Here is a 144,179-nt window from a genome sequence, read left to right on the forward strand (position 1 = left end):
ATGAACATCCTCGCGGAAGGCATAGCTCCATAATCTGCCGGAAATACGTTAAGCGACAGTTTTAATATATAGTGTTTGATACAGGGCTAACACACGACTGGTACACCTTGTCACCTTTTGTCACCTTCCAGTATGTACTAACAGGTTTATACCCCAGCGGGGATTCAGTGATGTTATGTTTTCTGGTTTGGGATCATGGAGTCCATTCAACATTATGTGTAACAGAGTTCGGCTTAGGCCGGTACCAGAGGGCTTGAGAGGTGTTGCACATTTCATTACCTCTCATGAACAGACTCAATCAAACCGAGTCTGCTATTATTTTTCTTGGTTGCATTCCTTGCTTCCAAAGGATCTTTTTACAGATTTTATTTCCTATTGACAGTGCCGTTGCGACGTCCTGATGTTTGTTTGTTTCTTTCTTCTATGTTACATATACGCTATAGTATGTCTATATATTATGAGAGTTTAATAATGTACACATCTATGCATACACTGCTGTAGACTTTCGTGCTGGATATGTTTCCCTTTTTATAATTTCTTTTCTCAAGCGTAGCAGTGAAATTTTCCAATCTAAATACCAATAGGAGAGGAATGGCCACAAAAAGCAATGGTCAGCACCATTAAGCTTTGTAGGAAATTCAAACACACAGGCATGTTACTAAGTAAGATAGGCTGCAAGTGCAAGAATACTATTGTTGATTATGCATGATTGTTAGTTTAATAGTAGGGTCACATTAAAAGCTGTGTTTCCTGTCTCCAAATCTCACAATTCAAAACAGAGCTTTTAAAAGGAATTTATTCTCTAGCTTGTTTAATAATATACTGACTTCTGTTCTAATTTCATGACTGTTTATATACATTTCGATGAAAAAGGACAAATATCAAGTATAATAGTCGATACCATGTCACAAAAAAAAACTAACTGAAAGAATCAATGACATAAACAAGTACAAAAGGGCCAAGAATTTTGGTAAGGCGTATGTTTTAGTCATAGAAATTTCCCCTCTTCTGATGCTAAATAACACTTAAGATACCTGCTTACATACATGAACTTAACCATAATTTGCTTAGTCAAGTAAAAACAGCGATACATATTTGTTTTGAAAAAGCAGGAGAATTTTTGAGCCTGTACATTGCATGTCTGATAATTAGAGTGAACAGGTTTTTGAAGCATTAGTTAATTCTTAAAAGTGGTATATGAGGTATCTGCTTACATACCAAAGCTACAGCAGTATTTGTTAGCTCAATGAAGCGGCATATCTCTGCAATGAAGTTAAACATCTTACAAATAATTAACAAAGAATATGCGGAAGTCGACGAACGGATGCGTGCAATAGCCCTTCGTATTCTTCATGAAGTCGATGTAAATAATCTTTTGGAAAAGTGAAATAGCTAATGTGCAGAGGGGTTGCTTTTAAGTTGGTAGATAAAAGGGCAAGCAAACGTTTTTGTTTCTTTTGGGCCTATTTTCTAAGCATTTACTAATTCCTCTTCTAAACAAGCAATTGATAAATATGATAAACAAATGAACATTTATTGTAAAAGAATTCAAATCTAGCTGATTTTTTTAGAATTCATTTAACCTACCTATCAGGATATATAGTGATTTATTTTGAAACTATTACATGAAATAAATTCGTTATTTAATTTAACACTTTTTATGCACAAGTACCAAAATAACTACTCTAGGTACAATGTTAATTTAGAATCGTTTATACACATCTTAGATATTTAGTTTTATGACCTTCAGTTTATTTCTTTCCATAGATTTTATGCAATCCATACAAAAGGTTACCTCTTATATCCCAGAAATGAATGAAGGAGATAGGAGTAGTTGTATATGATTTTATCAACTCTGATACCGATTTTTCGTGCAGGAATGTGAAGTAAATTGCTATCCAAACCGGTGCATATACTTAATCCAAACCGTTAACTGCTTTTCAATTACTTGTATCGAAACCGTACACACTTGATACATGTGATTGACTTACGATGGTATTTTTCGCAAAAATACTATACTTTCAGTTTAGAGACCGATGACAAGATATGTCAGAAAATGTTTCTTCTTTCTTTTTAACTGAATTGTCTGAAGATATAATTGTAAGAGTTCTGATAACATCATTTAAAAGTTTCGTTTTTGCTTCTTGATTACCATAATCTGTACGCTTTTATCACTTAGTAATTAAAGCTGGAATAATCTGATCTGTTTATATCGAATAACTTAGACCTTAGGATGAAACCTGAATACCTAATAAATCTTATAAAGCTATATTGGACAGATTCAAACACACGGGTACCGGTGTAGTTACCATACAGTGACTTTGGTCACAATACATAGCAACTTTGCGATATTTTCGATATTTGAAAAATAGCTAGGATGCACCTTTTGAAATTATTTTAGGCCCGGTCAAACGAGGTGTCGAACCTACTGCAACGATAAAGCGATATATTAACTTAAGTCCAGCCTATTTGATGCTGTAAACGCTTTGCAATATGTATATTCATGGTGATAATATATATTCTGCATATAATGAAGATATGGAATACAACAACTGTTTTACAAAACTAGACCTGTTTGTAGAACACAAATGTCCAAGCCCCACTCCAACCCCCAGCACGCCTACACACTCCCACCTCTATAGATCTATCCCTTTCATTGCCAGTCCCATTATCAGTACCGAGATCACTATGATCTTACAATTTAGCCTGCAGACCACAGTACAATAATGGCCGTCTACGTACCACTTGCATATATCCTATGAATTTTTAAGGCAGTACATTTGTAGGTTTTTGATAAGTATATATATTCCAGGTGGAAGAATAATGAATTAAGCAATATCAAAAATGAATACAGTTCGAACATACCTAAAATACACCAATAATATCCGTACAGAAAGTAATTTTCGCACTGTTTCATATCTATCAAACTGTCTACTTTGTGCATGCGTGTTATCTTTTCATCGATAATTCATTATCACTATTCAAACAACGCTCTTAAATAGATTTAAAAAAAAAAAAAAAAAAAAAAAAAAACGAGGTTTAAGTAAAATATAATTCATTTGCCGATGTAAACGCACCAGTACACAATTATTTCAGTGCAAAATGCAACACAGATTTTCATGCATAATTTGTTACTGGCGAAATCATTAAAATTTGATTGAGAGCTGGCATATATTTGTTTCAGTTTATACTGATTGTTTGCCTGAAATAGTTTGTAGATCAGTCATCGTTTTGTATGAGTTGAAAATAACAGGGCACATGCCATCTCATAGCCGCTAGTGGAAGATTTTTGTATCACCTCAGTAGATATTGTGCTATACCACAACGGCACACATTCGCTCACTCTATAACAAGAGCAGGAAACGTGTTATCATTGTTTGCTTCTGTCATTCTAATGGTTGATATATGTTCACATCAATAAGACACTTGACTTTTCTTACAAAAAATGTAAAACGTAATTTTGTCATTTGGAAAATTTTGACTACATTGTGGAAATAGCTCAAACATATACTGAAACGCAGCTACTTGTGTTGGAATTATTATCAAAGTGAATGACCCTAGAACAGATGTCTTAAAGTAGACAATCCTCCTCATAAAATGTATCTTGTAAATCAAGACGGTACGAAACAATATCAGAAGTCCAACATACTTTTAAAACAATGCTCAAATACGATCCTCTGCATCCAGCATTAACTCGCGGTTTTGTAATTGTCATTCTCATATGAAAACAATGATAAAGTTCAGTCGGAATAGCCACATTCAAAACAGATTTACTGCTATAAAGTACTTTACAGGGTTTCCGAAATAGATTTACGTGTAAATGTGTGCACATACACACAAACTAAGCACAAACTTGGCACATGTATGCATAAACAAAAGTAAATACATTAATAGAATAATAAACAACCAAAGAAGGAACTCAGTAGGACACCTTCTTACATGTATATATATTTCGTTTGGCAGTCGAATTTAAAACACTTCGAATATTTTTCTAACAAAGACAACTAAACCACAATAAAATTCGACCAATATAGCACAATACGACGCCCTGTTACAAACTGCTGTGTTGACCAAATTCAACAATAATAAAAGGGCGTAAGTAAAAACATTTTCAGAATCATAGTAATAGAAGAGTGTATCTGCACTTAAATGTTGTACCAGAAAGGTCCACTTACGCCCTTCTGTTACTTCTGTAGAATTAGAAGGGCGTATCTGTCATAGACCGTTTTTAGTTTTGTCGAAAACTTTGATTTTTCACTTACGCCATTCTAATTCTGAGGCGTCGAAACTGTAAACAAAATAGATTCGTACCAAGCTCACACTGCATACAAAATATCTATGTGTCGTTTATTATACTTCAAAATCACTAGTCGATGTCAGATTTCTGCTGGTTGCGTAAATCTTAGTCAAAGAAAAGCTGAAAAATGTGTTTGATCCTTTTGGCTGGATAAACTGACTTTCATCATGATAAATTTAGAAAATACTACCATAAGCACTGAAACACTGACATATTTGGGAAAGTTTTCAGTCTCCTTTGGATTACCATTTGTCAGAGACCAATCCAGTAAACCCAAGTAGGTCAATCGACCGTCCTTTGTTCGTGTTAACCCCAATCTCATCTTTCAAAATAAAATAACGAGCAGAAACAATATCAAAAAGACAAATTTAGCAGTTAAAACATTTAATTTGATAACATTTTAAGATAACTGTCTCAACACGGGGACGCTTTTCTTAAGTACTTCCCTGATAATGCAGATAAGTGCGTTGCAGTAAGCAAATATACTTTAACAAGTGCCGTCGAAATAATAAGATATGTAGTGTGTGTTATCTCAATATCATCCTTATAAATACTGTTTTTTGATGTTTGCACTTCCCGCTTTCACAATAAGTTATTGCCAGTCTTAAAACATTACACCACTTGAAATTTCACTTTATAGTGTACTTATGTATCTCAATAGAGAAATAAATTAGCCGCGCAAAATATCGCAATTAACGACATTTAGTAGTTACAGGATCATGATGTTACCAGGTTGTATTTCAAGCAGTAGATAACATATAATCTTTGTAAATAATTAATTAATGTCGGCGAATAAAAAGAATATTGATCAGATGTAGTAAAATAGAATATTCATTTCTTTAAATGCATTCAGCAGTCTCAAAATGTACCTGGAGAGCCAGTTGCCAATTCGCGATATGTTTCAGAACAGCCTTTTTTTCAGACACAAATGGATAAAATCATTCAATTTACCATTTAATATGTTCTTTCATATCAATATCCGATACTTTCAACGTAAAGATCAGTCTTGGAAACACTCTGGAGAGCCAATTGCCAATTCGCGTGCGAATAACCAACTGCCTACAGGTAGGCAGTTGGTTATTTGACATTTTACAGACAGTCATTGTTTTGGTCGAAAATGATAAAAAAATTCATTCTTATCCTTGTTCTGTTCTTGAATGTTAATATTTATTCCTTTAGATATATTCAGCAGTCTCAAAAAGTACCAGGACAACGAGTTGCCAATTTGCGATAAATTTCAGAAAAGCTTTTTTTTCAGACACATATTCATAAAATAATTCATTTTTACATATATTTTGTTCTTTCATATCAATATCCGAAACTTTCAACGTATAGATCAATCTTCGAAACACACAGGAGAGCCAGTTGCCAATTCGCGTGTAAATAACCAACTGCCGACTGGTAGGTAGTTGGTTATTCAACATTTTACAGACAGTCATTGTTTTGGTCGAAAATGATACAAAATTCATTCTAATCCTTGTTCTGTTCTTTAATGTTAATATTTATCCCTTTAAATGCATTCAGCAGTCTCAAAAAGCACAAGGAGAGCCAGTTGCCAATTCGCGATATGTTTCAGAAATACCCTTTTTCAGACACATATGCATAAGATAATTCAATTTTACATACATTTTGTTTATTCATATCAATATCCAGCACTTTCAATATATAAATCAATCGTGGGAACACTTAAAGGGCCAGTTGCCAATTCTCGTGCGAATAACCAACTGCCTACTGGTAGGCAGTGGGTTATTCGACATTTTACAGCCAGTCATTGTTTTGGTCGAAAATGATAAAAAAAAATCATTCTTATCTTTGTTCTGTACTTTAATGTTTATATTTATTCCTTTAGATACATTCAGCACTCTCAAAAAGTACCAGGACAGTCCGTTGCCAATTTGCGATATATTTCAGAAAAGCTTTTTTTTCAGACACATATGCATAAAATAATTCATTTTTTACATATATTTTGTTCTTTCATATCAATATCCAACACTTCCAACGTATAGGTCAGTCTTGGAAACACTCTGGAGAGCCAGTTGCCAAGTCGCGTGCGAATTACCAACTGCCTACTGGTAGATAGTTGGTTATTCGACATTTTACAGACAGTCATTGTTTTGGTTGAAAATGATAAAAAAAATCATTCTAATCCTTGTTTTCTTTTTTACTTTTAATATTTATTCCTTTAAATGCATTCAGCAGTCTCAAAAGGCACCAGGAGAGCCAGTTGCCAATTCGCGATATGTTTCAGAAAAGCCTTTTTTCAGACACCTATGCATAAAATAATTCAATTTAACATCTATTTTGTTCTTTCATATCAATATCCAGCACTTTCAATAGATAGATAAATCGTGGGAACACTTAAAGGGTCAGTTGCCAATTCGCGTGTGAATAACCAACTGCCTACTGGTATGCAGTTGGTTATTTGACATTTTACAGAGAGTCATTGTTTGGTCAAAAATGATAAAAAAAATCATTCTAATCCTTGTTTTGTTCTTTCATTTTAATATTTATTCCTTTAAATCCATTCAGCAGTACCAGGACAGCCAGTTGCCAATTCGGGATATGTTTCAGAAAAGCTCTTATTCAGACACATATGCATAAGATAATTCAATTTTACATATATTTTGTTCTTTCATATCAATGTCTAGCACTTTCAATATATAGATCAATCGGGGGAAACACTTAAAGGGCCAGTTGCCAATTCGCGTGCGAATAACCAACTGCCTACTGATAGGCAGTTGGTTATTCGACGCTTACAGACAGTCAGTGTTTTGGTCGGAAATGATAAAAAAAAATCATTCTTATCTTTGTTCTATACTTTAATGTTAATATTTATTCCTTTAGATACATTCAGCGGTCTCAAAAAGTACCAGGACAGTCAGTTGCCAATTTGCGATATATTTCGGAAAAGCTTTTTTTTTCAGACATATATGCATAAAATAATTCATTCTTACATATATTTTGTTCTTTCATATCAATATCCAACACTTTCAATGTATAGATCAGTCTTCGAAACACACAGGAGAGCCAGTTGCCAATTCGCGTGCGAATAACCAACAGTTGGTAGGCAGTTGGTTATTCGACATTTTACAGACAGTCATTGTTTTGGACGAAAATGAAACAAAATTCATTATAATTCTTGTTTTGTTCTTTTATGTTAATATTTATTCCTTTAAATGCATTCATTCTGCAGTCTCAAAAATTACCATGAGAGCCAGTTGCCAATTCGCGATATGTTCCAGAAAAGCCTTTTTTTCAGACACATATGCATAAAATAATTATTTTTTACATATATTTTGTTCTTTCATATCAATATCCGACACTTTCAACGTATAGATCAGTCTTGGAAACACACATGAGAGCCAGTTGCCAATTCGCGTGCGAATAACTAACTGTCGACTGGTAGGCAGTTGGTTATTCGACACTTTACAGACAGTCATTGTTTTGGTCGAAAATGATACAAAATTACTTCTAATCCTTGTTTTGTTCTTTACTGTTAATATTTATTCCTTTAAATGCATTCAGCAGTCTCACAGAGCAACAGGAGAACCAGTTGCCAATTCGTGATACGTTTCAGAGAAGCCTTTTTTTCAGACACATATGCATAAAATAATTCAATTTTACATATATTTTTTGTTCTGTCATATCAATATCCGAAACTTTCCACGTATAGGTCAGTCTTAGAGAGTCATCTGCAAATTCGTGTGCGAATAACCAACTGCCTACAGTTAGGCAGTTTGTTATTGAACATTTTACAGACAGTGATTGTTTTGGTCGAAATGATAAAAATTCATTCTAATCCTTGTTTTTCTCTTTCGTGTTAATATTTATTCCTTAAAATGCACTCAGCAGTCTCATAAAGCACCAGGAGAGCTAGTTGTCAGTTCGCGATATGTTTCAGAAAAGCCTTTATTACAGACACATATCAAAAATAATTCAATTTTACATATATTTTGTTATTTCATATCAATATCCGACACTTTCAATGTATACGTCAGTCTTGAAAACACTCTGGAAAGCCGGTTGCCAATTCGCGTGCGAATAACCAACTGCCTACTGATAAAAAGTTCATTCTTATCCTTGTTTTGCTCTTTCATGTTAATATTTATCCCTTAAAATGCATTCAGCAGTCTCAAAATGCACCAGGATAGCCAGTTGCCCATTCTCTTGGGAATAACAAAATGCCTACTGGTAGGTAGTTAGTAAATCGACATTTTCAAGAAAGTCTGTTTTTAGTCTAAAATGATAAAAGTATTCATTTTAAGAATTTTAAGAATCTATCCCTTTAAAGTTGGTTATTCGACATTTTCACTCGTTAATGAAATTAACATTAGCCTCAAATTCAGTGATTTGAAATTTGAATTTTGAACTGACAAGCTACAAGAAACTAATTAGGGGTCCTGCGTACTTTGAAACAATTAGCCTTATCACCATCTTATGAGTTTTGTATTTTCTAATTAAGCACTGATATTTGATTTTATTTATTATCTGAAATATATAGAGTACTATTTGAATGTACTTTCATATTCTATTTCGTCATAATAAACTGCATAACCAAGACAAATACATAGTAAGAAATGCATTTCTCCTCTGTGCAGCCTTTTAAAAAACTTGCTTTCTTTTAATTTTATTTTCTTATTGGCTCATGAAAATATGACACTATTGCAAAGAGAATAAAATTAATATATTTTGATAAAATTGAGATAAGATTCAATAGCATCACCATTGTTATAATCTAGCAATACTTTATGTTGTTAGATAGATATATTGCATGTGAACTTTATTTTTGTTGGAGGGGCAAGGAGGGGGTTTAACACTTGCACTACGCATGAGTAGAAAGTTCTCTTACTCAATTAGTTGTTTTCAACATTTTTTTTCTGATTTGGAAGGTTAATTTTCTCATGGGCTGAGCAACTGGTTTGATCTTTCAATCTTATGATGCCTTTGAACCTGTCCTGAAATGAACTTAGGTATTTTAACCCCACAGATGTTCAGCCCTGATGAACTCTGCACGTTGTTTACATTCCGATGCGTAATATCCCCATTAGCACAACCGATTTATGACCTAAGATTCCTCGTCCAGCTTGGTTTATGACTTGAATCTCGGTCTCATGAACGGTGGTATTGAACTTGACCTGCAGCTTTGTTTTCCCCGAGGATTTTCATTGGTGATTTGCTGCCATGTGAATAAATTTAATGGTATGCAGTTGGTTATTTTACATAGGTCAAAAATTCACTATTCCGGTCGAAAGTCATAGAGGTATTCAATACAGAAACATCCAATTAAACATTTAATTTGCACTTACAAATCAATATCCGACACTTTCATTTCGAAACATTCAGAAGAGCCTGTGGCGTGCGAAAAATGTAATCGACATTAAATCTCCCGCATTGAGTTTATGCACGCATTGAATGTACACGTCTAGTAAACCTATGTTAAACCTAACCCTAACCTTTAGTCAGTATATAGTACACACAATACGTGCATACATTAAATAGGGGCGATTTGATGTTGACGCCTACATGTAGCAGTTATATTGTTGATGCCATTTTCAGAAAGCCACTTTTTTCAGTTGAAAATTAAATATAAATTATATTAATCCGTTTAAATACATTCATCGGTCTTTGCAAGACCAGGAGTGCAAGTTGCCATTTCAAAACCCCTTTTTTTCAGACATAAAAGGACAAAATCATTCAATGTAACATTTAATTTGTTCTTACATATCAATATCTCACAATCTCAGATGCCAATTCGAGACATTTTTCGAAAAAAAAAAAATGATTGTAACGTGTCGAATAACCAACTGCCTACCAGTAGGTAGTTGGTTATTTGCAGGCGAATTGGCAACTGGCTCTCCTACGTTTTTCCAAGACTGATCTTTACGTTGAAAGTGTCGGATATTTATATGAAAGATCAAAATTTTTGTGAAATTGAAGGATTTTATCAATTTGTGTCTGAAAAAAGGCTTCTCTGAAACATATCGCGAATTGGCAACTGGCTCTCCTGATACTTTTTGAGATTGCTGAATGCATTTAAAGGAATAAATATTAACATTAAAGAACAAAAGACTGCTAAATGCATTTCAAGACATTAATATTAATATACAAGAACAAAACAAGAATAAGAATGATTTTTTTATTATCTTCGACCAAAAAAATGACTATCTGGATAATGTCGAAAAACCAACTGCCTACCAGTAGGCAGTTGGCTATTCGCATGCGAATTGGCAACTGGCTCTCCTAAGTGTTCCAAAGATTGATCTATATATTGATAGTGTTGGATGTTGATATATAAAAACAAATTAAAACATAAATTGAATGCTTCTGCTGTTTTATGTCTGAAAATAAAGATTTTCTGAAACAATTACCGCGAAATGGCAACTGGCTCCCTTAGTACTTTTGAAGGCCTCTGAATGCTACTAAAATGATAAATGTTAATATTTAATAACAAAACAGGGATAAGAATGAATGTTTTTATCATTTTCAAACAAAACAATGACTGTCTGTAAAATGTCGAATAACCAGCTGGTTTTCAAGACTGACGATGAAAGTGTCGGATATCGATATCAATGAACAAAATATATGTAAAATTGAATTATTTTATTCATATGTGTCTGAAAAAGGCTTTAACATATCGCGAATTGGCAACTGGCTCTCCTGGTACTTTTTGAGACTGCTGAATGAATTTTTTATCATTTTCGACCAAAACAATGACTGTCTGTAAAATGTCGAATAACCAGTATGCAGTTGGTCATTCTCACGCGAACTGGCAACTGGCTCCGCTTTAAGTGTTCCCAAGATTGATCTATATATTGAAAGTGCTGGATAATGTAAAATTAAATTATCTTATGCATATGTGTCTGAAAAGGGCTTTTCTGAAATATATCGCAAATTGGCAACTGGCTGTCCTGGTGCTTTTTGAGACTGCTGAATGCATTTAAAGGAAAAATATTAACATTAAAGAACAAAACAAGTATTAGAAGTAATTTTGTATCATTTTCGACCAAAACAATGACTGTCTGTAAAGTGTCGAATAAACAACTGCCTACCAGTAGGCAGTTGGTTATTCGCACGCGAATTGGCAACTGGCTCTCCTGAGTGTTTCCAAGACTGATCTATACGTTGAAAGTGTCGGATATTAATATGAAAGAACAAAATAAATGTTAGATTGAATTATTTTATGCATATGTGTCTGAAAAAAGGCTTTTCTGGAACATATCGCGAATTGGCAACTGGCTCTCCTGGTACTTTTTGAGACTGCTAAATGCATTTAAAGGAATAAATATTAACATTAAAGAACAAAACCAGGATTAGAATGAATTTTATTTCATTTTCGACCAAAACAATGACTGTCTGTAAAATGTTGAATAACCAACTGCATACCACTAGGCAATAGGTTATTCGCACGCGAAAAGGCAACTGGCTCTCCTGGGTGTTTTCAAGACCGACCTATACGTTGAAAGTGTCGGATATTGATATGAAAGAACAAATTATAGGTAAAATTGAATTATTTTTACGCATTTGTGTCTGAAAAGGGGCTTTTCTGAAACATATCGCGAATTGGCAACTGGCTGTCCTGGTACGTTTTGAGATTGCTGAATGCATTTAAAGGAATAAATATCAACATTAAAGAACAAAACAAGGATTGCAATGAATTTCTTATCATTTTCGACCAAAACAATGACTCTGTAAAATGTCGAATAACCAACTGCATACCAGTAGGTAGTCGGTTATTCGCACGCGAATTGGCAACTGGCTCTTTAAGTGTTCCCACGATTGGTCTATCTATTGAAAGTGTTGGCTATTGATATGAGAGAACAAAATAGATGTTAGATTGAATTATTTCATGCATATGTGTCTGAAAAAATTCTTTTTTGAAACATATCTCGAATTGCCAGAGTGTCAAGCTGATCTATACGTTGAAAGTGTCGGATATTGATATGAAAGAACAAAATATATATAAAATTGAATTATTTTATGCATATGTGTCTGAAAAAAAAGCTTTTCTGAAACATATCGCGTGTTGGCAATTGGCTGTCATGGTACTTTTTGAGACTGCTGAATGCATTTAAAGGAATAACTATTAACATTAAAGAACAAAACAAGGATCAGAATGAATCTGTTATCATTTCCGACCAAAACAATGACTGTCTGTAAAATGTCGAATAACCAACTGCCTACCAGTAGGCAGTTGGTTATTCGCACGCGAATTGGCAACTGGCTCTCCAGAGTGTTTCCAAGACTGATCTTTATGTTGAAAGTATCGGATATTGATATGAAAGAACATATTAAATGTTAAATTGAATGATTTCATCCATTTGTGTTCTGAAACATATCGCGAATTGGCAACTGAACTGGCTCTCCAGGTACTTTTTGAGACTGCTGGATGCATAAAACAAGGATTAGAATGATTTTGTGTCATTAATTTTGAAAAGTTAATCGGACTTGCTAGTACATTTTGAATAACCAACTGGCAACTAGTAAGTAGTTGGTTATTCGAATGTTCAACTACCAACTACCAACTGCCTACCAACTTTACTGTCATCCTACGAAGTTAGAAGTAAAAAGATGTTTAATGTACCACTACGGTCAACAAGTACACTACAACCAGTTTTGGCACTTTTGTCATATACCCATGCTCCATTTTCATATTATGTAAACATATTTCGTTAAGATTGTTGCACGTGATCATATGAGTCACACTGCCCCATTCTCGATCTCTCAATGCCATTCGTAATTACTCTTTGTTTCAAGGGCATTTTGTTTCTAATTATATTAAGGGTAAATAAATTAATGTTAATAAAAGTGTGCTCGAAGGATTAATACTTTGGCAGATTTTCATCCAAAATTCACAGGAAACTGATTTTTTAGTTTGTACATAATATAACCTTTTATGTATTTAAGATGCACGAACTACCTGACATGTCATCATACAGATAATATTACGAGTATACAGTATGTATAAACATAAACATAATAAGTATAAGCTTTATATTTTCAATTTGAAGGTTGAACGTAATGGAAGTTTACCTACTTTCACCGACCCTGCTATAATGGAAACACAAAAGAATATATTCTATGCTCAACCTCGACTCGTGAAACAAATGCTTGGATATTTAAACCATTCTAACCACAAGTTAAACTTTAAAACTGCATGAAGTGTGTTCAATTTAAATTGGTTATGCAACCAAGACAAACAAAATGGGGTGGGTGGGGGTAATAGTAATCTTACACACCTTCATTTCTAATTACCTGGTCACCAATGCAAATCTCTGACATCTGTAACATTTTTTCATTCCTTAAGCAATTAAAACATGTTTATCAAATCTGTACTTATGCTTAGATTGGCAGCTAGGGTAAAATATCAAACTTTAAAAATATCTCCAGTGAAGCTGTAACACTTATTATGTGCTCAGTGAATTCAATAAAGTGTTTAGGGATAAGTTTCGTTAACTTTAATCATAGTCAATACATACTTTCATAACATGTTTTCTAACAAATTCATTAAAATAAAGTGATAACATATTATTTTCTGTAAAAGGTGACCCAGTAGAAGAGTATTGTTTCGTTTGCAATAGTAATTTGTCTAAGTTGTCAGGCCTTTTATTGGCCTTATCTACAGCTACTCTGTAAAACTAAGAGCTTTTGTGCCTAGCAGTATTCTTGACAACTCGATGCTTTTGTTGATAATTGATTGTACTTAGTTAGTGTCATGACTTTAACAATATTGCATGTGTAAATTACTATCATGATGTATTTGATTTCAGTAATAACCTTCCTTTTTTTTATTTGATGATATGCATGACGTTATTAAGAAAATATTTGAAAAGATCCTTTGAATGCATAGAACGCAACCAAGTATATAACAGCAGATATTGTTTAACTCTGAGTTTTTACGAGTGGAAATGAAAAGTACAACACCCCTCACGTCCCAAGCGCCGGATTACGCGTTGAAGAAAAGTGAGCCTCACTCGGGGCGTTGACATCTTCATGTAAGGAAGCCATCCAACTGGCCCACGGAAGGTCGGTGGTTCTACCTAGGTGCCCGCTCGTGATGAAATAAGGCACAGAGTGGCACGTGGGGTCTTCCTCCAACACCAAAGCTGGAAAGTCGCCATATGACCTATAATTGTGTCGGTACGACGTTACACCCAACAAAATGGATAAATGAAATACCTGTACATCTCTGCATTATGAATTAAATCTGGCATCAAAATTCACAAAACAGACCTGATGGAACATGTTATTTTGATGTCTTGTCTGAAATTTGGTTGAACGCTGAAAGAACCGGTTATAACTTAGAGATAAAGTGAAGCGATGAAAATCACACATACGTTTTTTCTTTTCAAAAGCAAATGTTTACAGAGTGTAATGGAGATCAAACACAGATAGATAGTAGTTTGTCATGCTAAGGTAAACCTAAGCATGTTTAGTTTACGTCCTTTATTTTGCTAGTTCGTTTGGTGATTAATATGTTCAGGTGTACCCAACCTTTCATTAAAGTGCCATTATTTACTTTTGTACACTTATTCAAAAAGTATAAAGCAATGGGTAATGGTGTTATCTTCAGTGAGACGTTACAAATGATGTTTAAGTACTATTCATGCATTAGTTATTTTAGCGGAATCTGCACGGAACGAAAGTCAGGAAAGATTTTTTCCAATATAGGAGCTACTTCATACAGTTAAAAGGAAATTTGTTTACACTACCGCAATGTGAAGATGGTTTGATTGGAGAAACGATTGCTTAGGCGAACATTCATGAGAACCAGATTTGTCATTGCGGTTTTTTGTGTTTATCTGGTGCTTTCAAAAAATATTAAAACATAACAAATATCTTCGTCTTTCCTGTTTGGGGGTTTTATTGGCAAAACTAATAATTCAAATAACAGAAACATCATTATAGACGGATTCAATAATATTTGATATTTTATAAAGAAACATGTGACAAGAATGTAATGCGTGTGCATAGATGATATTCTAATAAAGATTAAATAGTATCATACACAATAACTTGTATGCGTGTGAGCATATGTTCCCTGATGACAATGTGTCTTTGTAAAGGTACATACAAAGAACAACAAAAGAAACAACGCGTAAACGCACGGATATACAACTTCCTAAATTATTTGCAAAAAAAGACTGATCCAACATGACCAGATTCAAACATAGCGTAGAGATCATCAAGATAAATATTCTGACCAGGTATAATGAAGATAGGATCATTAATGAGTCCTCTACATTGTTAACAAGGGTTTAGTGTGTTTTGAGCACGTGACATAGTTTTTGACCTCACATGACCCAGAATCAAACCAGGCCAATGGATTATCAAGATTAAAATTCTGATCAGCTGTCATGAAGATATGATCATAAATCTGGTGCGTTGAAAAAATGTTCTTGTTTTTGAGTTGGTGACCTTGTTTTTGATCCTACATTACCAAGTTTCAAGCTTGGCTTAAAGATCATCAAGATAAAGATTATAACCACGTTTCATGAAGTGAAGATATTGCCATAATTGTGGCCTCTAAAGTGTAAATAAGTTTTTCCTTTAATTTGAGCGAATGACCTAGTTTTTAAATCCATATCATTCATATTCAAATTTAGCATTGCAATCATTAATATAAACATTCAGACCAAGTTTCAAGAAGATGGAATTATAAATGTGGCCTCTAGAGTATGAACAAGCTGTTCCTCTCAATTGACTGAGTTCCCTAGTTTTTGACCCCAAAAGACCAAGTTTCAAACTTGGCCTATGAAGATGGGGTAATAAATGTGGCCTCTAGACTGTTAACGATCTTTTTCCTTTAATCTGAGTGTATGACCTAGTTTTTTACTCATCATGACCGAGTTTCAAACTTGGCATAGAAATCATCAAGATAGATATTTTTACCAAGATTCATGAAGATAGGATTTTTATATGTGGCCTAAAGAGTGTTAACAAGTTTTTTCTTTGATTTGACAGGGTGACCTCGTTTTGGACCCCGTATGACCCAGTTTCAAACCTAATCTAGAGATCATCAAAATAAACGTTCTGTGCAAGTGTGTTTCATATCAAACATATATGAAACCTCCATACGGCTGAAAGGACGAAAGTAGAAAAATTTGTCCATTTCAGGGGCAATAACTCTAGAAGCCATGATGAATTCTAGCCGGTTTTCTAGAGGAACCGATATCCTGTTTTGACTTAAGATGTGTGTAAGTGTAGTTAGAATCGAGCGTATAATGTCACTTCTATCGTGTTCACAAGGTAAGAATTAACAAATCTGACTCTATCAGAGGTCAGTCAGGGGCCGTAACACCGTAACCTATGACTGGTTCTGACGGATTCATCATGGAATCCAAGATATATTGTTGTTAAGATATTTTGCATGTTTCTATAAAAATCAAACCATAACTAAGTTCTCTATATGGCTGCAAATATCCAAAATATAAATTTTGGCCCTTTAAGGGACGGTAACTCTGGAACCCATGATGGGATCGGCAGAAACTGGGATATTATGATAATGAATGATGTGTGCAAGTTTGGTAAAAATCCAATCATAAATAAGAATGATTGAACCCATTGTGGGATATCGCTGGTTCAAGAAAGTAACTAAAATCTTACTTTGATGTGTGCAGGTTTTGTTAAAATCCAAATCATAAATTAAAACCGCATTTTTGTGGACAAAACCAAAAAAGCCAATTTCTGGTCATTCCAAGGGCCGTTACTCTAGAACCCATATTGGAATTTGGCTGGCTCAAAAACAGGAATCGAGATCTTATGGTGATACAAGGTGTGTGCAAGTTTGGTGAATATCAAATCACAAATGAAATCACAATCGTGCAGATAAGACCATAATAATAGCTTATTTGTACCCTTTCATGTTGGGAATGGCTGGTTAAAAAGGAACCAATATCTTATGGTGATACAAGTTGTGTTCAAGTGTGGTTAAAATCCAGTTATTAAACTAGAACTGTGTCCATGGGACACAGATGCCCCCACTACATGACAAAGGACACAAATATTTTCCTAGGTCAGGGGCCATAACTCCTACAATACTGAATGAATCCGGACGCGAAACCCCAGGTGCACAACTGCACATGCTGACCAACACTCCTGTAAATTTTGGTGACTCTAGGTCAAATACTTTTGGAGCTACGCGCGACACAACATTAAAATGACAAAATTTTAACCAAGTCGGGGGTCATAACTCCTACAAGACTGAATGAATCCGGACGCGAAAGCCCAGGTGCACAACTGCACATGCTGACCAACATTCCTGTAAACTTTGGTGACTCTAGGTCAAATACTTTTGGAGCTACGCGCGACACAACATTAAAATGACCAATTTTTAAGTAAGTCAAAGGCCATAATTCCTACAAGTCTGAATGAATCCGGACGCGAAACCCCAGGTGCACAACTGCACATGCTGACCAACATTCCCGTAAACTTTGGTGACTCCAGGTCAAATACTTTTGGAGCTACGTGCGACACAACATTAAAATGACAAAATTTTTACCAAGTCAGGGGCCATAACTCCTACACGACTGAATGAATCCGGACGCGAAACCCCAGGTGCACAACTGCACATGCTGACCAACATTCCTGTAAACTTTGGTACTCTAGGTCAAATACTTTTGGAGCTACGCGCGACACAACATTAAAATGACCAATTTTTTACTAAGACAGGGCCGATAACTCCTACACGACTGAATGATTCCGGACGCGAAATTCCAGGTGCACAACTACACATGCTGACCAACATTCCTGTAAAGTTTTGTGACTCTACATCAAATACTTTTGGAGCTAGGCGCGACACAACATTAAAATGACCAATTTTTACAAAGTCAGGGGCCATAACTCCCACACGACTGGATGAATCCGGACGCGAAACCCCAGGTGCACAACTACACATGCTGACCAACATTCCTGTAAAGTTTTGTGACTCTACGTCAAATACTTTTGGGGCTAGGCGCGACACAACATTCTTGGACGCACGGACGGAAGGACGGATAAGGGCAAATGTATATTCCCCCCCTCCTCCCCCACCAAAATGGGGGCATAAAAACGGCTATGTGCAGACAAGACCAAAATAGTCGATTTTTGGTCATTTCATGGGTCAGTTACTCTAGAACTTATAAGGAATATGGTTGTTTGAATAAAGGAACTGATATCTTATAGTGATACCAGTCTTGTGCAAGTTTGGCTAAAATCAAATCATAAATGAAACCATTTTCGTGCAAATAAGACCAGAACTGGCAACTTTTTGCCGTTTTAGAAACACATGGTGGGATATGGCTTGGTCAAGAAAGGAACCAAGATCTTATGTTGTGTGCAACTTTGGTTAAATCAAGTTAGAAATGAAATCTCTATCGTGCAGACAAGAAATTGTTGGCAAGACGCACGACGGACGACAGAAACCAAATGGTCACAAAAGGTCAGCTAAACAACAATTTTCTTCTGCATAAATCAGGGCATGCTTTATTTTCACACATTTTAACATCTGACTCAGAGATACATATCCCAAGTGCTAAAAATTCACTTAAAGACTCAGTCAGAAAAACTTTGACATCTATATTTGCACTGTTCCAAGAATAATAATGAATATAAACATAAAATTAAAAAAAAAAAAACACTTAGATTTGGCATAATTCAAGAATAAATAGGAATATTGTGTCAACTGTATTATAATCTATCCGAGAATCGATCCATGTAAACAATTTTGATGTCATGTCGTACATTACAAAATGGCGTCATTAAGTACTTTTGTGAGACAGACACACTTACGGAATTTTAACTAGTAATTAAAAATAATGAATCTAAAAAAAAGTGGCTTGCAACATTTAAACATTTAAAATGGATCTATATTGTAACTGAATTTGGAATGGAGCTGGTGTAAAACTTGTCTGTTGATGTGGACGGTCCAGTTTTGTTATTAGGTTTTTCATGCAAAACAAACATTTATCTTCCCTCTTACAAGTTTCTTGCATTTCTCTTGGTCAATAGACGTCACGTGGTGACAGGACATATCCCATATCCTGTAAGTACATTTCAGATCTGAATTTTGATTAAAAACAAAGTGACTGCCGCATCTCTAGCGTAACTGAATCAAGTCAGATTATAAGCTTCAGCTATAGATATCGTTCCCGAGATACAAAAAATAGTGTTTTCTTGCCGTTTTCATTTTTTTCTATCTAATTTAGGTTTGTGAATTTAGCCGTAAGTAGTGGAAATAGAAGAACTGTAACTCTGTATGGCACGGCCGCGATTACCAGGTTGAAATCTTGTTTTAGTTAAAGTATCGTAAAACAAAGGAATTAACATATTTGTAAGACAGCAGTTTGTTGTAGGATCATTTAATCTACCCGCAAGATAAAGAAATTAACAGAAAACGGGACGAAAAACGAAATTTTAACATTGACATTTCTGACATCGTGTAATCTGATGATTTTTCCAAAGGATGAAACATAAAAGTTCTTCAAAACAAGTTCATAACCTGTATAAATGAGCTTCTGTGTTTTATGATTCAGTCAAAATACAGTTCATTTTGCATTTTGTGGCTGGTGTTAATCAACTATAATCAAATCGGAGAAGATTGCGGGATTCCAGTCTGCACTGTAAGTAGCTTTTTTTTTTAATGTAAACAGTATGCGAAGATGTAAAAGGTAGTCAGCAAGACAAAATCGTTACACTGCTTGTTGGTGACAGGATACGGGCTATTCGCTGTCGAGGAAATCCATATCAGGCACGAGCTTCGCTCTCGCCTGATATGGATTTCCTCGACAGCGTATATCCCGTATCCTGTTACCAACAAGCAGCGTAACTAATAGTTCAAGTTAGTATTATCGGGATGTTTTCTATATCTGTAGTTGAAACTCAATACGATAAATAGTCGTTGTTTATATTTTTTGTTATCCGCTTGATATAACAAGCGTTTTTATCATTTTGAACCTGTTTGTTGTTAAAACTTTCTGAATATAAGTACAAACATATACTAAATATTAGGAATATAATACTTGTGCTACGCTTTATTTAAGAAGAAAATGCTTAAAAGAAATGAAACAATATTAAGTATGTCAAAAAGCGCTGACTCTCTCGTTTTCATAACTGTTGTTGCTTTGGCCTTGGTTGTCTGAAAATAATGAAAACATGTCTGTACTGAAAAACACAGTGTTATGTTTCTCTTTAATCTAAATGTTATCCAAAATCTTGCTTTAATTCTTTCTGATAAAAAAGAGTTAAAATACGTATTCGGCCATTCTTAAATGCTCGAAGTGTTCGTTATCTTGAAAAAAAAGGCTGAGGCGCGAACTGGTGTATTATAATGCCAGATATAGCGTCAAATTGCCGCATAACGTTGGTTCATTTCCACTCTTATTAATGAAGGCAAAAATGATTTCTGTCGTATTAGTTAAATAGGTATGTTAAATGAAAATAAACAAACGCCATATGGTGTTTGTCGTCTGATTTAACCACGATTCATCGTTCAGACACTTGAATATTTGTGAGCTTTTGAAATCTTAACCGTGGTGGCCTAAATCAGAAAACACAATATAATTTAATTAAAAACGAAAATAAGCATGCAGTTGTTCCTACTGACATACGTATGTACTGACATACCGAATACTTTAACAAATAGCTTTAAATGTCGGTCAGTGTAAATATTATAGATTTTTTTTTGTATTAATTTCTAAAAAGTTCGTTACTCTATAAGTATCGATCTGAAACGCCGATATGTGACAAGCTGACGTGTAATTTCATCTCGAATGTGTAATTTAAATGAGTAACGTCTAATGTAAAAAAAACGTTGACATACATTATATATATGTTAAAATTAGTATGTAATGTATATAAAATGATTATGAGCTTGACATGAACTAGTGCTTTCGTGAAATAGTGGGGTATTCCAAACGTCGCACAATGTTTACGCTGCAAAACTCGAAATAAATCTAAAACCCTGGCAAGGTCGCACATACCATTCAGGTTGTCTAATGTGTCATATTCTGTTCCAGTCTGTGCTGCAGTGATTTCTGGTGTTGCGTAATCATGTTTGCTATCCTTACTGTAAAATTAACGTATTGGTAGGTTAATGCTAGGCTAAATACCTGGGAATGATATGAATAAATCTGAAATTGACAAATTTGTCCTCTAAAAATATTTTATGGGTGAAAACATTTACTGAGTTTTAAACTATGCATGAGAGTAAGATCAAGATAATCGATTATGTAAAAAAATAAAAATGTCATAAATATGTCCGTACCTGTTTCTCTTTCTAGACCTGAATATGATTATACTAACTGCTACGGCCACAACAATAACTGCTGCAGAACCACCAACTGCCCCTCCTATTATTTTGGTAGCACTATGCTCGCTACCGATGTGAACTGTTTGGTTTTGCGTTTTCATAATGTCGACTGTAAAACAAACAAATGTATAGATGACTATGTAATTTACTTTATAATTTAAAAACTACTGCTTTTTTCCTTATTTACTATTTGATATGTGTTTTGTTTATAGCAAAATGCAAATTCTGAATTGCAAAATGTCGTTAATTGTTACCTGATAACGAGCTGTTAAGATACAAATTAACTTTATCATTCCGTCTTCTACGCACTGTGCAATAAGTGGACAGTTGACATATTTGATGCGACATCACCATAACGATATGAACTTTTACTCCTAGAAACTGTGTTTTTAGAATCACTGCAATCTCTTTCATTTCACTCGAATTCGTCAAGTTTTGATTTATCAACTGCATATATATTGTAAATTAGAATATAGAAACTGATTGTGTAAAAAGTAAATATGTTGCAAAAGATGAAATAAAGCACACTTGTTTCCTGTTTTCCTATTTGCTAAAGGAAAATTATGTCACATTTTAGGGCATAAGTTTAGTGTATGAAAACTGGAACCAACTTGATATATATAAAATGTGTAAAACGTATTCTATTTTCTGTTGTTCACGGTGTATACCCATATCGGATCCCTCTCTGTAGAAAATGAGAAAACGGATCCCTCTCTGTTCGCACACAGGACACTCTCTTTGCTAAACAATGAGCTCAAACGTCAGTGAGCTCAGAAAATCAAAATTTTTGTCCTAGACACATTTTTGTGCATAAAAACATATGGCCCACGGAATGGCGCAGATATATACCGTTGCTTTTCTAATGTTACATTTGTTTTATCATTTCACACAAGTCCAAACGAAGATGAAATATAGCTGGAGGTACTGGCTTGGATGAACAGTGCGATGCTTATGAAACGTACATACGACTTTCCTTGAATATAGCAAATATCTAGTACCTAAGATCTGAAGCCATTGATCTCATCTTATTTGTAAATACACAATATGTGGATTTTTTTATCATATTTCCTTAAAAACGTTCTACTTTCGATTTCGTTAATGAACGGGATCCCTCTCAGTCGGCTCAATTTTGCCTCACAGGATCCCTCTTGACTCTCTGTACACGGCACGGGAACACTCTAGGACACAATTATTTTTCTATCGGCACAGGTGCCCTCTCAATTTAACTTCAGTGTTAGAGTATAAAATGGTGTTCGTATTTAATTAAAAACAAAACAATAATTATTGGTTGTTAGCTATGCACAAGTTTTGCAGCGAAAATAGATTGTAAGACTTTAGGGGCGCAATATTCTTCCGCTAAAGAACGAGTGCATATGTATCGATGTAAAAATGATAACCTTTTTATTACATACGCATACCATTTGATGTTACTGAATAAGATTGACAATACTAAAGTAAATAAAAAAGTTAATGCCACGACACACATTCAATTACGTCACGCATCCGATATGGAAGTCAGGCGTCAGTGTATGGAAAAATATCAATGTTTTCGGTACAGACTTGTGTGCCCGGGCGGACGGGGGTTTGTTATGATAAGTACAGATGTGTCGCTGAACCTTTTCAGACTAGCTATGCATGAATGGCATTTCCTTGTATCAAATCAAATTATATAAATTCGTGTTTAAAAGTTATTTGTGTATCACTAAGATATCTACGGAAGAGCATTAGTGCCAGGTGCGTTTTTTAATAACTCGAAATTTCGACTTACGTAACTCGAAATTAACTTGAAATTTCGAATTACTATCTTGCCCTTTTATCAGCAAAATTTGAACGTCCGTCCGTCAGTCAAAGACCAAAAATGTAATGGACGACTTTTGACTCTTCAAAGTGGAATCATCTATATACTCATCCTTTCATTTAGGTATGTCTATATTTCATTGACATATGGGCTCAAACTTAGTAACTCGAAATTTCAAGATACTTAGCTCGAAATTTCGAGAAAGTAACTCGAAATTTCGACTTTAAGTTAGTAACGCGAAATCTCACCATAGTAACTCGCAATTTTGACTTAATAACTCGAAATTTCGAGATAAGTAACTCGAAATTTCGTGTTAATAAATGACATACACCTGGCACTAATGCTTTTCGTAGGTATCAGTAAATTTGTTAATAAAATTTATTTTCAATTTAAAAGCATACTAAGGAAAGTAAAAACACCACGATCTAAACCCTTAGCAACAGATCGTCGCTTGATTTCCACAACGCCATAGGTCAATTTTGGTCAAGTAGGAGTGTTAGGTATTATTGTTTTTGTCTTGCCGAGCTCTATCATAATATTCTGATTGTTTCCTTGTGGAACGTATATAACTAGAGTAAATCGCATTTCCACAAAGCCCTAAATCGTTGGAAACACTATAGGTAATTTCCACAAAGCCACATATTGATACGCCAATGATATTGTCATATCACATCACGTGACAACAATACGAGAAACATGGCGAAGTTTCAACTAAATAGTTACATACTTTGAAACAGACTTTGCAAATGATTTATTGCAAATAGTGAATATTTACTTGCTATTTATCGCTTTTTACAATTTCATAAATTAGTGATGTATATCATTTGTGCTGAAAGAGCGCAACTTTTTCTGCAAACTCAATGTTAATGTGTGTTACATTTTCGAATGGTTTTGTTTCGAATACTTGATTGTACTTTCAGTGTAAGACTAGTGTTTTACTGTTTTTATTAGTGGTATATATAGTGTATATATAGAGAATCAATAGCGTCCAATAAACGGTCAGTTCTCACTTTTGATCAATAACTTTTATGGGTTTAATGACTAATAAATTTCAGAATTCATACCGAACCATTATATTTACCAAAGGGAATACCTACTGGAATGTTTGTCAGCGGCTGAGATGTATGATATATGTTGTTCAATGCCAAAAGAATGGATTAAATCTGCTGAAAAAGAACGTTCAAAAACATATCAAATAGAATTCAATATACATGTACCTATGAAAGACAAATGTGACACTTGTGTAAGATGGTTGATGACTTCGAGCATATAGATGAAAGCATTAGACAAAGTTATGAACAATCCTTACAGGACAAAATCGATAAAAAGAGTGAGCAAGAGGCTTGTAGAAATAATACAAACAGTTTGGTTATATGTTTTTTATGTAGATAATGTCCTTTCTGTTACTAAGGGCAAACGTTTAAGACTTTTTCAGCAAAACAAATTAAACATGTACAATCTGACAGATCTTAATTTAAGGAATAATTTTAAATATCTGAATTATCTATAGTTTCATACTATCGATGTTTTTTTTGTTCTGAAATTAATCAAAAGATACATAATAATGTTTTTAAAAAAATCTAATTCTGGTAATGGTGAAATTTATAGGCCTAAAGTCTGTAGACTGGTATGCCGCGTCATTTTGGTTTCAATTTTCATTATAAATATGCTGAGATGGAAGTTATTTCTTGAATGTTAGTTTAGCATGTAACAGTGGTTACACTGAATATTGACAGTCATTCAATAGTTTTGCTTCAGTATCGGTTGTTGAATTTTTGTAAGGAGATCATTTCGGAGTATTGTATTATAGAAAGTTGTTCAATAGTTCTTTGTAAGAAGTAATGCTTGAAAGTTACTGAATAGGGCTTTTTCAGTTTTCATTAAGATTTTGACATGACTCTGTGTGAATATTCATCACAGTAATGTTTTGTCTTTTTCAGTCAGTGTTAAACAACGAAAAAGACAGTTTGCAAGGCAGTTTTACCTATTTTTGAAAGTTCTTTTCATTCCACAACGACCTAACACGAAGTTGCATTTTGGAATTAACTTTCAGTACTATAATATTCATTTTCATGTGATTTTTTAAAATCATTTTTTTTAATTTTCCTAAAATTCTATCCTATCAACTCTTTTGAAATGTTTTTACATAAGTCTGATGAATAGAAACTAAACAAGTTATGAAATTTTCAGTTTTTTTACCAAATAGTTGGAAAGTTTTTGATACTTAAAGTTTTGATCTGCATTTCCCAAAATTTGCAAAAGTGGCACTTGGTGCATTGTGGAAACAATGCGATGAGATGTTCTTTCCAATAAGAATACCATCTCAAAATTCTAACATTGAAGTTGAGGGTGCCGGTGCCGATAGAAAAAATTGTCGAAGAGGGAGGGTTCCCGTGCCGGGTGCAGAGAGTCAAGAGGGATCCTGTGAGGAAAAATTTTGCACCGACTGAGAGGGTTCCCGTGCATCAACGAAATCGAACGTAGGGCGTCTTTTAGGAAACATGATGAAAATATCCACATAAAGTGTGTTTACAAGTAAGATGGGATCAACGACTTCACATCTAAGGTACCAGATATTTGCTATATTCAAGAAAAGTCGTACTTAAGTTTCATAAACATCGCACGATATTCATCCAAGCAAGTACCCTCCGTCTACATTCCATCTTCGTTTGGGCTTGTGTGAACTGATAAAACAAATGTAACGATAAAAAAGCAATGGTATATAGCTACGTCATGCCGTGGGCCATATGTTTTTATGCACAAAAAAGTTTTTAGGGCGAAAAAATTGATTTTCCGAGCTCACTGACGTTGGAATTCATTGTTTAACACAGAGAGTGTCCAGTGCGCGAACAGAGAGGGATCGTTTTCCTCATTTTCCACAGAAAGGGATCCGAAATGGGTATACACCGTGTTGTTGCTTTTTTCATTTTGTGATGTTTTGGCAATTTTAACCAAGACGGTAAATGGAGCCTTTTATTAGGCTGTATCCACATTGAATTTTCTGTTTTGAAAAATTATTTTTCTCAGTTATACATTGAGGAACAACTATATACATGTAACAATTTTGTAAATGTTGATTCTACTTATAAGTCAAATGACTCGTTTGGCATTTAAGGCATTTAAAAACAAATTGTTTTGACCCACCTACATCGCTACTTTGCAAATTAACAGAAGTCAATTATATACAAATAACAACCTTCACCTTTACAGAATATAAGTATTTCCAAAGCTTGAGTTGGCGACTAGATGCTTAAAGTTAGCAAAATCTGCAATGCTATATACAGTGTCGGTAACCCGTGTACAAATAACAATAACAGGTCTTTACCTTCATTACAGTGTGAACCAGTGTATCCGGATCGACATTTTCCACGGCATATTCCATGATTATTGGTACATGTTCCCTCCGCACAGAAACACTTCTCAGTGCATTTATCTCCAAAGGTATCTTGTGGACATTCTTGAAAATTAAATTGACTTTGCTTAACATCTTGCAAGCAAAATGGAAAAATGTAAAATTAAAGACAAATAAAATTAAGCACATATTACAATACTTTGCAAATATTAATGATTATTTGCTGTTGTATTACCGATTATTTACCATTTACTGCAAAATACTATGCTATGTATTACCGATACGATACGTTGCCATGATAAACGATACCGATATAAATTTTATGTGAGGGCAAGAAGATTATCACTTATTGACTGCGAATAGGTATATATATTGTCACAACCTTTCTGTTGGTGCATACGATGAAGTATTTCTAAATGGTTAACGTATACTAGGAAAATGACAAAATATGTCTGTTAAAATGCATCAATTACTTCTCTGTAATAAAAAGTACGCACGTACACTACCATTCAGATTTTATTGATGCTTAACCCTAAGACTAGTGTCAAGCGTTACTGCTAAACATAACTGACTCAGGCTATTTGTGATATATTGGACACCTGCCAGAATAAAATGCAGATATTATCTGATATCGAAGTATTTGACAGGTTAAAATGGCATATATTGTGCAAAGATTTACTCAATTTCTTTTTTCTTACGTTTATTGCATGCTAATCCAATCCACCCTGTTTTGCAGATAGGTGACTGGCAATGACCTGTTACTGCATCACATGGCCGGTCATCTGCACAGTGGCAACTTTGTGAGCATTCGTCCCCGAAATGTCCGATCTGGCATTCTGAAGAATGTGTGAACAGTTATATAAGTTATATAACGTTCTAATAATGTTTTAGTTGCATTTGATTTAATACAGTTTTTAGCTCACCCGTCACGTAGTGAAAGATGAGCTTTTGTGATTGCCTTTCGACCGGTGTCCGTCGTCCACAATTCATAAAACTTGCACATAACTTTTATTTGCGTAATGTCTCAGTTCCTTTCGAAAGTAGATCCCATCATGGAGTCCGGAGTTATGGCCTTTTAAAGGGCCAAAACCTGCTACTTTGACTTTCGCAGCCGTATAGAGACTTCATTTATGATTTGATTTAAAACAAACTCGAAATATATGTTTTACAACAATCAGTCTTGGATTCCATGATACATTTGTTAGATCCAATCATAGGGTCCAGAGTTACGACACCTGATTGACCCCTGAGAGAGCCAAAATTTGTTAAGTTTTACCTTGTGAACTTGATAGAAGTGACATTTTAGATTCGATTTTAACCACACAATAAGGGTTCGGTTCCTTTCGAAACCGGCTAGATTCCTTCACGACGTCTAGAGTTACTGCCCCTGAAATAGGCAGAATTTTCTATTTTGGCCTTTTCAGCCCTATAGAGGTTTCATTTATGCTTCGATTTGATACAAAGAATGTTTACCCTGATGTAAAAGTCAGAAACTGGGTCATGTCGAGTCAAATCTAGGTTACCTTGTCAAATCAAAAGATAACAGAGGCCACATTTATGATCTTACCTTTATGAAATTTAGTCAGAATGTCTATCGTAATTTTCCTAGGCCAAGTTGAACGTTGGATTATATGGGGTCAAAACTAGGTCTGAACGCACCAGGTCAAATCAAAGAAAAAGCTTGTTAACACTTTGAGGCCACATTTATGACCATTTCTTCGTGAAACTTGGTCAGAATGTGTATCTTGATGAGATATAGGGTCATCATGTCTTTTTTGTTCAATTTATAAACACAAACATGATCACAATATGCCAAATATCAGTTATAGGTTGCGCTGAACTCCTTCTTGGGTAAATATTCAATCAACGTGACTATCCGTTGGAAAATATTTCGCACGTTTAGATAAATGCAAAATATCTGCGTTTTTTATTTTTGCTTTCAAAAGCGTATTTAAGTTTTTTTTTATTTAGACAGTATTTATCATCAATATTTGACATAACCTACATAGTAAGATTCTAATGTTGAATATACAATACCTCCTTCGTAAACACGAACTTCACACAATGTTAATACACCGGGTCTTTGTATTCTGATATATCTGGTAACAATACTCGGAAATGTTAGTTCATGCTTGGTATCCGAATTCCTTCTTGCATTATTTCCGATTAATTTAAATGTCATAGTGTCATTAGAAAAGAATAGTTGGAAACCAGCCAGCTGTTGGTAATCTTTATCTGTATAATAACAAAATAAAAAATGACTTCAATAGGTCACTATTAGACAAAGTTTGATTATTATAAGTGATTAAAGTTACACACATCTATATATTTATTTATTTATTTGTTTATTTTTCAGGCAGCGTTATGTACCGACATGCCATTAACTATATAATTTCCAGTCTTCGCACCATATACATATATGGCTACCTTACTTTATTACCATATGCTTTGCCTACTAACACTGGAAGTACATGGTAAAACATTTACATTACTTTGTGTTATTTGTTATTTACAAGTTATAGAGTGATGTTTTACGGCATACTTCCCGAACTACTCTACAGGATAGTTAATATCTGAACAAAAATAAAAATAATTACAGTAAGCTGGTAAGGAATGCTGAGGTTTTGTCATAATTGACAAATGTAGTTTACCACATTCTTAAATCGAGTACAATGTTGTATGCTTATTATATTACAAAGTATGAAATCGATAATTTATGAGGGCAACGTTTCATGGAACGCAGAGGTTTCTAAGTTCATTCACTGATTTAACATATTTACATATTCGCCTTCCTTAAGGTTAAACGTACCCATTGATAATATTTTGTCATATATAGGATACATGAAAAATAGTAGTATATCGTCACCTTAGCGCAAAAGGTGAATAAGTCCTTTTAAAGTCAATTGAGTTATCCACCTTTTGTAATGAAGTGACGATATATTTACAGTATTTAAGAAACAATACGAGCTGTCAACTGAGGTCCCTTAATGGTTTGAGCTGTATTTGAATTAAGAGAAGAGACACGCTTTAATAATTAAAATACATAAGAAACGAATTACAAAATCAAAGGACGCAGACCCTACTAATTAGTGCAATAACGTCAGCCATTTACCAGGTTTTTATTGCATATTGATAATGAAATTATATCATATTCTATCATTGTTTGCCGTGAAAAACATTTCCATATGAGATATATTTTTGATTATTGTTTTTCGTAACAGAGAATTGACTTTATAGTTGTGGTGGGGTTATAGGAATGTACTTTGTTATCCGTCCGCCCGTCCGAGCCCACATTTGCATACTTAGGTGGTTATAAGAACAATAGGTAGGTGTACTTTTTCTTTGATGTCACTCATTGCGTAAGGTTTTTATGTGTGTTTGTTTTTCTTTTACGTGGCTTAAAGAACAATAGAGAGAACAAAAGAGTAGCCATATAAATACCCATATGTAGATATGTCCGTCCTTCCCTCCGTCCGTAACATTTGTGTCCGCTCTGTATCACATAAACCCCTTGAAGGACTTATATGAAACTTGGGTCAAATAATCACCTCATCTAGACGATATGCAGAACTCATGCAGAATTCAGCCAAGTCGGCTCAAGGTCAAAGTTTTGAGCCTTTGATTTTTGTCCGCTCTGTATCTCCTAAACCCCTTGAAGGATTTTCATGAAACTTGGGCCGAATGATAACCTCATCAAGACAATGAGCAGAACTTATGAGTTAACCATGTCGGCTCAAGGTCAAAGTCACAACTCTAGATCAAATCTTTGAGCATTCACTTTTGTGCCCGCTCTGTATCTCCTAAATCCCTTGAAGCATTTCATGAAACTTGGGTCAAATGATCACATCATCAAGACAATGTGCAGAGCTTTTAAGTCAGCCATGTCGGCTCAAGGTAAAGGGCACAACTCAATGTCAAAGGTTTTAGCCTTCCATTTTGAGTCCGCTCTTTATCTCCTTAATCACTTGAAGGACTCTCCATTTCAGACTGCCTTGTTGTACTAGGAATAGAAAAACATTTTAAAGAAATATAAGTCAGGCTTTAAACGATAGCTTAATTTACTCTAAAGATAATCTATATTAAGGTTTCTTTAAGACTCCAAAAGGGACATTTTCCTCCCCCAGAAAAGGCCACTTTTAGCATGCGCTTTGGCATCGAAAGGGCATTCGTTCAAGTGCGCGTACCAGCGTTATTCTATTTTCTCATTGCATCTGAGAATCATTTATGTTCCTCTTTCGAGGCTGAGGTATTATGTTCATGTATAGCAGAAGAGTGCCCAAAGCATATATAGCTATTGACAAGTCTACATAACTACATGTATTCGATAGATAAACTGACAAATGAAAAAAATTCAACTGCATTGGAATATCACGGTTACATAATTATATTTTAATGACTGTATACTGGCTATAAAATAAATACAATTTATATGTAACATCACAGCTATGTTGCAAATGATACATTAAACCTTAACTTAGTTGATTTTAAGACAGGCACAATTGTATTTACATAGTTGGCCGAAATTTAGATCACGTCATAAATGGGTACTGTCGCCGAACTTGGACTGACCCTATGTTTCCTTAATGACTTTCAGACATTGCTTAATAGCACTTATATTCATCGGCGATAATTTTCTCGATTGCACGAGATTCTTGTTATACAGGTCATTTCTGACGACAGTTTTATGTATGTCGTCACGTTTTAAAGTTTTTAACGATGCTATTTTCAATTTCACTCAAGTTAAATAATAAATGCGAATCATTCAAATCATTTAAGTGTAGATGTGTATGTAATAAAAAGATTATTAGATTTGCATTGAGAAATATTACCTCGTTCTTTCGCGGAAAAATACTGCGCTCCTAAAGTCGCACAAAATTTCCGAAGCAGAACCCATGCATATTTGAATATCATTTCTCGGTACAAATCTAATAAGCTATAAATATTGACCAACAAGCCATTCAACATGTGTATATTAGCGTATATATGTTCTCGTGTGTGACATTAAATACATAACCTTCTACTCTCTATTTACACTGTAATAGCGTGTGTTTATTTTCTAAACCGTTTGTATAAAGTCACATGACATCCAGTGCATTAGTGTTTTAATTAGATGACAAAAATAGTGTTACATAGTTTACATCAATAAAATATATCGTTTATGTGTTTGTCTTTCTGTTTCTTCAACATTGGGTGATACTCTTATTTCTATACCTGTCAACATGTAATTTAAGTTACTATACAAACCATTACGCCTGCTGTAAACTGTAATTTGGTTTACTGGGAATCGTTTACCCATATCTACCATCCACCAAGATGTTAGAGAGTTTTGTGTTCCGCTGCAGCAGTGACACACGTCAGGGTCTGGGCCTACATTTCCATCAATAGCGAGATCTGATGTCCAGTTATGAGCAGTTGATGACATGCTTGTATTGGCCTGTTCTGTCATAGTTCTTATGATATTCCTACCTACAAAGAAATATGTAGGTGTTTTTCTAAATGGTTTTGCTTTTGTTAAGACATAGTATGCTTTGACCAAATTACTACATTTTAGAGATATAGATGAATTTAGAGACTTATCCTAAGCTCTCTTTACACAAGGGAAACAATCTGTTTATAGAGTGAAAATATTGAGTGAACACCGTTTGATAATCATAATCCTGTCCGTGCTATACCAGTGCAACAGAAAACTAAGTTATCTCTGTTACCTGCTATACATGATAACACAGTCCTAATATATCAGTCTTGAAATCGTTTTCTTTGATTTTCGCATATTTCTAGATATTTTCCCATACTTTAAAAATATACTGGTAGCAGAGATCATTGTCTTTCCAGCAATTGGTTTCTCATCAAAGTTTACCTTGTGAAATTCTGTGGGTTTCAACATGTAAAAATATCGTCTGTTTATTGACAAGAAATTTCACCACAAAAATGTCACACTTTCACCAAAGGCAGTAAAAGTGCTGATCTTTGTAGTAATTGCTGCCAATTATGCATGATTTTTTTCGTTTCGTGTATAGAGGTAAAAAGTGCATGTTTTGCATGAGGTACTACATGTATGCACTTAGCCACCTAACCCTTCAATACAGTTTTAGCGGAGTTGTCTCTAATTTTTCGAGGTATATAACCTAGGATCTTTTTTTCAGCTCAAATAACTCGTTTATACAAAATGATATGTAGATTATTTTTAGACTGCGTACTTTGATGCAGTTAGCTACAATTATATCTAAAATAGATAGTGCCTACGTAACGTTTGTATTTTTAGTTACAATGCGTACTGGATGCGAGTCATTTGATTACTATTGCAGTGTGGTTCCCATTTAAGTGTATATTACAGAAGCATATCCATAGTGAATAGTTGCATGCGTCGAATTATCAATCAAGTGTATTTAAACCCAAGTTTTAGCTATGTATATTTATAAGTTTTGTCCATTCTTCCATGTATTGTATTGAATGTACACAAGTAGACCAAATACGGTTACACTATTTCATAGCCACATAAGTAGGTTGATATGATTTGTCAGTTTAAAATACTACTATTGTAACAAAAACAACAGTTCTTTGCCCTCCATTTGAAAAAAAGAACTGTAAGCACGAGATCGATATCAGTTGTATAAAATGAGAATGTTCAGAAATCAAGATATTTAGAGATTATAATATGCTGATATTGTTTATTTTCTCTAGATACTATTCAATATGATATGTAATATATATTTGCTATCAATGCTACAGGACATGAAAAATCGATTTCCGTTTTACTCTTAATTAGTCAGTCACAGTATATCGTATAGCGTTAATGGACGCCCACCGAATAGAATAATGAAAGCCAGGAACAAGTTTTAACAGGTCAAATAAATTGTAAAATATAATAATAAAATTTCGATTTAATTTCGATTCTGTAAGGCTACCCGATGGATACACTAGGTACCTTATCTTGGCCAGGACCTATACATCAACGTAAACTATTGTAATTATTGACTCGAAATTTCGACTTAATAACTCGAAATTTCGACATAGTAACTCGAATGTTCGAGATACATGACTCGAAATTTCGAGATATTTAAAACTATTAATATTAATAGATAACCTACACCTGGCATTAATGTCCTTCCGTACCACGGCGATAACTTCACAACAACAACAAAAGAAATTAATTTAATAAATGTTAAGATGTTAAGATTGAAAACTTCTAAAAATTATAGTAAAATATTAATGTATTAAACGTCGTTTTTGTAATAATGTACCAAATTATTTATTATGGCATTGAGGTTTTGAAAAATATTCAAGCTACATCGTTGTCCGGATGAGTCAAGTTATGAATATATTACATGTATAAATGAAAAAACTAACGGTTTTCCAGTGTATGAATTTATTTGCATTGTCAGTGGATAAATATTAACTGATTTTGATTGCTAATTACTAGCTCATTCAAATGATTGGGATTAAGATATTTCTATTGGCTCTGTGAAATTTCAATCAGAAATAGGAAACTAATGCATTTCCTTTCGGTGATTGTCTATAGGTGAATTCCCCAAGCGGCAAAATTGCCTCACTTGAACGCCGCGGCGTCCCATGACGTTAATTTGTACCTTTGAAACCCTTTTATATAAACATAATCAATTAATATAATTAAAATATGGTTCGACAGTACGAAATAGTGTTTGCTGGTGCAAAATTGATAGGAATATGGCTTTAAGTAAAGAATAAAATCAAACACCATTTCTGTAATCAAAACAAATATGGAGACTGAGATAAGTACCACATGGCTCACCGCCAAAAGCGTGAACTATAATGTATGTTTTCACTAAGGTAATCAAAACCAAACATTTTTGCCTGTCCTGAATGCCCTATAGTTGTACGAAATGGTGATAAATACAGAAGTTCTCTTTCACTGTAGCAGAAATAACTCATTTTCATTTTCTCGTTATTCATTTATCGCTCTTAGAAAATGGTCGTGGTGTGCAATTTATTCACAAATATCAAAAGAGCAAATTCACGCATTAATGTACACATCATTAAGTATACTGACGTTGGGTTTCGGTCTGAGTGGAAATACATATTTGAAAGAATGTTGATGTTGAAAGAACTATTATTTGCACTTCAGAATGCTCCGTTGGACGGTTTGGTAATTCATGTTTGAGTCAATGCCATTGTGCTGACAATTCAACTTGTGATACAGTTACGGGACATTGTGTAAATAAAGGTTGTTTGCCTGGATGGAAAGGAACTTCATGTAATGAATGTAAGTGTTACAATTTAATAGAAATATTATCTCAAACTGTTTACACAATATTTACATTTAATATCTTTAATGGTGTTTGACAGCAGTCAAATTGATAAAAACATTTTTTTTAGTTTTGAAAGTGTGTAATCAAAGTTGATGATTTTCTTAGTATCAGCGGTATGAGACTTCAGATGATTGTTTCTGCGAGAGATAGGTGAACTGCAAACAGGTGCATAACTGTAGGAGTGCCAGTATAGTATTTTGTTGCGAGCGTGCATGAGGCATATATTTCATTGAAACCCAGGAAACTTATATTGCTAAAACTTATGTTAGGAACAACATTTTAACTTTCTCCCAATCTCTTTATCGAAACCCGATAAACCCGAAAGAGGCATTATTCGGACAGCGTTACGCTGTCTGATACTTTGGCTGAAAATTCAGACAATACCCAGATGAAGACCAACAAGAAAGAGCTGGTGCTAGGCGTGTATTATATGGGAAGATCCCAGCAAAGACAACACGACCAACCACAAGACCCATCACTTCCTGTATAAGTTTCCCTCAAATAGTAGTAGTTACAGATTCCAAACTGTACACAATAACGTAATGTCATGATCAGTACTAATCAGGCTACATATTCTTATTCTGGATGTCGTGCAGAGATGATAAATGTGGAAAACATTAAATGAAAAACTATCAGACGATGTTAATAATCTCAGTTCTATAAACTGGACAAACTGGAGAACTTTCAAGAGGTTAAGGTCACCAATATGGTTGCATATGTGCTTGATTATAGTATATACATGGAAGTCTTGAACATTAAGTAATATGTCAGTGGCAGCATTCGGTCTACAAAATGACGTAATGCGAGATCTTGTTGAAAATGAAGAAATGTTTATTCTAACACGATCCGATTCATTTTCCTATTAAACAAAGAAGGCTTGAAACAGTGAATAATTAAACAACAATTCACTGTTCTGACGTCACAATTATTACGTCATAGCATCAAGCGGCGTAGCGGCGCGCTGGAAAAGAACCCAATTGAAAACGGGCAAATATTTAATGCATGCCGACAAGGGTGTACTTTAAAGTCCTTGATAACCTGTTAGAATCGAAATAATATATCTCATTTAGTGATTTGTTCTTGAATAAATCACTGTTTGTCGTTCAGATGCGTAGCATTATATCACTCGGGCTGCGCCCTCGTGATATAATTCCTTCGCATCTGAACTCCAAACAGTGATTTATTCAGCGACAAATCACCGATGAGATATATTATTTCTTAAATAATGTATGTGGATAGGGTTCGTTGCCTAAAATGAAAACGAATAATCATGATAGGGTATACATTGTAACAAGCATACTCCAAAATACCAAGACAATGGCCAAGTAACAAGTTTCCGAAATTGAATTACGAATACACACGTGAAAGATTTAATGACAATTCTACTGTAAAATATTTATACAAACCATTAGGAGCCTTATGTTACAGTAGTTGTTTAATGATATAGGTTGTTCTTTCTATCCAGATTTTTGTAATACATTTTACTTAATATGATTTTTTAGCAAGTGAGTTTGGTGACTTTATATAGACTTTCATTTACAAGTGTATTTCCTTTATGATTGATAATGGTTGTTCATTTGAATGTACATAACACACAAATAGGTCAAGCCACAAGGACAAAGTCAAGATAATCATTTGTGCTTTTATAAAGCAAAAAATATACTCAACATATTTTACTAAGCGTTTTAAACTTTATGTTGTCAATGTAAAATGGTACACAAATATTAAACAGGGACATAATTTTTCAGAGGAACATTACTTACTTATTTCCTCAGAACTTGAACATGCACAAAGACGTCTCTTTTGATAGGTATATTATAACTTCAGCAAAATAAAGGTGTGTAACATGTTATTTTTAAGGAATCAACTGCAGAATAAAATTTTAGATATTGACTAGCTTAGAGAGGTTTAAAAAATGTTTGAAAACTACATTCAAATCTATCAGGCGTCCTTTCATCGTTATTTAAACACAGCACCAGAAATTAATGTAAATAGTTTTGTTTTAATTTGTTTTTTCGTTTTTGTGCTTATAACAATTGTGTATCTTTTTTTAGCTTGCAGCTACGCAAACTTTGGATCAGACTGTGAATACCAGTGCCACTGTTTTCAGAACAAATCATGTCCGAAAGATTCTGGAATTTGCAAAAATAAACGCTGTGATCCAGGATGGCAGTTTAAGAACTGTAGCAAAGGTACTGGATTACTATAATTGCTTCTAGTATCACTTAGTATTTTGCCAGTTATAATTGTTATTTTAGAGTTTTAGTGCTGGGTGTAGAAATGTTATATGGCAAATGCAAATTAGAAGGTAGTAGAGAACAATGCGCCTTTGTTCAAACTTTAGGCGGAGGAACCAACCTGCGTCTTAACCAGGGGTTAAAACCGTTTCATTTATTTTCCAAGAGCGGTAAAAACTGTTCAAACGAACATGTGTTGATGACGGTTGGTTGTTTTAATGTTATATTTGCGATTTAGAGTTAGCGCTATAGTGATGAATATATGTAAATATTATTTGATTTGTCAGTTTTGTCTATAAATGCATCAGTATTGACGAAACGTTAAGTGATCAACATCATTAATTTTTAAGTACTTATTTTGAATTTGTTTAAACAGTATTAACCGCTTACCCGTAAAATACTTATATTGACTATTCCTTTGCGGACATTTTGTCGGAAATGTTTTCATTAATCTTTTGATAAGTAATAACTAATCACACAGTTTAAGTTGATACTATGCTATGCATCTAAAAGGGTCGTGTCCATTATTATGCTAGCAATAAACATACACTTGTTTAGAATATACTAGTAATGTCGCTATTTTGAGTGATTCGTTTATTTGAACAAAGAGTAAATGGCATCTACCCCAAATGACGTTTCTCTTCTTGGCTGCCTTCTGCAAAGTCGTAATTTCTTTGCTTTTCTGAACTTAATTCATATTTATTGTGGGGATCAATTTGTGAACACTCTTGTATAACTTTGAATCATATTTTGGTCCGAAGAGCACATTTGTAGTGTAAACTCACCACTGTGTTTTCGCCGCTAACCGATCAATAGTCCAACAATGTTCAATATGTGTTCTAGGTCAGTCCGACTCTGTCATGCGTCATCAACAATTTTAATATTAACACTCAAAGGTCAAAAGTTAAATCCGATCTTAAATGAACTTTGTCATAATATTTGTCTCTTTGAACTCCCGGAACTTTTCTGATCTTTGTTATTTACCTCAGAAACTAGGTCACTAAGTCAAGTCATAACATTAACTCACGAGGCTTTTTTTCTGTCTGATCTTCGAAGTACTCTGTCTCTATGAAATCAAGATTAGGTATTAACTGAATTATATCTCAGGTCAATATATATCCCTATGTTGAATCATAGTATAAAATGACACCATAGAGTACAGCTAACTTTTACATTTGTTTTCAGAATATGTTTTTGCATAAAATCTTGGTCAAATCAAAACTGGGATATCTGAGGCCAAATCTAGGTCACAAGGTCAAATATGAAAAAATAAAATAATCAACACTTTATTAAAGACCACATTTTCTATCTGATATTCTTAAACTTTTGTCAGACTATTTGCTTTTATAGAATATGTAAAGTTCGAAACTAGGTAATTCAGATAAAAACCTAGATCCCTAGGTCCAATCATAGAAAAACATTGATATCAATCTAGAGGCAACCTTTTCTACACACATTTCATATAACTTTGTCAAGATGTTTGTTTATGTGATGTAGATCTTATTCGAAACTGGGTTATACAAGGAAAAAACAGGTCCCTGTGTTAAATCATAGAAAACCCTTTTAACTCTCTAGCGGCACCAATTTCTATATGTACTTCACAGAGCTTTGTAAGTATCATTGTCTCGGTAAAATTTAGATCAAGAGCGAAACTGGTTTATCTGAGGTCAAGCACTAGGTCACTAAGTCAAATTATAAGGAAAGGTGTAACACCAAAGAGGCCACATTTTCTGCGTATTTTCAGTAAGCCATGGTCACAATTGTCTCTTTATACTCTATGAAAAGTTGTAAATGCGTCATCGCTTGTCTAAAACTAGGCCGATAGTTTAAATCCTAGGTACTAAAACAAGACCAATAAGACACGATCAATAAGCATACTTTCTATTGCACACGTTCTATTCCTGTTCTAAGTATCTAGGTCAAATAATCGAACACCGTGGTCATTCACATAATAAAGTTTTCATCTGTATGGACATCAGCTGTGTTTAAAACTAAACAATTGCATGTAGTTTCCCTAATGTTTGACAATATACGAAAGCGCCACTTTTTGACTTAGTATTTTGTTTACAGTTACCCGCATTTGTCAAGTCATTGTTTTTGCGGAAGGGCAGTTCTCTTTAAGATAAACCATAAACCACACGTACATCATTTTCAAAACAATAACGTGATATATAAAAAATGCAAAAAGAACGACTGCACAATATGTATATTATACAAAGTCTAATTCTGTCATACGTATGATAAAAACATAATGTATAAAGATTTATCTGTATTATTAAAAGAAAACATGACTAATTTTCTTGTTTGTAATAAACTGTTTAAATTTTATCATGTTGATAAGGAAACTGAAAGAAGTATCGGTGCCTTTGGTGTCACGTTTGATAGTTGGATTAGAACTTGTTAAGACCCACACACTAGATATCGCAATGGCGGACAGAATGACGGTCCTACCATTGATCAGAAAGCATTTGATATAAATCTAGTATAATATAAACAAGTTAACACGAGGCACCCTTTTAAAATCTGCAAAGTTCGTATTTTAGCGGCCTAAGTTATAGTTGCTTATCTATATATCCATATAAATCGTTTATCACAGTAACAGTTCTATTCTTAAGATTTTCCAGCTGAATTTTATTGTAAACATTTACTTTCTGAAGCTTGTGACTTTCCTCAATTCGGAGATGCATGTAACGATACATGTCATTGTCTTAACAACTCAAGTTGTGACCATATCAACGGACGATGTGATAGCGGCTTATGTGAAGCGGGTTGGCAAGGAGATAGTTGTAATCACGGTAATATTGACATTCCGAGAAATCAAATGTAAAATATTCACAAAATTATTAATACTTTTACTGCGTTGTTTGATTTGCATATAAAGTGTAATTGTACGACTTCTAACATGTAAATACTCCATAATATTAAAATTCAATGTCAAAGGTTTTAACGTTCTAGTAATAATGAGCATTATGTAAAATGATACAATTGCCAAGCTAATATGCAGGATCTGGAGCGCTTTATTAACATTTATACAGTTATTGGATAAGTCATAAATGTAGTTTTCATGTGTTTAACCTGGTCATTTGAAGCTGTGTAAGCTTCATCACTGACTTGTAAAATTACGTTGCATTTGATCTGAATATAGCGAAGAATTTTGCAATATATGCACTTGTGAAAATTTATTGAAACGCACCTGTATAGATCTTAACATAAAACAAGACATATTATGAAAAATGTGTTTTACTATGCTTTCACGACATTTCAAATGCGTTGTAATTTTTACAAATGTTGATATTCTTCTTGGCAGTTTATCGAGAGTAATATAATTGCAATGAGATGGATGAATTTCAAAAATCTAATGTAACAAGGTTAGTCACATGTGAGGAATTTCAGACTTAGTATGTATTAAATTTCTTTTTAAAGGCGCTCGCTACAGTTTTTCCGGACGGTTCGATATTTACCCCAACACCATGCCAATTTGGTTGTGTTTCTAATTGATGTAGCTCATTGAAGAGTTCGAGCGGTGTTCTGCGCATGCCTGAAAGTGATTATCTACTGTCGCGTACCGCAAAAATTCGCAAATTATTGGGGTTTCTTCGCATGCATTTAATGTATAATATGTATAATATACTGACTAAAGGTTAGGGTAAGTATCACCATGGTTACAAAATATATTCATTCAAAGTACTTTTAGTTCAAATTGCTTCAGTCCGACATATACTGGAGTCTGTAATTTATACCGGCGCTCCAACTCTGCATTGAGTCACAGCTGTTTCTAATCCCGTACCGTACCCACACCGTACATCCGTATTCGTAAACTATAGGTTTTGTTCGGAGAAAGGCGGAAACTTTCATCATTCTATGACATCAAAATGCTTCAGAAACACCTTAAAACACGCTTATTAAGAAATCTGCCGTTTGATAATTTGATATATCTCCAAGTCATTTGCTCAAACACTGGAAGAGTATTTCGTACCAACCTGCGTTGTATAAATGCCCGCCACACCCCACCTCGTTGTAATTTGATTTATTATAATAAGCGAAATCTAATATGGTGACCTATCAATTTTCTTTTTGTTTTAGATTAGGTAGACATAACCAAAGGTATATGCAGAGTTTGATTAAATTCTATTATGTGAAACTCGATAAAATAGCAGAAGTACTAACTTAAAATTGAAAAAAATATGCAAAAATAGCCCTTGGGTCTGCTGAACAAGTATTCCTATTCTTTACAAAATCATTTTCTTTTGATTTCTCTGAGCATGTTTCAAATAGATATATTGTTTCCCGTTATAAAAATGCTTAGATATTAAATTTATGCTGATTATTGTACTTTACTGAAATATATTTTAGGATTATAGAAATTTTGAAAAATGTTAAAAATAGCACCATATCTAGGGGCAAATTAAATTGAAACAAAGCTAGTGACCTAGTATTTTTATTTCATTTTTCAATACATCATAACATGATCTTTTAATACAAAACATTTCATCAAAATCTACTATTGAGAAAAAATTTACGAAACTGTAGCGTGCGTCCTTAAAAAAGACCTGCATGTGTAATCATCATATATGTAATATACGTAAACACTGTCTGCTTTCATGTGTTAAGTCTGCAACAATAGGTCGTTCGGATATAACTGTTCTTCAATATGTTACTGTCGTGATAACACCAGTTGTGAGGCTAAATATGGACATTGCTATTCCGGTCTGTGTGATTCCGGCTGGACGGGTATAAGTTGCGACCAAGGTATTACAGTTTACACCTCAAACCTGTTTACTTCAAAGTTATATATATGCAGATGTCTGACAAGGTGTTTTAAAAAATTGTTTAAGACTGGCGTGAAGTAACTAGTAGAGCAGTAACAGCTGTTATACTGCTGCTCATGTTTGAAAGTTATAGTAATAACAACAATAGTCGGACATTGGGAAATCTGTTTAAGAAATTATTGCATTATTAGCCGATCAGTTTAAAACGGTATATTTTTGTCAGTTGTTTGTTTGTCAAGAAATGGACTCAATTTTGTGTTACTGCTATAATTCACAACGTTTAGGAAGGCTTTAGAATATATATATTTCGTTCCGTATTTTTTTGGATTCCTCGCAAGTAGTTATAATAACAGATTTTCCTTTTACGTCAGAAGTGAAATAATGAACAATTCTTTTCAATGAAAAATAACTTTAGACGAGGCAGCGTGTGTGACGGCATTGCTGACATGTTTTATGAAATGAAACACTTATATCTAGCTGTCTTTAATCCACACGAAATCACAATTGAAGCTCACACCAATTCTGTTCTTTACGCTTTTGAAAAAACATGACAGTACTGAGTAAAACTCAAAGAAAGAGGGTTCAGTGTTTCAATGTCATACTAAATGAACGCTCTGATTACCAGTATGCATTGCAAAAATAAAATGTTTTAACTTGATTCAAACACGCGTATAATTTCTTGCAGAAAAAAGTTTCCGCAAACTTTTCAACGGGTTCTCATCCTGGATATCAATGATATAAATAAATATCCAAGGAGGAGTGAAGATGTGTGATAATTCTGTGTTTCATTAGTCTTCAACTACGTTTCAATAACTGGCATTTTATACCAAAATCAAATTAAAATAAGTATTTTTCTCACATTTCGTTGATCCAATTTTGGCTTGAGTCAATCAATTCTGTACAGCATAGAACTGAAACTTGGTACCAAACATATTCAATTTCCGTAATGAGACCTTACTTTGACATATGCCGCTGGTTTCCTCAAAATCCGTTGATTATGTAACATGTAATATTTTTGGAACAATTATATGAAAAATGCGTCGACATGGTTCAATATGTCCTTAATCCGTCCAAAATTGTTGTAAATTACAACAGTAACAAGGGTTCGAGCCCATTTTCTGATACATTAAAACAATACCTACAAATTAGACCTCCCATAATGTTTTAATTCCTAAAATCAATTTCATAGTGCTTCTCAAACAGTCTATGACGATCACCTTAGTTGATAAAAGCGAAAATGAGTCCATGGTTTTGGAGCAGAAAGCATCTGCATCAGTATCTCAATATCAAAACATATTTAATTTTAAAACAAAATGATACCAGCATATTGGCAATGAAATATATACTTTTAATTGAACAAAAATACAATCAGTATATCAGCATGTCTTCTCGAGCTCTCCTAAACACTGCGAATTACAGTAATTACAACAGTTCTGACATTAGAAAAATGCCCATATTATGATTATAAACAGATTTCGTCATTCTTTGTTGGCACATTATACATAAATTGCTCAAACTGATTCTATATTGTATATCCTTAAGAGTCGGGCGACAACCTATGGTGACCAAATCTCGGCTCGATACTTTCGATGCAGTGTATAATATAGCAGTATCTAAGCACCAAACTATGTTCCAATTTCGTAAAGAGTCATTTTTTCGGACGTATGTCACCAGCACCCCAAAAATCCGTCGGCAATGTAATATGTAGTATTTTTGGACTTGCAAAATACTCGTATCATCATGGTTGAGTGCATCCTCAAGCTCTCCTAGACGTTGTGACTTACAACAGTAACATGGATTCGAGCCCATTTGAACCTAGGGCAATAATTTGAACAATTACGGTAGACATTACAAATCTGATATCACACGCCAAATATCAAGGCTCTTGCTATTATCGATTCAGAGAAGAAAAGTGACCACGCCCCCCTGGCAGCCATGTTTTCTGACGAATCGGAATAATTTGAAAAATTTTGGAGGAAGGTCACACAAGAACCATTTGTGTAAAAATATTTTAAAATCGGGCATGCAGTTTAAAACTAGAAGATTTTTAAACTTTCCACTCTATACATATAGGGAAAAGTGAACACGCCCTCTGGCGGCCATGTGTTTTGACAAATCAAAATAATTTGAACAATATTGGTAGAGGGTAACACAAGGACCATTTTTGTAAAATTATTTTAAAGTCGGACTAGCAGTTTCACACTAGAAGATTTTTAAATTTTCCGCTATATACATACAGGGAAAAGTGACCACGCCCTCTGGTGGCCATGTTTTTTGACATTGACAAATCAAAATAATTTGAACAATCTTGGTAGAGGGTAACACAAGGACCATTTGTGTAAAATTATTCTAAAATCGGGCAAGCAGTTTCAAACAAGAAGATTTTTAAAGTTTCCACTATATACATACAGGGGAAAGTGAACACGCCCTCTTGAGTCCATGTTGTTTTTTTTTTGTTTTTTGTCTTTTTTTTCATGAATCAGAATAATTTGAACAATCTTGGTAGAGGGTCACACAAGACCCTTTGTGTAAAATTATTCTAAAATCGGGCAAGCAGTTTCAGGCAAGAAGATTTTTAAAGTTTCCACTATATACATATAAGGAAAAGTGACCACGCCCTCTGGTGGCCATGTTTTGTGACGAATCAAAATAATTTGAACAATCTTGGTAGAGGGTCACACAAGGACCATTTGTGTAAAATTGGGCAAGCAGTTTCAAACAAGAAGATTTTTAAAGTTTCCACTATATACCTACAGGGAAAAGTGAACACGCCCTCTGGCGGCCATGTTGTTGTTGTTGTTGTTTTGTCTTTTTTTTGATGAATCAGAATAATTTGAACAATCTTGGTAGAGGGTCACACAAGACCATTTGTGTAAAATTAATCTAAAATCGGACAAGCTATTTCATACAAGAAGATTTTTAAAGTTTCCACTATATACATATAGGGAAAAGTGACCACGCCCTCTGGCAGCCATGTTTTTTTTACAAATCGGTATAATTTGAACAATCTTGGTAGAGGGTGACATAAGAACATTTTGTGTGAATTTTTTTTTTTTTTGAAAATCAGACCATCGGTTTAGGAGGAGATGTTGTTTGAAGTTTTTTGGGTTTTTTAGCTCTGGCAGTCCCTATGTGCAACCAAGCGGAACCATTTGAACAACTTTGGTAGAGGACTACCCAAGGAATATCATGGTCAAGTTTTATCAAAATCCATTCATTGGTTTTGGAGGAGATGTCGTTTAAACACAAATGTTGTCGACGGACTGTCGACTTGACAGACGAACGGACGCACGCACGCACGCACGACGGACGACGGACACAGCGTGATTACAATAGCTCACCTGAGCACAAAAGGAAAAGTAATATATCAACATGTTTCGTCCTCGTGTCCTTCTTAACGCTGTGAATTACAGCAGTTTCAAGGATTTGAGCTCAGTTTTCTGCAGAAAAAATAAAAATCTCGAAAATAACGATTTTTATACTGATTAGACCGTTCTTCACCGGCACATACTGTAATACTTTAATAGCTTAAACGGACTTCAGAGTTTTTTTCATATTGTCATACGATGACCTTAGCCTTAAATGCAAAATACCCAGCCATATGCAGTTTTTGTAATGAGGTCATATTTGGACGCATGCCGCCGGCATTCTGAAAATCCTTCGCTAATGTATTTATTTTGTTGGGTTTAACGCCGCGCCGACACAACTGTAGGTCATATGGCGACTTTCCAGCTTTGATGGTGGAGGAAGACCTAAAGTGCCCCTCCGTACATAATTTCATCACGAGCGGGCACCATGGTAGAACCACCGACCTTCCGTAAGCCAGCTTGATAGCTTCCTCACATGAAAAAATCAACGCCCCGAGTGAGGCTCGAACTCACATCGATGAGGGGCATGAGATTTGAAGTCAGCGACCTTAACCACTCGGACTATTAATAAAACAAAATGTCAGCAATAACCCGACATGGCTCAATCCATCCACAAGCCCCCCCCCCCCCCCACCCCCCTCCACCTGACCGCTATAAATTACTGCACTATATTAAGATTTGAGCCCATTTTCTTACACTTGAAACATTTTCACAATTACAATTTTCAGCAGACACATTCACCCGTTCTTCCTCGACTCAAAATCACAATTTACTAAAACGTATTTCAAAAAGATCCCTATATTGACTTATATTGACCAAACCTTGTCTCGAGTCCGTTGTTTCAGTATAGAATACAAAAGTATCTAAGAATCAAAACATTTTCTCAGTTTTGATAATTAGGCCTCCCTTGAACGTATGCCGCCAGCATTTTCCGTGGGCAATGTTATATGTGCTATTTTTTGACGAACATATCAGAAGTAATTCGAAATGGTTCAATACATCCTCAAGCCCTCCTAAACGGTGTGATTGTCAGCAGTAACAAGGGTTCGAGGCCATTGTTTGACACATGAAAAACGACCAAAGTTACGACTTTACACAGCTAAGATTGTTCACCGGGACATTGATTAATTGCTAAAACAGATTTCATAGTTCCCCGACGATGACCTATGCTGACCAAATTTTGTTTCGAGTTCATCGTTTTGGTCGGCAAACATACAAGCAATATATTAACGTGTTCCAATGCATCTCCAAGCCCTTGTGAACGCTGTGAATTACAGCAGTTACAAGGATTCGGGCCTATTTTCTGACACCTGAACAATGCCCAAAAGTATGATTTTAAATACATTATACTGTTCTTCGTCGCCACAAAAACATACGTTGATAAAACTGATTTTATGTTGAATCTCATAAAACTCCAATACGAACCTAAGTTGACCATATTCTTGCTCAGGTTCATCGTTTCAGTGTGCGGAATACAGTTGTAGCGAAGCACTAAAAGACGTTCCAATTTCGTCATGAGTTCTATTTGGTTGTGTGCCGCCGGCATCATGAACATCCATAGGCAATTTAACATGTTCTATTTTAGGGCATACATATCAGTAATATATCAGTATGCTTCAACAATTCCTCAAACATATTTTTTTCTGCTTTTAAACATCATTGAACGTTTTTCTTAAGCACACAATGCAAAACTTACTTGAGACGATTTCAAAGTATATTTTATATCAACGATGACTTGAGTGGATCATTTCACCGTTTTGGTGCAGAATACAGCCGTAATTGAGCACTCGAAACACGAAAAATAACTAAATTATTATTTTGAAAAAGTTTGAACTTGTTTCGTCGGAACATACTGCATTGATTGCCAAAACTGTTTTAATAGTGTATCTCGTGCAATCCCCGACTTATGCTGTTACTGTTTTAACTTCAAGCAGCAATTATAGCAGCAATACTGCTAGTACTGCTGTTACTGTCTACGCTAACTTCACGCTGATTTCTGTAACAGGTCGCAAAGGCAGAATCAATCGTGTCTATCATGATAAGGGTTACGAATAAAACTTGATTTTAATATGTGCTTCCATTAATTCTGCGTCATGTGGATTTTTTTCAACAATGTAGAGGTTTTTTTAACAACCCTAGACTACACTTAGAAAGGTTGGCTAATAAATGGATTGGATCTTTTTCTTAATTCTTTGGTAGAATAATTTTAACCTCACGCAAATTATCAAAACAGGAGTCTATAGGAAAATCACAATTTTGGTGACATTTACACAAATGGATTTTTCCTTAAAGGGACTGGCCTCCAGATCATTCGACAAGAAAAACATTTTTTTCAGAGATCTGGAAAAAATGCTTTCTTTCTTAATAAGGCTTTAAAACTTAATTACTGATAAACTATATGTTACAGAAACACATTAAAATTTGCTGATTTACTACTTTTTACGATGAAAATCGACAAGCGTTTATAACGCTTTTACTCCATGTAAACTGTCTCCGTTATAAATATCTATATTTTGAAGTTATAATCCACTACTTCCGCTATAACGCTATTGGTTACGACGACGGGAAAATGTCTTTATTGCCGCGGCGGTCCGGGGTTCGATTCCCGACGCGGACATCTTTTGTTCTTGATTTAGAATTTTTTAAATATTTTAGAAACAAAAATTCATATTTCAATGCTCATAATATAACCAAACTTCCATTTGAAAGAAAACATTATTTTTAGCCAAATCTGGAGGTCAGTGCCTTTAATGCACATTATAATAAAACATTTTACAAGTATACATCAATGCATTGTTTATTACAATATTGTCCAATGAAATGCCTAGATCCGTGTGCTTAGTTTTCAGATATTTGCCCATGACTTAACAGATCCGCACACTTCAAGCAGACGGCATTATTTGGAATTATTTTCTATCTGTCAAGTCTTTCGAAAGAAAGTATTGTTACTGTTTTTATAAATGTACACATGGGAAGACATTAATGCGCAGGCTGATTTTCCTTTCCATAAGACTGATCTTGGTTTTATCATTTAATCCGGCTTGATGAAGTAAAGTCAAGACTTGTCAGAATTGCTTTTAGTGATCATACATCTCTGATTGGGCGATATTTTGATTTCAAGTCCACCTTTTACTTTGCTCATCTTGAACACTATTTAGTATTATGTCTGAGTGCTGTTACAACTTTAAATCACAAATATGTTAAGTATTCAGTTTTTAAAATAATCTACAAAATTACAGCTTTACTAGTATCAAAACATCAGCAAGACAAAAATACCTAGATATATATCGAATCACACAGTGAGCCTTAAATGGATTATCGTAAAAACTTATATCATTTTTTTTTTCTCAAGAATGCGAACATGGCTCATTTGGCTTAACTTGTTCATCAACGTGCCATTGTCTCGATAATTCAAGCTGTGACCACGTATCTGGAGAATGTAGTGTTGGTTTGTGCGAGCCTGGATGGCAAGGTTCAAGTTGTGATAAAGGTATCAGCTATTACACATGTCAATCAACTATCCTGTTATTTAGGGGAAACATTGTAACTTGTCGCTATTTCTGTAATAAAAAGGGAATATTTCATCCGGGTTGTTTTGAAAACGAAGGCACATTTCAGTTCTAGCTTACTTATATATTTATAGAGTTGTTATGTACATTTGTATTATACATCTTAAAACAATATCCGTGTGTAGCTTGAATTGACTATCTAAGAGCAATGTTTATGCTTTTTTTGTCGATAGTACCCGATGAATATTATGCGTAACGCTACTATACAAATTAAGCTAGTCTCAGCTTAGTAGTCATAGTTCGTGATAGAAGCTATATTAAATGCTAAATTATTCATAGGGATAATAGAACTAAAGTTCACACATATTTTATCAATTGTGTTTCTTTTGCTGTTAAGCCTGCGACTATCGACATTTCGGCTATAATTGTTCATCGGTATGTAATTGCCGTAACAACTCAAGTTGTGACGTATTCTCTGGAGATTGTGATACTGGTTTGTGTGATCCTGGATGGCTTAACTCTAGCTGTAGTATAGGTACAAACTTACATGCACAAAACAGATGTTTTGCAAGAACAAAGTAGCATCAAACTTTGGAAAGCAGATAAGACATTTCTACACATATGTACAGATACATAGGCACTTTTTATTTTCATTACAACATTTCCATACTATCCATTATAAATGTTTGATTATCTAAGTTAGAAGATGGACAGTTATGTGTATGTACTGAGGTAACAGAATAATTCCATTTCCATTTACAATTGTCAAAATTGTTAAGTACATTGCCACTGTTCCTTTTTTAGTTAAGATGAACACAGTGTGCTCAAGGTAAGCTATTGTGATATCCCTGTGTCCATCGTCAGTTTGACATTTAATAACGATCTAGAAGTCATAAATGTTATCAAATCTTTATAAGACATGGTCTGAATGTAACAACGTCTCGTTCTGGGGTCACTTGATTTAATAATAGAAATTTCTTGCTTAAAGCCATATTTTCTTTTGCATGTACTCGTATATCAAACCTTTATGAAAGTTTGCTTTTATCAACTCTAGATTATTTTTACATTTGGGTTTATAGGTGTCAAATTCTAGGTCACTACATGTATTTCAAACTATAGAAAATTCTTAAACTCTATATGTCATCTTTTCGACTTGTTCTGTATCTAACTTGATCTGAAAGATTATATAAAACCTTGGCCATGTTTTTAGTCTCGTCATGTGGATTCAAATACCTAGATTATATCAAAGAAAAGTTTTTTTAAGACTTTAGAAGCTGTATTTTCACGTTCATTTAGACATTAGAAGTCGTTCATTTAACTATATGAAACCTCTACAGAATGTTTGTCTGAATAAAAGCTATGTCAAATCAAAGCATGGGCCATCTGTTATTACAACGTAAGATACAAGGTCTAATCATGTAAAATCTTTGTAAAGACTATAAACAATATTACCACGCTATAGGTCACATTTTCTACGTTTGTCTTTGATTGATCGTAGTTGCGAAACAGGGTGATCTTGGCATAAAATCTAGTTCTGGTCAAATAATAAGAAATATTAACAAGGGCAATCACATTTTTCTTAATGAAACATGTCAATCTAGTTTCGTAATAAATGCAGTTATTACAAGTAAGATATATATTGTCAAACGTTCAAAGTCAGGTAAGCGACTCGGAAGCATCATGGCCCTTTTGCATTTAAAAACTTTTGCCAAATTAAATTCACATAAATATGTTGAGCTGTTTATAATACTAGAATACAAAACTAAGCCATTTGTCTTTCAATTTCTTTCCTATATTTCATAGTCTAAATGTTTTTAACAATAGTCTGAATGCTCCGTACGCAAGTTTTACATGCATTAGGTTTTAAGGTAATTAGTGAGAGCGCTACCCGAATTCTGAGAAAAAAAATAGAACAGTGTTTAAAGACTATTAGAAACTACTCAACAAAATTACAACTTTATTAATATTAAAACATCAGCTAGACACAAATACCTCAAAATATATTGAATCGCCTATTAAAATCTAAACTGATTTTCGTAAAACCTTATATCAATTTCTTTCTCAAGCATGCGAACTTGGCTCATTTGGCTTTAACTGTTTATCATCATGCCATTGTCTCGATCATTCACGCTGTGACGCCGCCTCTGGAGAATGTGTAAATGGTTTGTGCGAGCCTGGATGGCAAGGCTCAAGTTGTGACCAAGGTATCAGCTACTAAACACCGTTGAAATTTTAATGGCAATAAACTGCCCTGCTACTTAGGAAAACATTGTATTTTGTCGCTATTTCTGTAATACAAAAAAAGAGAGAATATTTCACCCTGGTTGTTTCGAAAAAAAAGAAGCTTCTAGCTTACTTATATATTTATAGCGTTGTCAGGTGTTATACATCGTAAACAATATCCGTGTGTAGTTTATTTGACTATCTAAGAGCAATGTTTGGGCTTTTTGGTGGATAGTACCCAATAAATATTATGCGTAACGCTACTATACAAGTTTTAGCTAGTCTTAGCTTAGTAGTCATTATAGATGCTATATTAAATGCAGTATTATTCATACGGCTAATAGAACTAAAGTTCACACATATTTTATCAATTGTGTTTCTTTTGTTGTTAAGCCTGCGACTATCGACATTTCGGCTATAATTGTTCATCGGAATGTAATTGCCGTAACAACTCAAGTTGTGACGTATTCTCTGGAGATTGTGAAACTGGTTTGTGTGATCCTGGATGGCTTACCTCTAGCTGTAGTATAGGTACAAACTTATATGCACAAAACAGATGTTTTGCAAGAATAAAGCAGCATGTACAGTTGTGGAACAATGAAAAAGTTAATTTTTTTTACATTAAATAGCAAATAATTATAGTTTCAGTCAACCTCATTTTGAAACAAATCCGTTGGATATTGGTCAAACTTTGGAAAGCAAATAAGACATTTCTTCTCATATGTACAGGCACTTTTTAACTCTATAGATCGTCTTTTTGACTTGTTCTATATTGAATTTTATCAGGAAGATTATATAAAACCTTGGTCATGTTTTAAGTCACGTCATGTCGATTCAAATACGTAGGTCAGATCAAAGAAAACGTTTTTAAGACTTTAGAAGCTGTATTTTCACGTTCGTTTAACTGTATAAAACCTGCACAGAATGTTTGTCGTCTGAATAAATATCAAATCTAAAAAGAACCATCCGTGGTTACATCCTAAGGCATAATGTCTAATCATGAAAATTCTTTGTAAAGACTATAAACAATATTACCTCGCTATAGGTCACATTTTCCACGTTTGTCTTAAATTGATAGCAATTGCGAAACAGGGTCACCTTGGCATAAAATCTAGTTCTGGTCAAGTTATAAAAAAATTTTAACAAGGGCAATCACAAGTTTTCTTTATGAAATTTGTCCATCTAATTCCGTAATAAATGCAATATTGTCAAAGAGTCAAGGTCTGGAAAGCGACTCGTCACCATCATGGCCCTTTTGCATTTAGAAATTGTTACCATTTTAAATTACCATGAGTATGTTGAGATTTTTATGAAACCAGAATAAAAAAATAAGCCAGTTGTCTTTCAGTTTCTGTCCCATATTTTATAGTCTAAAAGCTTTAACAATAGCCTGAATGTTTCATACTCATGTTTTAGATGCAATATGTTTTAAGTAAGGTATTTAGTGAGCGCGCCACTCGTAATCTAAGAAAAAAATAAAACAGTGTTTAAAGACTATAGATATTTGAACATTATAGAATCATTTATCACAAGACGATACATAAAAGGTATGCCTTATGTTTTGTTTCCTTAAGCGTGCAATCATCGTACATATGGATATAACTGTACATCGACATGTCATTGTATTGATGATACAAACTGTGATGCTGCAACAGGAGAGTGTGATAATTATTTGTGTGAACCTGGTTGGCAAGGTTCTAACTGTGCCACAGGTACTTTTCCACAATGTTAATTAATCCCCCCGCCGCGAGTGGTGAGGGGTTATAGGAATGGTCTCTGTCCGTCCTTTCTTCCGTCCTTCCGTCAGTCCGTAACAATTGTGTCCGCTCCATATAACTTAAACCCCTTAAAAGATTTTCATGAAACTTGGGTTCAATGATCACCTTATCAAGGCAATGTTTAGAACTTATGAGTTAGTCATGTCGGCTCAAGGTCAAGGTCACAACTCAAGGTCAAAGATTTAAGCCTTCCATTTTGTGTCCGCTCTTTCCTATTGAAGGATTTTCATGAAACTTGGGTCAACTGATCAACTTACCAAGACAATGTGCATGAATTATAAGTCAGCCACATCGGCTCAACGTCAAGGTCACAACTCAGGGTCAAAGGTTTTAGCCTTCCATTTTGTATCCACTCTGTGTCTCTTAACCCCCTTAAAAGATTTTCATGAACATTGGGTCAAATGATCATCTCATCAAGACAATGAGCAGAACTTATGATCACCTCATCAAGACAATGTGTAGAACTTATATGAATCAGCCATGTTGACTCAAGGTCAAGGTCACAATTCAGGGTCAATGTTTCCATCCAATACCATCAACCCTTTCTCTATACATAATATAGCTGTCTTTCAGACTGCCTTGTTTCTGAAAGATTTGCATCTTTTTCTCTGTTCGATTCCGATTGCCGGTGTAATGAAGTATTTCGACCCCCATAGAATAACGACCCCCGGTCATTATTCTATAGAAAATGTGACTCCTTTCCTGTAAAATATTGACTCCCCTTATAAAAAACTGACTCCCTTTGAAAACTCTATAGAATAACGACCCCCGGTCATTATTCTATAGAAAAACTGACCCCTCCAAGTAAAATACTGACTCCCTAAAGATGACTCCCTTCAAATCTCATAGAATAACGACCCCGGTTATTATTCTATAGAAATACTGACTGCCGAAATTACTACATTCGAACTCTCATACAATATCGATTCCCGGATATTATTCTATTTAAAAAAGTTACTCTTTCCGTGTAAAACACCGGCTCCTAAAAAGACTTTCGACGATAATATCTATTAAAAAGAGATCCCCACCAAACCTAACGGACAATTGTACTAGATCTACAACTCTAATACCCTCCATTGCCAATAGTTAACATTTTGATTGTACTACTACTACTGGTGCCGCTACTTCTATTGCTATTACTACATGTACTTCTTCTTCTTCTACTACTATTACTACTTCTACTACTATTACTACTACTGATACCACTATACCTGCTTCCACTAATACGTCTTGTACATCTACCTCTTGTTCTCCTGCTGCTATTGTTGCTGTCACTTATTCCTCTGCTGCTGCTGCTGCTGCTGCTGCTGCAACTGCCACTACCACTGCCACTACTACTACTACTACTACTACTACTACTTTCTATTGTTGCCGCTACCGTACTTTACTGCCACTGCTAAGTATTGCAACTTCTATTAATACTAAGTTCTATGCTAGCAGTTTCTTGTGCAGTTTTCTTCTGAAGAATTACTTCATACCGAAGTTTGCAGGGATTATTGACACATGTGTGTTTTATGAACGTATTGTGAATTGTTATTTTCCTGAAAAAAAATGTATACACCAAGATACAGCGTCTAGAAATAGAATCCCTTTTCCCGTTGCGGAATGCTCTGATTTCTGTGTCAAGTGATGGTATCTGGGGCTAATGGTCAAATGGAAGGACGGACAGACGGACGGACAATGGCAAATCTCTATGCCCCCCTCCTCCGAGTGGGGGCATAAAATGCAGCAATTAGGCCTTAGATACATGAGTTATCACTAAATTTGACTAAATGACCGGGGGTCGTTTTTTTTATGGGAGTCAATATTCTTCGTGAGGTTCAGTTTACTTCACGTGGGGGAGTCATAGTACTATGATCTGGAGGTCATAATACTATGACCGGGGGTTCACTTTTTCTATAGAATAATGACCGGGCGGTCATTATTCTATGGGGGTCGAAATACTTCATGACCGGCAATTCACACTTAATAAAAAAAATAAAATGTACCCATTATCATATAAACATATAACAATTTTGAAACTTTCAAATGGTTAAACTCTGCATTCGGACAACGGTGTCATTTTATTCCTAGTATATTGAGCGACAGTTGTTTCAATCTAAATCACACCTATTACAGATAATCCATTTTAAATATCATTGCTAACTTAAAAATGGGACATTTCCGTAAATGTGACAATGAACACTGTCAAATGATACATAGATACATAGTATATAAAGAGACCGTCACAAGAAACTTTCAATTCGTGTTTATTTGTATGCTATGGGCCTCATAGCAGTATACGAAGTATCCAACATCTCGTCTTCTGGTGCTGAAATTGTGCAGAATATAGATATATAGATTATAAACACGGAGACAATGGTGTTTTCAGACGCTTCGCCAGTAAAGAAAGTGTAGCCTATTTGCTAGTTCTTGCAAACTTCTTTAAATAAAAGTACAGGGAACTTACTTTTCTTTATATTTCTTACTAATTTTTGAAAATTTTGTTGAGTACTAATAGTGCTAGAGTATTAACAATCATATATGTTGATATAACAGTCATCCTATATCGCTGCGTTTTGGAAATAAGATATTATATGTATATAATAATGTTTACGTTTCTACTTCAGCTTGCTTTATTTTAAAAATTCTAACACTTAAGGCTATGGAGTATGCATGTATCTTAAGTTTCTCTATCTTGCTGCATGATTTTCTACTCTGAAATAGTCTCTATAATTGTATGTTAACACGTACCTTTGCTAAATTATGCTGAATCTCTTAAAGTTTGTGACGCTGGAACTTTTGGGTACAATTGTTCAAACAAATGTCACTGTGACGAAGATAAGAACTGCAATGCAAGAAGTGGCTACTGTAAAACTGGTATATGTGAACAAGATTGGCAGGGATACAATTGCAGTACAAGTAAGTAAATTAAATTATTTGTTTTATCACTTAATGCTCTATATAAATGATAATTAGTCATTTTGGCTGTCTGCCAATTTTGAAGCATGTTCAGTATATTATTAAAAAAAAATTCTCGAAACGTTTCAAAATTTATTTACTTTTAGTTTGAAAGCTATATAATACACTTCATGTTACTGTTTCATTTATTAGCCTTCATCATAGGCCAATATAATAAACGTCTCGTGATCAGAGAAACTCCATAGCACGCATCTCATGTCAATAAACGACATTCTTATATTGTGGTTTTGCCTGAAAAAGAAATGGATAGATGTTATTACCTACAGTTGTTTAATGTTTGCAGTAGCTAAACTTTCCGAAATTAATTGCATGCTTTTTTTTCGGAGTGCTCGTTGTCACTAGCTGTAAGATAATTGGAGTGACTCGCCGTTTTGATTTAATCAGAATATTCGAGTAGACTGTATCTGTCATAACACTTAGAAATGATCAGTTCCGGATCAAATCAGTTTATACACCCGTGTCTGGACATCTTTTCCGAGAAACGTATGTCTTCTTATGTTATCCTTGTGTGCGATATTAGACTTTAAAAGACCATAAATATTGTATTTACGTGCATATTACTGTTGCTTATTCTATTCTCATTTTGTTAAAGTGATTATCACAGCCCAGGGTCTTTTATGCCTTGTTTCAAACAAGTTGACTTAAATAAGGCTAAATCATAAGCAGTTTTCTGTTGTCAGAAAAACTTACTTCGGAGCAAGAGGCGTCTACTACTGCTGCGGTTGCTGGCGGTGTGTCATCTGCAATTATTCTTGTTGCGTTAGGTGTTGTTATTGGATTCTTCTTACTTAAGAGAAGGAAAGCGTAAGTGTTATTCAGCTGTATCTTACAGAACACAACATATTGTCGACAATTAAAATATTATTCAATTATTCCAAAAATATAGCAAAACGGGATTTGAAATAATTCATACGCGACTATATCAGCTGGGAATTCCTGATAAAAGATTTCAGATAGTATGTAACATAAAGATAGTGAACGATGAAATTAACTTGTCTCTCGTTTGGCGTCTTTGTCATTTAGCATCTTAAAACGAGGTCTATAGTATAGTATAGTATTGTTTTTATACTTTGTGTCTTTTCCTTTTTAGCTCACCTGATCACCTTTCGTCCGTCGTACGTCGTCAGTCCATCCGTGCGTCCCTCCGTCAACAATTTCTTTTCTGCACGATAGTGGTTTCATTTATAATTTTATTGAAACCAACTTGCACACAACAAGTATCACCATAAGATCTTGGTTTTTTTCTTGAACTGGCCAGATCCCATTATGGGATTTAGAGTTATGGCCCCTGAAAGGACCAAAATTAGCTATTTTGACCTTGTCTGCACAATAGCAGCTTTATGATTTGATTTTTACCAAAATTTCACACAACCTGTATCACTACAAGATTTTGGTTCTTTACTTGAACTGGCCAGATTCCATTATTGGTTCCAGAGTGATGGCCCCTGAAATGACCAGAATTAGCTGTTTTGACCTTGTCTGCACAATAGCAGCTTCATTTATAATTTGATTTTAAATTAATCAAACTTGCACAAATTTTGTGACACCATAAGATCTCGGTTCCTTTGTTGAACCGGCCAGATCCCATAATTGGTTTCAGAGTTATGGCCCCTGGAATGGCCAAAATTAGCTTTTTTTACCTTGTCTGCACAATAGCAGCTTCATTTATAATTTGATTTTAAATTAATCAAACTTGCACAAAATATGTGTCACCATACGATCTCGGTTCCTTTGTTGAACCGGCCAGATCCCATAATTGGTTTCAGAGTTATGGCCCCTGGAATGGCCAAAATTAGCTTTTTTGACATTGTCTGCACAATAGCAGCTTCATTTATGACTTGATTTTTACCAAACTTGCACACAACCTGTATCACTACAAGATTTTGGTTCTTTACTTGAACTGGCCAGATTCCATTATGGGTTCCAGAGTGATGGCCCCTGAAATGACCAGAATTAGCTGTTTTGACCTTGTCTGCACAATAGCAGCTTCATTTATAATTTGATTTTAAATTAATCAAACTTGCACAAATTTTGTGACACCATAAGATCTCGGTTCCTTTGTTGAACCGGCCAGATCCCATAATTGGTTTCAGAGTTATGGCCCCTGGAATGGCCAAAATTAGCTTTTTTGACCTTGTCTGCACAAAAGCAGCTTCATTTATGATTTGATTTTAACCAAACTTGCACACAACTTGTATCATCACAAGATTTTGGTTCTTTACTTGAACTGGCCAGATTCCGTTATGGGTTCCAGAGTGATGGCCCCTGAAATGACCAGAATTAGCTGTTTTGACCTTGTCTGCACAATAGCAGCTTCATTTATACTTCGATTTTATCAAACTTGCACAAAATTTGTGTCACCATAAGATCTCGGTTCCTTTGAACCGGCCAGATCCCGTAATTGGTTTTAGAGTTATGGCCCCTGAAATGGCCAAAATTAGCTATTTTGACCTTGTCTGCACAATAGCAGCTTCATTTATGATTTGAATTTAATCAAACTTGCACAAAACTTGTGTCACCCTAAGATCTTGGTTCCTTTCTTGAACCGGCCAGATCCCATGATGGGCCCCTTTATTTGAAGTAGTTTCAAGAAAATTCCAACTATATTTTCTCATAATTCTTTTGACTGATCTTGGTTATTATTTTTTGACCTTCTTGTACTTAAGTGCAGTGATAACAGGCGAGCGATATTGGGCCATTAAGGCCCCCTTGTTATTTATATGAATAAAAGTTGTTCATTCTATGTAAATCGTTGTTCTAATTCAACGGAAAGTAAAAAAAAAATGGATCTGATATGTACATGTGCATAATTTTTAATAATCCGATGTAGCGTGATTATCACACGGGCGTGAATAGGTCCATGATTGATATAAGTTTTTCAAAACTTGCCCTCATGCTTATTCTTCGTCCATAATTTGCATACTAAATTCCCAAAGACAGCTTTTATAGTTTGTGTAATAAATCAGTTCTATGCTCTACATGTACAAATGTATATTGATTTGAATATGTTCAGTTTGACTAATCAAACTGGCTTTTATAATACTTCTATAAAAAAAACTTGCTAAACACAGTAACTTAACTTTTCCGCGAATTAAATTGTGTTACACATTGCGTAAGTGCTAAATATTGTTTCTGGGTCTGTTTTTGTCCACAACTACTCAAAATGATAGGAATTGCACGCTCTGAAAATTACCCTTTCATCTAAATATCTGCAAAAACTGTGGCAACGAAATGCTTAATTAAAATTTGTCCTGTTATTTTCAGTTAAAATTTCTTGTTAATATAAAACCCTGATAACTTTGTTGACATATCTATGAAGAAATATCAGCTATTAGTGTAATTATTATTAGCCTGCCAGATTTTTATGGCGCTCTTTTCATCCATAAAATAAACGTTCAAAAGCGCTAATTATAGTTTTGAAGAAAAAAAACACGTGATTTGCACGTTTTAAAGTCATCACTCGCAATAGACAGATGGCAGAGATCGTGTCTTCCAAAAGCGACAGTATGTGGATTTCTGACTTTGTACCTTTATTTGAAATAAAATGTAGTATATTATAGGCATGACTTTCACTTTCTATCATATTTATCTGTTTCCACATATGTGCATACAGTTGTAGTGTACTCTCAGCATTACAATTTTTGCTCAATAAACTTGCAGGATTAGAGTTATTTAAGGCTACTTTAACTTTACTGATGCATTTTTTTATTTTCTTATGGTCACGTAGATCTATCATATAAACATCACTGTGGCTGAAATGTTAAAGCTAAAGTGGGGTGGCGTAAGCTGTCTTCAGCCATTGAGGTTCAGGTAGCTGGCCAATAGTTTCGCTTTGATCTTAGCATTATTCTGTCCAGTTCGGATGTAAATGTTGTGTCTGACATGGTTTTCCTATCTGTCTTTGAATACTGTTGTGTATTCTCTCTCAATTCAGATATTATAACTATTAACAGACAAGCAGTCAGTGTAAGAAGAATACTTTAAAGTACACATAAGTACAAATCGAGGAAAGGGTGAAATTGCATATGCGAAATACTTTACATTTGTATTGTCATTGCGAGTCTAGAGTTGGATCCAAGATTTTGGTTTAGATTTTTTATTTAGACATAAGAGGGATATGAAATTTCTAGCGCGATCCGAGGAACTGCCCCCTTGAAAAAAAATAGTTTGCAAATATATACAAGTGGTTCAAGCTGATATATTTTTGACATATATGGGGCCAAATTATTTTAGATCAATGATTAAAAATCAGTTCAGTTTTTTAAAATCCACTGTCTTAATCCATACGTCCTCTTCAGAAATTATAGATACGTCCTATTGATATCATGTTTTGCAAGCTGAGAGCTGAAAATTATATCAATTGAATAATTCATAGATTAACTCATCCTTCCTCTTCAGCAATTATAAATATATACTATTGATGTCATATTTTTAAAGGTACGCACTAATATCAGAAATCAATTCTGAATAATTATATGTATCGTATATATAATTATAAATATATACTATTGATATCATACTTTTAAAGCTACGCACTAATATCAGAAATCAATCCTGAATAATTATATGTATCATATATAACATTGGTATATTTATATATCTAAAACATTCTTAGCCCGTGTGATTCTTACGGTCGTGCCTTAAGCTTCGAAAGCAGGACAATCCTTGAGTTAGTATAGGGGCTGGGTGTACATCGGACATTGTACGCCGTTTACGTGCTATGGCATTTGATTGGTATCATATTTCGTATGAACACGTATATTCTTTTTTGTTTATACAGTTCCGAAAAATCCACTTCCAAACAAAGTCAGTTCTCGCATCTGGAGACGAGACCGAAAGAACCTCGAAGGTCTAATCTATATGGACATGAAAACAGATCATTCGGTGGTATATACTTTTTACATGTACTTGTAAAATTCACTTCAAAAGCATTTGTCTTTCAACTTATGTATTTATATGTATATAAAATTATACTAAAAGTAAAAGAAAATGTAAAAATAAATCTGGACAGAAACAATGCAAGGTATATTTCTTTTACTTATATACTTACTGCTTAAAAGACATGCTTGTACAACTGGTAATTACATTGTTTTGCATTTAAAAATTAGGAGAAGAAGAAACAAGTATGAATGCAACAGGAGGGAATGATTATTACAGTTTCGGTGAGCAGTTTATGGGTATAAGAATATACGAGCTCTGGGACTATATCCACGAGAAAATGGAAAACAAATGTGAAAAGCTGTTTGAAGAATTTAAGGTTTCTACATATTTATATACACTTTTTATAATATATATATATATGTTGGTATGCATATGCGTAAAGGAATCTTACAGTAAAGTCGAAAACGATTTTATGACACGACAGGAATCCATTTTTCCCATAGTAATTTGTATATTAAAAGCATTTTAGTATAGTATGACAGCTGGATAGTAGCACGTTTAAAAGATAATTCTAAATAGGTTAAAAGGTAATATATAACAAGTATGATGCATATTTCATTTTAGTTCTGATTACGTGCACGTACTTCTTACATTACCATTACCATTACCATTTTTTTTTGCAATTTGTTATTTTTGCCTTGACGTTTACCTTTCGTTCTGAATCATGAGATAGCTTGAACTGCAAATTTCTTGCGATTCATACCTGTTATCATAGCTGGTTTGTACACACTCGGAAATAAGTCGGCTTAGGAATTTCCCTCTTTTTTTATAGGCGCCAATGACTTTTCTGGTAATTGTTTGATATCATGTGATTGAATGGCATATCTATCCGGTCATATTTACTTGTAAATTGAACTGTTTCTGTTTCTGTTTCTTTCAGACGTTGCCACAAGGGCTTGTTCATAACTATTATTCAGCCGATAACCTTGCTAATAAGGGAAAGAACAGATACAGGGATATGTATGCATGTGAGTTGAGATAAAATCCGTACTGAGATAAATCCATTTTGCGATAAAATCCGTATTTTCTTATGCTAGACGCTTGTCTGTCAATCCAGAGGTCCTGGGTTCCAATTCCAGTGGATATACTGACAATTTCTATAATTCTCTTCCGTTTCTTCTACATAACCAAGAGGCAAATACTGGTTCTTCCCATGAAAAAGAATATGATAAGTGGCTTCCATTGTATGTAAGCTCATTTGTGTTTATCATGAAAAGGGTGCTATATTAATGTGGTGTAATATATGTAAATATACAGAGAACTATTACATATTTAGATTTTAATTTGAGTCACTTGGAACCAAGGTGCTTCCTGTGCAATATATTCTATTCAATTCTATATTTTAGATGACCATAGTCGTGTAGTTTTGGAAGACGTCGAAGAAGGTAAAAATACCGATTACATCAACGCGTGTTATATTGATGTAAGTAATTTAAGTATAGAATATATCTTTGTTTCATATTATAAACAATATATGGATCATTCAATTTTTTCATAAACCCGTAAAAATAATTTCAGTTTCATAGATCGTTTCACACTGTATATATACACCATATCGCCGTAAACAACCTTTGTAATACATAGAGAGGAACCTCCATTGTCGAGTGTTTACGATCGTTGACTTTGAATCAAGTGCATCTTCTACATAAACGCCTGATAAAAGAGAAGGAAGAGTTTGTTTAATATGTAAAGTATTATAACAAAAAACTTTACCAAAGTGAAATTTGCGCCATATTATCATACGAAGCATTTTTTGTAAGCGAAACACCACGCGAATTTGTACATATTCATTTAAACTCATTCTTTTACTGTGCAACTTGACCGTTATCATACGTGTTTATTTTACAGGGATATGAAAAAGTAAAAAAGTTTGTGGCTTCACAAGGTAATAATGTGTCTGTATACTATGATTTGTAATGTCTTCCTTTGTTTCATTTATTCTGTGAAATTGTGTTTTCCAATTTATAGAGTATGTTTTTAAAAAAAAAATGTTTGTGTTGGTTGGCATGAGTGTTTACTATTCATGTATTATCGCTCTTTATACTTTTACATTACTAACAAAAAAGATGTAGTTTTGTTCTATTTTTACTGTGCAAGCAAATAATACCTTTAACATTATATATTACTAACCATGAATTAATATTTCCTGTCAAAAGGTCCAACAAAACAGATGATTGAGGACTTTTGGAGGATGGTTTGGCAGCTGAAGTCAGATAAAATTGTCATGCTCACCAATCTGATTGAAATGGGAGCGGTAATTTTTAAACAATACCTCAATTTCTTGTGAAGGATTCGTCTTGTTTTACTTGTAAAACCAATCAACAAATGTTAATATTAATACAGGATGAAGTCAATTCATATATATATATATATATATATCATCAATCAGCGATGATATTTAATAAATCACCTGATTGAAATGGGAGCAGTAATTTTTAAACATTAACTCATCTTGATGTGACCTATTCGTCTTGTTTTATTTGTAAACCCAATCAATTAAAGTTGATATTAATACAGGATAAAGGCATCAACAATGACATGTTATAAAATCACCTTAATCATCTCGCCATGGCATAAACAAACGTTTTGTTTTATAGACAAAGTGTTTGCAATACTGGCCAAAGGAGGAAGAAGAAGATGAGTGCACATATGGCAATGTTGTTATAAAACTCCTGAAAACGGATAAATACCTTGACTATAACGTTAGATACTTCGAGGTCGTGAAGGTTGGTGTTATAGTTTATGTTAAGCGATATATCTTATATTAGAACTCTACTATAGAAACTGTATCGCGTACACTCGTCCTCGCTATAATAATGTTCATTCATAACATCATCTTTGCTTGAGCTTATGCAGAGATAGTGTTGGTGATTATTATTCCCATGCAGTTTATTTCATGATTTTTTCATTTATTTGTTTTGAACAGTAACACCGAGTTAATGTTGTTTTTTGCTTCTTGCAAGTGTTTGGAACCCTCAGTTCCTCGTGTCATGTATAATTATACGAAAATACAAAATGTATACACTAGTATAATATTGACTGTACAGTTTTATTGAGAATTACATTATTATTATATGACATCTATCAAAGAAAATAATTATCTTCCTTTCTAAAGAATGGTGAAGCACCCCGTAGGATCCGACAATTCCATTTCAAGTCTTGGCCAGACAAGGATGTTCCTGACAGTACATGGTGCCTCGTCAACTTCTGGAGAGCTGTTGATACTAACGCTCCATCAAAAGCAGGTCCCATTGTTGTCCACTGCAGGTAAATTTTAAACTGTCAATAAATATATTACACTGACTAAGCAGTGATATAACTAGATTTGAAAAGTCTAAACTGGTTGCAGGAACATGTGGCTCTAGGATAATTGTTTAGGCTGTAATGAGACTCTTCTGAGATTCATTTTCTTGCATACAACACACGTATTAAACGAAAATGGAGTCTTTTAGTGGTAACAAGCATGACAAAACTTACATATGCATCAATGAGTGCTAGTAACCACGTAAGACACGTAATTACAGTTTGATGACTTATTCATTAGAATCCTAAACAAACTGACGAGTGCTCGCTCTTTTAAAACATTTAATTTAAATCATGTAAAATATTGGCGGAAATTTTGTACATGACTACATAGAGTGAAATATATTGCAGTCCAATAACTTGCTATTTTGCCTTATTGGCCTGTGTTTTAGGATTCCAACCCATGCAACTTTGTTACCACTTACACAAACGTATATATATATTATTTCATAAATTTAAATCTAAATACAAAAGTTGCTCAAGGCTCTATTGGAAGACTGATATATTTAAGTTTATTATACCTCAAATAAATGTCCAATGCAAATTTCCCATTAGTTTAACTTGAATAATATATCATATTCCCCAGTGATTTTATATCACATGAGCAAAATCGTTATTTTCAATTTCTGCGCAGGTGATATTATCCATAATTTCATATCACATGCGCAACAGCGTTATTTTGTTTCTCTGCGCATGTGATATTATTTTTTCATATCACCCGTTGAGAGATTGATACTTTCGCATTGATTAAAATACCGAGTCGATAAATTTTCAGACGAGGCGCTTATATAATTATACGTTAGGATTAAATTACCCTTTTCTAGTGCTCTTGCATGTGCGAACACGGCCGAATTTTCTTTTTTATGCTACGTGCAAAATATTTCGAAAACAATTTTTCATCAAATATTGAATCGAAACTACCACAATAAGTTTGGAAATGATCTAACTAAGAAAATGAGTGCTCACACTTATATGTTATATTTAGAAAACAGAAAGTTATCGCCGTTTTTCGAATGCTACTGATTGACACAATGTTGAAATATTAGAATAAATATAGGGGTCAGCGATATGTAAACGTCTCGACTAAATCTATCAAAAAAGTCTTATTACACAGCAAAGTCGCCACAAATTATGAGTGCTAACAATTAAAGACTCTTTAATTCTGTCTTCATTATTTGGTTAGTAATTACTTTTTAATGTTAAATACATTATTATGTTGATTTTCCAGTAAATGCTTTGACCCATATACGTTTTCGGTATAATAAAATAAATATTGCATTCCTGAGAGGGTGATATGAAAAATGTTCACCCCTCGAAATTTGAATATAGACCTCGGCTGGCGCCTCGGTCAATATTCATATATCTCGCGGTGAACATTTTTCATATCACCCTCTCAGGAATGCAATATTTATATAATACCAAAAAAGAAGAAACCTAAATCTGTATTGTTCCCTTCTGCCGATACACATTCAATGCAGCAAATATTGTCCAAATGTATAATACCATATTAAAAATGCAGTAAAAGGTTCCATTTTGAAAACAAATCACTACCATGTTTTATTCTCATAACGTACTAAACTAGACATATTCTAAGGAATAAGCTTACCTTATTCGCAGTAAAGTTTCTTTCCTTTTCGGAATTAGTTGTCACCGACCACAACAACACAATTCTTCGATTGTCGTATTATTTGTTGCGTAACGTCATTATTATTATTTTTTTTATTATTATTATTTTGTTTTCTAAATCTAGACACTTCTGTGCGGTATATAAGAACAACTAACACAGCAAAAACGACGACAGTTCCACATAATTGTACAGTATTAATAATAAACTCAGCGACTTTCCATGTATGCTGTAGTTGCTTTTCCTGTACATATATTGTTCAAAACCTAGAAAGAAAATAAGGTCTACTAAGTGTATAGATATTCATATTGCTCAGATCCGTTGCTAATTAGTTCCATTTTTCAGTGCTGGTGTTGGTAGAACAGGGACCTTTATTGCCCTAGACAACTTGGTTAATCAAGCAAGAAAAGAAGGTAGTGTGCGCCCGCTACAAACTGTGCAAACATTAAGAAGGCAACGAGTCAACATGGTTCAGACTAGAGTAAGAAACGAGTTATTTAATCTTTGAAATCATATAAGATTGTACATTAACAAGTTGCTTCCTGTGATTTGGCCTTATATTCTAGTTACATATTCAAGGTGGTTCAGTTTTAATTTGGCCATGGTTTCAAAAAGACAAACATTTAAAAAAGACTAGCAATTTGGTCATGTTTCATGTAGATTAGACAAAAAATGTAGCCTTTGCACTTTTCTATGATTTGGCCCGGTGATATATGTTTTGTTCTCGGACATTTTATTTCAACATGACCTGTATTGTGCAATGACGATGATTCAGGTTCTATGTAGATTATGTAACTAATGTGGCCTTTAGACAGTGAAAAAGGTTCTGTATATCATTGGACGCTGTTGTTTTTGTTCCCCAAAATGTCTGTTCTAATTCTAGATTTCTAACCGACAGACATCACGGCTCGTGTATATACATGCCTTCTACAATGTTGTATTGTATTTGTCGATGCGTGTATTTGTCTGTGTTTGGTCGTGTGCACGTCCACGTAATGAAAGTTGCACTTGAGGGTGGGGTGTAGGGGGCTGCGATTTTGTTTGTATTTTTCTTTTGTTTGTTTTTTTGTTTGTTTTTTTTTTGTTTTTTGTTGTTGTTTTTTTTGGTACGTGGCTTTGTCTATTGGATAATCATCCTTGTTTCTTCAAGATCTAAGCTTGTTACCTAGATCATTTAGCCTATACTGTTATTACAAGATATTTGTAGGCTTAGTGCCCAAGTTTTCCGCATAGACGAACGAAAACAAAAAAGTGCAAAAGTTTCATCTAGATCAGGGGCTTCTAAAGTGATAAAGGTTTTCTATAATTAAACATAGTGGCCTAGTTTTGGTCCCCATGTAATTCAGCTTTGATTTGACCGAGATTTCACAAACATTTTGATAAGGATTAATAACGATCTGGTGGAAAATGTGACATCTAAAATGTTAAAATGACTTTGCTATAAAGGTAAAGATAAATGTAAGTTTATTTAATGTCACGTATAGACAATAATCAACATGAGCTACAAAGCCCTTGTGCAAGAAGGTATCTGGTAACACAGTCATTCCTGAGTGCCAAACAAGGAAGGTACCTGTATAAGTTTTCAATTCTTTAGTATGACGCGGTCAGGGATCGAACCAACGACCTCCAGCACTGAAAGCAAACAATCTACCATAAAGCTATTTAGGCGGTACAATTAGATTGATTAAAACTAATAACATACGTTTTGCATTAGATTTTATAAAGATAACTAGTTTAACCAGGTGTTATAAAGAATGGGTCAAACGGGTGATTTTTAGCAAAAAAACAACAACCTGTAGGCGACGTATGACGGACGCACATTTATGGACCCCGAAAAAGGCGATAACGGTGACTCACATTTATCACTTTGTGCTTAGGTGAGCTAAAAATACAAGCAAACAACGAATGTAGAAATGGTCCGACTTAGAAAATAAAACTTCATGTATATAACTTTGATAATCGGTAGACATGAGAAAGGGCAAACGTTTGATTGAATGCTGAATGATACATGTTGATCTAACTCCATATTAAAGAACGTGTAAAAATTTGAATGTGAAAATGTTATCTGTCGAGCTGACGCAACATTTGAAAAAGTGTAAACAACCGAATGCCAGATTCTTCATTTATTAAAAAAGTAATGTTTGTAAAACATATATGCCACTATGTTGGCCTGTCTGAGATAATCTGGTGCGTAAATTTCAGTATCACGTATGATCTGACCAAAACCAGGTGTCATCTGTTGACCATAGACGTTCATGAAATGTAGTTGATTGGCAAAGACCCTAATATTCATTAGCTATATGTCCTATACAATTTTAAGTTTCATGGTCAAAGTGACCTAGACCTTTGCCATCCTGATCTGAAAACTTAAATGGCATCTACTAACCACAGATAACAAGGTAATAAATTTCAATAGCCCCAGGCCAAACCATTATTCAAGTAGCATGCATTTCCACTATCGTCCATGAACAGGCTCAATCAAACCGAACCTGCAACATTTTCTTATTTGTCGTGTTGAGCGACCTGTGAAGTTTCCACTTTTTCTATTTGATTAAAGTTGATTAAAGATTTAGTCTAGAGGTTACAGTGTCCTTTACCCTAAACACACCGAACCCCCCCCCCCCCCCCCCCCCCCCCACCCCCGAACAATATAGTGTTCTTCTGCACACAGGCGAGGATTTGACAAACCTACATCAAAACATTCATTAGTCACGGATTGAAAACAATTTTCAGTCTCGAGATATCTGTTTTCTTGACCTTGGACACGGCCAATCCTGACAGCATCTAGTGGTCATAAAAAATCATGACTTGATATTTGAGTTTTATAGGCCGGAGCATTTTTCACACGTGGAAACATATTTAGTTTAAGGCTTACGGTAAAATGCAATATATCCAGTTTATATAAATAATTACAATGTAAAAATATTATATAAATATACTTTGTTATAAGTCATTTACAACACAGCAGGAAGTATACAGCGTAAAAACTCGTAGACACATGCACGATCATAAGGTACAACTATTTACATTCATTAGATTGAGATACTGAAGTCTCTTTTTGAAATCCGTTTAAAAACTTCTTAAAAAGTCCGGCGTTTGAATGTGTTGCTGTTTTCTAGACAGCCTTATAGCTCTCCACAGAAAACTTGATTGACGCTTCCAGAGGACAACTGTAGCATGTAAGAAGCTGTGTTGATAGGCAGATTTGCTGCAGGAATTTTGGTTGTACTGCTGGATGTGGATTCTGGTAGATTTTTATTGCCCTAGAGTAGGATCTGGAATAACATCACCAAGATTTAATTAATTTGTCTAGCATGGTTATTTTGTAACTGTACTGAAGTGTTTTCAACTGGAGTTCATGGAGCATATTTGAGACTGAACTTGTTCGTTGTTTGGCGTTTCGGTTTTGGCGAATCTTGCAGCTCTTCACTTAATCCAACTTGATGATGTGGCTGTCAGCATAGGGGAACCACATAGTGGACGCATGCTCCGCCTTTGGACGGTCATATGTCTTGTTGCCGGTTGTTTTGGCACATGGTGGACTTGAGCGGATGTTCTGGTGGATGAATGCCATGGTTGAGTTGGGCTTTTGGTGATGTTATTTGTGTGTTTACCAAGAGAGATCGTGACTCCGAGACGTTTTGCGCATTCTGTAGCTTTTAACCGGGTATCATGGATGGTATGCGTGATGTCAAGTAGATGTCGTTTGTTGGCTGTGTGGATAAATTCACACTTGTCATGATTAAATGACTTGAGACACTCACGTCCCTAGTCTTGAAAACAGTCAATAAAATCTGTAAAAGGATCCTTTGACCCAAGATCGCATTTGAGTTGTCTAGCATCTTCTTGGCCCCTTATTTGTCTGTACATTAAACAATCATATGCGAAAAGACAGACTGTTTATTTGGAGGAAGGCAGATCGTTGATGTACTAGGGAAGAGAAGAAGACCAATAACACTGCCTGCCCTGCCCTGTGAGGTACCATAAGAGATAGAGGAGACTTCTTAACAATCAAGGACTACTCAAACTAGGGGCCATCTTTCGTTTTTATCTAAATCAAATATGTACCTCAAGCTACTTGAAACTCATATAATTCTCTATTCGGATTTTTTTCTATTAGGAGCTGACCTTTCTTCTTTCCGCATCAAACTATTGTAATGTTAGCGAATAATTTGGCCTTCAACAACACATTTTTAAGAAATCATGAATAACGTAAATTAACATAATACTAGTAGATGTTGAAAAATATATCATCGTTTAACAGGAGCAGTACGTATACGTGCATGAAGCAGTCGCTGACGCCCTGTTGTTTGGTACACATATCGTATGGGCAAATCAGTTCGAAGAAATGCTGACATTCATGTTAGAGAAAGAAAAGGGTGATACTAGACCAAGACTACAAGTACAGTTTGAGGTAAAATACGTGATACAGTATACTAGTCTTAATGTTATAAGAACTTAATATTTCTCATAAAAGATGATTTAATTAACACAACACGAGGATAAAAGATTTATAATTTCTGACCCATTCACCAGTTATGTAACAGAGGCTTTCAAGTTCAATGTATTTCTCCTTTACTTATTGCGAATGCAGTGCATATTGTATATCATTCCGCATGTCTCTAAGGATGGACTTGGAATTATTGTAATTTCCAAGTTATTATTGTTATACCAGATTTGTTGAGCGCCCTTTTCATATGAAATATGCTTTCAAGGGCGCTTAAGTTATCGTTTATTGTGTATATCATATTTTATTCTAAAGGATTTGTCTATGAAATATCTTAGAAAATAAATATTGTTTCAAACATTGTACAAATGTTTACCTGAAATCGATGACCTTTTACTAAAGTTTAAAGATCATAAGTCTAGGCGAAAAGCAAGAATCAGAATATACCTCTATACTTTTACGAGTTAGGTCTGTGTTTATTAGTTCCCAACCGGTTGAACACCGGAGGGGACCGTATGAATGCCTTCTGTCCGTCCGCAGTTCTGGAACCTGTCAGTAAAACTTGGTATGTGAATAGAGGGCAATATTTTATTTATGCACGTACATGACTTATGCTTGTAGGTAATAGTTCAAGATCACTATTCAAGGTCAAGTAAAAATTGTTTATGCTTTATAACCTTTATATGCATTAATAGATTATATAAGGGCTACTCACAAATGTTCCCCCATGATGAGACAATGACCATGACCATGGTTGTCGATCAAAGGTCAAGGTTACTATTGAAGGTAAAGTAAAAATATATGCGCTCCATAATTATGTCTTCCAACACACAGTGGTGCGTATATATTGATTCACTCCTGTGTGTGTGTGCGTATGCGTGTGTGTGTGCGTATGCGTGTGCGTGTGCGTGTGCGTGCGTGTCACAATTCTTGTCTTCACTATAATTCTCATCCGATCTTCACCAAACTTAAACAAAATCCGTTTACCAATAAGTCCTCGGCCAAGTTTGACAAGTAGCTAAATCGGCCTAGGCACTTCGGAATTATGGCCCTTGAAACTTGTTTTACATAATTAAAGCACTGAAAGTCAGATAAGGCAGTTGAGGTCTCTGTGCATGTTTGACACATATACTAGTATTCAAATGATTAGGCAGATGCGGGAGGCATGCGCTTTCCTCAAAAGCAGCTCTAGTTTTTATTAGCATTGATGGAGTACCTTAGTACTGCACAAGAATGTCCCATGATGGGACAACGGGACGCGTATATGATCTAAGCGTGTAGGTCAAGGTCACTATTGAAATTTAAGTATTTATTTTCTTAGCTCCTAAATGCCTTTTGAAGCATTTTTAATCCTAATACTGTTGCCAACAACCACTAACAAGGTTTTCCACCGGTAGGGGACTTTTGTATTGCCACTACAATACTCGGTCGCTAGTTCATCCGAAATTTTGCCGGTGTGTCTAAAACAGACTTCTCAAGTATATACTGTTGTTGAACGAAGGAGGTCGGTCGGGCTCCTGACAGTCTTAAAACTTTAATTCATTTTTTAACTTAATGCTTGATACTTTTATGCGTCTTTGAACGACTGAACTTCAACACTTCTAACAAGTTCCTTTGAAATGTAGAGAGAATAGAAACGTGCGACTTTTGATTTAGAATTAATGTAATGCCGATGTGAATATACAGCTGACAAAAATCTGTTTTATATAAAGCCAGTATGACCTTCTGTGTAACAGCATATTACAAATGTTGCCTTAAAAGATGGTCAAATAGGGAGAAAGCAGGTCAAGACTGCGGGATCGTACGTCTAATCAAGGATTACTCACATATTTCCCTAGAAGATTTGATAAGAGACCTGTCTGAAATCATTTGTCCACTAAATGCAAGTCATGTTGAGAAGTATGCAGTTACTTATGCATAACAGGTTTGTACAGGTGCAGAATCCAGGAACACTGGCTAAGTTAACAGCCGACTAGTACATAAATAAAACGGCGCTTACCTGTATAAACAATTAAATAAACAATCAGGCAGATAGGAGTCTTGCTCTTACGTGTAGAAACTACCGTAGATTCTGAGCTCCTTTCTGTTCATTTTAAGCTGATTTTGACTTCCTGGAAATGGGATTTGTTCTTTGCTAAATTACAGCTTATTGAAAAGAGTGTGGCGAACGCCTCGTCTGATGTTGCGGAGAGTCCAGAATATTCAAATGTTGAGACTATAATGTCTGAAAGTATGACTTTTTTTATTACTGTTTCAATGAGCCTGAAATCAATTGATTTATAACTATAATTATTATATATATAATATATTATAATAATCGCATGGACATTAAGCCAAATATTATGGTCTCGGCTCAGTTTACATTTCATATTAATAATTTTGACCTGACAGTTCCTTGATTTTCCATATTTCTGTTTATATTTTACATTTTCAAATGATACAATATACGTAATCCTTGTAGTCAGAAGTGTCTTATTTGAGTGATAATATTTTGTAATCTTACTCTCTGTGTTAAAATGAGTACTGCAGAACTATTTGTAGTTTATAATGGAAATAAAATATTTGATAATTTTCCGTTGACTGACAAAGTAACATGATAATATATGCATTTGTAGGTGACGCATACAGGCCAAAACTGAAGAACAGAGGCTCCAAATGTGTGCAACAGCTGAGTGCCATATACATCTCTGTAAGTCAGTTATTTAAAAAGTGATTGTATAATTATTCCACATCGACGGTCATTATTTGAACTTTTTTTTGGTTTTTATCGTGTTGAACATTGATCATATACTTTGTAAAAGTAATATGGTCTTTAAACTAGATAAAAGAATATCAAATCTGGCATACTTCTTGTCAAAAGCAATATTTTATTAGATTCAATATTGGATATTGGGATGTTTTATTGATCTAAACCTTTAAAATTTAAGATAATTCATTTGATTTACTGTTCAAGAATTACAAGGGAAAGAGTACATTCTTGGTGTCGATGTCCCCGGATCAAGGTACAATGGAAGAGTTCTGGTCTCTAGTTGACGACAGCAACATCAAAACAATTATAATGCTGACAGAGCAGTCGACGACATGTTACAGGGTAATTTTCATATGCTTTATTTGAGGCTTTGAATATGCGTAAACAGTAATACTTCTATTGAACGAAACACTTTGCCTTAATGTTTGGAATCTGTAGATATTTTTCCCAAATTCGAAATGTTTGAAACATTGATATATACAGGTGCTTATAATAATTAGTAAACCGGCTTAACTGATTACAACAGTCGTAGGGCGTAGAGAAAACACGGTGGTATTTTTGTGAACTCCACATTTTTCAAACATTTATTTTTATATAACAGGCTAGTTGTGAACTAGGATCGGGTGCAAACAACGACAACAAATTCAGTGTCAACAAAATTGAAGAAAAGATCAGAAAAGGCTACACAGAAAGGACCTTTACTTTTAAAGAAAGTGGTAGAGAGGTAATGAGAGAGTTTCAAAAATTAAATATTTCGATCAGATTCATTTCACTTGCTTAAGTATTTCTGTGTGTTTATGGTCAAATCACAAACTCCCAACTTGCCATTCTGACAAAATTCTTCCAATAAAATGATTTCTTGATATGCGTACTTAAAACGACCAAAAGGTTTCTTATGACATTTAAACATTTGTAGAAAACTGAACAGAAAAAGAATGTTAACAACATGTGGCGAATTGTACAAAATTTATATGACGTACGCTTCATGTAAATATTCACCGGAGATTGAAAATGTTATCAGTTAATCATTGCAATCCAGGCGGACACCTTTAACGATTTCCTACGCGAAACAGGATACCTTTACTTTTTACAATTGACTGTTTGAGATCTATTGCAACACATTACAATTATTAATCAAGATTTAATGTGATACAGTATATACTGTCTTTCCTGATTATCAGGAAGAGGAAGACCTTACAACAGTGAAACAGTTTGAACACACAGCATGGAAGGGCAGATACCCGGTTCCTGGTGACACAAAGTCCCTCCTAGACATGATAGAATCTGTCCAAAAGTGGCAGCCACATTTGTCTGAGTCTCAGCCTATACTGATTCACTGCAGGTAAATGAACTTAAGATATGTCGTCAACTGATTAGTCTATGTCCAATTAAGGCACTTGTATGTACTATGTTGTTATTCAAACAATAGTAACACTCGATATCCTTGGCTCATTATTAAAAGTCGTTGAAAGTCGTTCACCATCTTAAATTCGAGTTCTCTCAAAGTCGAAGGCATTTCGATTAAATCAAATCTAGATATACTAGTAGTTAAGTAATTTGGGTTTGTCATGTTTGTTACAGTGACGGTTGTTCAAGATCTGGTATAGTATGTGTACTCCTGAATGAGTTACAGAGGATGAAGTATGAAGGAGGTCACATCAATATCGTGGAGTCTGTAAAGATGATGAAGAAAAGACAGAGTCACCTGATCAGCAATTATGTAAGTTCAGCAATTATGTAAGTTCTCTTACTCTAGTTGTCTAAACAGCTGAGCGGTAAGCGTTAAATCTCCTCTAGTAATCGAGTCAGTAATTTAAGCTAGCTATATGAACTGAACAAGCAACGTGCATAAACATTCTTTATAATGTTCGAGAACGTCATGTTATTAACTTATCATGGTATAACCTTATCATGTGTTTATGGATCCACAGGTGGTGGGGAAGACATATTGACAAAGTGTTGTTCGTCAGTATGTCCGTCTGTGTGTATGTCATAAAGTTTGTCCACGCAACTCCTCTAACACCACTGCAAGGATTTACACCAAACTTCATATGAATGACCATTGCCAAGCATATCGTTGGCATACTCTGGTTTGATGATTTTCTGTAGAGTTAAGGCCCTTGATTCATACAATAAGATGATGTTTTGGCCACTTCTCTTATAGTAGTTTTAGGCGGATTTCTACCAAACCTTACAGGTCTAATCAGTACTGAGTAGTATTATGCAGATTGTTGACATTTTTGGTTCAAAAATTTTGAACGGAGTAATGACCATTGATTCATCAATTTGTATGATATTTTAGCAAGTTCTCTTATATTATTTGGATGATTTCCACCAAACATGAGTTTGCAGTGTAAAGCCTTGTTATTCATATCATTGGCATGTTCCGGATCAGTGGTTTTCAGCAAATTTGTGACCCTTGGTTTGTCATACTTTACATTGTCCGGGCAACTGCTCCGATAAATCTAGGAGGAATAACGCAAACATTCACAAAAGTGATCATAGCTAGGCCTAGTTGTGTATCTGTAATGTTTGATGGAAATTTGCCCAATTGTGTAAGAGAAGTTGCTAAAATATCATGATATTTGACAAGAAAGGGCCATGACTTCCCTGAAAATCTCTAAACCAGAATTGCCGATATTATACATGGATCACTCCTGGAAGTCCTGATAGAAGCTTTCCATTATAAAAGAAGTGGCTTAAACATAAAATATATGACGTATCAAAGGCAATAACTTTGTTGAAAAATATTGAACCGGAGCATGCCCATGACATATCAGAGTCAAGCATCGGTGTGTTCTGTTTCAGTGATTTTCAGCAGAGTAATGGCCCTTAATTTGTCAGAGCGTTTACACGACTTGCTGTATACAGTTAAGCTGAATTTCACCAAACCTCGCAAGTGATTAGTGTGTAGCGTAGTTATGCACATTACCGTCGTGTGCTATACAATTAGGCTGAATTTCACCAAACCTCACGAGTGGTTAATAGCGTAGGTATGTATATTATCGTCATGTGCTGATATACTGATTTTAGGCAGAGTAATGACCCTTGATTTGTCAAATTCTTTGATCTGTGCTACTTCTCCTAAACCACTGGTTGACGTTCCACCAAACTTCACAGAGTTATCTAGTTGTGTATATGTTTGTGATGTTATAGTTGAGAAATTTCTGCAGGGTATAGTAGTCGCAACTTGACCGCGATGGTTGACATTAGGCTGATTATTTATATCGGTTATTTCATTGTAGAAATCAAGGGTGCTTAGGGTAGCCGTGTATATTTATATGGAATTAGTTTGTATACAGTACAGTATTAAAGTATATATACTTATATTTGATCAGTTAAATATTTCCAATACACTAATTTATATTTACACAATTTATATTTCCTTTTTCTCGTGCAGCTCGTGTTTTACGTACACTCCTTTTCAATAATAGGTTGTGCCTCATTATGTATTGTAATGCAAAGGTCAACCATTGAGGTCAAGTTGCGTCTACTATAAGTAGTGGTAGACACGTTTTCGTGAAATACAATCTCTAATTACCTTATCATGCATTACCTTGATATACATGTTTTCTTCTATTTCAAAACATTAAAATTAAGTTTTCAGGTTGACTTTTTAAGCACCTGGTTGCTAAAGTGTTGATACCTTAAATAGGCTCGCTGTTTTAAACACATCTTTGCTTGTCGTTTAAGGATTTATACAAAAGGGCTTTCCGTAACTGTAGTACGACCTACGGTTTTTGTGCATTTTTGATTTGCTGTTTGATTTTAATTTTAGGAACAATACAAGTTCTGTTTCGATCTGATGATGGCTCACATCCAGATGTCGGAACTGTACCAAAACCTGTGAAGATCTTCAGTGATATATGCTATGAAAATGACTACGTATAAACAATATGTTGCATTTGTACACATACGATCATGTTTCAAATGTAACAATTGTATGTTAAATTCAGTTTGCTTGTAGATAGTTCTTTAGTTTTGAAGGAAACAATTTATTTGTTAGATATATTTAATCAGAGTTGGGTATGTGGGTTTACGTTTTCCTTTTTATTATTTCAATTAGACGGTTTTAGTTTTATCGTTGGAGATATGCGGATAAATGTGTGGAAATGCAATGTGTAAGTGGATGATTTATTTAATCAAACGAGTTCTTAATATATGACAATCATATACCTGTTTCACGAGGTCCGTCTTCCTTAGTAGTTACTTTTTTCAGTGTGAAGTATGATTTGAAGATAACTGTCATCATGATGAATATTATGCATAATATTAGGTTACTGCTGATGTGCATCGTTTCTTAATATGTTTGTATGTTACGTTACGTATTTTAGTGAGCCAGTATCACGTGTGCGATATTATTTGCAACGAAGTACTTTTCTATTTCAATTGATTTTACTTGCTTCGGGAAATATTTTTGTTGATTTCGGACGCCTGTGAACGATGTTTACGTCAGTTAGACACTGGTTTTATTTGCACATTTCTTTCTTATAGCAGATGTACCTCTTCATGATTTAAATGTTACGGATTTGTCTTAAACACTGGTGAAGTATTTAACAAGCTGTGTCAAAATGATTAAATGTGAAGAAAGAAATAATTTAGGTCGAACAAGTCTTTCATCTTTCAGTGACAGCTTCTAACGTAACCATTCGGGCACATTTTGATGATATTTCTTTTGACTTCATGTATCTTTTGTCATTATTTGCAATATGACATTGTTTTAGTAATCTTTTTGCCAAATTTCGATACATATTTGAAAAATGTCCATATGGAACCGTAACCTTTAAATCATGTGCACTAAAACTGAAATAGTAAAACTTTCAGTAATATGTATGTTCAAACGAGTATGTTCAGTCGAATTGAAATTCATTATCAAATCGTGTAATTCTCCTAGTTATTTATTGTAAAATAACATTACTCTTGACGGAAAAGTGCTCTTGTTCTGACACTTGCAAAACTAACGTAGACACGTCGTTTGAGAGCAGACGAATGCTAATATCTAAAATGCGTGGAAGATAGTTGTTTCTTATGCATTTTTATGTCTAACATCTAATTACCTAAAGACACATTTGCTACTGTTACTTCTTTAATAACTGAAGGTTTTTAATTTATGTTATTTTGTATTCTTCCAGTACCAGATGTTAGTTATCAATGATTTACATTTTGAATAATTACTGATGTGACAAATTATGTTTGTTTTTTTAATAAAACACGATGACGGTGACGAGACGTCAAGTGTATAATATTTTATTTGACATAATAATAAAATTATTAAAATCAAAATAATATATTCAGAAACGGTTTTAATTTACTTAATCACCAAAAATTGGTTATATCTTACGAAATAATTCACTCGAACCATGCCCTCGTGAAATAAATTACCCTGAACGAACATCTAAATCACTTAAAACACGTGTCTTATATTTTATTTTTTAAATATTCTGTGCATACTTTTTTCTCTAACTTGCTGAAAGATTAGGCATCTGTTATTCAAACATATTATCCAGTCTCTTGTTTATACAAGACCTTAATCAGAAATGGACTTGTATGACGAAAACCTTCAAATTTAACGAAAAAAAACATTTACTTGTTTTCATACAAATGTTATATTACGTTTGATTCTATACCTATTTTATCTATTCAATCGCGAACGTTTATTTGCAACACGTGACCGTACAATATATTACGGTATTTGGATGCACGTGCGTACAAAAATCCTGTATTTTCTGTATTTGGACGCACGCGCGTACAAAAAATCCTGTATTTTCTGTATTTGCACGGTTCAACAGTCCCATGTTAAACATACGATAAAGCCCGAAACGCGTGAAAATGTTCCGAATGTAAATCGGATGAAGCAGGCGCTCTATGTACAGAGTTTGATTATACGTCTTGAAATCTGGATTTGATTTGAGTTTTTTTTTTTGTTTACAACACACAAAAACGATTCAAGGGATAACAGTGCTATCTGGTTTAGATATTAAAACGTTCATTAATAATCAAAATCTTAATACAGTAAAAAGGATCATCAGATGTTGGAATATTTGAAAAATCGCTAAAAGAAGCCGTTCCGGACGAAATCTAGAAATTGGTATCAGCCCTGACTGTCTGAATAGCTACCTCAGCAGTTTTTATTTAACGGTTAAGAAACAAAATGGAGAAGATTATGAATGGCAACGGACGGGCGGTCAGCATCCAAAACATGTCTGCTCTATAATTCAGTTTTGGTCGGATCTTCACCAAACTTGCTGACAATGTTTGTGGGCATTACATCTCGGCCAATTTCGATAACCAGCCAAATTGTACCAGGCACTCTTTGAGTATGGTCTTTGAATTACTCGAAAAACGGGGAATTTAGCCTTGTCCGCTCTTTTAAGTCGAACAGTTTTCATCCGATCTTCACCAAACTTGCTGACAATGTTTGTGGGCATAATATCTCAGTCAAGTATTATTACCACCCAAATCGCCAAATGGCTGTTGTAGGGAGGTTGCGCAATATACATTTTTAAATGATGATACGCAGAAAAAAACAACATTCAATGAATTACGTATATTACGTATGAAGTGAAATAAATATAGAATAAAAAGGTTATTCAAGGTCTAACATTGTTCTGTATAATATATATTTGCACTCATACCAAGCTGGGAAAAACTAGAAAAGGCAGGAATACAATATTCAGTGAAACATTTTTAATTTAAACTATTATTATAGTAAGATAAAATTGATATAGAATAAAAAGGTTATTTAATATTGTACTGTACAATACGAGATATATTTGGACTCGTACCCAGCTGAGAAAACCATATAGAACTCTCCTAGCGGCTCGTCCAATATGGTTTTCTCAGCTGGGTACTCGTCCAAATATATCTCCGTATTGAACAGAACAATGTTTAATAACCTAATAATATTACTGCTCTATGTTAAGTGACTTTTTTTAGATATTTTGTTATTACTGCTGTTAAACATATATTCCTCTCTTTTTGGTGTAATAAATCTTTCCCTATATGCGGAGTTACGTTATATAATTCCAAAAGCATCTGAGGGCATACATAATAATAATTGTTTTAGATTTGTTGTAAATCAAAGAAAACACAGCCATGATAAGAAGTTTCCTTTATGTATACCAGGGTAAGTAAATAAACGAAACCAGTTGGCAAATATTAAGTGACCCATGTAATGATATTTATTTTTTTCTTTACAATTTACTTGCTCCGGCACAGACTTTTAGATTTATATATATACAAAATACGATGGCTCAGACATGTCACTCTGTGTCGCACTGGAAATTTTCTAAAAGGATAAAAGTTTTCTGATAAAAGAATTGCTGAATTTGAAAAATGTAAACACAAGAAAAAGTATTTATTCAATTAAGGTGAAACTTTTTTATTCTTTATCTTGTTATTATCTTTGGGAATTGATATTTTAACACTAAGACTGGATTCATACTTTCTATTAGTCGGATCCCCGGTCTTATGACATAAACGTAATAAAACCTTTTTAAAATGCCAAAGCATCAAGACAACTTGCACGTGTTTATTTTGATATTGGATAGTTAAGAAGTATTTTTCATCGTCAAGAGCATTCTGTCTTTTAATGTTCAGTAAAAATATGCTTTCAGATTGAACTGTATTGTCACGTCAAAACAATTCTCTGACTACCCTTAATTTGTGAAATTCTTAAGTATATTCTAATGAAACATTTTGTGTAATTAACAGCTGTAAATGTTAGCCGATCTTTTACGTCATACTTCTAAAAGTACAATCAATCTAAATTAAACACAAAATACAAACCTATCAAAATGTGTGGTATTTTCTGTTTGCAAGTTGCCTCTATGACATAACAAGAGTTGAGCTGAACCATAGTGAAGATGTAATATCTTAACATAGAATTAAATCATTTGTTCTGATATTCATGCTTGTGTAAAAGGTATTAGATGTAATAAAGCGACATTCCAGCTTTGATGCTGGAGGAAGACCCCGGGTGTTCATGCAGGCATCACGGGTGTGTACCAGTTTAGAACCACCGATCTTCCTTTATTTCCTTTATCACACATGTTTAACATAAAGCCCCGTACGTTTAAAAAACTAAAAAACGAATAAATCATCCCTAAATGTCATTAAAGTTCCATGAAACTCGCGGAAATGTCTGCGTCGGTTTTTCACGTTGACGTCATTTCCTTTTGAGGTACTCGTTTTGGGTCCTTAATGCGTTTACGCTTTGCCATGGAACGCGCATATAAAAAGGGTGTTATAACAGCAATCTCTCTGTTAACGCACGTGTTCTCTCCGGTTAAAACACCCCAAAAAAGTGGCAAGAACAGCAATTTTATGTTGGAATATATATTTGAAGCACAATTAGGTTATTATGACAGTACATCTTAGATACTGTATTCGGCTCGAGTTAATTGTCAGACCTGGATCCACTCGACCCTTTTATTATAAACATATACCTATTTCGGGTATAATATTAACCATAGTTGCCTATGATCATAGATAAATAAGACTTAAAACTCGTTTGAAACGGCGAACTATTTGACGCATGGAACGTCGAAATGTCATCACGTCATTTACATGCTGTATTCTAGACAGTGTTGATATAATAAACGTGTTTATTTCATATTTTCAGTAATTTATTGAAATGTAACAGTGCTAAAGATCTGTACTTGAAATTTCAAGGAAACGTGCTTGAAATCTCTTTTTACGAACCTTTTATAATATCAAAGATCATCTTACTCCAAGTTATCTGTCAGATATGCTTGAAGGATCATAAATGATGTTCCTTTTATGAACACGCGCACGCATCTTCATTCCCTCTTTCACCCGAAAACGCTACCCGAGCATATCGAAAATTCATCTGCTCTGAATGAATTCAAGCAGTAAGTCAAGGAATAAAGTAAACACCAGTGACCGCAGTGAAGCCTCGTAAGTCTCATTTCAAAACGGCATCAGGGTGGCCAACTTCGTGACTTTTGGATATCGTACACACGAAATTGTCCCGATTCAGGTAGCATTTTGCCAATATTTTCCTTATTACTTGACGGATTATCGTAAGATAAAGAGTGTCGAAGAAAGACAAATGAGCCGCGCCATGAGAAAACCAACATAGTGGGTTTGCGACCAGCATGGATCCAGACCAGCCTGCGCATCCGCGCAGTCTGGTCAGGATCCATGCTGTTCGCTTTTAAAGCCTACTGCAATTAGAGATACCGTTAGCGAACAGCATGGATCCTGACCAGACTGCGCGGATGCGCAGGCTGGTCTGGATCCATGCTGGTCGCAAAGCCACTATGTTGGTTTTCCCATGGCACGGCTCAAATGAGTACTTTCCTCCATACGAAACGTCTGCAATTAGTTCCCCATTACGTTTCTCTAACACTTTGCCCAACAGTATAAGTTGTTTAGTCCACAGTTAGTCAACGACATGCAGTTGGGTGGTGTCGAGAAAATTACTAAGAACTGATGGCAGATGCTTTGTGCGGAGGAAACTATAAAATGATGTGTCAATTTCAATAATTTCTAAGTATGATGTTCTTTGTTTTGGGTTTTAACGCCGTTTTTCAACAGTATTTCAGTTATGTAACGGTGGGCAGTTAACTTAACTAGTGTTCCTGGATTCTGTACCAGTACAAACCTGTTCTCCGCAAGTAACTGCCAACTTCTCCACATGAATCAGAGGTGGAGGACGAATGATTTCAGACACACTGTCTTTTATCAAATCGTCACGGAGAACATATTGCCCGCCTGGGGATCGAACTCGCGACCCTGCGATTCGTAGATCTACGCTCTCCTTTTTGAGCTTTAGAAGCGGGCGGGTCGAAGTATGATGAACAGCTATTGAATATAAATACTCTATGTCTTCAGTGTTAATCTCCCTTTGTATGCAATTAGGCTATCATACTTGATAGCGATGGTTTATGCTGTGTAGTGATATAAATGATGGAATGTTTGATAAAGTGTGTGTGCGTGTGTGTGTGTGTGTGTGTGAAAATGTTCAATACTCTTTAATACTCTCCAACATTTAAACATTTAACAATATAAGTGCAATTTATTTATTAAAATATTTCATATTGGTCAACATGTTGATCACAAAAGAGAGATAACAGCAGTATTTTAGGTCAAACAGTTTTGTACTAACACAACTAAAGGTATATTGTCTTCATACAGTTTATGTACATCTTTTGCTATTTGAATGTTAGCTACCGTTTATCTTAAAACACAATTTAATAGCAACTATGTAACACGTGTATTCATAGCACTATCAATGGTGCGGTTTTGCATAATTTGGTGTTTTAATCAACACTTACATTTTAAAATTCGCTCAGTGTTCGCAAGTAAATTACCAGTTTTGTGTTTTCTAACTGATTATATTGTTTGCAGCTAAAACATATCGAATGTGTTTCCATTTATCAGCAACCTCCACCATCCTCACCGGCTGGTTCAACTGATCCCTCATGGTCGGCCTGGCTTCTGTGTGTTCCATCTTGCGGAGCACCGTCTATTTTCTGACATTCAACTTTCACGTGTTGGTTCTTAAATGATACATTTCTACATATACCACGTGTTGTCAGTACAATCTGATTCTCGATAACTTTATCTCCATTGTCCATTATAACAGTCTTATCAATCTTAACGCTGCTTCTGTTCCTGTAGTCTTCATCAAAAAGAACAGCAAGATCGCAAATCCACTCTATGTGCACCTCTTTACCGTCTTTTCGCCGTCTGATAGTTACTGGAAGTTGTCCCCTCGGAAGACTCATGGTTGTTTTAACCAAAAACTTTGATTTGGATGGAATCTCATATACGTACAAAGAAGCTTTGGCTTTATTCCAACTTGGAACATTTATTTGTGTGTCTATGTTCCAGGACAGCGTTTTTGAAAATTCCTCCGCTTTTGTTTCGGTTACAGAAAATGACCCGCTTACACTACCTCCAATTTTTACAATTTCTGCTAAATTGATTTCAAGATTTGTTTCTGCGCCAAGAGTATAGTTCTCTTGCATTTCTATCTTCGTTGTTGTTGTAGTTGCACGTGCTGCAGTAAAAGTATATATCTGTGGTGTACTTGTTTCGTTTTCATACTCAGAAAAATACAGTTCCATGTCTTTCTTGTTGGTCGCGTCAATCTGGGAAACAAGTCCTCTTATTTGAGCGTCTATCGTTGAATCGTGTTTATCAGTACTTGTACCTTCCCCAGTATCTATTCCGCCAGCTGCTGATTGTTCCGCATTTGTTTTCTTATCGTCTGGATTTGTCACGTGTTTAAAATCCACATATCCCCATCTTATGTCGAACACATAATCGCTGCGCCTGAGAAACAGTTTTCTGAAGAAGCCCTGGTCTCGTTTGTAGCAACGCCACGTGTAGTCTTCCACCAGCTCCTCCAAATTAACCTGATATATTTTGTCACCGCTTGTCATTTTCAGCCTGGAATTAAAAAATAACATTACAAGTGATGTTTTCGAACAGTTATATCTAATTTGAAATAAAAAGTAAGGATTTACAACGTTGTACGTACTTCGTTCTTATTTGTTTGCCACTTTGAAATGCAAAACATTATATGTTACAAATTGAAGGAGTGTTAGTTTTGTTGCCGAGTCGCCCATTTATTACCATGTGTTTGAAATGATTTTTTTTAATCAAATTAGTGCCTTTGCCCTGGCAAAATAGCGCTTAAATATTATTAATCTATTGTTTTGCTCATAAGCATCGTTCACTTTCAGACGGAATAACGTTTTAAAGACCAACCGTTCTCATTAGAACAATTATTTATACCAGAAATGACAAAACAGTAATGCAGCATAAGGCATGTGTGTGACAATTTGATATATGTATATCGATTTACTGTTCATTACATAAAATTGTTAGTCTCGCATATTCTCGCACATACATTTTCCTCACCCCACATGTACAGGTCAATTTAATAACTTATATTCATTTTTAAAATGGTCTTACTCTTATCTATACATACTTATCACATGTTTGACGTCGCGAGATTGTAATAAAGCCATTAAATAAAAATGATAATACACTAGTGTAATGAAGCTTTGACGTCGACGTCATTTATAGATTTATATCGGAGACGTCGGTCAAATTGTCTTATTTATATAGTAAAAGAAAGTGGAATTTTTATGTTTCGACCGCCGGAAAGGCTATCATGTGATAAAAAAAATATTACATTTGTGACTTTCCACATTGAATTTACTAAACCCGTTGAATAAAATTGATAAAATGCGCAGCAGAGCCTCGCATTTTATTATTTTGTTCAACTCTTTTAATAAATTCAATATGAAAAGACACTCATGTAATATCCTCTATTACTGTAAACTTCTAACCTTGTCTAACTACGGATGCGAGGTAACTTCTATCATAGTTGTCACCTTTTAACAAAACGTATGTTGAATAATTGCGCTCCTGACAAAGACAAGAGGGCCAAGATGGCCCTAGGTCGCTCACCTGAGAAACACACCATAACAGTGTAAACATAGACCTAGTGATTGCATGGAAAAAAATATTCTGACCAAGTATCATTAAAATTGGAGCAAACACAAGTAATTTTTTTATTTGACCTAGTGACCTAGTTTTTGACCCCAGATGACCCATATTCGAACTTGACCTAGATTTTATCAAGGCAATCATTCTGACCAAATTTCATGAAGATCAATTGAAAAATACAGCCTCTATCACATACACAAGGTTTTCCTTTGATTTGACCTAGTGACCTAGTTTTTGACCCCAGATGACCCATATTCAAACTTGACCTAGATTTCATCAAGGCAATCATTCTGGCCAAACTTCATGAAGATCAATTGAAAAATACAGCCTCTATTGCATACACAAGGTTTTTCTTTGATTTGACCTAGTGACCTAGTTTTTGACCATAGATGACCAATAACCAAACTCAACCTAGATTTTATCAAGGCAATAATTCTGACCAAATTTCAAAAAGATCAATTGAAAAATACAGCCTCTATCGCATACACAAGGTTTTTCTTTGATTTGACCTAGTGACCTAATTTTGTATCCAAGATGATCCATATTCAAACCTGACCAAGATTTTATCAAGGCAATCATTCTGACTGAATTTCATGAAGATCAATTGAAAAATATAGCCTCTATCGCATACATAAGGTTCTTCTTTGATTTGACCTAATGACCTACTTTTTGACCCCAGATGACCCATATTCAAAATTGACCTAGATTTCATCAAGGCAATCATTCTGACCAAAATTCATGAAGATTAATTGAAAAATACAGCCTCTATGCATACATAAAGTTTTTCTTTAATTTGACCTAGTGACCTAGTTTTTAACCCCAGATGACTCATTTTCGAACTCGGTCTAGATTTCATCAAGGTTATCATTCTGACCAAAATTCATGAAGATTAATTGAAAAATACAGTCTCTATCGCATACACAATGTTTTTCTTTGATTTGACCTAGTGACCTAGTTTTTGACCCCAGATAACCCATTTTTGAACTCGCCTAGATTTCATCAAGGTATCATTCTGACCAAAATTCATGAAGATTAATTGAAAAATACAGCCTCTAACGCATACACAAGGTTTTTCTTTGATTTGACCTAGTGACCTAGTTTTTGACCCCAGATGACCCATTTTCGAACTCGGACTAGATGTCATCAAGGTTATCATTCTGACTAAATTTCATGAAGATCAGTTGAAAAATACAGCCTCTATCGCATACACAAGCTAAATGTTGACGGACAGACAGACGACAGACAGACAGACGCCGGACATCGAGTGATCAGAAAAACTCATCTGAGCATTTGCTCAGGTGAGCTAAAAAGGGACATAATTACTAGTATATTGAAAAATATTTGCCTAGTGTATCCAGGCAATGTTGTTTTGGTGTTAATTCTATCTGCTGGGATTTCTTTAATCATTTAAAGAAGTGAAAGAATTTTCAAAAACGACTTAAAAATGAGAAAGTTATTAGCATTTAAATATTTGACCAAAATGGCAGCCATTTGTTTCCATGGCAACAAAAAAAAATGGCGGATTTATTAAATTTCTAGATACATATTTGAATTATGTCTACTTATTTCTGTAAAATAATTTCTCTTTTTTTTCAGCTATAATGAAAGAAATTACTATGTTTTATATCTTACACTCAATAAACATAGTTAAAAGCTTATTAAAGAATTTAGCAGCGTGTAACTGACGTTATAAACACACAAAATGGCTGCCTGCAGCGGTGGTCTAGTGGGTAAAAGGGGAGCGGTGGTCCAGTAGATAAGGTGTCGGCCGCTCAATCCGGGGATCGTGGGTTCGAGCCCCACTGGTGTCACGGCCATGACTTCTCATTATACACCAGTGTTTGTTTTTTCAGGAAGCGGACTCGATAGTGATTCCAATAAGCTTGAAACTTTCATCACAATCGAGCTGAACAAATTAATATAAACTAAAAGGCTGCCTCCATGATCAGCAGTTTTTAAATTTTAACCTGCCATATCTTTTTCAATAGTGGTCCGTTTTTTAAAATTCTTTCAGCGTTATGAAAGGCTTGAGGATGGATTTTATAAAAAATTAACTTATTATCAGGCTTTTTACAGAAAAGTAAACAGATACTTTATATATTACGATACTTTAAATTATCTTTATTCTTAATGTATGTAATGTCAATATTTCGAGTCAAGTCCCTATTTTCTAAGCTACATGTCAGATAATTTTGAGGTTAATTTTTGTTTTTTTCTCGGATGCAAAGACTGTAGAAGATAGTGCAATATACAATGTAGGACATGTCAAAGATTGCCAATAAATACTAACAACATGACAGTAAAACTAAACTGATAGATCTAAAACAAACATTAAAAACAAAAGGTTTTCTTGACCAAGCTTCCTAAAAATATTTGATCTGCATAACCATATTAATAAAATTAATTATTAAAGCTAGGTAGCTTTAGAAGAGCAGGCTTTTGAACTTTCACCATTTCTCTTATGGTCATTTGTTTCTATTCTCGGCTGCTGTGCCGTGCAGACAGAAGCTTTAAAATATTCATCAACTCTCTCTAATTGTTGCAATTACATATTGCACAACTTACTACTGAGAAGAAACATATGTATGATTTATATGATATTTTACACCGATAATTTGATGAAAAAATAATATAAAATTAACCAAACTGTCCAAACATATCAACTGTTGATTTCCCCATCATTAAAGGATCCTTCTAAGGTTTAACATCCAGTTTTAATACAGAAATAAATATTTCATGTGTACACTTACTATCTACATCCTTCACTATGGAATAATTTTATTTAGTTTAATATCTTTGTTTAAAACCAGTGTTGCATTGACGATTATAACTTATACATGTGATGTCAGATGTTTCTCTTCCATGGTTGGGAATGACAAGACAAGTGGCTCTTATCTAGTTTAAAATGGAAACAACTGGTTAAGTGTTATATTGCATTCCTTCCATCTTCTTATCTGTACATGAACATTAATGGGCCATCATTATTAAAGTTTCTTCGTGACAAAACATAGAAAAAAATAGAACAGAAAATAAATCCCTCCTTACATACCTTGAACTGTCTGGTCAAGCAACCTTAAACATGGGATTTTTTTGGCTTTATGCCAGAACCCTTCACATTCTCCGATGACCTTTGTTAAACAGTCATACTAAACCTCTACACAAAACACTTATACCTGACCAATATAGTCCGCTGAACTTTGTAAAAGTTTATACCACACCCCTACAAATACACCAAGGAATTTTGTAAAACAGTTATACGAGATCTATATACATAGTCCGATGACCTTTGTAAAAGTTCTATGAAGACCCCTATTCATAGTCTGATTAGGTTTGTAAAATAGCTTATCTAGACACCTACAACCTACAAATAGTCCGGTGACCTTTGTAAAACAGTTATACCCGTACCTTACACATAGTTCAATGACCTTTGTAAAAGGTCTGTGAAGACCCCTATTCATAGTCTGATGAGATTTGTAATATAGCTATACTAGACACCTACCACATACAAATAATCCGATGGCCTTTATAAAACAGTTATACCCGACCTCTACTCATAGTCCCATGAAATTTGTAAAAGATCTATGAAGACCTCTATTCATAAGTAACCCGCCCACTAAGCTCAATAGGTAGAGCGTTGGTCTACGGATCACGGGATCGTGAGCTCGATCTCTGGCGGGGTGTATGTTCTCCGTGAATATTTGATAAACGACATTGTGTCTGAAATCATTGGTCCTCCACCTCTGATTCATGTAGGGAAGTTGGCAGTTACTTGCGGAGAACAGGTTTGTACTGGTACAGAATCCAGGAACACTGGTTAGTTTAACTGCCCGCCGTTACATGACTGAAATACTGTTGAAAAAAACGGCGTAAAACCAAAACAAAAATCTATTCATAAGCTAATAGGCTTTGTAAAATAGCAATACTAGACACCTACAACATACAAATAGTCCGATGACCTTTGTAAAACAGTTATGCCAAACCTCTACACACACAGTGCAATGATCTTTGTAATACAATCATACTGGACTTCTTCACATAGTCCCACACTTACACCAGTAATCGTGTAAAAAAGATATGACAGACTCCTACACAAAGCCGAATGACCTATGTAAAACAGTTTTACTAGACCCCTACACATAGTGCGATGGTCTTTGTGAAACAATTACACTGGACTTCTTCACATAGTCCCACACTTACACAGACCTCTACAAGTAGTCCTATAACTTTTGTAAAACAGTTAAACCAGACCTCTACACATAGTTCCATTACCTTTGTAAATCACTTATACCAGACCTGTACACATAGTCCGATGACCTTTGTTAAACAGTTGTAACACAACCCTCTATATAGTCTGAAGACCTTTATAAAACAGTTATACCATACTCCTACACATAGTCTGAAGACCTTTATAAAACAGTTATACCATACTCCTACACATAGTCTGATGACCTTTGTAAAACAGTTATACAATATAGACATAGTCTGATGACCTTTGTTAAACAGTTATACCATACTCCTACACATAGTCTGATGACCTTTGTAAAACAGTTATTCCATACTCCTACACATAGTCTGATGACCTTTGTAAAACAGTTATACAATATAGACATAGTCTGATGACCTTTGTTAAACAGTTATACCATACTCCTACACATAGTCTGATGACCTTTGTAAAACAGTTATACCATACTCCTACACATAGTCTGATGACCTTTGTAAAACAGTTATTCCATACTCCTACACATAGTCTGATGACCTTTGTAAAACAGTTATACAATATAGACATAGTCTGATGACCTTTGTTAAACAGTTATACCATACTCCTACACATAGTCTGATGACCTTTGTAAAACAGTTATTCCATACTCCTACACATAGTCTGATGACCTTTGTAAAACAGTTATACAATATAGACATAGTCTGATGACCTTTGTTAAACAGTTATACCATACTCCTACACATAGTCTGATGACCTTTGTTAAACAGTTATACCATACTCCTACACATAGTCTGATGACCTTTGTAAAACAGTTATACAATATCCCTAGATATAGTCTGATGACCTTTGTAAACAGTTATACAATATCCCTAGACATAGTCTGATGACCTTTGTAAAACAGTTATACCATACTCCTACACATAGTCTGATGACCTTTGTAAAACAGTTATACCATTCATACTATACCCCTACATATAATTAGATCACCTTTGTAAAACAGGTATACCGGACCCCTACATTTAGGCCGATGGATTTTGTTATGCTAGACGTCTACATATAGTTTGATGACCTTTGTAAAACCATTACACCAGACCCCTACATACAGTCCGATGACCTTTCTAAAACAATCAAACTCTGGTCTCTATTTGATGACAGCAATATTGAAATAACTATAATGCTGACAGAGCATTCCACTACAAGTTAGAGGGCAATTTGCATATTTTATTTTGGCTTTTGAATATGTAACCAGTATCACAAAAGTAACAAAAGAAACACGTTGTGGTTGTGTATAGATAATGTAGATATTTTTCCAAAGATCGAAATATTTTACTCTTTCATATATACAGATGCTTATTAGTATCAAAATTACGATGCAAAAACTGGGTTAACTAGAGATGCTTTTGAGAAAAGCGCATGTCTCCCACAACTGCCCCTATGAAAAATGTTAGTTTCTCTAGATGTTTTAGACGAGTCGATCCAATTAGATGGTCTGGACGAGTGGATCCAATAAGTAATTAAAGGGCCATAAATCAAAAGTGCCTAGGCGGATTTGGCTAGTTATCGAACTTGGGTAAGGTCTTATGGCCAAACACATTTTGTTCACGTTTGGTGAAGATCGGATGAGAAATGTTCGACTTAGAGAGCGGACAAGAGTAAACAGACGGATTATTTTCGGTAATTCAAGGGCCGTAACTCTAAAATGCCTGGACCGATTTGGCTAGTTATCGAACTTGGCCGAGGTCTCATGGTCAAACACATTTTGTTCAAGTTTGGTGAAGATCGGATGAGAAATGTTCGACTTAGAGTGCGGACAAGAGTAAAAGGGCCGATTTTTCGATAATTCAAGGGCCGTAACTCCAAGACGCCTGGACCAATTTGGCTAGTTATCGAACTTGGCCGAAGTCTTATGGTTAAACACATTTTGTTCAAGTTTGGTGAAGATCGGATGAGAAATGTTTGACTATGAGTGCGGACATGAGTAAAAAGGCCAATTTTTCGATAATTCAAGGGCCGAAACTCCAAAATGCCTGGACCGATTTGGCTAGTTATCGAACTTGGCCGAGGTCTCATGGTCAGACACATTTTGTTTAAGTTTGGTGAAGATTGGATGAGAAATATTCGACTTAGAGTGCGGACAAGAGTAAAAAGACCGATTTTTGGTAATTCAAGGGCCATAACTCCAAGACGCCTGGACCGATTTGGCTAGTTATCGAACTTGGCCGAGATCTTATGGTCAAACACATTTGTTGAAGTTTGGTGAAAATCATCGGATGAGAAATGTTCGACTTAGAGTGCGAACAAGCTTGTGACAGACACACACACAGACACACACACGCACAGACTGGAGTAAATCAATATGTCTCCCACACCACTGTGTGGTGGGAGACATAATTAAGCAGTCGGAGGGCGTAGAGAAAACTCGGTGGTGTCATTGTGAGATCTGAAACTAAACTACATTTGTTGTGAGCTATAGGACTACTACAGATTTAGCACCAACAACGTTGAAGAAAAGATCAGGAAAGACTACACAGAAAGGACACTTACTTAAAGTTGAATAGAGGTAATTCTGAGTTTCAAAAATTAAATTATTCGATAAGATACAGTTCAGTTGCTTCATTCCCGTTTGTTTATGTTCAAATTGCGAACTCCGGATTTTGTCATTCTTGCAAAATCTTCCATTAAAATAATTCTTAAATCTGCGTTCTTAAAACGGCCAAATAATTTATATATTGTTACATTGTATGTACACTGATGAGCCGATAGGCGAAACTAGTTTGTATTTTTATAATTAAATACTGTTGGAAAGGCATGTGAAGTCACATATATATAAAAGTTCAATTTGTAAGGAATAAACAGCAGCAGACTTCTGTGTTTTACAATTATCTTAATTCTTCACTGCAAGCGCTTTCAATACACATATCTTCAGGCAGTTTACATTTTGAAATAATATATATATAACATATGTAGAAAACTGAACTGAAAGCTTGTCAACAACAGATTACGGTTTGTACAAAATGTATATATGCCGTCAGCACACAACAAACGGATTCACGTAAATGTTTTCCCCGGCTTGAAATAGTTATTAGTTCATCTGACCAATCCAAGTGGACACATGCGACGAGTTCCCACATTAAACACAATAGCTTTACCTAGCAACAGTTGATTATTAATCATCATTTAATGTAATACAGTACATAGAACTTTCTTTCCTTATTATCACGAAGAGAAACATCTTACAACTGTGAAGCAGTTTCAATACACAGCATGGAAGGACGGGTATCTGATACCTGGCGACACAAAACCGAATTTGTCAGAAAGTGGCAGCCACATTTGTCAGTCTCAGCCAGTTCTGCTTCACAGCAGGTAACTAAACTTAAAACATGTCAAAACTGATTATTATACATGATTATATAGCCATTTAACGCATGCGTATTTTCAATATTGTTATATGATTATTATTTATTCAAACAAAAGCAAAACTCGATATCCATCGTAAATTTGTTGCCCTGGCGAGATGACAAATAAATTACAAGTCAAAGTCAGATCACAAGACTCGGATGCATAAATAACAGACAGCATATAAATTTGCTGCCCTGGCGAGATGACACATAAATTACAAGTCAAAGTCAGATCACAAGACTCGGATGCATAAATAACAGACAGCAGATAAATTTGCTGCCCTGGCGAGATGACACATAAATTACAAGTCAAAGTCAGATCACAAGACTCGGATGCATAAATAACAGACAGCAGATAAATTTGCTGCCCTGGCGAGATGACACATAAATTACAAGTCAAAGTCAGATCACAAGACTCGGATGCATAAATAACAGACAGCATATAAATTTGTTGCCCTGGCGAGATGACACATCAATTACAAGTCAAAGTCAGATCACAAGACTCGGATGCATAAATAACAGACAGCATATAAATTTGTTGCCCTGGCGAGATGACACATCAATTACAAGTCAAAGTCAGAGGTTTATATCCCTGCAGAAAATCCGAGTTCTCTGGAAGTCAAAGACATTATGCTTTTTAGCGTTGTTGATTTGTTGTCGACTTTTATACTTCTACGAGAGCTGAGCTTATTAGATAAAATAACTTTTTTCTATTAACCGTGAACAAAAGAACCATCATCAACAGGATTTATAATGGAGAACAACATCATATTATTACCTTGTCGTATTATTACATTTTCATGTTATCACCTCAATAAACACAACTTCGATTCAATTCCAATTCTTAAATTTAGATTTCAGTTTGACTAATGATTGCTAAAGTGTTTAAACTTTAAGTATGTTTGGTATTTAGACCGTCATAGAGCTTCTTTTCCCAACTGTAGTAAAGTCGGCTTCCATTACGGATTAATAATTTGCTTATTTTAATTTATCTAATCACCGAGAATCGGATATTCCTTACGAAATAATTCACTAATGCTACACCCTAGTGAAAGCATATTATCATCATCGTATGAAAATTATCTAATCACGTGTCATCTATATTTTACTTCGGAGCTTTCTTTTGTCTCTACAATGTACCTCTACAATGAACCTTCTTAAAAGTTTATTACCTACATAATATCCAGGTTTTGATCTAGAAATGGAACTGGACATGTATGAGAAAAACATTAAAATTGAAAATTCATACAACTGTTATATTATTTTGGTGTAATTTGGTAAAATAAATGACATAAATAAAAGGAAAATTTGTTTTGACAATGAAAGATCGAAATATCTTTCACTTGTAAACATCAAACATTCTGATCTTACACTGAAACAATTAGATATCCTCTGTAAATCTTTTTTAATACTAAAGATCTGTACCTAAAATTTTAAGGAAACGTGCTTGAAACTTCATTTTACAAAAATCACATTTTGAAATGGTTTTAGAAAGTTATCAAAAGGGCAAATTTCCCGGCCTCCGGTCCAGTATAACTTGAAGCCCATGAATATCTTACAGCATAAATATTAAAAACATATCCATTTAATTTATTAGGCCAATGATACTGTCGCTTCGCTTCTAAAATTAGTCCACGTATGAAGTTAAACCCCGTGGTCACAATGAAATCTCGCAAGTCTTCTTAATTTGCCGCAATAAATTCTCGTAAGTTTTCTTAAATTGTCGCAATGAAGCCCCGTAAGTTTTCTTAATTTGTCGCAATGAAGTCCCGTAAGTCTTCTTAATTTGCCGCAATGAAGTCCCGTAAGTCTTCTTAATTTGTCGCAATGAAGTCCCGTAATGAAGTCCCGTAAGTCTTCTTAATTTGTCGCAATGAAGTCCCGTAAGTCTTCTTAATTTGCCGCAATTAAGTCTCGTAAGTCTTCTTAATTTGCCGCAATTAAGTCTCGTAAGTCTTCTTAATTTGTCGCAATGAAGTCCCGTAAGTCTTCTTAATTTGCCGCAATTAAGTCTCGTAAGTCTTCTTAATCTGTCGCAATGAATTCTCGTAAGTTTTCTTAAATTTTCCTAATGAAGTCCCGTAAGTCTTCTTAATTTGTCGCAATGAAGTCCCGTAAGTCTTCTTAATTTGTCGCAATTAAGTCTCGTAAGTTTTCTTTATTTGTCGCAATGAAGTCGCGTAAGTTTTCTTTATTTATTTCAATGAAGTCTTGTAAGTGTTCTTAATTTGTCGCAACAGAGTCTCGTAAGCCTTCTTAAGTTGCCACAAGGAAGTGTCGTAAGTCGTCTTACAGGATGCCTGTACATCAAGTTTTTGTTATTCAGATAGTGTGCGGTACAGGAAAAAGGTATGTCACTTGCAATAATGTTAAACAACTTGTAACTATAAATACTCCATGTCGCCAGTGTTTACCTCCCTTCGTCCCTTCGTATGCAATCGGTTTTAGCTTCTCTTCTATGAATAATGATAAAATGACTGACAAGGGAATACCAATACTTTATCTTACGTGTATATATATATAAATATATTTCAATACTCTTTAAAACTTATCACTGTGACATTTCAAACACCGCGTTTAACAATATACGTGCCATTTATATACAATTATCATAATGTGCAACATGTTCATCACAATATAGAGGCAACAGCAGTCGTTTTGGTCAAACAGTTTTATAACACAACCAAAGGTATATTACAGTCATACAATTTATGTACATTTTTGTCAATTTAAATATTAGCTTTCCGTTTATCTTAATACACTATTCAGTGGTATGTAATTCGCACGTGTATTCTAAGAACTAGAAATAGTGTGATTTTGCATAATTCGGTAACTTAATCCACACTTCCCTTTTAAACTTCGCTCGGCCGTCTCAAGTAAAATACAATGTTTGCGTATTGTGACCGCGTATATATAACTGGTTTATCATTTATATAGTTAAGCCTATAGCAAAAAAAGAACATAATAATTATCGGGTGTCTTTCCATTTATCAGGACTCTCCGCCATCCTCACCGGCTGATTCAACTGATCCCTCACGGTCGGCCTGGCTTCTGTCAGTGCTATCTTGCGGAGCACCGTCTATTTTCTTACATTCAACTTTCACGTGTTGGTTCTTGAATGATACATTTCTACATATACCACGTGTTGTCAGTACAACCTGATTCTCCATAACTTCATCTCCATTGTCCATTATAACTTTTTGTGAAACTATCTTAACACTGCTTCTATTTATGTAGTCGTCATCAAAAAGAACTGCGAGATCGCTGATCCACTCTGTGTGCACCTCTTTTCCGTCTTTTACCCGTCGAATAGTTACTGGAAGTTGTCCCGTCGGAAGGCTCATGGTTGTTTTAACCACAAACTTTGATTTGGATGGAATTTCATATACGTACAAAGAAGCTTTGGCTTTATTCCAACTTGGAACTTTTATTTCTGTGTCTATGTTCCAGGTCAGCGTTTTTGAAAATTCCTCCGCTTTCGTTTCAGTTACAGAAAATGATCCGCTTACTTGGGAACCAAAATTAATATGATCACACAAGAAAATGCTTGAAAAGTTGAATGAATCTGATATAGTTATGAATTTTCTCCAAAATACCAACAATAAAACAATTATTGTGTATAGTCTTTCTGGTGAAATGTATGAAACTGAATGCTTTTGATAATGCATTTAGCCTTTTTGGGACAAAACATATTATAAACGTCAACTTTGTTAGTTTTTATATATTAAAATGAAAATATTTAATAGCACTCAAAATGCTTGAATTCTTTTCAGAGAACATCATTATTACGAACATGGGGTAATGTGGTCAGGTTTTTGTGTATTTTCCAAAATTATCTCGGAAATTCTCCCCCTGCAATGCAGGGAATATGGTTGTTGTTTCCCCTGTTGGCTTCAGCAGGTCAGGGAGATGGCTCTTTCGCACCAGACTGGTTCATTTGATGATATTTCAACTGACCCAAGACAAGGCATATACACATAAGGCCTAAAAAAAAAATATGTTTGTTTCCTGTAACCCGACCGACCGTAAGTTTTTACCGCCGACCGCAATTTTTTTTTTGGGCTGAAATTCGAGATTCTGATCATATCTTTATTGATTATAGGGATAATTTAGTTGCACCCGACCTCGTCGCGCATAGTCACGAACGTTCCTGGTTCTGTCGACATGAAACAACATGGCGAAAAGCCTGTTTGTCGGTAGACTCGAGGTTCCGGGTTTTCACCCGCGAAAATCGAGAAGTTTTCTTTGATGCATATCGAGTTCAAAAGTTCTGCCCCTAGTCAATCAAAATCTCGGTGAATTTCAATACTGTTCGCCGCCACAAGCGGAAGTATGGCAGTAGGCGGAGCGTCATATACTAATTAGCTACTGACAGATGTCAATCACGCCACGCGCCGGCTGACACGTGGTTATCTCGCGGTTTGTATTTAGTACTTCATTATGAAAGGTGTTTATTGATCAAGGTGTAAACGTTAATTGATAAACAATTCGTAGAAGAGCAGTCTATTATCATGTTTGTACCACTTGTTCAGGGGTCACGCTGTCGGTTGCACTTGAGCCATTTGCGACAAAAGATTAATTGCGGCCCCGAAAATCTCTAATTGGCAAAAACGGCCCGAAGCTATGTCTGTCTGCAAAACTATGAACTTTGCCTGTTACACAATATTTACTGAACGAAAGGAATCACTGTAGAAAAAAAACTTGTATGAACAGCATCTGTTATTTAAAGGCGGGAGCAAATTTTCAACAATTTTATTTGATTAGTAATTTAAGTTATTACAGGCCTCGATCTTAGCGGTGGACCGTTGGACCGACGCAACCAAAATCGGCAGGTCCACTATCAAAAGTTGGGTAGACCGACTGTCAACCAATTTTCAGTCACGGTCTGCAAATAAAATAAAACCCTTAAAAGTGGAAAAATAGGGGTGATGGGGGGTGGGGGATCGTACCCATATCGGCGAATTCACAAAACGAAAGTTGATTTTGCCTTAGTACGGCATTCTACAGTTATAAGCATTGGCGAGTTTATGGGCTATTTTCATAGACAAAACTCCAACACCACTCATTGAGTATACTCAAATAAATTGCCGAACGGTCACGTCTTCACTCAGGAAAGATTCCATTTGTATTCATAAAGGTGAGTGACAGTCGAGTCAACTCCCAAGAGTGAGTGACTGTTAAGGGAGGTCCTGGGGACCCTTGAGTGTTTCTCAAGGTCTCATAATGTAAGTTTAGATGATAAATTTACAATATTTAATTAATTTGAAGGTAAGATAACAGTGTCATTTAAAAGCGAAAGTTCATATTTGTGCAAGGTATTTTGGAAAAAATATATTTAGTTCTTTTTTTTAAATACATGTTGTTGAGGACGACGAAAACGTAAAATTACCCAACAAATTAAAAGACTGTTGAATTAATAAAAACGGTTAAAGATAGATACAGGAAATCAAATATACATCAACTAAACCTAATCTGACGGGGCTCATCAGTCACTCTCAGAAACACACGTCTTAGTAACTAATATTTACATTTCACAACCCTAGATATCGGTTATTTTTTCTTCTTCAATAATTCATACTGAAAAAATATAACAATTTAATGTCATGAAGAACCCATCATTACGGAAACATTTATTTTATAAAAGATATGAGCCGCGCCATGAGAAAACCAACATAGTACGTTTGCTGTCTGGTCAGGATCTATGCTGAGAATAGAGAAACTATTAGCGAACCGCATGGATCATGACCTGACTGCGCCGATGCGCAGGCTGGTCTGGATCCATGCTGGTGGCAAATTCATTAGTCAATCCAAAAAAAAAAAAACACATGTCCTAGTAACAAATATTTACAAGCCTAGATATCTGAAAATTCATACTGAAAAATATAAATATTTCCCTCCGACTTAATGTGTCATTAAAAAAAAAACAATATTCACCAAATCTCATTCGAAAACATTTATTTCACAAATGATATATATGTAATGACTGGAATTTACGTGGAATGGCTTTCGGAAACACCAACAGTTAAAGGCACGAGTATTATTCAGTTGTAATAAAATCTCAATACAGCGGGAAAAAAACTCATGTATTTTTAAGTATAAATTTTATTCTACTAACATGACTAATAATACTAATATTAATACGTTATATAAAACAAATAGACGGACAGACGAACATTCAGACAGGCAATAAAACGACAACTTCCGACTTGGCAAATAGATCTGCAAAAATAACGATTAACACTTTTGCATACCTTTGATGTTATTGTCATATATACCGTTATAATCCTATAAATATATTGTGTACAATGAAACCAATACTTGAGTTACCCTTCCGAAAGTTAAGATTGAGTGGAATTTATGAATATGACATTCGACTTCCACTCACACTCCCGCAAGGTCTACTCGAGGCCTACTTGAGTGATACTTACCCAAGTTTGAGTCAAGTGTGAGTTTGAGTGGCGGCTATGAATATGGCCCAAAGTCAGGATAGCACGAATGGACTACTCCACCGATCAGGTGAGTGGTTTTTACGTGGTAACTTTACCAAATTGAGTAATTACATCAGGCAAAATTACCTGGATGACTGGTATTTACCCGCGAATCGTAAAAATATCAAAACGTCATGCTGGTAATTTTCCATTCCACAAGCACGTGCGCCCTACGTAATACTTAATTTACATCGCAGTTACTTTTGACACAAAAAACGCGCGTAGTGCATTCATTTTTTAATATATTCGCTTCAGATATTCAACACCGCTTGAGAACTAATACAGTTTGAATTCTATAACAATTTTAATAAGATATCGACAGGAATGTAGGCAAAATTCTTTTAAAACGATCAAATTTTCATAATATAATGTTTTGTAAAATTTCAAACAGCGCGATCTTGATTATTTCCTTTTTAAAGTAAATAAACGGTACATACTATGGTAAAAAAATTCAGACTTTTGACCAGGAAGTACAAAAAAACACAATTAAAAAATCTTAAATAATGAAAAAGCGGCAGCAATTTAAATACATGGAGTAAAACGATTTTTTGGCAAGCAGATTTCTGTTAGCAAGGCAGAATAGGTTACGTGACCTCATGAACGTAAATAGAAATGTGGTTTTAAAATGAGGCAGTATGATGTCGTTGCGATTTTTAACAAGTTTTAAATGAGTCTTCGTACATATATTTTTTGACACAACACTTTGTTAGATATTCTTCTCAAACAATAATGTAAATTTCTTGAGGGCAAATAGGTCAGTATCGTTCACGATCTGACACATTTACATGTCAGTTTATTCGGGATATTGCACATTCGCTTTTAAAAAATTAAAGAAAAAACTTTTTTACTGATTTCTTCTCAGCAATTAAAGGAATCGAGAAAGTACGATCAGACAGTGATGTGTCACATGGCGCGAAAACATGACGTATTGCAATGACAATCTCGTGGAAACTATACCGCTTTGATCTCCACTGCAGATGCCACAATAACCGACACACTTCTTTTAGCTCTTTGAGGGGGTGTTAATTGATGATGAAAACGAGGACACTTTTCAAAATAATTATTTTTCGGGATAACAGATTGCTACAGTCTTCCATTTTTAATTATTTGAAATAAGTCCTGTTTCTTTGAGTCATATGAAGTTATGACGTCTACAGCATCACAATTTATGAGATAGAATTGGAGGTCCACTAAAGTCTGAGCAGGTCTACTAGATTTTAGCAGTTGGTGAACCTGCTGGCAACTGCTGAAGAAAGTTAAGGTTGAGGCCTGATTAGGCAGTTAATTGGCGATAATAAGGTTACTAAACACTGAAATGTTTTGACACCTACTAAAAAAAAAAATTAAAAAAAAAAAAAAAAATTCCCTACTTACCGACCCCCATTTTTTTCAGCATGTTACAGGAAACAAACATATTTTTTTTTTATGCCTAAGCCTATGATAAATGTAGATATAATTTTAGAAGATGATAATTAAGTTTGAGATTTTAGGGTAGCAACAACCACCACTTCTTTATAAGTTTTGTTTGCAAGCTAGCTAGATGAAAATTATGTTTTTGGACTCTTATACTTGTATGAATGACAAATCAATATTTTTTGTGCCCCCGCATGAGTGGTGGGGGCATATAGATTTGGTCTTGTCCGTGTGTCCGTCCGTCCATGCATCCGTCCGTCCGAAGTTCGTGACGCGCCTAGCTCGAAAAGTATTTGATATAAATTGATGAAACCTTGCATGAGTCTTTATCATGATATGAACTTGCGCACCTCCTATTTTTCGTCTGGCTCCACTTCCTATTTTCAGAGTTACGGCCCCTGAAATAGTCAAAAATGCACATTTTGACCTTGTGACACACCTAGCTCAAAAAGTATTTGATATAGATTCATGAAACTTTGCATGAGTCTTAATCATGATATGAACTTGCGCACCTCCTATTTTTCATCTGGCTTCACCCTCTATTTTCAGAGTTATGGCCCCTGAAATAGTCAAAAATACACATTTTCACCTTGTGACATATGCCTAGCTCAAAAAGTATTTGATATAGATTCATGAAACCTTGCATGAGTCTTAATCATGATATGAACTTGCGCACCTCCTATTTTTGTGCCCCCCCCCCCCCCCCCATGAGTGGTGGGGGCATATAGATTTGCTCTTATCCGTGCGTCCGTCCGAAGTTCGTGACATCTTAGCTCAAAAAGTATTTGATATAAATTAATGAAATCTTGCATAAGTCTTTATATTGATATGAACTTGTGCACCTTCTATTCTTTGTCTGGCTCTGCCCCCTAATTTTAGAGTTATGGCCCCTGAAATAGTCAAAAATGCACATTTTCACCTTGTGACACGTCTAGCGCAAAAAGTATTTGATAAAGATTCATGAATCCTTGCATGAGTCTTAATCATGATATGAACTTGGGCACCTCCTATTTTTCATCTGGGTCCGCCCCCTATTTCTAGAGTTATGGCCCCTGAAATAGTCAAAAAATGCACATTTTCACCTAATTATGTGCCTCACTCAAAAATTACTTAATGTAAATTCATGAAACCTTGCTTGAGTCTTTATCATAATGTGACCTTGCAGAATTGGCATTCTTCTTGAGAATTTTAGCATTTATTACAGAGTTATGGCCCTTGAAATAGCTAAAATAGTGGGTTTTTTGTTTGTGATGCTCATAGCTCAAAAAGTATATGGTATAGAATAATGAATCCATTTCATAAATTTTTTTTGAGGCTATACCCCATTAAGACTGCAAACATTTGAATGATTCCCCTTATTTGTGACAAATGTACCAGTGGGGGGCACACCCTGTGTCCTACAGACACATTCTAGTTTGTTGTAGATTTTGGCAACATTGCAGAAGTGTCCACAGCTCATTGCACTTTTTCTGCTATATGTATTTGATTTATTTTAATATGACTTACTTATCTGCTACAAAGGAAGATTTCCCTAATTTCTCTAGAGAGATTATGAACCCATTTAATAACAAACTGAAGTTGAAATTTTAGATCCATTTTAATACATGGTGCTTTGGTGCTTTCACTTTGGAGAACTGTGTATAATTTCAAATCTGCACACTTTTAAGTGTTAAAAATCATATGGTATTTAGAATACCATCTATGCAACACAACAAGGTATGCTTGAAGAGCGAATGCAAGGATTTCAAATTTTTTGTGTGGACACGTCTTTCTTTCCTGTGGTTATTGCTAATTTGGGACTGGGGGGGGGGGGGGGAATATGCTCTCAGTATAAGTTGAACCCAGCAAAAAAATGTTGTATTTGATGTGATGTTTTATTGTGTATTTCAAGAAAATCATTTTTTCTCTCAGGTTAACAGTCAGCTTCAGTAGCTTTATCCAGCTGAAGAGGTGTATAATCTTACAAGAAGTTTGGAAACTTACAGCACAGACATGCAGCCACTGAGCAAACACTAGTTAAGGTATGGCATGTCAGCAGTAACATGGTTTATGAAGTAGAGACAAAATGAGTGCAACATGTTTGAAGCAGAAACATTTTGGAAACTTACAGCACAGACATGCAGCCACTGAACAGACACTAGTAAAGGTATGGCATGTCAGCAGTGACATTATTTATGAAGTAGAGACAAAATGAGTGCAACATGTTTGAAGCAGAAACATTTTGGAAACTTACAGCACAGACATGCAGCCACTGAGCAGACACGAGTAAAGGTATGGCATGTCAGCAGTAACATTGTTTATGAAGTAGAGACAAAATGAGTGCAACACATGTTTGAAGCAGAAACATTTTGAAGTATAGTAAGAATAACTACATGACATGTCAACAGTAGAAACATGTATCAAACAGAAACAATATAAATATGCCATATAGAAAATCCAACTTTTAAAAGAGACAAGGTTAGAGTGCCACAAAAGAATAAAAAGAATGTAAAACTTTGTATCAAAGTCAAAATGAGTTGCACAACATGTTAGTAGCAGAAATATGAACACTAAGCAGGGGCTGAACATAAACATCTCATGACAGAGGTAAGCATAAGAACACTAAACAATGGCCAAGTGAAAATGACACATGACAGATGCAGAAATATGAACACAAAGTAGAGGCCAAACCCAAACTCTACATGGCAAGTAAATCGTGTCAGAGCAGAAGCAAGACATGTACACTGAAAGAAAGAAAAGAGAAACTGTTGTAAGTTTCAGTAGTAGCTATATCTAGGTAAGTGAAGTGCAGTTTTGTAAATGGCATGTGAAATAACTGAGAAATGATAACATGAGTGTTGAGTCTAAAGATGTGTCATAGGGGCCATATAAACATCAAAAATTCATTATGGAAATACCTGGATCTATCCGTGATATTTTCAACAACAAATATATATATATATATATATATATATATATATATATATATATATATATATATATATATATTGCATACTAAAAGAGGTACTGACTTCGATTGAAAGCATTATAAGTAAAGGGTGAATACCTCAAATCGCACACTTTTAATATTGGTATTGGAGATCAGCATTTTTGACACAAAACGATTTCAACAATTAGCTCTGTTTTGCGAACTTCAGCATGCGATGATAACATTGAAGTTTTAAAGGCAGATTTTTTTTTCCGTTTATAAAACAAGCATTATTTTTACATGCTGCAAATTGGCATAGGTGGTAATATCCATGTTTTTAAAGCTACTTTCCAAAGAACACTTAATTTTGTTACAGAAAAAATTGTTGCATGTGGCAAGTTAATTTTGTTTTCAATAGTGAAAACATGCGAACTGTTAATATCAGCATATTATCAAAGATTTTTATGGGAAATACCAGGAAATCATTAACTTTTTCAGATAAAGTAGCACATTTAATCTTGGCGCATGTGCAGACATCTATTTTCTGATGTAAAGAACTGTCCTGATGTTAGACAAAAACAATTAACAAATATATGGGAAAATAATTAATACTTCACAAACAAAACATACAAGATATGGTCAAATCTGCATTTGCTGATTGTTTACATCTAAGGATTTTTTTATGTATTGGAAAATCCGAGGAGAATTTACTATACTTTCAGTTTCACATTCTAGAAACAGGTTTTAGTACACCATGAAAAACATATTAGATGTAACAGTTGCAATGTGCATAGTCTGAGATATAAATGCTTGCAATTCCATGGAAGATGACTTTCAGATGGAACGGCTCTAGACAAATATATTTACTTGTGTTATCAGGTATAATGAACGAACATTTTGATATAGTACAACAATGATGCCTGCCAGCCTGCCCGCCTGCTTTCCCCATACGCCCCAACTCTCCTCATTCCCTTGACACAACTGAATGAAACTTCATGCAAGTGATCAGTAAAAACCATGTAAGGTTCTTTGGAAAAAAATATTTGCAGACTTATGGGACTTAGTTTTAAGTTGCTATACTATATACATAGAGTCTGCATATGCAGTCTTGTGCACGCATATAATCTCCTGAACCCATGCATACGATTTAAATGAAACTTCACACAAGTGATCAGTAGTAACCCAAGTTGTGCGTGGTGCATTATATGTTCTTTCAGAAAAAAAATTTCTTCAAAGTTATAGCACTTTGTTTTTTGTTAATATACTATATACATACAGTCTGCATATGCAATCATGTGTGCACCTAATCTCCTGAAATCTTGCACACAATTTAATGAAACTTTACAAAAGTGATCGGCACCAACCCTAGTTGTTACTTTCTTTTAAATAATTATTCTACAGAGTTATGGGACTTTGTTGAAGTGAATCCTGCTTTTTCATATATTGGCAAGAAAACTACATAAATTATGCATTTTATGGTGCTTTTCCTGTAATGACGGTATGTTAACTTTGTTAATATAAAATTACATATTGGCGTCATGTTTTAATGATGGCAGACACGCACAAAATTTTTATGTTGAACTGTGTTTCATTGATCTGTAGTCAAAATATTCTGCAACCAATGAAAATGCTTTCATCAGAGCGTGAATGAATTTCTTTTCTGTACGACCATGACTAGCCTTAAGATGTTTGAAGTCATGATATTTTTCATTTCAATTTCCTAACATTCTGTTTTTGTAGGCAACAGATGTTAATGTTTACTCACTAAAAGGCTGATGATGCTTTGTCTTATTCTGGTGAAAAGGAATTGTTTGCTTAAACCTTCGACTACCCATACTTGTAGCAGAAAATAAAATATTTGTATTGTGTATTTTCAGGATGCTATCATTTAGGCGTAAAAAATAATTGTTTGTTTCCGGCATGTTTTATGGCCTTGGAGAATATTTTTTCAACTTTTCAACAAAAAGTTGCAAAACTGCACTTTTTATGCTTTAAACATGGCCAGTGATGTTAGAAATCAACTTACTGATGCTCTAAAGGCATAACCCGCTTATTTGTATTCATTTTTTGACACAAAAATAATTTCCGAAAAGTCTCCTTTAATAAAAAAAATTTTTTTTTAGGCCTTAGTTTGGGCTCATACATACGGTATGAACATCGAAAACTGCAGTGACAGCGAATCATTAACAGTGCAGTGACAGTATGAACAATGTACGGATGGTGCAGTAATGGTGAACAGATGATGGTGTGGTGACAGTATGAATAATCAAAAAATGTATTAACAGTAAACAGCCGATAGTGCGATGACAGTATGAACAACATATAGTGCAGTAATGGTGAACAGTCGATAGTGTGATGACAATATGAACAATCAAAAGTGTAGAACAATCAAAAGTGTAGTAACAGTAAACAGCTGATGGTGCAGTGACAGCAGTAATTGTGGAGAGTTGATAGTGTGATGACAGTATGAACAACTGATAGTACAGTTAATGGTGAACAGTTGATAGTGTGATGACAGTATGAACAACTGATAGTGCAGTAATGGTGAACCATTGATAGTGCGATGACAGTATGAACAACAGATAGTGCAGCAGTATCATAAACAGTGGATTTTTTGTAATGACAGTATGAACAGTGGATTAGATACAGTGAAAGTGTTAACAATGGATAATGCAGTGACAACATGTACTGGATTACATGCATTGATAGTATGAACATTAGGTGCATTGACAGTATAACAGTGAATAAGGTTCACTGGCAGTATAAAGCACGGATTTAATTTAATAGTATGACAGTATTAACAGTGGATTAGGTGCACTGGCAGTATAAGCAACAGATGAGGTGCATGAGCTTTATAAACTGCAGATTTAAGCTACATTGGTAGTAAAACCTCTGGGTCTTGTGGATTAGGTGTAAAGATTGTACACAAAAATTTTTGATCTATAGGAGAGAATGAAATATGGCAGATTGTCTGACGTTTATAGTCAAAAAAGGGGAAATTTACAATGTACAAAGAAGCTATTAATGTTTTGGCTTAGAAAGACAGTCATCATTGGTTAGCAGTATGTATACAGTTGATCATCTAATTGGTGAGTGATGCAGTTATTATATATTATATATGATAATGTCAGTGTTGCCGTTTTCAACACATTTACATATTATAAAGTTTATACTGCTGATATTTTTTTGTGTATTTGAGAATAACTGCAGTTTTTGTACATACATGTAAAAATGCTTATTTTCAGTAAGACGAGTCATGACAGTGCATTATAACTTTCATGATCAAATACACTAAGAAGTCTAGCTGTTCCTATATTTTATAGGATAAAGTTATTTGAACATGTTTATTCAATTCTAACAACACAAATGATTTGCATTTTACAGTACTTCATTTTCAGTGTAATTCCTCATTCGAGTCATATGCTGTTACAATTTACCCCTTAGTTAGGAAGTGTTGCACTAAGCCAATGGAACTTGTAGAAACTTGTTTTTTAACAGAATTTTGAGAAGTATTTATAAACTAGTAATCTAACAGCTCGCAAACTATTTATTAACAGAATCATCAACTTTTTTGTATGACATCATACTTTATGTCATTCTTTTATCACTTCTCTGCTAAATCATAACTGAGCAAATTCACGTGTAGAGATCAAAATGTGATTTACGGTCTTGCACATAAGTCAGTACAACATTTTATCATGGTAATGTTTTTGAAATGTTGTTTATAACCATTTGGTCCTAGAATAATTCGTATGTAAGGGAACAGAAGTGGAATCTCTTACGTTACAATCGTAGGGGGTAAAATATATCAGCCAACAATATTTTATCGAAGATTCTTATATTGGCAGTTTGCTATTTCTTTATAAAGCAATTAATGCGTGTTGTGTTAGAATTAATAACATCATTTCTAGTCTTCCTCTATTCTCAATTTCTAGTCTTCCTCTATTCTCAATAAAACTGTCAGTAATAAGACATTCCTGAAAAATGACCAATTATTTTATAAGATCAGATAGAACTGAGAATGGAATTGGACCACACTAAGTTTTATTTTAGGCAAGTTGTAAATGATGATTTATATTGTCTGAATATTAATTTACAAGTTTCATAAATAATTGTGATGAATGATTATGAATGAATTTAGATGATGATTGATGAATGACATAGCTGTAGGAGCGAGTTTAACTTTGTGGGGGCCAAACCTTTGACTGGGGGAGGCGGGGTGGGGGCAACGGATTCCCCGTACATTCATGACAAAGCCTTGTCCATGGTCCAAAGGCCCCCTCAAGCCCCTGTGTTTAAGCAACCATTGAGTTATTCTGATGATACGCATATGACTAGCCACTGAACAGTCTTCAGCTTGTAACTTAATCGGTCAAAATATATATTATACTAATCAAATGTGCCATTTTTTTTACATTCTTCTGTTGAAGCCCTAGACTACAATCAAATAGCGTTGCATTTGTCTAATTGTGATATAAAGTTGTGGAAATATTATTTCCCTTGAATGGACAATGAAAAACGTAAATAACATTACTTTTACATGCGTAAACACTTAAAACAGGCTACAGTAAATACTTACATCGTTTTTGCAGACCCTCAAACTGAAACTGTAGTGATTGCACTCAGTATCATATTTCTTTTATAAAATGCAATCAAACAATCCTTGGTGCGTACAGGTTTCAATACTCACCTTACGGAAAGAGACAAGTCAGAATGCAGGGAAAGGCCATATGTAAATCAAGAATCAGGTTGAAAAGAATTATATGATACCAAGTAAATGTTATATTAGACTGCAAGTTGTATCTCTTTTCCAAAATATTGATGGGGCCAAACTATAGTTTTGGCCCCCCTATCCTAGCTTTCGGTGAGCTACTGTGACCGGTCTGGCATCTGTTGTGCCTTGTTCGTTGTGCGTCGTCCGGCAACTTTTGCCTTGTGAACACTCTAGAGGCCACATTTGTGACCCAATGATCTCTTGGTCGAAGTTTGAAACTTGGTCATGTGGGGTCAAAAACTAGGTCAGTAGGCCAGATCCAAGGAAAAGCTTGTGAACACTCCTAGAGGCCACAGTTGTGACCGAATATTTATGAAACTTGGTCAGAATGTTTGTCTTGATGATTTATAGGTCAAGTTTGAATCTTGGTCATATTGGGTCAAAAACTAGGTCACTAGGTCAGATCAAAGGAAATTATTTTCAACACTAGAGACCACAATTTAAGTTTGAAACTCATGGGAATTAGTCAGAATGTTTGTTTTGATGATCTCTAGGTCAAGTTCGAAACTGGGTCATGTGGGGTCAAAAACTAGGTCACCTTGTCAAATCAAAGGAAAAGCTTGTGAACACTCTAGAGGCCACAATTGTAACCAGATCTTTATGAAATTTAGTCAGAATGTTTGTCTTGACGATCTTAAGGTCAAGTTCAACTCTTGGTCATGCGGGGTCAAAAACTAGGTCAGTAGGCCAGATCAACTCTGGTGTGGATGTATAGGGCCATCATGGCCCTCTTTGTTTTAATACTAAATTGCATTATCAAAAAGAATAGGATTCAGCAAATTATACACACTCATTGATTACAACTCTAACGGTGCAGATCAAAGACACAAATAATGTGCCTTAGTGTAGCGCTTATTTTCCACTTCGCCTTATCTGCCACCTTAAGCATGTAGCACACACTTAATGCAGACAAGTATTAAAATTATTGTCCGTGTGACTGCTTAAGTAAAAGGCTGTAAAATACAGCTATCTGCAGCCTTTATTATAATACTAGGTGATAATATGATCAATAAGCCGTTTATTAACCAGGTTTTCAACGAAAACCTGAGTTATTAGATTGGGTTAGATGTCGGTCGGGCGGGCAGCGGGGGCGGCGGCGTCAAACTGGTGTTTCCGGTCAATAACTTTTGTTTCGGTAAAGATATTTGAATAAAACTTGGTATGTATGTAGCTTATATCAAGACAAAGGCTGGGATTGATTTTGGGGTTTCTGGGGTCAAGGTCAAGGTCACTGTTACTTAAAATAGAAAAAGAGTTTCCGGTCAATAACTTTTGTTTCGGTAAAGATATTTGAATAAAACTTGGTATGTATGTAGCTTATATCAAGACAAAGGCTGGGGTTTCTGGGGTCAGGGTCACTGTTACTTAAAATAGAAAAAGGGTTTCCGGTCAATAACTTAACTTAGGAATGAGCTTGATGAAACTTGGTGTATAGAAAACTTATATTAAGTTGTAGCTTGGGATTGATTTTGGGGTTTCTGGGATCAAGGTCAAGGTCATTGTTACTAAAAATAGGGTTAGGGTTAGGTTAGGGTTAGGGTTAGCATATCTTCTACATGCATGGAGGGATTTTGATGAAAGTTGGCACAATTGTTCACCATCATGAGACGGAGTGTCATGCGCAAGAACCATGTCCCTAGGTCTAAGGTCAATGTCACACTTAGAGGTCAAAGGATACAAGAATGAAAACTTTGTCCGGAGCATATCTTCTTCATGCATAGAGGGATTTTGAAGTAACTTGGCACAATTATACACCATCATGAGACGAAGTGTCTTGCGCAGTTCCCTTCTTTAGAATTACTTCCCTTTGTTGTTACTATAAATAGCTTATATTGTAACTTTTTCATTACTAGACGTAGGGAAAAATCGAGACCACTTTTCTGTAGTACAACATGCATGTTACATCCAATTTTTAGGTGTATTTTGATCAATCTCTACCTGGTAAGGATTTCTGTGTGGACTTAAAAAAAAAATTTTGTATTTTTTTTTTTTGTTTTTTTTTTTTTTTTTTTTTAAGATTAACTTCCCTTAGTTGTTACTATAAAGAACTTATATTGTAACTTTTTTTATAATTGACCGTAGGGAAAAACCAAGACCACTTTTCTGTGGTACAACATAGTTGTTACTTTCTAATTTTAGGTGTATTTTAAGGTATCTCTACCTGGTAAGGAGTTTTTTTGTGAACTTAGGAAAACAAAAGAATTACAATGATTACTAAACAACCACAAAATTAAAATTACATCTGCAAATACAGGTGCTAGAGTAAAGAAATTTGCTGTGACGGGCGTATATTGTGACATTCTGGCACTCTTGTTTATTCTTATGAAAAGTGTTGAAAACCTGGTTTCGTGGCATTGCCGCGTTTCTTGTATCTAACATTATTCTAACTTGAAATGGCCAAAGACAACAAAAGAAATTGAACAATAAGAAATTTTGAGTTAAATACGTAGCAAAGGGTTGTCATTGATCAAACAAACATGAGAGCTCTTTATCGGTCCCCAGTCAGGCTAGTAAAAAGTAATGCGCGTGACTACAATTAAGCTGACGATAAGCCGGGCACTTAGATTAATATACAATTAATAAGTCACAAAGTGTGAAGTTAAATTGTTGTAACAGATAATTTACTTGCGAGCTAGCATGTCTGATGGCAAAGCTTCTAATTCAAGTTCTTCGTCTGTCCTTGTAGAAGTTGTGGTGGGTAGAGAACCTGTATGTACGTGTCTTAAAACGAAAATGATAGGAAAAATCAGAAGCAAGAAAAAATTAGAAGCTGTATGAATATCCGAGAAAAAAACACTAAGCCTTGTTTTGAATTATTTAAAGTGGGATTTTCAATTTAACTATTACAAACAGATCATTATTATCAGTATCATTATTTCTACAATCAGTTAAAACTAAATGATAATTTTGAGCTGTGCCATGAGAAGATCAACATTTTTAGCTCGACTATTCATAGAATAGTAGAGCTATTGGACTCGCCCATGCGTCGGCATCCGCATCGGCGTCCGCGTCCCGATTTGGTTAAGGTTTTGTATGTAAGCTGGTATCTCAATAACCACTTGTGGGAATGGATTGAAACTTCACACACTTATTCACTGTGATAAACTGACCTACACTGCACAGGTTCCATAACTCTATTTTGCTTTTTTACAAAATTATGCCCCTTTTTCGTCTTAGAAATTTTTGGTTAAGGTTTTGTATGTAAGCTGGTATCTCAGTACTTACTAATGGGAATGGATTGAAACTTCACATACTTGTTCACTGTCATGATCTGACATGCACTAAGCAAGTCCCATAACTCTGCTCTTTTTTTTTTCAAAATTATGCCCCTTTTTCAACTTAGAAATTTTTAGTTAAGGTTTTGTATGTAAGCTGGTATCTCAGTAACCACTTGTGGGAATGGATTGAAACTTCACACACTTATTCACTGTGATAAACTGACCTACATTGCACAGGTTCCATAACTCTATTTTACTTTTTACAAAATTATGCCCCTTTTTCGACTTAGAAATTTTTGGTTAAGGTTTTGTATGTAAGCTGGTATCTCAGTACTTAATAATGGGAATGGATTGAAACTTCACATACTTGTTCACTGTCATGATCTGACATGCACTAAGCAAGTCCCATAACTCTACTCTTTTTTTTTTCAAAATAATGTCCCTTTTTTTGACTTAGCAGTTTTTGGTTAAGTTTTTGTATGTAAGCTGGTATCTCAGTATCCACACATTGGAAAGGATCGAAACTTCACACACTTGTTCACTGTCATGATATGACATGCAGTACAGAGGTTCAATACCTCTACTTTGCATTTTACAAAATTATGCCCCTTTTTCAACTTTTGTATTAATTCAATTGACAAGGCTGTTGAATAGTCGAGCGTTGCTGTCCTCCGACAGCTCTTGTTACAAATCTGCGCAGTCTGGTTGGGTCCATGCTGTTCACTAACAGTTTCTCTAATTGCAATAGGCTTTGAAAGCGCACAGCTTGGATCCTAACCATACTGCATGGATGCGCAGGTTGGTCTGCATCCATGCTGGTCACAAAGCCACTATGTTGGTTTTCTCATAGCACGGCTCATAATAAGTTACACTAAATATACTTAAGTAAATAGAATACATTATTTCATTTCTGTTCCTAACTATGCTTGAATCTTGACAAAAATTTTAATAAATGAATCAATTAACAAAACTTGTGCAACGACAATGAATACACACTTACCGTGGTACTGCTGGTCGTTTGGCCTGCGGTGGTCCCTTTTTCCAGAGTGGTGTCTACACAGTCAGCTTTGGGTGCGAATACGACATCTGTTGGTGGCACTTAAGCACATTACAGGCCTTCTGTCCATACACGAACAATGTGCCTCTCTCTGGTAGTTCCATGCAGATCCCTGTCTACTTGTACAGTCGGACGACTGTTTTTTTCTGTTGAGACACCCGCAAACGCTCCTCTGCACACAAACGTACCTCTCCCTCCTCCACACAAACTGCACTGATGGATCCTGCTAACAAGATAACAGAAACTAACACTACAACTTTGTCCATCTTATCTGTTCTTTGGAATTCAAGAGTCTGTGATAAAAACAATTGAGTTTTAATTACTAGCATTATCTGGACACTTAAAAAGCGTATGATTAATCAAACATTTGATTGACAGGTCAATAGGAGACACGCGCCCTGCACGTGGCACGACTTCATTGCATAACCTCAGTTTAAAGAAGCTCTCCGCTATTGCGCATCAAAGTAACCACCAGTATACGGATTGGATCACCAGCTAATTAGCAGCTGTGACCAGTAGACACTTATACACTGTATACTGAGATGAAAGAGCTATCCATCCAGTGACAACTGAAAGAGATCTCGTTGAAAACGTCTTTTGATCACGATTGATCAAGTCGGCAAAACGCTTTGAAACAGGGTCCACACTGGGCTGAAAAAAGTTGGAGCCACCTTTTTCTCGGGAACAGTGGGGAGGGTGCTAGAGGGGTTTTCCTTCCGATGGCGCGTTGAAATTTTTTTCACTTCACATAAGCAAATGGTGATATTCTAGCTATATAGGGGGACTTTTGAATGAAAGTGTGTATACCTTTAAAGCAAGTTTTGTATTTTAAAATGTAGTCCTGTGTTGGTAACTTTGGTAAAACCAATACAGGATTACATTTCAAATCCATTCCTAACTTTTAAAGACATACAAACTATTCATTTTGAAAACATATTGCCTGGAAAAAGAAAGTATGTATACCTCCAAAGCAAGAAGTGTATTTTAAAATGTTGTCCTGTGTTGGTTAATTTGGTAAAACCAACCTGGGATAACATTTCAAATTCACTCTTTACTTGTAAGACATACAAACTGTTCATTATTGAAAACAAATCTGAATGTGATTTAAACTACTTCATTTAATTTTCAATAATTAACATAATTATTTAATCATCAACTCAACTATGAATTTAAAACAAAGACAAATATCAACATCTTTTTGTAACTTAAATTATAACATTCACAAGTCAATCTCTTCAAGTGTTCACATTCTCTGAAAGCTATCTCATTGTTTTTATCACTTAATATTCACTTACTCACAGTCTTTGAAAGTTAATCCATCACTGAAGAATACGGCGTGTCTTCTTCTTTGACCACATATTAAACACACTTTTAAAGTCAAATTTGGACATCTCAGGTCCATCGATTGAAATAGTCATCAAATTGTCCAAGTTTGCCTCACTAAGTCCATTTCTCAGGGAAGTTTTAATGATGTTCTGCTTGCTGAAACCACGCTCGCAATCAGCTGTTGACACAGGCAGCACTAACAATCTTTCAGCTACTTCAGCAGATGCTGGAAAAGAGTCCTTATTTTTAGCTCACCTGTCACATAGTGACAAGGTGAGCTTTTGTGATCACCCTTCGTCCGTCGTCCGTCCGTCCGTCAACAATTTCGTGTCTGCACGATAGTGGTTTCGTTTATGATTTTATTTTAACCAAACTTGCACACAACTTGTATCACCATAAGATCTCGCTTCCTTTCTTGAACTGGCCAGATCCCATTATGGGTTCCAGAGTTATGGCTCCTGAAAGGGCCAAAATTAGCTATTTTGACCTTGTCTGCACAATAGCAGCTTTATTTATGACTTGATTTTTACCAAACTGGCACACAACTTGTATCACCATAAGATCTTGGTTCCTTTCTTGAACTGGCCAGATTCCATTATGGGTTCCAGAGTTATGACCCCTGAAAAGGCCAGAATTAGCTATTTTGACCTTGTCTGCACAATAGCAGCTTTATTTATGATTTGAATTTAATCAGACTTGCACACAACTTGTGTCACCATAAGATCTCGCTTCCTTTCTTGAACCGACCAGATCCCTTAATGGGTTCCAAAGTTATGGCCCCTGAAAGGGCCAAAATTAGCTATTTTGGCCTTGTCTGCACAATATCAGCTTCATTTATGATTTGATTTTAACCAAACTTGCACACAACTTGTATCTCCGCAAGATCTTGGTTCCTTTTTTGAACTGGCCAGATTCCTTCATGGGTTCCAGAGTTATGGCCCCTTAAAGGTCCAGAATTGGCTATTTTGGCTTTTGCAGCCATATAGAGACTTCATTTATGGTTTTATTTGATACAAACTTCCAAAATATCTTCAACAATAATAAATCTTGGATTCCATGACAAATCAGATCCAGTCGTAGGTTCCAGAGTTATTTTGATTACCTCCCCTGATTGTAATCAAAATGGATTTATATCAGTAAGTACTTATAGGACTTATTTGAAATTTCATTATTGTCATTAGTTGGACTGAGCCAATCAGGGTAGATAACTATGGACTGATTTTATGTCAAATTACCTCCCTTTATTTCAAATTAAAATGGGTATATCTCTGTAACTAATGAAGATACTGATCTGAAATTTCATTTATGTCAACAGATTTATTTGGCAGATCCTTCTTTTGTTCACTTACAATATTTCTTTTTTAATTACTTCCCATTTACGTTACTATAAATAGCTTATTTTTAGTAACTTTTTTATTATTGGCTGTAGGGAAAAACCGAGACCACTTTCCTGTGGTACAACATGGATGGTACCTCCAATTTTTAGGCGTATTTTGACATAACTGTACCTTGTAAGAATTTTTTTTTTCTTTTTGGTTAAATTTCTTCCCTTTGTTGTTCCTGTCCTTTGGACTTAGATATTTTTTCTGAGGACCTTCTTGTCCTCAAGTGCAATGATAACAGGTGAGCGATATAGGGCCATCATGGCCCTCTTGTTAATAGCCAAATTTGCCACTGAAGTGATGTCAGTCACAGACTTATTGCCATTGTTATGGCTGGCTCTGGCGAAGTTAGCAAAACTAGTGAGTTCTGACCTAGACCCCTCAAACCCAATGGTATCTAGATACTCAGAGACAGTATCTAGGTCACCAGATATGTCACAGACCTTGAGCAAAGGATCAAATAGATTGCTCATGGAGGTAAGAACAGCCCCATCACTGTTGTCAGAAAATCTGGAATTAAGGTTTTTGACCATGCCATCAACAAATTGACTGCATACACTATGCGATTCAGTCCTTTGCTTTTGGCTATCCCTTATAGTGTGACCTTCAAATTCAAAAGTGCAGAGACCAGTCCATCAAGTTTAGGTTCCTGGGGAGTAACCTTCAGGAATTTTGCTAGCATGTGACCAGATCTGTTGTCACGCAGATCCTCAAGGATACCAATAGTAGAGGAAAGAAGAGGAGAAATCTCTGAATATGTCAGATCCTTCTTTTGATACATTTTTGACAAAATGGCCAGTGGTTTAAGAGTATCACACAAGAAATGGGCTACATACAAAAACTTGTATGTAGAAATAGGCTTATAGAGGGAGAGAGCTTTTCCCGAACTCTCCTCTAAGAATACTGACAAGAGGCTGGAATAATTCTTGACCAAAGCATCAACAGACCCCTCAAAGCTTAACCAACAGGTATGGAAGACTTCCTTAAATCTGACTGTCTGACCCTGAAGTACAGTCTGAATGGCAGGCAGTGTGGCCATGTTTTTGGGGGAGTTCTTGAAGTACTTATAAACAGAGTTCAAAATCTCCTGGAACTTAACCAAATAGGGTATGTTATCAGCACTACTGCAGCAGCTAAGGGCTAACCTGTGTGCAATGCAGTGTGTTGCAAGGACACCTTGGACAGTTTTCTTAAAACAAGTGACAACACCCGACTTATGACCAGTCATGACTGAAGCCCCATCTGTACTGACACCACACAGTTCAGAAATTTTGATCCTCTTTTTGCCCAGAAACTCAATAGTTTTCAAATAGATGGATTCAGAATTTGCCCTTTCAAGTCGATTGATAGCCAAAAAATATGTTTGTGGAGGCACTGTGCCAAAGCAATCACGTTCTAACAAACGAATGTAAATGATCAAGTTTTGGTAAACAGAAATATCAGTGCTTTCATCTAGCATTAAGCTGAACTTCCCCGAATTTTGAATTTTGGTACTGAGATCAAGTCTGAGTACATCAGATATATAGCTTCCTGAAACTCGGTTACACTCTCATTATGTTCATATGTAGTACGGCTGTCTACAGGAAGATCACATAACTGTGTTACACCCTGATTTATACAAAGAGCATTCAGAGCAGGTACTGCAAAACTAGCCATGTTCTGTTTGGCAGCAAAATAAACGTTCTTCAGAGCTGACGTTTTAGCAGACTCGCTTGTAGTAGTTGCGCTTTCACGTGCGGTTTTCATGTAAGCAGACTGTTTTGATGCTTCTACAGCTTTCAGATGTTCTGAAAGTTAAAAAATAGTTTTGAATTTTATGAAACCCAAAAGAAATTAAAAAATCTGTCATTTCATTTTTAGCTCACCTGTGACGTAGTGACAGGGTGAGCTTTTGTGTTCACCCTTCGTCCGTCCGTCCGTCGTCCGTCCACAATTTCTTGTCTGCACGATAGTGGTTTCATTTATGATTTTATTTTAAGATCTTGGTTCCTTTCTTGAACCGGCCAGATCCCATTATGGGTTCCAGAGTTATGGCCCCAGAAAGGGCCAAAATTAGCTATTTTGACCTTGTCTGCACAATAGCAGTTTTATTTATGATTTGATTTTTACCAAACTTGCACACAACTTGTATCACCATAAGATCTTGGTTCCTTTTTTGAACTGGCCAGGTCCCTTTATGGGTTCCGGAGTTATAGCCCCTGAAAGGGCCAAAATTAGCTATTTTGACCTTGTCTGCACAATAGCAGCTTCATTTATGATTTGAATTTAATCAAACTTGCACAAAACTTGTGTCACCATAAGATGTCGGTTCCTTTCTTGAACCGGCCAGATCTCTTAATGGGTTTCAGAGTTATGGCCCCTGAAAGGGCTAAAATTAGCTATTTTGACCTTGTCTGCGCAATAGCAGCTTCATTTATGATTTGATTTTAACCAAACTTGCACACAGTTTGTATCAGCACAAGATCTTGATTCCTTTCTTGACCTTGCCAGATTTCTTTAAGGGTTCCAGAGTTCAGAGTTATGGCCCCTGATAGGGCCAGAATTAGCTATTTTGACCTTGTCTGCACAATAGCAGCTTTATTTTTGATTTGAATTTAATCAGACTTGCTCAGAAACTTGTGTCACCATAAGATCTCGGGTCCTTTCTTGAACTGGCCAGATCCCATTATGGATTCCGTAGTTATGGCCCCTGAAAGGGTCAAAATTAGCTATTTTGACTTTGTCTGCACAATAGCAGCTTCATTTATGATTTGATTTTAACCAAACTTGCACACAACTTGTATCACCATAAGATCGTGATTCCTTTTTATAAGCCCTAAGAGACGTATTATGTTATGGCCTCGGTGTTCGTCTGTCTGTCTGTTGGATAGCAATTTCCCTTCCGCTCTGTAACTCTTGAACCCCTTGAAGGATTTCAAAGAAACCTGACACAAATGTTCACCTCATCGAAACGATGTGCAGAGCGCATGTTTTGGATGGCTCACTTCAAGGTCAAGGTCACACTTAGGGTCAAAGGTCATATGACTTTGTTTTGTGTGTATATTGCTCTGCATTTGCATTGCATTGCAGTGCTCTAGTTTTTATTTGGCAGATCCTTCTTTTGTTCACTTACAATAACTTTTTTTTAATTACTTCCCTTTTATGTTACTATAAATAGCTTATTTAGTAACTTTTTTATTATTGGCCGTAGGGAAAAACCGAGACCACTTTCCTGTGGTACAACATGGATGGTACCTCCAATTTATAGGTGTATTTTGACATATCTGTACCTTCAAGAAAATTTCAACTATATTTTCTCATGATTCTTTTGATTGATCTTGATTAGGATTTTTTAACCTTCTTGTCCTTAAGTGCAGTGATGACAGGTGAGCGATATAGGGCCATTATGGCCCTCTTGTCTTAAAAAGAAACAAAACAAAACGATCATTGATTTATGATCATTACCTTTAGTTTTAGTGTGTTTAGTCACAGAATCCTTTAGAATAGCAGAGCCTGATGTGAACGGGTTTGAGTTTTGAATTTTGATGCACATATCACAAAACATTAATCCTGCTTCTTGATCAATTTAAAGCGAAGCCAAGCATTGTTTGTTTTCCAAGATTCATTAAATTGTCTGATTTTAGCTTTTTTTGAAGGTGATGTTTGGAAAGAATCGTCGAGCGGACGTTTCTAGCTTACAGTCAAAAGAAGCCATTGTAACAAGTGTTGACAAGTGATGATTTGGACAAGTTTCTGTATCTTTTTATAGTCGAGGTCATGAAAATCTTATTTTTCACAACTTTTTCTTTTGATCTTGCTAATGACATTCAAAAAAATATATATCGCAAACACCTTTACTTATTATTTACCAACATCAGATTCTGATGGTGGCGACAACACTCAAAAATTCATCAAACCATTCATTATATCACCGATTTGTTTATTAATTGATTGATCCATGGAAATTAAAGGCATCAAACATTTAATCTGCCGTAATGATAATAAAACAAAAAGATTAATTATTCTTACTCGATAATTGGTTGCAAATTGCATATTCTCGCGTGTCAAGATGTTTATTACACATTGTAAAGTGAACGCAGACTGGGTATTACTGTCCTGAAATTATGAAGTTAGTTGTATAAGGTAAAATTGTCCGAACCAGTCAACTGTTTTTCCCCCAAACTCGGAGGTTACGATTTAGAACGTCAGAAACAAAATGGCGGTCCAAATTACGAAGATTTTTTCATTTTCGCCACTTGCGATTTTTCTTCGCCACTTTCATCGCAAAATCGCCAAGTGGCTCGAGTGGCGAACGACAGCGTGGGCCCTGTTTGAAATAAGATTACTGTCGTTAACCGTTTGTTTATAATGATAAGGGTCCTTTTTAATGTTATAAGTAACTTGATTTAAATTTGTAATAATGCATTTAATACCAATAATGATGATAATAATAATAGTAATAATAATGATATGAGAAATAGAAAAGTATTAAATTATCAAATTAAAAGTTGCAGTAATAGAAGCTGTCAAATTACCTAGGTGTTTTTTGTCTACTGATTAATGTCCAAAGCTTACAGACTGTATAGGGTCAATGTGGTACCGTTTCACATCCAAAACACTGAGGACCCTCTTATTCACCGACACACTGTACAGCGTCTTCACATACATGACCAGGCAGTTCGAATTTAACTTTTCCTAGCACCTTCTTGTTGGTTATGTTGTACAGCTCATGATCAAGAGGTAAGTTTGAGAAATCAAACAGGTGACTGTGCTCGCGAAACCTGTCCGTCAAGTCTTGGACTTTTGAAATTCTTAGTATCAGCGAATCAGTGTCTCCACTTAAAAATTGCACCTGTTCATCCTGCGCCGATACGGGTTTAACAAAATCATAAAGAAAAGAGTAGACACGTAACTTTGATAGCTCCAGAATGCTAAAGTTTATAGAGATAGGCGAATTCAGCACAACTGTTGGTCTGTACAACTGCACAGCCACTTGATTGTTGCTAAACATGCGCATGCTTTGGAACATGTGTTTACTAACTAGTCTTCGTAGCTTCTGTTCATCCGAGCATATGTGTATGTCCACAGTTTCTCGGATTCTGTGCACTCTTTCCTAGGAAAAAGGTAAAACAGAGTTTCATTTATCATGAAATAAGCCTATTTGAGATGCGCCATGAGAAAACATACAAAGTGGCTTTGCGACTGGTCTGGATCCATGCTGGTTGCCAAGCCACTATGTTGCTTTTCTCATGGCGCGGCTCATATATGTAAATATAAAACAGACTTAAACTTCATTCATTCATATTCATTCATCAACCTATTTATTCATATAATTTTTGCTCTTTCATTATTTACTTTTTTACCGTCATCCTACGAATATAAGACGCACATTTTTTTACAAGATTCTGGTCTTGAAGAACTGATGCGTCCTATATATGGGGATAGAAAAAGACCAAACATTTCCCCTGACTCAAAAATTAAGAAAATCGATCTTTGTTTACCCCGTGTACCTCTTTACTGAAGAGAATTCTTTCTTTGTCTCTAATGGTCAGACACAAACACCTTTCTGTGGATTCGTTGTCTAAATCAATCCTGCATGCTTCAGCTGCTGAGTTTGTCGAGTGTAAGATGACAGGTCACATTTTCGGATGAACAAATGTTCTGGTGCCAAGGGAAAATCTGTAAGAATAAGAAATGAGCCGCGCCATGAGAAAACCAACTTAGTGCATTTGCAACCAGCATAAGAATACATACCAGAGATGACGGTAACAGAGATGCAGCTTTCGGAGGCATTTCTGATCCAGTTGCAGCTTTCGGAGGCATTTTTGATCCTGTTGTGACTTCATCTCCCCCACATTGAATGAGGGCTGATCTGACAATGTGTGTCCTCAGCTTTTTAACCTGGGCAATGGTTAAAAAATCATTATGGAAGTGTCCCTGGCAATGTGCCTTGAATAACTGTTTGTCGGTTAAGAAGATCGTGCATATGGGACATTTGAACCCATGCATTTCTAGATGCCTTTTTAATTTGTGTCTTGTAGAAACCTTGTTGCAATGTTGGCACGTGACATTACAGGCCTAAGTCTCCACATGACGGTCACAAGTATATTTATTCATGAAGCACTTGTCACAATTTGGACAACGTACAGTACGCCGCATTGGTCTGTTGCAAGCACTGTTTTTCTCATGTCTGTCCCCATTATATCTTCTGTTAAAATATTTTTCACAACCTTTCTACACTTGAATCATTCCTTTGCCTTTAGGAGAATTACTACACACTGCGGCGTTCAGACATTGTATTCCTGCTCTTATCTCCGGTGATGAAGGAGCAAAAGATACGTTTTCGCCAGGAAATAAATATGAAGCTATATAATTATCAGCCTCTGTGTTTTCACTTGTAGAACGATCCATACTGTAAATCAGTTAAGTAAAATAATAGTACATAAACGTGCCCCTTTTATATATACTCTCAGAGCCAACGTCAACTATGATTCTTACATCATTATCTTTGCTCCGCCCACATTTTGATCAATCATTAGTCTTGAAACGTAAATATATTGCGTAACACAATTATTGCAAGCAGAAAAACCAACTTACCGGAAATGACGTGATAACATAACCATCATGCCGACTCATCACTATTCTGCATTTCCTCACTAATTCCAACATAAAACGGGAACACGTGCTCCTTTACAATATGTTCTGTGCCTAAACGCCATTCTACCTAGTGCCCAAACTCACACGTGACTCTTCTCCACATTTCTGCCAAGTCATAAGAAAAAAAACACGATTTGCCTTGTTTTGGCAGAATATGATTTTTAAAAATGTGATTATTCATAGCCATGATGTACATGTGAAAACCTTTAGCATATATGATCATGGCAGGGCTATTTCATGTTTTTATCCCAGGTCCCATATGATGGGTGCAGAAAACATAAAGATTAGTGTTTTATGTATAATTCAAGCATGATCAAATACCTGGCCCACCAAATGGTACTGGACGTAAGATTTCAGACCTCCCATAGGTATTGGCGAAAAACAAAAATATTAAACACCTGGCGGTCTCATGTTCAAAGAAGGTCACCGAAAAGTTCTGCACACAAACACAAGCATACAGGAAATGCCAGACCAACGGTCTCCATGCCATGGCCAAGTAGTTAGACTGAATAACTGACTGTTATTATGCTTACATATTGCTAGAAATGGGTGTTATATTCCATAAAATACACAAAACTAATTAATACAATTTGTTTAACTTTTTTAATCCCCCGCCGTGGTGGAGGGATTATAGGAATGGTCTGCGTCCGTCCTTCCGTCTTCCGTCCTTCCGTCCATAACAAATTCGTGTCCGGTCCATATCTCCTAAACCCCTTGAAGGATTTTCATGAAACTTGGGTCAAATGATCACCTCATCAAGACGATGTGCAGAACCCATGAGTCAGCCTTGTCGGTTCAAGGTCAAGGTCACAACTCAAGGTCAAAGGTTTGAGCCTGCCATTTTGTGTCCGCTCTATGTCTCCTAAACCCCTTGAAGGAATTTTATAAAACTTGGGTCAAATGATCACCTCATCAAGACGATGTGCAGAACCCATGAGTCAGCCATGCCGGCTCAAGGTCAAGGTCACAACTTAGGGTCAAAGGTTTTGAACCTTCCATTTTGTGTCCGCTCTATATCTCCTAAACCCCTTGAAGGATTTTCATCAAACTTGAGTCAAATGATCACCTCATCAAGGCGATGTGCAGAACCCATGAGTCAGCCATGTCAGCTCAAGGTCAAGGTCACAACTGAAGGTCAAAGGTTTGAGCCTTCCATTTCGTGTCCACTCTATATCTCCTAAACCCCTTGAAAGAATTTTATAAAACCTGGGTCAAATGATTACCTCATCAAGACGATGTGCAGAAATTATGAGTCGACCATGCCAGCTCAAGGTCAAGGTCACAACTAAGGGTCGAAGGTTTGAGCCTTCCATTTGGTGTCCACTCTGTATCTCCTTAACCTTAACCCCTTGAAGGATTTTCATCCAACTTTGGTCAAATGATCACCTCATCAAGAACTCATGAGTCAGCCATGTCAACTCAAGGTCAAGGTCACATCTGAAGGTCAAAGGTTTCAGCTCTGTATCTCCTAAACCCCTTGAAGGATTTTCATGAAACTTTGGTCAAATGATCACCTCATCAAGACGTTGTGCAGAATTCATGAGTCAGCCATGTCAGTTCGAGGTCAAGGTCACAGCTAAAATCAAAGGTTTTACCCTTTCACTATCCAAAGCAGTGGCGGGGGATTTAGCTGTCTTTCAGACTGCCTTGTTTATTTATAGCGTAGACATAAAAATTATTTTTATGTTCACAGAATACCTTGACTGTTTCAAAAGTACCCAGAAATCAGGAGCTAAGATGCTTTAAAAGTTTAAAAGTAAGGTGGTCTTAATAGTGAAACTTTACTGAATATACTAGTATTTTACAATTTTTCCATTTCCAAAATACAAATATTTACTATTGTCTCAAAGGAGTGTGCATGTGCTACAGCTTTGACAATGGACTGATGTTGGCATTTCTTTCTTGAACGTTTGGTTGGCCCTTAAAAGGACCGTTTAACTGACATCAACAGCACCCAGGTTACTGAATGGTACCGGACCGATCTCTTCTGCTGCTGATAGCTGAAATGGCCTTACCTTGGCCACCTTCACCAATGCAGGGTGGCCAAGATATTGCTCTTTGAGCGCTCGTTTGTTAGACTCTCTTTAAGAGCATACCATCTTTATTCGGTTGGATTCAGTGAGTATCGTTGTAGTGTTGGATGGAAGTCCATGCACGATTGGAAAAGCCTTTCTTACGGCAGCACTGATTTCTTTTCCATCTCGTTCTAGGCTTTCTATGCACCTTCTTAAAATTTCAGCTGGGGATGTTGTTGTTGTTGCTGTAACGTTCTGGTTGATGTGTTCATCCATTTCGAATCGTTGCAATTGTATCGATGAACAGCAGACATGCTCTTTATATGCGGGTCAAGGTATTGAGAAACATACCTGACATGACATCTGCAAAAACTAGTTCACTCATAAAATAAAAAAGCAAACAGTTGAGTGACACTTGAGTAGTTGTATGTCACATTGTGCTATAGAAGCTGTCAGCAAACAAACAAATTTACATACGCAGTCAAAGTATATCACACTTGTACGAGTCAGTTGGTAGGGCAAATTTTCACAGCTTGAACACTCAGCCTTACGTTATGAGGAAAAAGTACAATCATAGGGAAAAAATATTTTTTCACATGAAAAGTGAATAGCATGTGAAACATGTAGATCTATATTTTTTATATTTGTTTATTTTCATTCCTGTACAAATGGCACTCATTTTCAAAGGGGGACAACTTTTTCAAAATATATTAAGTATTAGTCGTACGGGACAGTACGATATATTGGTAAAGGAAAAAAAGAGTTGTTTCACATGAAAATTGAATAGAATGGAGAACTTCAAATTTAAAACTGTCATCAAGTGCCAGTGTTATATCAAATACATACAGTGCTCTACCACTTGAGAGTGAAGACCGGCCTATGCTAACGCTAGCATCACTTTTGTCTGGGGGCCCCAATACCGCCCATGGAGTTGGTTTTATGCATTGATTTTGGGTATCCTAGCAAGCGCTCGTACACTTGCCAGACCGACGGCGTCCATGCCATGGCCGAGTAGTTAGACTGAATAGCTGACTGTTATTATGCTTACATATTGCTAGAAACGGGTGTTATATTCCATAAAATACACAAAACTAATTAATACAATTTGTTTAACTTTTTTAATTTAAAGCGTAGACATAAAAATGATTTTTATGTTCACAGAAAACCTATACATTGACTGTTTCAAAAGTACCCAGAAATCAGGAGCTAAGATGCTTTAAAAGTTTAAAAGTAAGGTGGTCTTAATAGTGAAACTTTATTGATTATACTAGTATTTTACAGTTTTACCATTTCCAAAATACAAATATTTACTATTGTCTCAAAGGAGTGTGCATGTGCTACAGCTTTGACAATTGACTGATGTCGGCATTTCTTTCTTGAACATTTGGTTGGTCCTTAAAAGGGCCGTTTAACTGACATCAACAGCACCAAGCTACTGAATGGTACCGGTCTCTTCTGCTGCTGATAGCTGAAATGGCATTACCTTAGCCACCATCACCAATGCAGGGCGGCCAAGATATTGCTCTTTGAGCGCTCTTTTGTTAGACTCTCTTTAAGAGCATACCATCTTTATTCGGTTGGATTCAGTGAGTATCGTTGTAGTGTTGGATGGCAGTCCATGCACGATTGGAAAAGCCTTTCTTACAGCAGCACTGATTTCTTTTCCATCTCGTTCTAGGCTTTCTATGCACCTTCTTAAAATTTCAGCTGGGGATGTTGTTGTTGTTGCTGTAATGTTCTGGTTGATGTGTTCATCCATTTCGAATCGTTGCAATTGTATCGATGAACAGCAGACATGCTCTTTATATGCGGGTCAAGGTATTGAGAAACATACCTGACATGACATCTGCAAAAACTAGTTCACTCATAAAATAAAAAAGCAAACAGTTGAGTGACACTTGAGTACCTAGTTGTATGTCACATTGTGCTATAGTAGCTGTCAACAAATTTACATACGCAGTCAAAGTATATCACACTTGTACGAGTCAGTTGGTAGGGCAAATTTTCACAGCTAGAACACTCAGCCTTACGTTATGAGGAAAAAGCACAATCATAGGGAAAAAAGAGTTTTTTCACATGAAAAGTGAATAGCATGTGAAACATGTAGATCTATATTTTTTATATTTGTTTATTTTCATTCCTTTACAAATGGCACTCATTTTCAAAGGGGGACAACTTTTTCAGAATATATTAAGTATTAATCGTACGGGACAGTACGATATATTGGTAAAGAAAAAAAAGAGTTGTTTCACATGAAAATTGAATAGCATGTGAAACATTTAGATCTATATTTGAGCCGCGCCATGAGAAAACCAACATAGTGGGTTTGCGACCAGCATGGATCTGTACCAGCCTGCACATCTGCGCAGTCTGGTCAGGATCCATGCTGTTCGCTAACAGTTTCTTTAATTGCAATAGGCTTTAAAAGTGAACAGCATGTATCCTGACCAGACCGCGCAGATGTGCAGGCTGGTCTGGATCCATGCTGATCATAAACCCACTATGCTGGTTTTCTCATGGCACGGCTTTTTTTTTTATTTGTTCATTTTCATTCCTTTACAAATGGCACTCATTTTCAAAGGGGTGACAGCTTTTTCAGAATATATTAAGTATTAGTCGTACGGGACAGTATGATATATTGGTAAAGTTGCTATTGCGATAATAGTGATAATAAAAATATATAAAAATGAAACTGTTAGACAGAATCTGTGAATATGGAAAAGATAATTTTTTGCTGTTGCTGACTTATTTTTCATGATAAACCAGGTGAGTCTAAAGTGCCGCTGAATATCGTATGAAATTAACTTGAAATCTACAGAATGCAATTTAACTTTAACCCGATTCCGTTGTATCAAGCATTGTTGATGTTATCTTTTTCTTTTTTAACTCTACAAAGATATGTTCCTAGATACTGACTGAAAAGGGGATATAAATTCTAGAGAGATCTTACATCCTCTTATTTCTAATCTATTTTCAGTCATTGCTACAATGTCCAGTATAGCAAGCAAAAAGGAAAACTGTCGACAATTGTCTATTCATTACAGCATGATTAAGGCATATTTTAAGTTATCAAAGTAGATGTAGGAATATTGTTTACATCGCAAATCTTTTAATCTCTTTTTGTGTTTTAGCCTTTCATTACTACCAGTCTTACAGCCTGGGATTACTACCAGTGTTTTAGCCTGGGATTATTACCAGTGTTTTAGCCTGGGATTATTACCAGTGTTTTAGCCTGGCATTACTACCAGTGTTAAGCCTGGGGTTACTACTAGTGTTTAGCCAGAGATTACTACCAGTGTTCTAGCCTGGGATTAATACCAGTATTTTAGCTTGGCATTACAGTAAACCTCGCTTATAAGGAACAGCTTGGGACCTCTAAAAATTGTTCCTTATAACCGAGGTTCCCTGTATCTGTATAGTGGACTAATTTCTTGTAACCGATGTTTGTATAACGAACACAATTTGTACAGCGAACACTATTTGACTGACGTTTGAAAAGGGCTCCGGGTCGACCATGACTCTTTATGTGAGAAAGTTGTGAGTCTAGTACCGGTCCTATCATACAGAGATTGAAATAGTGTTGAAACACGGCGTTTAAACCTAATCTAAGCCAAAATCGGTAAGAATGACGTGATTTGTGTTTATTTTTTGTCGGCTATTTTTATCTTCTTTTTTAGGAGAGCACTACATTATAATTATAAGATATGTTGCAGCCCTTTCCTTGCTTGACAGCATTTTATGTGAATAGGCATCAATACAAATATAAAATAAATGTTCAAATAATTAATACAAAATGTTAAATTAGCCTACCAATTCAAATCAAGTAGGGTGTTTATAACATACAGTGCATTACGACTAGACAACGGCGCCATACAAACGGACTAAAATGTAAATTATATCATTCTATAGTTTTGCTATTGTCCATTTTAGCACCTGCTATAATTTTTACAATTGAAAATTGGGTAAACTGGACTGTTTGTCATTGTTAATCACGCGTAATTAACACATTTATTTAGGATAGTATGACATGACCGTGTCCACGACTGATTTTCGTTCACTATTGTTAACATGAAATACCTAATACATGTAGCTCTCAAACATAATCTCGAGTAAATATAAGTTAATTATGATATTATTTATTTTCTTTTATCATATCCGTGAAATAACAAACTAAAGACCATAGAAATGAAATAATATGTGTTTATTCATGTGCATAAAAGCGCGTGAAAGTGCCGACGTTACTCTGACGTCATCAGCGATTCTCCTGTTTATTTCCAGTTTTCAATAATTTTTTGAGTCGGCTAAAGGCTGAAAGCCTTTTGACGAGTCCTTGCTGTTCAGCGATTCTCTAAATGGACCGAATAACACGTGAAGGGATGTAGTTCCGTTAGATTTCTCAAACTTCAAACAGTTCACTGCATGAATGAAGTTAAGTTGTGTCAATTCCCTTTGCTATGACCAATATACGATGTAATCTGTCATATTTATGACTTGTAATTGTGCAATACTCGAATGTAACTCATTAAGCATAAATGTGCATTTTAAGAATTGCGCAGGCTTACAAAGCTTGGGTAACATCCAGCGAAAGACAAAAAATAGTTCCACAGGGCTCCAGATAAGATGCGTATTAGCGTAAATTACGTATAGAAATAATGCAAATACGCATGTCTAATAATTTCTAAGCGTAAAAAACGTATATAAAATTACAGAAACGCACACAATGCTTTTTTAAAAACAAAATCTGAATCGTCCGGATGCGTTAGGTAACACAGCCGATCAGCCTTAATTCTCCCACATTGAACGTAAACACGCATCGTATGATTTCTATAAACTTTGCGTGGATTGAATTTTGCAGTCAGTAAACGGATAAATTATCGGAAGAAGAAGCTCTTACTGGTTTGTTTAGTTACTACTGATATTAAAAATGATTTTAATTCTTATTTTTCGAGAAATAAACAAATCGGCGAAACATTAAATTGTATTTTCTTGTAGTTTTTGAAATCGAAAGTAGATCGTCTATGTTTGGCTGCTTTCATGAAACGAAACAACTTTTTTATGAAAAGATTTAAATAAGAGGTAATTTAACCGTAAACTTCAATGTCAGATACTGCCAATTGCTGCTAAATGTCTTCGTATCATCGCAATTTGTAAAATATATTGTTGAAACTGGAGAAAAGTGTAATCGTATCCGGATATAATATTTTGGGTAAATATCGAGCTGTGTTATGAAATTTTAAGAAAAAAACTAAAAACAAACTGAAACTGGTAGACTATACTGTCAGTACATCAATCATTAGCCGACTCAGGCCCTTCAGGCCTTTGATATTATTTATGTCTGTTCGCTATAACCGAGGTGTTTTCTATTGAATTTCGAACTTTGGGACTAGAAAAAGTGTTCCTTATAATAGGGTGTTCCTTATAACCGAGTTCCCTATAACCGAGGATTTTTACATTGAATAAAGAAGGAATTAGATCGGGGAATTGAAAACTGTTCCTTATAACCGAGTGTTCCTTATATCCGAGTTCCTTATAAGTGAGGTTTACTGTACTACCAGTGTTTGAATAATGGAATTAGCAATGAATGGTTTATTTCTATTGGAAAATAACAAAAAGGAATTGACTAACAATAAAAAATGATCTGATAAGTATTTAAAGATTTTAATAGTGTTGTACTATTTACTTTCTTAAACATGAAAGGGACCTCATGATTTGAAAATCTTTAGAATATGTGTTGTTGCTGTTAACCAGTCAGTCTTCAGATGCCTGCCCACTTAGCTCAGTAGGTAGAGTGTTGGTCTATGGTTGGCGGAGTCGTGAGTTCAATCCTCAGGCGGGGTGTATGTTCGCCGTGACAATTTGATAAACAACATTGTGTCTGAAGTCATAAGTCCTCCACCTCTGATTCATGTGGGGAAGTTGGCAGTTACTTGCGGAAAACAGGTTTGTACTGGTACAGAATCCAGGAATACTGGTAAAGTTAACTGCCCGCCGTTACATGACTGAAATACTGTTGAAAAACAGTGTTAAAACCTAAGCAAACAAATAAACAAATTCTTCAGTTATTTTTCTGATAAGCAGTCACTTGATGCTGTTAGAACACTGACTCCGCAATTCAAATGCTACACAAGATGTGGATCCATAAAATGTAAAATAAAGTTCCATATAACATCTGGATGAAACTATGAATCTGCAAAACATCTTATTCTGCCTAAACAACATTAGCTACCAGAGGGTTCTGTTAATATAGTTGTTCAACTGTTTATGCCCTCCTTCGAAGATGGAGGGGTATATTGTTTTGCATATGTCTGTCTGTCGGTTTGTAGACCAATCCGTTCCTGGACGATAATTCAAGAACGTTTCTAGACGATAATTCAAGAACGTTTTGGCATGGTCAGCAGATGACCCCTATTGATTTTGAGGTCAGTAGGTCAAAGGTAAAGGTCACATTGACCCAGAACAGTAGAACTATTGTGTACAGTGACCAAATATTTTCTGTTCCTTGATAGTTTCTGTTAGGATAAGTTCAAGCATTTTTAGCTCAACTTTTGAAGAAAAAGAAGAGCTATTACACTTGCCCCAGCATCAGCGTCACCGTTGGTTTTTAAGTTTTTGATAAAGTCAATATCTCTTTAACTATCAAAGGTTTTGACTTGAAACTTTACATAGTTATTTACTACCAAAGTTTACACCAGGAGAAACAATCCCCATAACTCTGATTTGAATTTTAACAGAGGTATGCCCCTTTTTAACTTAAAATTTTATGGTTAAAGTCTTTGATAAAGTCAAATATCTCTGTTACAATCAAAGCTTTTGATTTGAAACTGAAAATAATTATTTACTATCAAAGTCCGTCCGTCGTCCGTGCGTGCGTAAACATTTCCTTGTGACATCTCTAGAGGTCACAGTTTTCATGGGATCTTTATGAAAATGAGTCAGAATGTTAACTTTGGTAAATTCTAGGTCAGGTTCGAAACTGGGTCATGTGCCGTCAAAAACTAGGTCAGTAGGTCTAAAAATAGAAAAACCTTGTGACCTCTCTAGAGGCCATATATTTCACAAGATCTTCATGAAAATTGGTCAGAATGTTCACCTTGATGATATCTAGGTCAAGTTCGAAACTGGGTCACATGCCATCAAAAACTAGGTCAGAAGGTCTAAAAATAGAAAAACCTTGTGACCTCTCTAGAGGCCATATATTTCACAAGATCTTCATGAAAATTGGTCAAAACATTCATCTTGATGATATCTAGGTCAAGTTCGAAACTGGGTCACGTGTCATCAAAAACTAGGTCAGTAGGTCAAATAATAGAAAAACCTTGTGATCTCTCTAAAGGCCATATTTTTCATGGGATCTGTATGAAAGTTGGTCTGAATGTTCATCTTGATGATATCTAGGTCAAATTCGAAACTGGGTCACGTGCGGTCAAAAACTAGGTCAGTAGGTCGAAAAATAGAAAAACCTTGTGACCTATCTAGAGGCCATATATTTCATGAGATCTTCATGAAAATTGGTCAGAATGTTCATCTTGATGATATCTAGGTCAGCTTTGAAACTGGGTCATGTGCCATCAAAAACTAGGTCAGTAGGTTAAATAATAGAAAAATCTTGTGACCTCTCTAGAGGCCATATTTTTCATGGGATCTGTATGAAAGTTGGTCTGAGTGTTTTTCTTGATGATATCTAGGTCAAATTCGAAACAGGGTCATGTGCAGTCAAAAACTAGGTCAGTAGGTCTAAAAATAGAAAAACCTTGTGACCTCTCTAGAGGCCATACTTGTGAATGAATTGGTCAGAATGTTCATCTTGATGATATCTAGGTCAGTTTCGAAAGTCGGTCACGTGCCTTCAAAAAGTAGGTCAGTAGGTCAAATAATGAAAAAACGTTGCGACCTCTCTAGAGGCCATAATTTTCATGGGATCTGTATGAAAGTTGGTCTGAATGTTCATCTTGATGATATATCCATCAAGTTTGAAACTGGGTCAACTGCGATCAAAAACTAGGTCAGTAGGTCTTGAAATAGAAAAACCTTGTGACCTCTCTAGAGGTCATACCCTTGAATGGATCTTCATGAAAATTGATCAGAATGTTCACCTTGATGATATCTAGGTCAAGTTTGAAACTGGGTCACGTCCCATAAAAAACTAGGTCAGAGGTCAAATAATAAAAAAACCTTGTGACCTCTCTAGAGGCCATATTTTTTATGAGATCTTCATGAAAATTAATGAGAATGTTCACCTTGATGATATCTAGGTAAAGTTTAAAACAGGGTCACGTACCTTCGGAAACTAGGTCAATATGTCAAATAATAGAAAAACCTTGTGACCTCTCTAGAGACCATATTTTTCAATGGATCTTCATGAAAATTGGTCAGAATTTTTATCTTGATAATATCTAGGTCAAGTTCAAAACTGGGTCACATGAGCTCAAAAACTAGGTCACTATGTCAAATAATAGAAAAAAACGACGTCATACTCAAAACTGGGTCATGTGGGAAGAGGTGAGCGATTCAGGACCATCATGGTCCTCTTGTTTAATGAATGATGATGGTCAGATCCTACATTTTGTGGTATTAAACCTTAACTACACCTTGTGGTTTAAAGACTATCTTATGCCATTTTTGTAAGTCTTACACCTGAATAATGTAACCCAATATGCATATTTAAACCCCCACCAAACTTGTTTGAGGGGGGTATATAGGAGGCAGTTTTGTCGCGTCCCGTCCCGTCCCATCCCGTCGCGTCCCGAAATCTATTATCTCAGTTATTACCAAATGGATTTGATTCAAACTTAAAATACATGTTCCACCTTATCACCCACATCATGTGACACAAGGTGCATAACTCTTGACACCAAGTTTTCATGAATTATGTCCCCTTTTACTTAGAATTTAAGGTTAATTTTCTTGTATTTTCACTATATCTCAGTTATTACTAAATGGATTTGATTCAGACTTAAAAAACATGTTCCACCTCATCACCCACATCATGTGCCCACATCATGTGACACAAGGTGCATAACTCTGACACCAAGTTTTCATGAATTATGTCCCCTTTTACTTAGAATTTAAGGTTAATTTTGTTGTATTTTCACTATATCTCAGTTATTACTAAATGGATTTGATTCAAACTTAAAATAGTTGTTCCACCTCATCACCCAGATGATGTGACATAAGGTGCTTAACTCTGACATAAATTTTTTATGAATTATGTCCCCTTTTACTTTAAATTTATGGTTGATTTTGATGTATTTTCACTATATCTCAATTATTACAAAATGGATTTGATTCAAACTTAAAATAGATGTTCCACCTCATCAGCCACATCATGTGACACAAGGTGCATAACTCTGACACCAATTTTTCATGAATTATGCCCCTTTTTACTTAGAATTTAAGGTTAATTTTGATGTATTTTCACTATATCTCAGTTACTACTGAATGGATTTGATCCAGACTTAAAACAGATGTTCCACCTCATCACCCACATGATGTGGCACAAGGTGCATAACTCTGACACTAATTTTTCTTGAATTGTGTCCCTTTTACCTAGAATTTAAGGTTAATTTTGATGTATTTTAACTATATCTCATTCTGATTGGCTTAGAGCCAAAGGGAAGTAACATTTTTTTAACTTTTGTACTTAGTTTCTTCCCCTTAAATTCCAGGAATTACTCTATTTTTAGAAATCCTATTTTTAGATTTTCAGTATTTTAGGTATTTTTCTAACTTTTTTATTATAAGTCCTATGTAAAAAGTAAAAACATTTTTCTGTGGTAACATGGGTCGGTAAGACACTTTTTTGTATTCACTTTTAGTGTATCTCTAATATTAGAGATTTAATATATTTACTTGTATTACTATACTAGTATTATACTAGTATTACTTATATGTGGAAGCCCAGGATGAAGTACTCCAAAGTATTTTTAAGATTCCTTATGGTTGCCATTCTTCTGTGACAAGACCGTATGGTGGGGGTATGAGTCACTCCTGTGACAGTTCTAGTTAGGTCTAATACCTAAAATTGTTTTCTTTATATTCATATACATAATTACACTATTGTCTGGTTTCCTGTCTGTTTCACAAGAACGGCACAGAAATGATGATGATTATGGTAATGATGATGATTCATGATGAATATATATGATAAAAGAATGGTAATTGATAAGTGATGATAACTGTTTAGTGAAGCTATTTTTTGATGATGATGAATAAATGATGTTAAATGAATAATTCTGAAGGAATTTGATAATGAATGATATTGATGGATGAAGAAAAATTGATAAAACAATGATGAATGGATGATAATTGAGGTATGATGATGATGATGACAGATGTATAGTGAATAAAGATAAATGCTTTGATATATTAATGATAACTAGATGATGGTTATAAATGATAATTGAACAATTTTCATAATGGTTTATGGTAATGATTCCTGATGAGATTTGTGTTGTGTATAAATTAAAACATCAGACTTTGCCAAAGTTTTAACGAGGTTTTAAAAATTTGAAAATCTGATTGTAGATGTAGTTTGCTGAGTGGACGAATTTATTGATATCTTTGTTATTATCAAATAGATTTAAGGCAACTATTGACTAACATTATCATCGTCATTGGTGGTATTATAATTACTCCATTGATAGCTCTAATTTCCTCAGACATACCCTCTGTTATTGCAGACATGGAGATAGTTGAGCAGTTTATTAAACTTATTTTGCAAATTATTCATTATAATAACACTTTAAACATAGACTTAATTTTTTATTGACTTTTAAAAAAAGTCTTAATTTCCAACATGGGCAAAGCTGTCAGCTACAACTAAAAATGACCGTAACTTGTGCGAAAGAACAGCTGGACAGTGAGTGAGCGATCAAAATAAATGTTTGGGTCCCTGACAGTGCTTGCAAAATCTATGGTCTAGGAAAGTTAATTTAACATAGTTATGTACTATCACTTCCAGTTGAGGCACAGTCTTTACATGTTTATCCTAGTTATTTAGTAACCATCATCACTAAAAGTATAGTTTGGCAAATCTCAAATAAATGTTCTCAATGGATTTAAAATCTTGAATTTGCCACATTCTACCAGAGCTGACACAGTTTGGAATAAATCCTGTGATTAGAACAAACTTTTTTTCAACAGTTTGAACATCATCACTTGTGGGCCACTTGAATATACCTCGTTTATTAGTGGGAGTCATAAACCTAACAATAATTTTTTCAGTACTAGGCACTTTTGTGATCGCACGGCGTCCGTCGTCCATGCATGCATGCGTGCGTGCGTAAACTTTTGCTTGTGACCACTCTAGAGGTCACATTTTTTGTGGGATCTTTATGAAAGTTGGTCAGAATGTTCATCTTGATGATATCTAGGTCAAGTTCGAAACTGATCACGTGCCATCAAAAACTAGGTCAGTAGGTCTTAAAATAGAAAAACCTTGTGACCTCTCTAGAGGCCATATATTTCAAAGATCTTCATGAAAATTGGTCAGAATGTTCACCTTGATGATATCTAGGTCAAGTTCGAAACTGGGTCACGTGCCTTCAAAAACTAGGTCAGTAGGTCTAAAAATAGAAAAACCTTGTGACCTCTCTAGAGGCCATATATTTCAAAGATCTTCATGAAAATTGGTCAGAATGTTCACCTTGATGATATCTAGGTCAAGTTCGAAACTGGGTCACGTGCCTTCAAAAACTAGGTCAGTAGGTCTAAAAATAGAAAAACCTTGTGACCTCTCTAGAGGCCATATATTTCACAAGATCTTCATGAAAATTGGTCAGACATTTACCTTGATGATATCAAGGTCAAGTTTGAAACTGGGTCACGTGCCTTCAAAAACTAGGTCAGTAGGTCAAATAATAGAAAAACCTTGTGACCTCTCTAAAGGCCATATTTTCCATGGGATCTGTATGAAAATTGGTCTGAATGTTCATCTTGATGATATCTAGGTCAAGTTTGAAACAGGGTCATGTGCGGTCAAAAACTAGGTCAGTAGATCTAAAAATAGAAAAACCTTGTGACCTCTCTAGAGGCCATACTTGTGAATCACACTGGCCATAGCTTTATCAGATCAAGTGGTTCCAACGTTGTTTGAATGGTGAATTTTACGCCAATCAGGTGGAGAAATATGGCCGATACTACAAATTTCCGGTATTGTAAGTATAATTTAAAGGAATTTCTACCCGTTAAATAACGGATCAAATGAAAACGATGGGTGCACCTGGAGCGCAAATGTGTCTATGTTTTAGAACATGTGTCCATTTAGCTGAGATTTGTGCCGTTTATTCAAACACTTCTGTACAGTCCGGCGGGGGAAGGAGATTTTTTACATTTTTTGACAATATCGCCTCAAATATTGTGTTTATCGGGAACAAGTAACTGTTAAAACCCTTTTTATGTAAAGGGCTACATCTTAAAACAAAGCGTGTGTATTTTCGTAGATTTATTCAGAGTTGTTGCTGAAAAATCGGCCGAAAACCTAATGCAACGCCGTTTCGAGTGGGTCGCTATGCAACGCAATCAAGTGGATACCGTTCTGTGTCTTACTTGCGAAGTCTTATCCGTCTTAAAAACAGTCATTAAGGCATAACAATGAATAAATTTAGGGAGTTTTATATCATTATAATAATCCCGCCATTTCTAATATATTGTACTTTTACATTTTTATGCTCGCTTAACATTTAACATATTTTTGTGGACATTGTCAAGAAACATCAACACAAAAACATAAAGCAAGGATGAACCCCGAACAATATCATAAAGTAAATAATAGCATTAGTTCGTTAAAACAAGAACCATTTCACTGATATTTATCTCCTCCGCGAATGGTACTGAACAGCATACCAAAAGCGGATTGACTCTTTAAAATCAGTATAGTTACAGTTGGTAAATTTTAGTCCTTTAAAACCAATACATTGCGATTTTATTACTGTTGTGCAGTTAAGCTGTTCATACAAAATAAATAAAATTTGGTCCATGATAAAAGTATTGATCAGTTGTTTGTACATATATTCATTCATATTCCTGGTGAAACGTTCATTTATTTTCAGAGAGATAAATCACAGAGACAGTTAAAATTGGCCAGGGAAAAGACAAGATTTTTTTTTTGTCATCCATAAAACAGAAACGACGTAATAAAACTCTATGGTCGCCGTTCAAAAATGAAAATACAAATGAAACACAAACACCAATAAAAAAAACGGACCAGCAATTCTAAGAGAGACGTGTCACCAAGCAAACGATTAAAAGCGTTTTCTCTATGTGCTCAAAGTGAATAAAAAAAAACACACACACACACAAAAAACGAAAATTCTGCTAACTCCAACTTCAAGCACCAAAATATCAAGAAAAAAAGCCCTGTTCACAATAAGGAATTAGAAGAAAGTGTTTTATCTGATGAAATGTTTGAAGAATTAACAAAGGAAGAGACAGATTTTTTAGATATAGACATTGCGAGCGACAAGGCTGTCCTGAGACAACTTTCTGAAGCAAAAGATACATTATTTTACAATATTTCTAACTCTTATCAAATCGAATAAGTACGCCTTGGCAAACATCGATTTTCTTCTTTAGTTACAGACAGTTAAATAGTACAACTGTGACACGTCTCTCTTAGTATTATTGCTAGTCCGTTTATTTTCTTTCACTGGTGTCTGTATTTCATTTGTATTTTCATTTTTGAAAGGCGACCATAGAGGTTTATTACTTCGTTTCTGTTTTATGGAGAACAAATAAAATTTTGTCTTTTTCCCTGGCCAATTTTAACGGTCTCTGTGATTTATCTCTCTGAAAATAAATGAAGGCTACACCAGGAATATGAATGAAAATGTGTACAAACAACTGATCAATACTTTTATCATGGACCAAACTTTATTTAGTTTGTATGAACGGCTTAAATGCACAGCAAATCAGTAATGAAATCGCATTGTATTGGTTTTAAGGGACTAAAAAGTAACCAACTGTTACTATACTGATTTAAAGAGTCAACCCGCTTTTGGCATGCTGTTCAGTACCATTCGTGGATGAGATAAATATCCTTGAACTGGTTCTTGTTTTTACAAACTGTAACTATTATTTACTAAATGATCTTGTTCGATGTTCATCCTTGCTTTACGTTTTTGTGTTGATGTTTCTTGACAATGTCCACAAAAATATGTTAAATGTTAAGCGAGCATAAAAATGTAAAAGTACAATATATTTAGAAATGGCGGGATCATTATAATGATATAAAACTCTCTAAATTTATTCATTGTTAGCCTTTAATGTCTGTTTTTTAAGACGGATAATACTTCGCAAGTAAGACACAGAACGGTATCCACTTGATTGCGTTGCATAGCGACCCACTCGAAACGGCGTTGCATCAGGTTTTCGGCCGATTTTTCAAAAACAACTCTGAATAATTCTATGAAAATACACACGCTTTGTTTTAAGAGGTAGCCCTTTACATAAAAAGGGTTTAAACAGTTACTTGCTGCCGATAAACACTATATTTGAGGTGATATTGTCAAAAACTGTCAAAAATCTCCTTCCCCCGCCGGACTGTACAGAAGTGTTTGAATAAGCGGCACAAATCTCAGCTAAATGGACACATGTTCTAAAACATAGACACATTTGCGCTCCAGGTGCACCCATCGTTTTCATTTGATTCGTTATTTAATGGGTAGAAATTCCTTTAAATCATACTTACAATACCGGAAATTTGTAGTATCGGCCATATTTCTCCATCTGATCGGCGTAAAATTCACCATTCAAACAACGTTGGAACCACTTGATCTGATAAAGCTATGGCCAGTGTGTGAATGGATCTCCATAAAAATTGGTCAGAATGTTCACATTGATGCTATCTAGGTCAAGTTCGAAAGTGGGTCACTTGCCATCAAAAAGTAGGTCAGTAGGTCAAATAATGAAAAAACGTTGTGACCTCTCTAGAGGCCATATTTTTCATGGGATCTTTATGAAAGTTGGTCTGAATGTTTATCTTGATGATATATAGGTCAAGTTTGAAACTGGGTCAACTGCGATCAAAAACTAGGTCAGTAGGTCTTGAAATAGAAAAACCTTGTGACCTCTCTAGAGGCCATACCCTTGAATGGATCTTCATGAAAATTGGTCAGAATGTTCATCTTGATGATATCTAGATTGAGTTTGAAACTGGGTCACGTGCCTTAAAAAACTAGGTCAGTAGGTCAAATAATAAAAAAACCTTGTGACCTCTCTAGAGGCCATACTTTTTATGGGATCTGTATGAAAGTTGGTCTGAATGTTCATCTTGATGATATCTAGGTCAAGTTTGAGACTGGGTCAACTGCGATCAAAAACTAGGTCAGTAGGTCTGAAATTAGAAAAAATCTTTTGACCTCTCTAGAGGCCATATTTTTCAATGGATCTTCATGAAAATTGATCTGAATGTTCACCTTGATGATATCTAGGTCAGCTTTGAAACTGGGTCACATGCGGTCAAAAACTAGGCCAGTAGGTATAAAACTAGAAAGACCTTGTGACCTCTCTAGAGGCCATATTTTTTATGAGATCTTCATGAAAATTAGTGAGAATGTTCACCTTGATGATATCTAGGTAAAGTTCAAAACAGGGTCACGTACCTTCGAAAACTAGGTCATTAGGTCAAATAATAGAAAAACCTTGTGACCTCTCTAGAGACCATATTTTTCAATGGATCTTCATGAAAATTGGTCAGAATTTTTATCTTGACAATATCTAGGTCAAGTTCAAAACTGGGTCACATGAGCTCAAAAACTAGGTCACTATGTCAAATAATAGAAAAAAACGACATCATACTCAAAACTGGGTCATGTGGGAAGAGGTGAGCGATTCAGGACCATCATGGTGATCCTCTTGTTTAACAACACCAGGATACCATGTATCTTGATAGGCTACCGCCACATAGTCGTTCTCATTTACATCCTTGTTACATGGGAGCATTTCTAACAGGTTCGCCGCCTCTTCGTGATCAGAATAACTCTTTGAATCAGAGTTCTCATATTGCTGTCTCTTCTGTTTGTTGCAGATATTTGCTTCTGCTCTCCTTTTTTAACTCACCTGAGCAATGTGAGTTTTTGTGACCGATCAATGTCTGGCATCTGTCTGTTATCTGTCAACATTCAGCTTGTGTATGCGATAGAGGCTGTATTTTTCAACTATCTTCATGAAAATTTGTCAGAATAATTACCTTGATAATACCTACGCAAAATTCGAAAATGGGTCATCTGGGGCCAAAAACTAGGTCACTAGGTCAAATCAAAGAAAAAACTTGTGTATGTGATGGAGGCTGTATTTTTCAATTGATCTTCATGAATTTTGGTCAGAATGATTACCTTGATAAAATCTAGGCCAAGTTCGAAAAACCTTGTGTATGCGATAGAGGCTATATTTTTCAGTTGAACTTCATGATTTTGATCAGAATGATTGCCTTGATGAAATCTAGGTCAGTTTTGATATATGGGTTATCTGGGGTCAAAAACTAGGTCACTAGGACAAATCAAAGAAAACCTTGTGTATGCAATAGGGGCTGCATTTTATACCGGATCTTCATGAAATTCGATCAGAATGTTTGTCTGGATGAAACCTAGGTCGAGTTTGAATATGGATTATCTAGGGTCAAAAACTAGGTCACTCCGTTAAATTAAAGAAAAACCTTGTGTAGGCAATAGGGGCTGCATTTTACACTGGATATTCATAAAATTTAATCAGAATGATTGCCTTGATGAAATCTAGGTCAAGATAGAATATGGGTCATCTGTGGTCAAAAACGAGGTCACTAGGTCAAATCAAAGAAAAACCTCATGTATGCAATAGAGACTGTATTTTTCAATTGATCTTCATGAAATTTGGTCAGAATGATAGCCTTGATGAAATTAAGGTCAAGATTTGAATATGGGTCACCTGGGGTCAAAATATAGGTCACTAAGACAAATCAAAGAAAAACGTTTTGTATGTGATAGAGGCTGTATTTTTTAATTGAGGTTCATGAAATTTTGTCAGAATGATTGCCTTGATCAAATCTAGGTCAAGTTCTAATGTAGATTATCTTGGCTCAAAAACGTGGTCACTAAGTCAAATTGAAGAAAATACCTGTTTAAACTTAAAGAGACCACATTTTGGGCCAATCTTAATGAAAATGGGTCAGAATATTTGTTTCCATGAAATTACTATGTCAAACATGCTTACACTGTTACGGTGTGTTTCTCAGGTGAGCGACCTAGGGCCATCGTTTACTTTTTTTAATACTTTTGTTAATCATATTGTCATGGACTGTATTTATAACTTCATCTTCCTGTTCACGATATTTTTTTCGTAGCTCTTTTCCACCTTTTCAAGTTGATATCAGTAATGTATTACAATCCTGCTCTGGCGTTTCAGTCAGCCAGTCTATCATTTTTGATCGGTTCTGCTTTATCAGCTGCACTGTTGAATGATGGTGAAGTGATGCCCTAGTTCTACGTCACTGACTACTATCCAGACTGCCGAAGTGATGCTCGCATGAAAGATTGGTCAAGTGAGCAAAACTGATTCTTTTGACGTCTTTTTCTGGCATTTCTTTACTAAACTGACCGTCAGGAAAAAAATCTACTTATTGCTTTTCAACAGTTCTTCTGATTGCTTTTGAGGCCAACTTAACTGTATCAAGTAAGAGTTCCTTAAAAACACTGTTTTCATTAATGGCGGTGAGGCTTTTTATAAGACTGTGTTTATATGGGGCCTGTGTAATTTCATAGTTGTCTTTATCGCTCCAGTGATCGGTCTCCAGTATTGTTGTTGGGCATTCTTTGATCTCCTGAAGGTATTCATTTATTGAAGAAATTTCCTTGTACAATTCAAGGTATGGCACTTTGTTACCTACAACAAGATTCCAGTATGGCCCCGTCAAGTTAATTAATGTAGAACAAACCTAAAGCTTGTACCAAGGTCATTGCAGTTTCCAATTTCAGGTCTGCAAGCACAGATTTTAACAACAGATCTGGAGAATAAACCATCTCGAACACTTTCACAAAGTCTTCCCTGTGGAGACAGATCTCAGCTGCTGTCTGGAATAGTCAATTAAATGGATTGTCTCTGTAACTGCCGATAACAGATTTAATACCCTCGGATGCGCAATGAGCTTCCCACACATCACAGACTCCATGATGGTCTCCAGTTGGTCCATACACATAAGATGTTGTTTTGATAACGCGTTCAGCAACAGTCTTTTTGTTACCCCAGAACTTGAAACAAGCCAAATTATCCCGACCGAGTGGACCGTGCTCAGAAACCACTTGCTTTTCATGTTCTTTCAAGTCTTTTCCAAGGTATGATGGAACCCAAGAAGAACATGGGCCATACAGTGGAAACTATTTACTTTATGGAGGTCTTCTCTGTTTTCACCCAGAATTTGGTCACGCCATTCAGCTAAAAGCACACTTGCCTTTTTTTCATTGCTTGCCCTGTCATTCATTGTGAATGCAAGCTTTGCGAAGGAATCTTTATTGTACATATCTGATTCAGTGTTCAGGTCAGCAAGTTCATTTATGTGCTTTTGCAGTTTTGAAGTTTCATATTTCAGTAGGTTAGTGTGCTTATGTGAATTCTCGAAGTCACAGTCACTTTCGTTTTCCATGTGTGTTTGCACAGAAACTGACTTAAAAATTACACTGCGGTTCATCACTGACACTAATGTTTTGAATTTTATGTATAGTATCTGCAACATTTACCGAAGACACCTCTTCCAGGGTTTGCACAGACTTGAAAACTCCTTGAATTTCAAGCTGCTAGATGAAAAGTGCTTGAATTTGCAAAAACCTCCTTAAAACTCCTTGAATTCGTTTCTTGCCTTGAAAACTGCTTGAAAAGTGCTTGATTTTATGATAAAAGTCCTTGAATTTCCTTCTTCAGAAATTTTGGTCAGCTTAATAAAAAAGGATCGTAAAAGACGCTTTGTTATATGTACGCATCGCCATGTTTTATGTCTGCATAACCTATGTGTACCGTACGATACGGGTTTTAAACAGACCGGGACTAGGAAAATTACGACGTGTAAGAATTACGGACACCATTTCCGTTACCGATATCGAAGAAAATGTCGTGTATTTTCAACAAAAAGTGGCTTGTATCCTATCCGTGGCTGCTTGAGCTCGAAAACAAACGGAAAGCCATGTGCAAATATTGTAACAAAGTTATTGACATTAGTTCAATGGGTGAATCGGCGCTGAAATCGCACGTCAAGTCTGAGAAGCACAAGAAAAATGTACCTGATCGAGTCACCCACAGCCACTCTTGATGTGTTTACTATTCCACCTTCGCCCCCAGCAGCAAGAGGCACCTAAAACTTGATCTTATATGACATGATAAGTCGCTGTTGATGTAAGAAGTGTTGATCAATTTTTTGCCAGTTATTTTGTGTGTGATAAAGTGTTGATCAATTACAGATTGGAACTTTATAGAAAAACTTATTATCTTATATCACGTGATAGTCATTTTGGATGTACGAAGTGTTCACCAATTGTAAGCCAGTCATTTCATATGCAATAAGTGCTTGTTCAATTTTTTGCTTATCCTTGAAAACGTAATAAAAGTCCTTGAAAACACCTTGAAAACCCCTCGAATTTTTTGTCAGTCTGGCTGTATGAACCATGTCTTCACACTTAGATTTAATATTCGGGGAGTGATCCCTGTGCACTGAAATTGCCGAAGACACAGGAGGCTGAAACACACCACTCAGCAACTCTTTCACATTCTTAAAACCAGTTACCTTCTTCTTGTTTGTAAGATTTTTTTCTGGCCGTAGAGTCTAGAAACTTTATATTCATATACTTGACAGAGGTTACTTTGAAATCAAGATCTGCAAAATGATATTGAATAAGTCATTTGATGTGTATCCAATCTTTTCTAGAAATGAATTTATTTCAAGAACAATTCCATTTAGAAGCAGTTGCTCTGTT

At 35.2% G+C, this 144,179-nt stretch overlaps 5 protein-coding genes across 5 annotated transcripts; 2 read left to right on the top strand and 3 right to left on the bottom strand.

The window, feature by feature from the left end:
• Positions 1 to 20,186: 20,186 nt before the first annotated feature.
• LOC123558225 (multiple epidermal growth factor-like domains protein 10) lies at positions 20,187 to 32,196 on the bottom strand. Its single transcript, XM_053544498.1, has 7 exons — positions 31,976 to 32,196; positions 28,769 to 28,966; positions 27,430 to 27,567; positions 26,705 to 26,836; positions 21,537 to 21,690; positions 21,253 to 21,338; positions 20,187 to 20,408 (listed from the first exon to the last, which is right to left on the bottom strand). Exons 1-7 carry the CDS (start codon positions 32,175 to 32,177, stop codon positions 20,353 to 20,355), a joined length of 966 nt encoding a protein of 321 aa, XP_053400473.1. The 5' UTR covers positions 32,178 to 32,196; the 3' UTR covers positions 20,187 to 20,352.
• A 2,680-nt stretch (positions 32,197 to 34,876) lies between these two features.
• On the top strand, positions 34,877 to 56,669 carry LOC123558228 (multiple epidermal growth factor-like domains protein 10). The gene is made up of 11 exons (XM_045350105.2): positions 34,877 to 34,970; positions 37,071 to 37,208; positions 39,911 to 40,076; positions 41,865 to 42,002; positions 48,743 to 48,880; positions 49,297 to 49,434; positions 50,966 to 51,103; positions 51,516 to 51,653; positions 52,697 to 52,834; positions 55,664 to 55,801; positions 56,542 to 56,669. Exons 1-11 carry the CDS (start codon positions 34,965 to 34,967, stop codon positions 56,667 to 56,669), a joined length of 1,404 nt encoding a protein of 467 aa, XP_045206040.2. The 5' UTR covers positions 34,877 to 34,964.
• LOC123558222 (receptor-type tyrosine-protein phosphatase alpha-like) lies at positions 56,545 to 77,863 on the top strand. The gene is made up of 18 exons (XM_053543013.1): positions 56,545 to 56,665; positions 60,642 to 60,748; positions 60,970 to 61,118; positions 61,683 to 61,770; positions 62,149 to 62,225; positions 62,651 to 62,687; positions 62,959 to 63,056; positions 63,400 to 63,528; positions 63,918 to 64,069; positions 66,075 to 66,210; positions 69,994 to 70,143; positions 72,322 to 72,406; positions 72,792 to 72,865; positions 73,130 to 73,267; positions 73,527 to 73,649; positions 74,107 to 74,267; positions 74,507 to 74,645; positions 76,704 to 77,863. Exons 3-18 carry the CDS (start codon positions 60,987 to 60,989, stop codon positions 76,773 to 76,775), a joined length of 1,791 nt encoding a protein of 596 aa, XP_053398988.1. The 5' UTR covers positions 56,545 to 56,665; positions 60,642 to 60,748; positions 60,970 to 60,986; the 3' UTR covers positions 76,776 to 77,863.
• A 5,167-nt stretch (positions 77,864 to 83,030) lies between these two features.
• Positions 83,031 to 88,285, bottom strand: LOC128557455 (uncharacterized). Its single transcript, XM_053544834.1, has 2 exons — positions 88,165 to 88,285; positions 83,031 to 84,346 (listed from the first exon to the last, which is right to left on the bottom strand). The coding sequence occupies exon 2, from the start codon at positions 84,337 to 84,339 to the stop codon at positions 83,329 to 83,331; it is 1,011 nt and encodes a 336-aa protein (XP_053400809.1). The 5' UTR covers positions 84,340 to 84,346; positions 88,165 to 88,285; the 3' UTR covers positions 83,031 to 83,328.
• A 24,720-nt stretch (positions 88,286 to 113,005) lies between these two features.
• LOC123531476 (zinc finger protein 862-like) lies at positions 113,006 to 117,056 on the bottom strand. The gene is made up of 2 exons (XM_053544499.1): positions 116,226 to 117,056; positions 113,006 to 113,182 (listed from the first exon to the last, which is right to left on the bottom strand). Exons 1-2 carry the CDS (start codon positions 117,054 to 117,056, stop codon positions 113,006 to 113,008), a joined length of 1,008 nt encoding a protein of 335 aa, XP_053400474.1.
• Between the last annotated feature and the right edge of the window lie 27,123 nt (positions 117,057 to 144,179).

The sequence above is a fragment of the Mercenaria mercenaria genome, chromosome 5 (genome assembly GCF_021730395.1).
Source record: "Mercenaria mercenaria strain notata chromosome 5, MADL_Memer_1, whole genome shotgun sequence".
In the NCBI taxonomy this organism is placed as follows: domain Eukaryota; kingdom Metazoa; phylum Mollusca; class Bivalvia; order Venerida; family Veneridae; genus Mercenaria; species Mercenaria mercenaria.

Bases quoted from the DNA above. Each gene is read 5' to 3' on its own strand.
- LOC123558228 (XM_045350105.2), top strand. The intron at 42,003-48,742 runs GTATTACAGTTT...TTTTTTCTCAAG, and splicing joins GGGTATAAGTTGCGACCAAG to AATGCGAACATGGCTCATTT. The intron at 51,104-51,515 runs GTATCAGCTACT...TTTGTTGTTAAG, and splicing joins AGGCTCAAGTTGTGACCAAG to CCTGCGACTATCGACATTTC.
- LOC128557455 (XM_053544834.1), bottom strand. From the start codon at position 84,339: ATGACAAGCGGTGACAAAATATATCAGGTTAATTTGGAGGAGCTGGTG.
- LOC123558225 (XM_053544498.1), bottom strand. From the start codon at position 32,177: ATGACAGAACAGGCCAATACAAGCATGTCATCAACTGCTCATAACTGG. The intron at 28,967-31,975 runs GTTTGTATAGTA...GTTATTATACAG, and splicing joins AGTTTACAGCAGGCGTAATG to ATAAAGATTACCAACAGCTG. The intron at 26,837-27,429 runs GTAAGAAAAAAG...TTAATTTTCAAG, and splicing joins TGGATTAGCATGCAATAAAC to AATGTCCACAAGATACCTTT.
- LOC123558222 (XM_053543013.1), top strand. From the start codon at position 60,987: ATGAATGCAACAGGAGGGAATGATTATTACAGTTTCGGTGAGCAGTTT. The intron at 61,119-61,682 runs GTTTCTACATAT...TGTTTCTTTCAG, and splicing joins AGCTGTTTGAAGAATTTAAG to ACGTTGCCACAAGGGCTTGT. The intron at 74,268-74,506 runs GTAAATGAACTT...TGTTTGTTACAG, and splicing joins CCTATACTGATTCACTGCAG to TGACGGTTGTTCAAGATCTG.
- LOC123531476 (XM_053544499.1), bottom strand. From the start codon at position 117,056: ATGCTAGATGAAAGCACTGATATTTCTGTTTACCAAAACTTGATCATT. The intron at 113,183-116,225 runs GTCTCTGCACTT...TTTTTATCACAG, and splicing joins AACCTAAACTTGATGGACTG to ACTCTTGAATTCCAAAGAAC.